Source organism: Felis catus, chromosome A2 (genome assembly GCF_018350175.1).
Source record: "Felis catus isolate Fca126 chromosome A2, F.catus_Fca126_mat1.0, whole genome shotgun sequence".
Taxonomy (NCBI): domain Eukaryota; kingdom Metazoa; phylum Chordata; class Mammalia; order Carnivora; family Felidae; genus Felis; species Felis catus.
This window is the reverse complement of record NC_058369.1, coordinates 76,354,027-76,470,085: the sequence shown is the minus strand read 5'-3', so window position 1 is coordinate 76,470,085 and position 116,059 is coordinate 76,354,027. Positions and strand designations below refer to the sequence as shown.

General features: G+C 43.0%; 4 protein-coding genes and 1 long non-coding RNA gene across 20 annotated transcripts; 2 read left to right on the top strand and 3 right to left on the bottom strand.

Annotated features, from left to right (window-relative positions):
* Positions 1–2,351: 2,351 nt before the first annotated feature.
* LOC102900638 lies at positions 2,352–7,665 on the bottom strand. The gene is made up of 4 exons (XM_045052630.1): positions 7,628–7,665; positions 6,866–7,357; positions 3,164–3,301; positions 2,352–2,891 (listed from the first exon to the last, which is right to left on the bottom strand). Exons 1-4 carry the CDS (start codon positions 7,663–7,665, stop codon positions 2,846–2,848), a joined length of 714 nt encoding a protein of 237 aa, XP_044908565.1. The 3' UTR covers positions 2,352–2,845.
* NME8 (NME/NM23 family member 8) lies at positions 6,977–106,300 on the top strand. Of its 14 annotated transcripts, none has more exons than XM_045052205.1 (21): positions 6,977–7,113; positions 7,827–7,866; positions 7,946–8,003; positions 8,203–8,309; positions 14,670–14,741; positions 19,494–19,610; positions 22,629–22,695; positions 23,787–23,860; positions 27,214–27,381; positions 28,744–28,931; positions 36,213–36,388; positions 44,489–44,633; positions 45,518–45,625; positions 47,809–47,960; positions 50,002–50,146; positions 51,367–51,605; positions 62,032–62,204; positions 81,476–81,586; positions 81,926–82,182; positions 82,293–82,439; positions 105,766–106,300. In XM_045052205.1, exons 2-16 carry the CDS (start codon positions 7,834–7,836, stop codon positions 51,602–51,604), a joined length of 1,848 nt encoding a protein of 615 aa, XP_044908140.1. In that variant the 5' UTR covers positions 6,977–7,113; positions 7,827–7,833; the 3' UTR covers position 51,605; positions 62,032–62,204; positions 81,476–81,586; positions 81,926–82,182; positions 82,293–82,439; positions 105,766–106,300. The 14 variants fall into 14 exon arrangements, with proteins under 14 accessions (XP_044908140.1, XP_044908145.1, XP_023105987.1 ...); XM_045052210.1 differs by adding an exon at positions 60,308–60,509 and having other exon boundaries at positions 81,926–82,439; XM_023250219.2 differs by having other exon boundaries at positions 27,289–27,381; positions 81,926–82,439.
* SFRP4 (secreted frizzled related protein 4) lies at positions 69,939–80,506 on the bottom strand. 2 transcript variants are annotated; one of them, XM_011280303.3, is made up of 6 exons: positions 79,792–80,501; positions 78,350–78,430; positions 78,175–78,240; positions 75,843–76,041; positions 75,033–75,096; positions 69,939–72,648 (listed from the first exon to the last, which is right to left on the bottom strand). In XM_011280303.3, exons 1-6 carry the CDS (start codon positions 80,234–80,236, stop codon positions 72,463–72,465), a joined length of 1,041 nt encoding a protein of 346 aa, XP_011278605.1. In that variant the 5' UTR covers positions 80,237–80,501; the 3' UTR covers positions 69,939–72,462. The 2 variants fall into 2 exon arrangements, with proteins under 2 accessions (XP_011278605.1, XP_011278606.1); XM_011280304.4 differs by lacking the exon at positions 69,939–72,648 and adding an exon at positions 73,963–74,243 and having other exon boundaries at positions 79,792–80,506.
* LOC123383840 lies at positions 81,842–85,429 on the bottom strand. The gene is made up of 2 exons (XR_006594113.1): positions 84,942–85,429; positions 81,842–83,729 (listed from the first exon to the last, which is right to left on the bottom strand). It is a non-coding gene; the product is annotated as an uncharacterized LOC123383840 (long non-coding RNA).
* EPDR1 (ependymin related 1) lies at positions 83,725–112,234 on the top strand. 2 transcript variants are annotated; one of them, XM_019825308.3, is made up of 3 exons: positions 84,249–84,849; positions 108,934–109,142; positions 110,542–112,234. In XM_019825308.3, the coding sequence occupies exons 1-3, from the start codon at positions 84,542–84,544 to the stop codon at positions 110,736–110,738; spliced, it is 714 nt and encodes a 237-aa protein (XP_019680867.2). In that variant the 5' UTR covers positions 84,249–84,541; the 3' UTR covers positions 110,739–112,234. The 2 variants fall into 2 exon arrangements, with proteins under 2 accessions (XP_023105991.1, XP_019680867.2); XM_023250223.2 differs by lacking the exon at positions 108,934–109,142 and having other exon boundaries at positions 83,725–84,849; positions 110,542–110,669.
* The last annotated feature ends 3,825 nt before the right edge of the window (positions 112,235–116,059 follow it).

Genomic DNA, 116,059 nt, shown 5'->3' with positions numbered 1-116,059 from the left:
TGGAGAGATATAATGAAATGATTGCGTTAAGCTACTAGATTTGGGGCGCAACTCGTTATGCAGCTTGGGACAATAGATGACTCACCACAAATGAAATTTTAGATCAGTGCTGCCCAGTGGAAATATGATGTGTGTCACCAAGGTGAGCCACATATGTAATTTAAAGTTTTCTAGTTGCCATATTAAAACAGGAAAAAGAAAAAGGTGAAGTTGAATTTAAGAATAGGCTTTAGCCCATTCTATCCCAAATGTTATCATTTAAAGAGGTAATCAGCATAAAAATTATTAATGAGATTTTTCGCATTCTTTTATCCATAGGAAGCCCTTCAAAATCTGGTTTGTATTTAGCACTTGTCGCACATCCTGATTCTGAGTAGTTGCACCTCAGCAGCCATACATGGCTCATGGCTATTTAATATTAATATTAATATTAATATTTAATATTAATATATTAGCCCAGATCTGGATCATCCAGAGATCATCTAGAGATGTACCTGAGGTCTCTTTTCTTACAGGACATTGGCCTTGTATCTCTCTGAAATTCATTTTCCTCCGATGCAAAATGGGAATAAGAGATCCTATTTCAGTGAGCTGATATACAAATTAAGTGGTATTTCATAAGGTGCAAATAGCAATGCCCTGCAAGTGCAAATTTTCAATACTGGAATGTTATTATTTTGAACATCTTTGTAGATATTGGGAAGAGAAGGACAAATGATAGACAACCATGGAATCAGATGCCCTACAATGTTTGTGGGATGGTGTAGCGTGGACATTCCCAACAGAGTCCCATTTTCCCCGGTTGTCCCACGACCATCCCTGATCTCAGCCGTCAGAGGCCTCTGTGTCACAGATAAACATTTGGTAGGGCTCCTGGGTGGCTCAGTTGGTTAAGCGTCTGACTTCGGTTCAGGTCATGACCTCCAGTTCATGAGTTCGAGCCCCGTGTCAGGCTCTGTGCTGACGGCTCAGAGCCTGGGGCTTGCTTGGGGCTCTGTGCTTCCCTCTCTCTCTGCCCCTCCCCCACTCACACTCTGTCTCTCTCTCTCTCTCTCTCTCTAAAAAATAAATAAACATTAAAAAAATTTACAGGTAAGCATTTGGGTGCTCCAAAAGTGATCCTTCCTTGGGGTAAGTGCTCAGATCCCATCTCCTTGAGGAATCCTCCTTTGAATCTCCTTTGCTCCAATCTCTGTCAGTTCCACACCAGGTGTTCTTTCTCGCGTAAGTGTGTAGCTGGTCTCCATGGATCTACATAAGTGACACTTAAACTAAGACAAATTAAAAAAAAAAAAAACCCAAAAACTCAAATCCTTTAAGCATGCGTGTGATGGTTAATTCTGTACGTCGACTTCACTGACCACGGGGTACTCAGATACAATATTATTTCCTGGGGGTGTTTGTGAGGGTATTTCTAGACAAGACTAGCATCTGAGTCAGTGGACTGGGTAGATTGCTCTCTTCAAGGTGGGTGGGCGCCATCCAATCTGTTGAAAGCCTGAACAGAGCAAAAGGTAGAGGAGAGAGGAGTATACTCCCTTTCTTTCCTGCCTCGCTGCTTAATCCGGCACATCTCATCTCATTTTCTCCTGCCTTCAAACTGGGCAGGATGAAAAACGGGATGCAGACTGAATTAACCACTGGTTTTCCTGGGTCTCCCACTTGCAGAGGGCTGATAGCGGGGCTTCTCAGCCTCCATAATTCCTCATAATCAATCTCTCTCTCTCCATATGTATACTATTGGCTCTGTTTCTGTGCAGAACCCTAATACAATGTATGACCCAAGACATAGAAAAATACTACGTATGTTTTTATTAAGCGACTTATGATTGCTCCAGTCCCCAGAGCTGAGGGCCAGGAAGCCTTCCTCTTGTGAGTCCAGACACGGGACCATCAGCTGCAGCCACCACACGCTCCTGGTTGGCAAAATCTTCTTCCCACAGAGTGGCACAAGATCTCTAATGTCTGTGCCCCAGATTCTCTGATGCCTCCAGCATTTACGGTCCTTGAAACGCAAGAGCTCTGCTGGACTCCAAGGCTGGACGGAACGAATGGTCTTCTCTCCAAATCCAGCTACGCTTCCTTGGCTGACCCACAAAGCAGTTCTGCCTAGGCCCAGAGTCTCACAAACTGTCTTTCATATTTCTGTTAGCTCAGGCTAACATGTCTGGAATCTCTTAAGTCTCTGGACAGACATGGGGCGCCTGGGTGGCGCAGTCGGTTAAGCGTCTGACTTCAGCCAGGTCACGATCTCGCGGTCCGTGAGTTCGAGCCCCGCGTCGGGCTCTGGGCTGATGGCTCAGAGCCTGGAGCCTGTTTCCGATTCTGTGTCTCCCTCTCTCTCTGCCCCAACCCCGTTCATGCTCTGTCTCTCTCTGTCCCAAAAATAAATAAACGTTGAAAAAAAAAAATTAAAAAAAAAAAAAGTCTCTGGACAGACATTCCTATATGTTTCTGCCCCTTCTCTAACCCTATATGTTGTTTTATTTGCCGTTCTTCTCTACCTTGCCCTTCTCTGAGCACTGGGAGGCTGGCCCTGATCAGAGTGGGCTCCTGGTTGGATTTGACCACTGGGAGTTACCAGTAGGAGAGTCCATCCAGAGGGAGGAGTGAGGATGAGGCATTTATTTTCTACCCCTTCCTTGCTTTGTCTTCACAATTCCAGTATGGCCTGCAGACCTTCTAGGCTACAGCTCCTGCTGAGTGGCCCCACTGTCCCTGGGTTCCATTAAGGTCCTTTCTTCCCTTTGTTCCTTCATGCCTGGATGTGGTGTTGCTAGTCTGCTTTCATCAGTATCCATTATTGGCTTCTTCATTGCTGCTCACATCTCTGGAAGGAGTACGTTTATTCACGCCTCTCCAGTTTGTCCATGTGAGGTGCATCCTGTTTCCTGCAACAAAGGTGGCTGGTATCTCATGAGAACTCAAATCTATTCCTTAGGGCAGAGTGGAAATGGAAGCTCCCATTCTCTCCATTGTCTTGGGTTACCCCAACTCAAATGTCCTCTTGCCCTTCTCATGAAAGAAAAGATGTCATGAATATCAACAGGGTCAAACAAATAGTGAGGTGGGGAGCAGAGGCAGGGATGTTGACAGTAATATCATCGGGGTGCTAGATCAAAAGGTAAACATGGCCACGTACGCATCCATAAGGAGGACTCACCACCTTCCCCATTTCCCTGTGAACAAGGCCAGAGGTTCAGCTTCAGCCAGGACAACGTCACACCAGAGCACTGAAGAATCCAGCAAGGGGTTCCGATGTAACTCCATCACCCTCTGTGAAAAATCCTTCCAACTCATTCTAGATTTGGGGGAGAATTAAAAAAAAATTCACTAATTATTACATGTGCGCATGTGTCTTGAAATTGGACTTCAAGTTTCTATTTCCACATGATTTTTCCATTGGGCCATTTAGGGTAGAAATGTCAAGTAGATTACAGGAGAAAGCATGGCACCCCCTTAAGAAGAAATGATGCAGGAGCTAAGTACATCATTATCACAAGGTCAATTATACACCTGTAGTAGGGGGAGGATTTTTTTTTTTTTAACTTTGATGCATTTTCTTTAGAGCAGTAGTCTCCATTCAATTTAACAGTGATAGAAATCTTTGTGGAAAGGTACTTTGGCAGGTTTTAGATAGATTGATGTATAAGGTGTCCACACAGGAGTGCTAATTGAAATATTTTAGCTTTATATCTCTGCCTGACAATAGATAACAATTATTGCATGTGTACCATAAGCCTTAGACTGTTCTGAGCCTTATGTATTATTTAAATCATTGAATCCTCACAAAAGTGATTAAATAGGTTCTATTATTATCTCCAGTAACAACACCAGACTACAGAGAGGTTAAGAAACCTGACCAAGGTCACAAAGACCCCCCACTACCCAATACTGCCTCATGGGAATTTCACACACACAAAAATGTATGAGGGGGCAGTTAGAAAAAGCCCTAAGGTAGGAAGCATTATATATTCATAAATTACTGATCATGCAGAGCAAGCTTCATCCTGCTATTACTCAAGGACTTTTGCCCTATTGTTCCCTTGGGATTCACTAATTACATGGATCATAATAACCCTGATTTAACTGTCAATAATGGTTGGACTCATTAGTCTTCTCCTTCCACTTTGTCATCCTAAAATCCCTGAACTCGTGATCTTCCCTCCCGTTCTGATAGCTCTTTTTACATCCCTCATTATTCACTCATTGAAATTGGAAACTTTATAGAGTTTTCTGTGGTTTCTCCTCCTTGCTCATCCCTGCGAAGTGCTACTTCCCAGATCCTGTTGATACTAACACCAAATGTCTCCTAAGTCTTTTTTGCCCCTTATCTGTGATCTCTGCCTTCACTTTGGCCCTTAGCCCAGCCCTCCTGGATTGCTGCAATGGACTTCGATCTTATTATCTCTGGTTTCACTTCCCCAACTACATTTATTCCAATTGTCACACCGATGTCACATTAGTTTTATTATTATTACTTAAGAATTGCAGCCTTTTTATGTCATTCATCTGTTGTAAATCTTCCCATTTTATTTTTTATTTCTTTTTATTATTAAAAATTTTTAATGTTTATTTTCAAGAGACAGAGAGATAGAGAGACAGAGTGTGAGTGCGGAAGGGGTAGAGAGAGAGCAGGCTCTGGGCTCTGAGCTGTCAGCATGGAGCCTGACGTGGGGCTCAAACCCATAACCGTGAGATCATGACCTGAGCCGAAGTCAGTCGCTTAACCGACTGAGCCACCCAGTCAGTTATTACAAATTTTTGTGTTTATTTTTGAGAGAGAGAGAGGGAGAGAGAAAGGGGGAGGGGATGAGCAGAGAGAGAGGGAGACACAGAATCCAAAGCAGGCTCCAGGCTCTGAGCTGTCAGCACAGAGCCCGACACGGGGCTCAAACTCACGAACTGTGAGATCATGACCTGAGCCGAAGTCAGACGCTCAACTGACTGAACCACCCAGGTGTCCCCAAACCTTCCCATTTTAAACTTTGAGAAGTTTTCCTATAAAGCCTACATGCATTAGTATGCGGTGGGATCTTCTGTACTGTTCCAGAATCATCACAATCCCTTATAAGTAACATTGTCAGAGTGCATTTGTCCTTGAAGTCCATTCTGGAAAGACCCAAGGCAAAAGCTCACCAAGTTTATGTTTCAAAGCTTCAACATTTAAGCTTCTTGCAGTTAATGGGAATGATGTTTCAAAACCTGATTTCACCTTTTGCCTTGCATGTCTTGATCGTTGGTAAATGTTTGTGCTTATTTCAGAATAGACCGGAACTTCTTGATGTATCAATGATGTTTTCCCTTAAATAGCAAAAGTATGTGAAGAGTTTGCTTGAAATTAGTGCATGAACATTTGTGGCACCTGCTAAAATCTTTATGTAGGTGCTGGCTCAATGATGTATTTTTGGGTAAGCAAAACATTTTATTAACAAAAGATTTCCAGCCAATGTGGGCATACTTGGGATGCAGGAAATAACTAAAAGGTGAAGGGATACCATGGACCTTTGTAGACAGGATCCTCATTCCCGGAGTGAACAAAATAGATGAGCAGGATTACTTATAGAATGGTTTCTTAATAGGATGTTCCCCTATTAAGGATACACATGAAGTATATATAATATCCCTGAACATCACCATCTGGCATTTTAAAAGGACTGTCACTGTCACATATTTCTGGTAACTACTATTTCACCAGATCAGGTTGTCAATAAATTGACCCTGAGTTGTTCTTTGGTCCAACCCACTATTTGGCATTAGAAAGAGATCCCTAAAGAGGAAAGTCTGTGACACCTCCTCTGTGACACCTGTTTTGTTGTCTGTCAACAGGAGTCCACAGGAAAACTTAGGTTCCCCAGAGGTTTACCAGATGGCTTTCTGGGCTGAAACCACAAAAACTTGTGAGATGGACTCCAGAAATCAGGTAACTAACAGCTTAACATCAAGAAACAGCTAAGCATTTTGGAAAGACAAACAGTGAGTGTGGCAGGGCTGATGGGAGGTGTGTTCCCACAGGCTGCTCAGAACTGAGATGAACACTAGTAGGGAGTACTGGTAGTTATTTCTCCTGCAAACCACAGAAATAAAAAGGTCACAAGAAAGATGCCACCTCGGTAGAACAGAGCGACCCACGTGAAACTTGCTAAGAACAGGGAAGTTATGCACACAACCTATACTCCAGCCATAGACATTACTAGAGAATTCTTCCCCAGTAAAAAGTGGACACAAAAAATTCCCAGATCAAGCCAGCCACTCACCCTATTTTTCAAAATAGAGCCAATCTCACTCTGACGAATGGTGAAGAGAAAGAACTTCATTACCGGGGCAATGGGGGAAAAAAAGCAAGACCACCGGAGAGAGGGTGGCTAAGGATGGCTCAGAAACATTATCTCTGAAAAGTATTCATTGTAGGAAACTAATAAAACTTGAGGGAAGTTAGCATTTTTTTTTTTTTCCGATTTGAAAGTAGTCGTTTATTAACTGACTAGATTTCAAAACTAATCATGGTAGATACCCTAGTTCATCCTTCCAATAAGCCTATTGATCTGGTCGTGCCAGGGTGTATGGGAGCTCTGTCTAAAATTATTTCCAAATAATAGAAGAAGGAGAAGGCAAAGAAAGAAGAGGAGGAGAAGAGCCAGGATAGGTGCCGATGTTGGAGACAGGCTGAGGCTGGGCTTCAGAGAGCCTTCCACTCCAACCTGAGGAGCACACATTTTATGCTGTAAATCAGGCCCCGCGGTGGAAGGCGTCGAGCCCAAGAGAGCTGCGATCAAACCTGCAAGTGGCAAACGCACCCGCAGCGGAGGGCGCTGCCCGGAGACTCAGCGGGCAGGCGCAGCAGCACCGGGCAGGGGGGTCTCACCTCGGGAAGCGCAGGAAACCGGCGGTTCCAGGGCGGGCGCGCTTCGCCGCCCTGGGCCTGCGCGCAGAGTCCAGGGAGCCTCGAGGCACCGCCCCCGCGGGGGAGGGCCAGTCTCGCGGCCCTGGAGGGGCGGTGCAGACGTTGGCCACGCCTCCTGCGGGGCGGTCCCGGGGACCGTGTCCAGCCTCTTCCGCAGGACCTGCGCGGGCTGAAAGCTCTTCGGAGCGGGGCACCTGTTCCGCGCCCAGGTACTCGGACCTGTCGGAGCTGTGCTCACAAAGGTCACGGGCCTCGTCCAGACAGCTGGTTGGGATCCCCAGGGACTGTTCCTTCCCCTTCGTATAAACGCGCGGTGTAGCTGAGAGGAGGCTCTGTTCTGTGTAAGGCTTGTTGGAGAATTCGGCACCGTTGGCTGGGATGTAGTTTCCATGCCCTGGGCCACTCCTTTGTTTTGTGCTGGGGTCTGCTGTCACCCACTGCGCGCCCGTGACACTACGGAATGGGGGGGGGGGCGTGGCGTTTGGGCCTCACTGGTTTCACGCTGCGGAAAGCTTACGTTGTGCTCAAGAACACTAGTAGTCTCGTCCTGAAAATTAAACCTCCCTGGAGTGGGATCCACGAGTCCGGTCAAAGGCAATTAACTCGTGTGCAAATGGAAATGGGGAGAGGACACTCCATAACACTATAGGGAAACAGAGCCCTTTTAAGAAACTGTACCTCCTCGCCTTGCCTCAGGGTTATTGGGAGAGTAAGACAGTATGCCTGATGCAGCCAGTTGGCGAGGAATCTTTTAGTGGCATTGGCTCCTCTCTCCCCAGAAAAGAGGAGTGGTGTAATTCAATACTGCCGAAGGAAAATTTCTATGGTCCATTAAGATGCCTCTTTGAATGCATAGAGAATAACTTCATATAAATTTCCTCTTAAACATTTTCTGTTTTTCTTCCCTTTTTTCATGTGACAGTGGATAAATGGCAAGCAAAAAGCGAGAAATCCAGTTACAGGTGAGTATGACATTACCAACGGTCTTTACTTGGTGCGCTGGCACTTGGGGACCTCTTTACAGTGCCTTCCTTTTTGCAGACAGTCGTTAATAGTCAAAGCCTGTGGGATGAGATGTTGCAGAACAAAGGCCTAACAGGTACTGGGGCTCCCCTGTTGTCCAGCCATTTGGAGTTCTGCCCAGGGCACCTGTCACCACCCCCAACACGGAGTGTGCCTCCCCACTAACAGTGTAAAAACCTGCTCATCTGTGCCCTTGCCCCTGCCCCAGCATTGGGATAAGCGGCTATTCTAGATTCTTCGACTCTGTTTTTTTCATAAATGTTCTCGTCTTCCAGTGATAGATGTTTACCAAGCCTGGTGTGGACCTTGCAAAGCAATGCAACCTTTATTCAGAAAACTGAAAAACGAACTGAACGAAGATGAACTTCTGCATTTCGTTGTCGTAAGGATGTCATTTCCATTAAACCATTATTTTCTTGATACTTTCAAATATTTCAGTGTTGTCTTTAAGGACTGTCTTAATTTAAACAACCTGTCAGCTTTTCAAAATGGACAATATTTACTTGGCAGTTTTACTATATATTTAGTTCTACCAGATCTGAAATGATCTGAACAATCATGATTTTTATCCCATTCCTCTAGTATTGAAATTGTTCACCATGGGTGTGGACATTGGAAAAGTATAAAAACGTCGGTCTGTCTATTGACCTGTTTCTTTTCACCCAACTGTATGGTGAGTGTATGTCTTTTATAATAAAAGCCGCAAATGCTGTTTAAGGGGTAGCATTGGGAAGGTCTCCAGTCACTTAATTACCCAGTTACTAATTATCCCAATGGTAGTGATTTTCCCCCTCACTTCCCACCCATGTGTGACGAGGGATTAAAATATTACAGCTAAACTTATTGGGCTTCAATTTATCCACATTAAGTTAGCAACTGCTTAGAGCTTTGTTGTTTAATATGGTGGCCACTAGACACAAGTGGCTTTTGAGCCCTGCAATGTGGCTACTGTGACTAACGAACTGAATTTTTTTTTATGTTTTATTTTTTATATTTGAGAGAGAGAGAGAACAGGAACAGGGGAGGGTCAGAGAGATGGAGACAGAATCTGAAGCAGGCTCCAGGCTCTGAGCTGTCAGCACAGAGGCTGACGTGGGGCTCAAACTCACAAACCGTGAGATCATGACCTGAACTGAAGTCGGGTGCTTAATTTACTGAGCCACCCAGGCACCCCGAGGAACTGAGTTTTTAATTTTAATTAACGTAAATTAAAAAACTGATAATTCAGAGATTATCAAACTTTTTAAGTTGTTTGGAACAACTTGGGTATGTGAATCTACTTTTTTTACTATACTTTTTTGTTTTTTTTTTTTTTTTTTTTTTTAGAGGGACAGAATGCACATGTGTGCACATACTCAAGTGAGGGGAAGGGCAGAGAGAGAGGGAGAGGGAGAATCTCAAGCAGGCTCCATGTTCAGTGAAGAGCCCAGTACAAGGCTCTATCTCATGGCTGTGAAATCATGACCTGAGCCAAAATCAAGAATCTGATGCTTAACCGACTGAGCCACCCAGGTACCCCAGGATAATTGATTTTTTTAATTAAAAAAATTGTTTTAATGTTTATTTTTGAGAGAGAGACAGAGTGAAAGTGGGGGGAGCAGCAGAGAGAGAAGGGGAGACACAGATTCTGAAGCAGGCTCCACGCTCTGAGCTGTCAGCAGAGGGGCTTGAACTTCAAGCCCCAGAAGAGGGGCTTGAACTTACAAACCAAGAGACTATGACCTGAGCCAAAGTTGGATGCTCAACCAACTGAACCACCCAGGCGCCCCAAGAAAAATTGATTTTTAATTTAATTTAATTTAATTTAATTTAATAAAATGTATAGTCAAGGGGTGCCACCTAGGTGCCCCAGTTGGTTAAGCATCTGACTCTTTTTTTTTTCTTAAAGTTTATTATTGAGAGACAGAGAGACACAGAGCGTGATCAGGGGAGGGGTAGAGAGAGGGGGAGACACAGAATCCGAAGTAGGCTCCAGGCTCTGAGCTGTCAGCACAGAGTCTGATGCGGGGCTCGGACTCACAAACTGTGAGATCATGACCTGAGCCGACGTCGGTCACCCAACCAACTGAGCCACCCAGGCACCCCTATATATAATTTTTAAATCTTTTTGTCCAGAGGTTGACTTTGTCTTCTGAAATAAGAGTGTTACAGTTTTTGAAAGGGTGGTGATCCATAATAGCCTGCTTCACTCTGAGCCCCCTGAGTGGATCTGGAATATGATTTGAGATTTGATCCTTGGCAGGGAGGAGAAATGGAGTTGACAGGACAGAGAATGGGGTCTAATGGGAATTGCCACATACAATAGACAAGGGGTTGGTATAAGAAGTTAAAGGACAATTTCAGAAGGCTCTAACAGCTGGCAAATGGGTCATGGAGAATCAAGGGTTGGAAAATTCTTTTTTATAAATTTTTTTTTTCAATGTTTATTTATTTTTGGGACAGAGAGAGACAGAGCATGAACGGGGGAGGGGCAGAGAGAGAGGGAGACACAGAATCGGAAACTGGCTCCAGGCTCTGGGCCATCAGCCCAGAGCCCGACGCGGGGCTCGAACTCACGGACCGCGAGATCGTGACCTGGCTGAAGTCGGATGCTTAACCGACTGCGCCACCCAGGCGCCCCAAGGGTTGGAAAATTCTTGAGTCGTGGCAGTTGGCAGTAGAGAAGTTTGTCTGGAAGTGGTAGGAGTGCAAGTTCATGGGCTAGGAATCACGGGAAAATTTCAGTGTCTAAAAGGAAATTGGGGTCAGTAGGGAGACACCAACAACAAGGCAGGCCCCCTGCACACCTGTCAGGCTACCTGCAAGGGAACTTGGACATAGGAAGGCAAGGCAAGAAGTCCTTAGACACGGAGAAGGTGTAACTTGATGCTGTGTTCCCAGGTGGTTTAGAGGCGTTAAATTCCTCTTTGTTTGTAGAGTCTGGGTAGAAACCAACTTGGGCAATATGTGTGAACCCGGCATGGCTGTGGAGGCAGAGGGGTGGGGGTGGAAGGAGAATTAGATCACATAGTTTGTTGGGCTCCCGTTTCAGCTCAGCTCAGAGCTGTGTGAGGATACAGGTCCTAACAGTGCTTCCTCCCAACCCCAGCGACTTTGACTGTGACCTCCCATTGTACCCCAGCCAGCCAGAATTCCTCAGCCTCCTCCACAAGGAATCTGTTCTATTACTGTAGCCATCCCACTGGGAAGGGCTAGTAAGTTCTTTCCAAAATATGTTCAGATTACCACTCATAACACTAGCATCTGTTGAATTTAACAACAAAAAATTTTGTGCGTCATCGCCGAATGGTTTTTCTTGTTATGTTTGAGCGCACTCAACAATAGGACATTCATATAAATTAATGTTGTTTTCTTGCTATGACCTCCCTGAAAGGATGACAAAAATTAATATAGTCTTGAAACCGCCATTGGGAGTGACCTATGAGGTTGATTACCTATTGAAGTCACCCTAAGCTAAATGGTCAGTACAGTTTTTTGTTTTTGTTGTTGTTTTTTGTTTTTTTGGTTTTTTTGTTATGTGTCCTTTTAAAAGACTTGAAGACTTGTACTAACATTGTACCTATCTATATATATATAAATTCAGTAATACTCTTTATTTTAGTTTTTAATAATATTATTAAATCCTTTAATTGCTAATACTTTACTACAATATGAACATTGTAATAATGATACCTAGACTACATTTATTTATTTGTTTATTTATTGATTTAAGTAGGCTCCGTACCCAGGGTGGGGCTTGAACTCCCAACCCTGATATCAAGAGTCAGATGTTCTACCAAATGAGTCCCCCCAGGTGTCTTAAGCTACTTTTAAATATAATCTTTAACTTCTGTCCTTTAATATTCTAGATTAGTAACTTTTACCTCCTTCCTTTTCTTTCTTCTAAACTGTGGAAGCTTTAAAAAAAGAAAAAGAAACATAGACTCCAGCATGCTTTAAAAAAAAAATATATTACAACACAGTGCCTCTGGCTGACAGGGCTGAGACCCTCTCTTGGCTTCTTCCCAGTGGTTGAGGAACTTGCAGAAATCCCAGTTTGAAAACAATTGCCTTAGGTTGCAAAAACCATCTCTTAGAGAAGACCCTACCAAATGATCTGACAGCTGGCCAAGGGATGCTATGTTAATACGGAGGAAAACAATAATATTTAATATACAGTTATTGATCACTTCACAACAGCTTGAAATTTGTTGTTTTCCCCCAAGTTTTTATTTAAATTCAAATTAGCTAACGTACAGTGTAATATCAGTTTCAGGTGGAGGGTTTAGTGATTCGTCACTTACATACAACACAACAAGGGCCCTCCTTCATGCCCATCGCCCATTTAGCCCATCCCGCTCCTTCCAACAACCCTCCGTTTATTCTCTATAGTTAAGAGTCTGTTTTCTGGTTTGCCTCTCCCTGTCTCTTTCTCCCCCTATGTTCATCTGTTTTGTTTCTTAAATTCCACATATGAGTGAAATCGTATGGTGTTTGTCTTTCTCTGACTTATTTCGCTTAGCCTAATATTCTCTGGCTCCACCCACATTGTTGCAAATGACGGGATTTCATTCTTTTTTATGGCTGAGAATATTCATCAGTCGATGGTTGATGGACACATTTGGGCTCTTTCCAGAATTTGGCTATTGTTGGTAATGCTGCTGTAAACATCAGGGTGCACATATCCCTCTGGATCAGTATTTTTGTATCCTTTGGATAAAGACCTACTAGCGCAATTACTGCGTCATAGGGTAGTTCTATTTTTAGCTTTTTGAGGAAGTTCCATACTTTTTTCTATAGTGGCTGCACCAGTTCACATTCCTACCAACAGTGTTGAGAGGGTTCCCCTTTCTCCACATCCTGTGGTGTTAATTTTAGCCATTCTGACAGGTGTGAGGTGTATCTCGTGGGTTTTGTTTTTTGTTTTTGTATTTCCCTGATGCTGAGTGATGTTGATCGTCTTTTCATTTGTGTTTTAGCCATCTGTATGTCTTCTTTGAAAGAATCTCTGTTCATGTCTTCTGCCAATTTCTTAGCTGGATTATTTGTTTTTCGGGGGGTTGAGTTTGATAAATTCTTTATAGATTTTGGGTACTAACCCTTTATCAGGTATGTCATTTGCAAATATCTTCTCCCATTCCATGGGTTGCCTTTTAGTTTTGTTGATTGTTTCCTTCACTCGGCAGAAGTTTTTTGTTTTGTTTGTTTGGTTTGTTTTTAATCTCCATGAAGTCCCAATAGTTCATTTTTGGTTTTGTTTCCCTTGCTCCCAGAAACGTATCTAGTAAGAGGTTGCTGCCTGTGTTCCTCTCTAGGATTTTGATGGTTTCCTGTCTCACATTTAGGTCTTTTATCCATTTTGAATTTGTTTTTGTGTATAGTATAAGAAAGTGGTCCATTTTCATTCTTCTACATGTTGCTGTTTAGTTTTCCCAACATCATTTGTTGAAGAGACGTTTTTTTCCCCCATTGGATATTGTTTCCTGCTTTGTCAAAGATGACAAAGGGTCCATTTCTGGGTTTTCTGTTCTGTTCCACTAATCTATGTGTCTGTTTTTGTGCCAGGACCATACCGTCTTGATGACTACAGCTTTGTAATATAGCTTGAAATCCAGAATTGTGATGTCTCCAGTTTTTTCTTTTTCAGGATTGCTTTGGCTATTTGGGGTCTTTTGTGGTTCCATACAAATTTTAGGATTATGTGTGCTAGATCTGTGAAAAATGCTGTTGGTATTTTGATAGTGATTGCATTAAATGTGTCGATTGCTTTGGATAGTATATTTGTTCTTCCAGTCATGAGCATGGCATGTCTTTCCATTTCTTTGGAACCTCTTCAGTTTTTTTCATAAGTGTTTAATAGTTTTCACAGTCTAGCTGTTTCACCTCTTTGGGTAAGTTTATTCCTAGATATCTTATGGTTTTTGGCACAATTGTAGATGGGATGGATTCCTTGATTTCTCTTTCTGCTCCTTCATTATTGGTGGATAGAAATGCAATTGATTTTGTATCCTGCAACTTGACTGAATCTGTGTATCAGTTCTAGCAGGCTTTGGTGGAGTCTTTCAGGTTTTCTACATAGAGTGTCATGTCATCTGTGAAGAGTGAAAGTTTGGCTCCTTCTTGCTGCTTTGGATGTCTTTTGTATCTTTTTGTTGTGTGATTACTGAGGCTAGGACCTCTAGTGTCATGTTAAATAACAGTGGTGAGAGTGGACGTCCCCGTAAGCTCCGTGACCGATGCAGAACGAGGGTGATGTGCAAAGAGGAAGATGAAACCTCGTAGATCTGATCGAAAGAAGTGAGACAGGCCCATATGCCGGCGGTGCATTGCTGAAAGGGACCTTGGAGCCCCCAAAGGAGGCAGGAAAGTTCCGGGTGGAGCAGGAGAGGATTTACAGCAGGAGGGAGCAAGACAGGATTCTTGGAGGAGGGACACTTGACCTGGGTTGGAAAAGGGAGGGCCAGAGCTGGTGAGGAGGGAGGAAGCGTGGGTGTGTTTGACAAATGGAAGTAGGTGAGTTGAGCCACAGGCTGGGTACCACAGAGGTGAGCAGTGAGAAGTAAGGTTGAGGCTACCTGACCCACGGCCTGAGTCACTAGTGTGTACGGTTTGATCCTGAGAACACATGTGACATCCTCAGAAAATGCTGTAGGAAACATCACAATAAAAACTTTATGTGATCTGCATTGTTTTCAACCTTGTGTATCTCATGACCTGGATATAGCTGCTTTTATTATTATATAACATATATTTTTTTTTTCAGGCAGAAGCTGACAACATTGTAACTTTGCAGTCATTTAGAGATAAATGTGAACCTGTTTTTCTCTTTAGTGTTGTAAGTATCTTCATCATCCAAAATATACCATCAGATTCCAATTTACAGTTAAATATTGTAAAATTACCATGGTACTATTATTTTCTGATGATAATAATTGCCGATTTTTTTTTTTTGCCTGTCTTTCCTTGTCTATTAATATATTTGGTAACCTGACCTCTAGAAGCCTGTAATGGGTTGAGGAGGTCAGACTACCACACACTGAGTTTATCAGGAAAGAGAAAAATAAGACGGTATTTACCTTTCCTGAGGAAATAATCAGAAATTGGTATGCTGAATGATTATTTACAGGAGTGAAAAATGAGAAATTTCCTAGATATGCAGTAGGAGAGAATTGGTTGTAAGTATTCGTGTATAGAAATACAAGGAAATACCTATATGATCACTATTTTATAATATATGTTGCTTTGATCTCTGTATGTAGAAATGTGTAGAAGGAAGACAGGAAGAGTATTCACCAAATTGTTAATAGCGGTTTTCTATGTATGGGAGAAGGATGCAATATTTGAGTTTTCTTCTTTATACTTTCTAATATTTTCCAAATATTCTGTGATGAAATACAACTTTAATAATCAGGAAGACATGGTAAGGGCTATTTTCTAGAAGGAGCGTATATACAGTTAAAAGCTAAGTTATGTGGCCTGGAGTGTAGCTACTGCAGAACCCGAGAAGTGGGGATAGTAAGGAAAGGCTTCCCAGGGAGGGCTTGGACTGTTCCTCTGCTATTGGATACTTCGATTATTATTATTTTTTTTGTATTAGAAATAGCTATTTAAAGACATTTCTTGGGTACAGGCGCCTGGGTGGCTCAGTTGGTTAAGGGCCCAACTCTTGATTTGGGCTCAGGCCATGATCTCATGGTTCATGAGATGGAGCCCCGTGTTAAGCTCTGCACTGACAGCGTGGAGCCTGCTTGCAATTCTCTCTCTCCCTCTCTCTTTGCTTCTCCCCTGCTCTCTCTCTCTCAAAAGAAATAAACAAACATTAAAAAAAATCATTTCTTGCATATAACTTTTTGCTTCTGTTAAATAAGTCCCTTGCAACTATTTCAAGGAATTGAATTCCTAGGTTCATTGAATATTAGACATTGCCTTCAGATCTTGCTCTCAGTTGGACATGTAGGATTTGATGATTTAGATGAGGCATCAGCTGGCTTTTTCTGTAAAGGGTCAGATAGTAAGTCTTTTTAGCTTTGTCAAAATGCAGTCTCTGTGCTGGGTCACTGTTCGTTGACCCTGGGCCTAGACAAAGTTTTGGAAGCAGAGTGGGTAACACCCAGAGATGGGATTGGTGGGCTAGTATTAGGAACAGTGAGGAGACTTGTAGCAGTAGCAGTTAGGAACATGGAACCGAGGAAGACTGGCCAGGGGTAAGGCCACATAGAGGCTGGAGCTCTGGGACCGCCATCATCACCCTGCAGGGTTAGTCAGGCCTGTTCAGTAGGCCCACCCTCCTTGACTGGACCATCCAGCCCAGTTATCTGGGCTCTCTTATCTGCAATCAGTCCCAGGAGGAGGAGTCCAATCGTGCAGTGTTCATCCTTCTAATGCTCAGAATTTTCTTTTCCTGACTCAGTTCTCCCCGTTCTCCCCACAACGCTCACAAATCCTTTCATTGTGTGATGTCTGGAATTGAGAGAAGCACTTAGCACACTTCCTAGGCTCTTTAGTCGTGACTCTGGGGCTTTGCTGCATTTCCTTGACTTACCTTAAATCTGGCTCCTAACTTAGGACACGTTTCTCTGCAGCCCAGAGTGGTGACTGGTGTCTCAGATTATGTGTCTTGAGGCCAGAAGTAGAATTGGTATTCCCTTTACTTCTTCTTACTTTGATAACTTGCTTTTCCTTGCCAGTTAGAGGTCTTTTCCTTGCTAATTTAGCTATTTGGCTAAACCTCCTCTCCCCCCCACCCGCACTCCTGTCATTTACTGGACTTCAAATCAGTTCTGTCGATGACTGAGGACTTTGGCGTGTGCCTCAAAGGCTTCCTTTCAAACCCGTGTCCTGCCGTCACCCCAGGGACTTCAGCATCCACATTGGCAACCTGCCCAATACCCTGGCCTCTCAATTCCTGACGCCCTAACTGCCCGTAAACTTTTCTCCAATGTACCTCAAGCAGTTGCTCATGTAGTTATGCCTCAGATTTTATCGCTCCTTGCAATAACCACACCTATAATCCTTTATCTAAGAATCTAGTCTGTGAGCACACAATCCCCATCACATCATCCCTTGTTTAAAAAAAAAAAAATGTCCCCACAGGGGCTCTTTGTATTGCTCCCCACCCTTAGCTGACAAGAAATTCATTTCAGCAACTTTCCGCAGGAAAGGTTTTTGCAAGGCGCATTAGAAGGCCCCCAGAATTGTTGGAAAGTTCCTTTTAGTGGGGAATGGTAACTAGAATGCTAGTATTTATTTAAGCCTTTCTCACCTGGATCCTCTCAATGTCCTTTGAAGATGGTTCAATATTTCCAATTAAAAAGTAATACTTTCTTTGGTGCCACACCCCTCTCCAGCTATCACCCACCTTTTTTACCTCATAGCTAAATTTCTCAGAAGAGTTTGCATATTTAGTTTTACTCCACTTTTTTTTCACATTCCATGAATTCCTCAACCCATCCAATCTGCCTTCTGATTATTCAAGCAAATTTGCTGTTGCCAATGTACCCACTTACCAGCCTGTTGTTAAATACGCGGACACTTTGAGATTTATCATTCTGTACCTCTCACATGTATTGAGTGTGGTGGCCATGCCCTCCTTTTTGAAACATTGGCTTCTTTTGGCTTTGTTACTTGGTTTCCCTTTTGCCTACCTAGATGCTATTCCCCTCCATCACTTTTCCAGGTTTACCTTTCTTTAAAATTTTTTTTTAATGTTTAATTTTTGAGAGAGAGAGAGAGAGAGAGAGAGAGAGAGAGAGAGAGAGCATGAGCAGGGGTGGGGGCAGAGAGAGAGGGAGACAGAGAATCTGAAGCAGGCTCTGTGTTGTCAGTGCAAAGACCGACATGGGGCTTGAACTCGTGAACCAGGAGATCATGGCCTGAGCCAAAGTTGGACACTCAACTGACTGAGCCTCCCAAGTGCCCCGCAGGTTTACGTTTCTTTATTCAGCCAGTAAATTTTGATCTTATCATGCTAATACCTTCCTTAGAAAATTGTCTCCACACAGTTTCCATTGTCTCCACCTGTATATAAAGAACTCAAGTTTACATCTTCAGCCGATTCCTAGACTTTGAGCTCCAGAGGTGTGTATGCAACTGGTGTTCTGACATCCTTCTTGGGTGTCTCAAGGGCATCTCACAAGGGACTGGTCCAACACCAGACCTGCCCCCCGCCCCCCCGCCATCCCCCAGGAAATGTGGTCTTCTAAGTGTCACCTCATTTGGTGCTTAACATCTTAATTTATCTACTTTCTTGACAAAAACATCACACCCAAAACACTCCAGACCTTGGACCTGTCAGTTTCATTACCCAAGTCTTTCTCACACTCATCTGCATCTTTCCGTTCTTTCCATCTCCGTCACCACAGCCATAGACTGAGCAATCATCTCTCTCATCATCACCTCTAGGATAGCCCTACTTTGTATACAAACATCTTCTCCTGCTCCCTTCTAACTCTAAACATGGTAGGTGAAAGGATCTTTACAAATAACGGTTCTAATTGTGGTCACTGCCTCTGTTTAAGTGATGCCTAAGGATTCCCACTGCATTTAGGTTAAAGGCTGTGCTGTTCCACGACCCACAAGGTTCTGCATGGTCTGGTTCCCCTTCACTGTTGGGCCTTTTCTCATTCCAGGCATCCCCTCACTTTCTCAGCTGGCCTTCACATTTGCCATATTCCCTTCTGGCCTCAGGATCTTTGCATCTCTATCCCTTTTGTCTAGAATACTCTTTCTTTTCCATTTTGCCTACTTATCTCTTACCCATCTTACACATTTTAACCCTGATATCAGTAGGCACTTTGCTGATCTCTTTGACCATGACAAATACTTGTAGATACTCCCAGTGCTTTGTACCTCTCTTGGTGGTACTTGTCATGATTGTTATTTTACATATTTTGTCTGTGTTGGTTTTTTTCCCCTCCTTTTTTGTGATGTAATTAGGCCATGTACCAGGACTGCCATTCCATGCCATCATGCCTGGTATTGTGCCAGTAGACAGATTTTAGTAAATATACGTTGAAAGATGGATGAAAGGGGGCATAGTGTCAATAATAATTAGAGAAGGCAAGGTTGGGAGGCCTGTACAGAACTGTTGAATGTAATTCAGGGCTGCCTTGCCTTTGGTTGAAAGAGGACAGGCAACGTGGAAGCAGAACTCAAAGAGCTGGGATTTTTAAATCAAGACGTACTTTTACATCACTAATACTTTATTTTAAAATGGCTAATTGCAGGGGTGCATGGGTGCCTCAGTCGGTTAAGTGTCCAACTCTTGATTTCAGCTCAGGTCATGATCTCGTGGTTCATGAGATCGAGCCCCACGTCGGGCTCTGCACTGACAGTATGTATTCAGAGCATGCAGTCTCCCTCTCCCTCTTTTTTTTCCCCTTCCCTTTCCCCGCTTGCTCTCTCTCTCACTCTGTCTTTCAAAATGAATAACGAATAAATAAATATGAAGAAAAAAGATTAAAATGGCTAATTGTAATAGCTAAAAAGAATTGATGGGGGTGTGAGGCCACATGGGGTGACTTAGTCAAGTTGAATTCCAGATTTATCCTGAAAATGAGTTTACTTTATGCTTTCTTTTCCCTTATAGAATGGCAAAATTATTGCCAAGATCATTGGTGCAAATGCCCCACTTGTTAATCAAAAAATTATTAACTTGATTGATGAGGAGAGGAAAATTGAAGCAGGTGAAATGGTTCGCCCTCAGGTAATACTTTAGATTACTGACTATTTTATTCTTAAAAAAAATTTTTTTTTAATGTTTATTTTTGACGGAGAGACAGGGCATGAGTGGGGGAGGGGCAGAGAGCGAGGGAGACACAGAATCTGAAGCAGGCTCCAGGCTCCGAGCTGTCAGCACAGAGCCTGACGTGGGGCTCAAACTCATGGACTGAGATCATGACCTGAGCCGAAGTTGGTGCTCAACTGACTGAGCCACCCAGGCTCAGGTATTTTTTTTTAAATATTTGTCTCAGGTATTTTTTAGTTTCTCTTTTGATTTCTTCTTTGACCCATTGGTTGTTCAGTAACCTGTTTAATCTCCACAGATATGTGAATTTTCCAGTTTTCTTTTTATAGCTGATTTCTAGTTTCCTATTGTGGTGAGAAAAGATGCTTGATACGGCTTAGCATATGATCTATCCTGGGGAATGTTCCATGTACACTTGAGAAGAATGTATATTCTGCTGCTTTTGAATGGAATGTGTTGAAAATGTTAAGTCCATCTGGCTTAACATATAGTTTAAGTCCAGTGTTTTCTCACTGATTTTCTGTACGGATGGTTTATCCATTGCCGGGTGTGCTGAACCCATGAACGCTAGCTCTGCTGGCTGCCAGAACCAGGCTATAAAAGGATGTGTTCTTTTGGGGTGGGGTGCCAGTGTGTGCTCAAGCCATGTTCATGTGGATATCAGCCACCTGGATCCGGGCAGAGAGAAAGTACAAAGATGGCGCCTGCTGGCCTCCCTGGTCTCCAGAAAGGATTGCAGTCAGCTGCTAGTTCTGTGTTAGTTTAGGAGCTTGACTCCCAGGCTACAGCTTTCAAGAGTTTCAAATAGGCTTCTTTCAGAGAAAAATTGACCATGTCATTGAGCTGCTGGTACCCTGAGCCTTGATAGGATGGCCACAGCCTGTTCTTACTGGCCTGTTAAGAACTGTTTGTTTACGGTGACCCCCTGGGACTCATGGACACAAGCCCCAGTTGGCTTTCAGAGCCAGGCATTTTGGGGACCCGTCTCTCAGTTGGAAGTCTTAAAATCTGGGGCATTATATGTTGAGTCCAAACCCTTCACTCCTCAGGGAGATGCTGGTTGTTCCCTCCCAATGGTGTGTCCCTGTGGTGGGGGTGAAGTTTATGGTCGAGTTGTATCTCAAGCTCTCCTACCCATTTCAATATGGTTTTTTTCCCCCTCGTTTACCAGATGGGTAGGAGTTGCTCAGGCTTTCTCTGGTTTCTTTCAGAGGAAATTTGTTTGTATATAGCTGTAGATTTGGCGTGTTTATGGGAGGAGGTAAGTTCAGGAGCCTTCTATGTTGGCATCTTGAATGGGAATCTCAAGAAATACTATGAGAGAGTTACAAACAATAAGACAAGGCTTAAAAACATTGAGTCATTTTCCCAGAAACAGGCAGCCAGTGGATGGTAAAACCAGAATTTCATGTCAGGCAGAGTGACTCCTGAATATAAACTCCTAATGGCTTAATTCTATCCAGCTTTCTCTATGTGTGCTCTGTTTTGCGTTTGTATTGTTGTTGGTCTGATTGTCCTCACAGGATGAAATCCTGTTTTAACTGATAGCAGTGTGAATGTAAGAAGTGTATTAATATATTTATTTTTATTATTCCATTTTGTTGACTGCTTTTGCTATTTAGCTTTCTTATCTAATTGTCTGGTCTAGCACAACCCTGTCTGATAGTAATAAAGTGCAAGTCATGTTGTGAGCCACATCCATGATTGAAAATATGCTACTAGTCACACTGAAAACAACAGAAAAGAAAGAAGTGAAATTACAAATTTTAAATCCTGTGTATTAAAAAGATTTCCACTTAAGGATGTACTCAATATAAAAATAAGGTATTCTACAATCATTTTTTTTTCTTATTAAATCTTCGGAATGTGCTGTGTAGTTTTCACTTATGGCACATCTTAATTTGGACTAATTTCATTCCAAGGCTGAAATAATCTTTTTTTTTTTTTTAATTTTTTTTTCAACGTTTATTTATTTTTTTGGGGACAGAGAGAGACAGAGCATGAACGGGGGAGGGGCAGAGAGAGAGGGAGACACAGAATCGGAAACAGGCTCCAGGCTCCGAGCCATCAGCCCAGAGCCTGACGCGGGGCTCAAACTCACGGACCGCGAGATCGTGACCTGGCTGAAGTCAGACGCTTAACCGACTGCGCCACCCAGGCGCCCCAAGGCTGAAATAATCTTATGTGGTTAGTGGCTGCCCTGCTGACCAGCATACGTTCAGCAACTATAAAGTCAGATCAATCTGAAGTTATAGCTGGCATGATTATCTGATTCCTGATTATAGTAAGAACAAATGCTTCCAGTATAGTCATTTCCATACATTTGGGGGTCTTTATTTCATTGAGACTCTGACATTATGCATTCTCTTGCCAAAAAATGTATGTATGTAAATGTCTATACCTTTCAAGTAGTTAAAACAGAATCACAGAAGCACTTTAAGGGATTCTCAAAAAATTAAGGCACCCCATCCCCATCCTTCCTCGTTTTTTACCCTATGGTAGAAAATTGGCTGTTGTTTTGAGCAGTACAATTTTTTTTTATAAGTTAAGGAGGTATTTTTGCTGTTGCTAGTTTACCAAGAGTAATGGTCAGGATTAGATCTAGAAACTCATCAAATGCCCGTTTGATCTATAACATGATAATTGTGCATTTTTCGCTTTCTTACTTATTAATCTCTGCTTCTTTCTTATTTTATTCCTTATGCTCTTCTTAAATTTTAAGGTCTTTTGGTTGTTGATCATTTTCCAAACAGCATGTATGCATGATTTCTGATAGCCTTCCCACCCCAATCATTTTCAACATTCCTTATTTTATTTTAGTGGGAAGATCAGGAAAAGTAGTGTTAGATAAATGCAGGCACATTCCCACTTTACCTCTATCCCTTGGATTATAGATATTTATTAGAAACAAAATTTCTAAAAATTCTTTTCCTATCATATTAAAATATAACTTCTACTTGCATTTCTCTTCCACAGTATCATGAAATTGCGTTTGTGGACTCAGATGCAGAAGATGGTGAAGAATCACCCTATGAAAGTGCCGGTGAGTAAATTTCCTTCAAAGTAATGGCAAGGGATTCATGTACATGGATGCTCATTAAGGCACTACTTGCAAGAACAAAAAGCTGGTGGTGACATCAATGTCATTGGTAAGAGACTGGTAGGCTAATATGAGACTCCGCTATTAAAAAGCAAACTTTTTTGCTCCTCTTGCCTTTCCTTTGGTCTCTGTTTCTGAAGCCTTTCTGAGGTTACCCGGGACCGGGCATTCCTGTCCCTTGTGACTAACTAGACAGCAGCTTCCTCTTATTTCATCCTTCATCATCTTCCAAAACCTCATGAAAACAATTTCTTCCTCAATGACCCACACACTGGTTTACTTTCCAGTTAACGATCTCGTGTGTGGACTGTCTGTGTAGGTGTGTGAGTGTGTGTTCATACCTTGGAACAGAGACAAACAGCGTGCTCAGCGAGCTATTATGCACTAAAAACTCATCAGAAGAGTGTGTAGATAAATGTGGATAAATCTCTAGATGGTCAAATCCATCAGTGTGTCATTTTGCTTGCGTTGTAGCTCTACTCATCAGTGATACTGAGCTGGATGGATCATGGGTGTGATTTTAATCCATTGTATTCAAATAACTAGTACCTACCTAACTTTTTTTTTTTTTCTTTTTGCCTATGGACCACCAATTGTTGTGAATGTTTGACCTGCATGCAAAGATAGGAGCTGCACTTTGGTTCTAAGCAGAAACTCTTTGGTAGTTGGAATGCTGTAATAAGAGCAAAGCTGTCAATGGACGCACATTCACTGGACATTAACAGTTCACATTTATTTTTTTTTTAATGTTTATTTATTTTTGAGAGAGAGGGAGAGAGAGCATAAGTGGAGAAGGGGCAGAGAGAGAGAGGGAGACACAGAATCCGAAGCAGGCTCCAGGCTCTGAGCCATCAACGCAGAGCCCGATGTGGGGCTCGAACTCATGAACTGTGAGATCGTGACCTGAGCTGAGGTTGGATGCTTAACCGACTGAGCCACTCAGGCACTCCATATTTTACATTTCTAATTGCCAAATCCTTCATTATCTAGACTTTGTGTCAAGAAAATGAAATTCTTCTATTTTTTTTCCCTAGAGCAACTATACAGTATTGCTATTATCAAGCCCGATGCTGTGATTGCTAGAAAATCTTTAGAAATTAAAAAAAAAGTAAGTGATATTTTCCAACCTTACTTTAAATTAATTGCAGCATGACAACCTCTTAATTGTCAATTTAGAGACAAGCTTACTGTTTAGAGTAAAATAGAACATAACAAATTTCTGGTGCTAGTTATCTTTAAAGGCTCTGAATGTATTGTCTTTACAAAGGCTGGGCCTATTCAAGCATCTTTATTTAAATAACTCTGCTCTACCAGTGTCCAATATTTAAAAAAAAATTTTTTTTTAACGTTTATTTATTTTTGAGACAGAGAGAGAGCGAGCATGAACGGGGAAGGGTCAGAGAGAGAGGGAGACACAGAATCCGAAACAGGCTCCAGGCTCTGAGCGGTCAGCACAGAGCCTGATGCGGGGCTCAGACTCACGGGCCGCGAGATCATGACCTGAGCCGAAGTCGGCCACTTAACCGACTGAGCCACCCAGGCGCCCCAACCAGTGTCCAATATCAATGATAAAAATTATAGTCCTCATATTGGACTATAACACATGTTCTTCCCGTTTAGTTATTAGCAACACAAACTTGTTATAAGCTCACATTGGTTTGTTTTGTTTCCTGTATGTTGTGACAAATGCAGGGTCCTTTTTAGATACATGGGAGTGTAAGGAAGCATTTATTGTTTTGCTTTAGAGCCAAAATAAATTTTTTAAGAGGAAAATTGCATTCTTTTTTTTATTAAAAAATATATTTTTTTTAACGTTTATTTATTTTTGAGACAGAGAGAGACAGAGCATGAATGGGGGAGGGTCAGAGAGAGAGGGAGACACAGAATCTGAAACAGGCCCCAGGCTCTGAGCTGTCAGCACAGAGCCCGACGCGGGGCTCAAACTCACAGACTGTGAGATCATGACCCGAGCTGAAGTCGGACGCTCAACCGACTGAGCCACCCAGGTGCCCCGAAAATTGCATTCTAATCCAAAGGTCAGCAGATGTATAGGGCCAGAGAGTAACTGTTTCAGGTTTGTGGGGCATATGATCTCTGTCACCACTGCTTAACTGCCATCGCATTGAGAAAGCAGCAATAAGCAGGATGTATACAAATGGGAGTGGCTGCACTCCAACAGGCTTTATTTCCAAAACGAGGCAGTACTTTGCTGACTCCTTAACAATGACTTGGCGTTGAAACAGCGTCAGTAAATTGAAATTTGAAAGAATGTTGTCTGAGAAATAGAGGATGTCACCTAGGGAGCTATCAGGAGGGATTGGAGGTCTCTTGATGAACTTCCCATCATGCATTCTTTCTTTAGCTACAGCAGCGTTCTCGTTGACTGAACTACACTAAAGTAGAAGGTCCATGATCATAGTATTTATGGTCTCTTCCATTTGTGAGTTTATTTAAGTCATATCACTCTCTAAGGGTAGCCCTTTCCTTCCAGATTTTGGTGTGTATGTTAGGGGGGGCACAAAACTGTACCCCAATCCCCCATATGTTTCTTACACTTGATAAAGTTTTAAGAAATAATATCACAATGCAATGATTTACTCTTCCTTATTTGAGTGTGTTTGAATAGCTAGGACACAGTAACAATTTTTCAAGATTCTATAATTCTTTTTAAGTTGGGGCAGTACAATTAATCATAAGTTCATTTTGATCTTTTTATCTTTTTGTTGTTTTGACATCGTAAATAACATTTCAGATATGTAAATTACAAGGATCTCCTAAATACCTCACCTCTGTGGAATACAGTAAAGGGCTAATAACAAACAGGACAAAAAAATCTAAAGAGTGCTTTGACAGGGAGAGAGCCAAACCATAAGAGACTCTTAAAAACTGAGAATAAACTGAGAGTTGATGGGGAGTGGGAGGGGGGTGTGGGTGATGGGCACTGAGGAGGGCACCTATTGGGAGGAGCACTGCGTGTTGTATGGAAACCAATTTGACCATAAATTTCATATTAAAAAAAAATGTTTTGAATAGAAAGAAAATGAGCACACGATATTTTTCAATTAGGATAAAGGAGAAGTTATCGAGTTTAAATATTTCTTGGATTTTATTTTCTGTTGTCAGACTCTAAGTAATGTAACAAAGACATGATTTAAATATTTAGAAGTTATTCAAATGGGGTGGTCAGAAGAGGGTTCAGAAAGATGTAAGTCGTGCTCTGCCATATCAACAAGACAAATGAAAGCAGAACCAGTAGCGTGTTGACTTTTATTTTATTTTATTTTATTTTATTTTATTTTATTTTATTTTACTTATTTTATTTATTTATTTTAAAACACTTTTAAAAACATTTGTTTTTTAACATTTATTTATTTTTGAGAGAGCATGAACTGGGGAGGGGCAGAGAGAAACACAGAATCTGAAGCAGGCTGGCTCCAGGCTCTGAGCTGTCAACACAGAGTCCAAGGTGGGGCTTGAACACACAAATCACGAGATCATGACCTGAGCCAAAGTTGGACCCTTAACCCACTGAGCCACCCAAGTGCCCCAGGTGTTGACTTTTATAATAGAAGCAAAAGGTACCTCGTGCTGGATACTCCCAGGTCAAAAAGAGCTCAAATTATTGGTGTTGTTTAATGTAATTCCTGAGTTGCTTTGAACCCGGATTATACTTATATTTCATCATTTAGTACCTCATTAGATTTGTCTTATTTGTCTCAAAACTTCTCTTTGTTTCATTTTACCATACTTGAGTGGCACACAAACTGGATTTATCATTAATTTAAGGGTTTTTTTAATGATAAATCATGACTAAATGTTAAATTCTATCCTTCCCCATCATTTGGATAGTTCTTTTTTGTTTTTGCTATAAACTATACTAGATTATGAGTTAAAGCCTCAACAAAGGAAAGCCTTTTAAAAAATGTTAAAACGATTTTGAAGATAGATGGTTAAAAAAATGCTTATAAATTTATGTTTTTATGAATGATTCAGAACATGATATTTTCCCTTGAAATTTAGTTAGTTCTTTCACATTTTGGGGAAAGTCACTTAAATAATAGAAATACTGAGGGGCGCCTGGGTGGCTCAGTCGGTTAAGCGTCCGACTTCGGCTCAGGTCACGATCTCGCGGTCCGTGAGTTCGAGCCCCGCGTCGGGCTCTGGGCTGATGGCTCGGAGCCTGGAGCCTGCTTCCGATTCTGTGTCTCCCTCTCTCACTGCCCCTCCCCCGTTCATGCTCTGTCTCTCTCTGTCTCAAAAATAAATAAACGTTAAAAAAAATTTTTTTAAACAACAACAAAAAAAGAAATACTGAGGAGTCTCTGGTTCAGGCCTTGAAAACTGAAATATAGGAGGCCTGAAAAGGGCCTTCTTTGTTCATGTATTTTTAAGCCTCTTCAAACCTTATGGACCGTATTGAAGTATTTTACCTGAAAACTCATTCAAATCTGTTAAGCACAGGAAACAAATGTCCTTGACTTGTTTTACATGTGGTCCCATAACACGTCTGGATCTGACCTTCCTCTCTACCGAAAGATTCTCGAGGCAGGATTTGTCATAGAAATAGAGGATAAGAGAGTGCTCACTGAACAGCAAGTAAGGGACTTCTACAGTCGAATAGCAGACCAGGTAAGAAAATTAGAAAAAAAAAAAAAAAAAAAAAGCCACTGTGCTTTCGAATCCAGTGAATATTTTGAATCCATATTTTATTATTTTTATTAAAAAATATTTTTTTAATGTTTATTTATTTTTGACAGAGAGAGAGAGAGACAGAGCATGAGTGGGGGGTGGGGGGGGGTGGGCAGAGAGAGAGAGAGAGAGACAAGAATCCAAAGCAGGCTCCAGGCTCCGAGCTGTCAGCACAGAGCCTGACGCGGGGCTCGAACTCACAGACTGCAAGATCATGACCTGAGTCAAAGTCGGATGCTCAACCGACTGAGCCACCCAGGCACCCCTGAGTCCTTATTTTAGAAAAACAAATGGATAAGTCTAACCAGCCAAATTAGCTTCTGTTGTCCTGTTGGAGTCCATATCGTGGTAATGCCAAAGAAGGTGGTGATGCAGTCTCCAGTAGAAACAGTGGCAGCTGAGCGAAAGCAGATGGTCCAATTGTATTTTGTTGGAGTGAAGACCTATTTAACTTATGTCCTCTCAGACTTTCTGCATTGGCCTCTGGAAGTGAATAGCCAGGCCTTTCCTATAGATTTTTATCCCAGGTTGAAGGCTCCTTGTCATAAAGGCTCACAGGGAAGCTTTAATCCTTTCATTATCTGAAAGCCTGTGTCTGGAGCTATTTTCCCTTTTGCCTGGGGGAGTATTAAGAAAGACAGTGCTGTGTTCGAGAAAGTTCAGTGGTTTAGGGGTCAGAAGACATAGCTTCCAGAAATGTACTGTCCAATATGGTAGCCATTAGCTACTTGTGGCCATTTGAATTTAAATTCATTAAAACCAAATCAAATGAAAAATTCAGAGTCTCAGTTGCAAGTGCTCAGTAGCTGCATGTGGCTACCTCTGTTGGAGAGCACAGAATGTGTTTTGTCATCAGAGAAAGCTCTAGTGAACAGCACTTTGTCAGCTGGCTGTGACACTCCAACTATCTCTCTTGGCCCCAGGAAAAGGTTGGACCGGCTGCCTCAGTATCACCTGAGAGCTTTTGAGAAAATCTAATTCTAAAGCCCCATCCTAAACCTACTGAATCATGAACTCTAGGATTGGACTTTCCAAATCTGTGTTTCAGCAAGCCCCGTCAGATGATCTGGAAGCATCCTGAAGTTCGAGGATGGTTATTAGATCATCTTTAAGATCAATCCCTGTTAGCTGTGAACCTCTATCCTTCAAAGATGTGTTTGTTAGCCGTGGGCTTATAAAGAGAACACTCCCTTGCCCTGTGATCGTGAAGGGGAGGATGTTGCTTGAGTTGGGTGGTGGCTGCCATTTTTGTCGATCCATATCAGAAGCCTGAAGTAGGTAGTTTATCCTCTTATTTTGTAGCCTGACTTTGAAGATTTTGTCCTTTTTATGACAAATGGCCTGAGCCATATTCTAGTGATATCTCAAGGAAATGAAGAACAGCCTGCCTGGGAAGAAACTGAACCCAATCCCGAGACTGAAACTAAAGTGTATGAGGATTATCACCATGAGGTGGCCCCACCTACGCTGAGGAAGGAGAAGCGGTACAGGTAACTCGAGACCATTTACATCGTATGAGGACGTAGTGAAGCGTAGTGTCCAAATACCTCAAACACATTTTGAGGTACACATTTAGAATATACATTTTTACGTTGGAACCACAAGTATTTCTTCCAGTCAATCTAAAAAAAAGTGTATATTCAGCAAAGCTGGGATTTCCCTGAAAGTGTATGTCAAGAGGATTAGAGTTTACGTTTGTCTTTCTAAAGCTGGGCACACCAGTGTGGCCTCCCAGCCTGGGGCCCCAGGGATAGATTGGGACCATGTGTAATCCCTGCCAGGCCTATCTTTTCTGCTGTCTCCCCACATTCACTCCCACTTGCCCTGGGTCCTAAAGACATCAGATGTACTCTCCCCTCTTACTTTCGGCAGTTGGTTATGAATTGCTAAGAACTGAATGGTTGTATGTTTTCACTGATGGGTTTTTAAATAGTTGAAAATGAATGTAATATATACAGTCCCGGTTTCATGCACTGGCGTTTGTGCCTTTTATTCCCCCGAAGACTCAGAAAGTCCACTTTAACCCAAGAGTCATCGGAACTATGTCTGAAAGAAAGGTGGGTGAGAGTCTCTGAGTCTTGAGATTTCATCATGTGGCTGGACAGAGCATCTTCATTGCATTTTCTGGCCAGGAATCTCCAGAACTTTCCTTGTTGTCCTATTAATGTGTGCAGTAGCTTTTCTTGACGAGCTACATCTGCTGGTTCCTACCGATGCTTTTTAGGTAGCAGGAACTAATGTCATTCGTTGCAAGTTTTGAGTGGGATAGAGGGACTTATAGGTAAGTTGGCTGCTGACAAAGAGCTTCGTAAACAGTAGTACTTACTTTCACAGTTTTAACAGGGAATGATGGTCAGTGGTCAGAGGGAAGGTTTGGTGGGGAGAGTTGTGCTCAAAAAGATACCAGGCTTCATACCAGGACTTCTGAGCCATTAAAAAAATGTCCTGTGAAACCCTCATTGTTAGCAGTTGGCATAAAAGAAGTCAGTATTCCACTGGTGCCATTGTTCTGGGGCAAGTCTGTGTCACATCTGACTTTGGAAAGCATTTGTCTCCAAACGTTCGATACCGGCATAATCAGATGAACAATTTAGGCAATTGGCAGGGTGGGCATGGAGTGAGATGTGTTAATCTTGCTTTGGCAAAGTCTGCGGTATTTCTTTTCTGAACTTAGAGACTCCATTTGCGTTTGGCCCGTTGTTACTCTGAGCAGTGGCCACCAGCAGACAGCATGGAGTGGTGGGGTTCAAGTTCGTTTGTCTGGGAATCTGTTTTCACAGCTCTTGTTCTGGAGGCAGAGCATAACAGGGGCTGTGTACAGCTGCTGTCATCTTTTTTTTTTTTTTAATGTTTGTTTATTTTTGAGAGAGAGAGAGAGAGAGGGAGAGAGCACAAACAAGGGAGGGGCAGAGAGAGAGGGAGGCACGGAATCTGAAGCAGAATCCTGGCTCTAAGCTGTTAGCATAGAGCCCGATGCGGGGCTCAAACTCATGAACCGCGATATCATGACCTGAGCTGAAGTTGGATGCTTAACTAACTGAGCCACCCAGGTGCCCTGCTACTTTCATCTTTTAAGTAAATCTAAAACCTAAAGGATAAAGAACTAAAACTCTCATGAATGATGTACCCATGTGTTCACTGTTTTTCTTTATGGCCGCCCTTCCCCCACCTCAAAGCCTCCTCACCTTCCTCTATGGGTATTGGGAGGGGGGAGTACTGGTGGGTGAGGAAGAAGGGAAATTAAAAGCAGGACAATTAGACTGGGAGTGGTAGGTGCCTCCTTCTGTGAACGTGAACAGAGCTCCCCGTCTTTGTTGGAGTGTTTGCCCTATGGAGAAAAACTCACACGTGAACCCATATGGTTTGGGAGAACTTTCTTCGTGTTGTCAGTTGCCCACTGGACCCCATGGCTGGCCAGGAGGAGGGAGTAGGAATCAGGAAAATGGTTCAGGCATCCATGGTTTTCATCCGCATTCCAAATTTGTTCATGATGACTTTTGATTATGGTACATATATTATCTGTTTACATGTCCTTAATCAGTATATTAAGAACGCAAAGGTCAGAGTCCTTTATCTCTGCTTTCTGGTCATTGTACAGAAGAGGAAGGGCATGGTTCTATTAGCTACATTGTCCAGAGTCATATAAGTAGTTCCTGGCCATTTTCACTAATTCATTCACTCCTGCCTTCCTTCATTCACTCATTTATTCTGTTATGCATCCTTCCTTTATGTAGTATTTATTAAAGTCTTACTATGTGCCAAGTCTTGGGGATACAGAGATGGGTGAAAATTAAACGATCTCTAAAGTCCCTTTTGCTCTAAATCCTTATGACTGAATAAAGATGATAGTTCCGACCTCCTATAATATATTGCATTTCTCTGGCCACACAAAGTGTCTATTGTATTCTTAGTAACCTATTTATCTCCTATACATGTCATAGCTTGTAGAGAGCAGGTTTTTCTTTTATAAAACGTTCATTTAAATTAAGGATAATAGGTACAATTTCTAAAATAATCTTTAAAAGTATTTCTGGGATCAGAGCAGTCTGAATACTATACCCCTACTATCTATTCCCATCTCCAGACCTTTCTTGCCTCTCTGGAATCAAAGGGAACCTGGACTAATATGCATCTGGCCACAGGTGAGGCCTGGAGCTCTGTGTACAGAACGAAAGAGAAGGGGAGGGGACAGGTCACAGGGGACAAGAATCTGGAGAAAACCACCAGCCTTGGGAAGAACATACACAGACTTGTGACTTCCCGGGGCCAGGTTGACACTGAACTTCACTGGGCCTTCCTGACCCTCTGAAAGCCCAAGATGGAGCTGAGTGGGATTACTGAAATGCCCTGCCTTTGAGGACCAGCTCCATAATGGCTCTTACCAGAGGAACAACAACCTACTCGCTGGTAGCCTGGAGGTCATCCTGGCCTTTCAGCCATAGGGTTTCCATCACCTAAGACACTCAAAACCAGGTGTAAGCCCCAGTAAACAAACCAAGAAAAATAACTGTCTACCAAGGGGAGCCTAGTGGCCAAAGGAAGATCTACACAAACACCAGAACACAAGCCCAGTGAAAAAGAACTACTAAGGATAGAAAAGTCCTCAAATAAAATAATAGTAATAGGAGTTATCATCATAGTAATACTTGCGATCCAAGTGCTACATACACATAAAAAAAGACTTCCCATTTGAACTATAAAATAAATTATGATTTGAACTCTAAATTCAGTCTGATAGTCATTTGAGACTCGGTTTAATGCCTTGGAAAATCAGATACAAGAAGTAGCTCAAAGGACAGAAAAAAAATGAGACAGACTTCATGAGAGCAGACCAGAAACAACGTGGAGAATGTACTAGAAAGATCAATGTGCTAATAAGAGAGATTCCATACAGAAAAGAAAGAACAGATGAACAAGCTATAACTCAACGAATAATAGGGAAAAAATTTCCTGAAACGAAGAAACACATGCATTTGCCGACTGAAAGGGTTTACGGTGGCCCAGTCTCGACTGACGCAGAGAAACACAGATACGGGAATATCCTGGGAAGACACACTGTATGCCATTTCCAGAGACAAAGAACAGCCCATGGTGTCCTTAGGATGTCCAAAACCCCAAGCAGATAATTTCCTTAACACCCCTCTCCTCTATATGACAATATTATTTTTATTTTTATAAAAATTTTAAAGGATTTTTCTGAGAGAGAGAGAGTGTGAGTGAGTGGGGGAGGGGCAAAGGGAGAAGGAGAGAGAAGCTCAAGAAGGTTCCACCAGCATGGAGCCCGAGAGAGGGCTGGATCTCACAACCGTGAGATGACAACCTGAACGGAAATCAAGAGTTGGGCGCTCAACTGCCTGAGCCACCCAGGCGGCCCATGACAATATTATTTTTAGTACTAGCTATTAAGCAAGACGATAATAGCCAGAAAAAAAAACCATAAATAGTGAAAATTGTCCTTTACAAAATTATGTGTATATATGAACATAGAAGCAAAAAGTAAAAAGTGAATATTGTAATATCAAAAATGAAACAATAGGTTAATACTGTTTAATTATATTAATATGTTTTCTTAGAAAGGAAAACATTTGCATACTTATATATATTAGTCTATTACAGAAACAAAGTGCAATTTTTGTTTGCAAGCCTTAAGTTTTGATGATTTGCTAGTGACATTCTCAAAATTGATCTTCACTGGATGTCAATAGAGATACGTAAAATTCCTGTTTCCTGATAAATTCCAGAAATTGCAATCTGCCAATAGCTCTGTTATTTTAGAATTGATTCTTATATGCAGAGTAGAAGCTAGAGTACACTGTTTATTAAATGTAAATAATAAAAATGCCAACTTGAAGCCCACACATATATTATTAAAATTAAACACATTATAACCACAGGAATTGTTCAGAATGTGGAGAAAAGTTTTTTGTTTTTGTTTTTTCAAGGAGGAGTAGTAACATACCACTAACGCTATTTAGAATTGCTGGTGCATGGTGATGCTAAGAAGCAGCCCAACTTTTAATTTAAAAATTGGTTTAAGGGGCGCCTGGGGGGCTCAGTCGGTTTGAGTCCGACTCTAGCTCAGGTCATGATCTCATAGTTCGTGAGTTCGAGGCCCGTGTTGGGCTCTGTGCTGACCGCTCAGAGCCTGGAGCCCGCTTTGGATTCTATGTTTCCCTCTCTCTCTGCCCCTCCCCTGCTTGCTCTCTTTCTCTCTCTCTCTCTCTCTCTCTCAAAAATAAACATTAAAATTAAAAAAAAAATAAAAGAAATGGTTTAAAATTTCCTAGAGACAGTGCATCCCCCAGTGACTTGCACTTTAGGTAATCCCTTTACACCAACTGCCTGTCTGGCAGCAACTGAGAATAAGTTACTTACAAGGACAAATCTCTGGCTGGCATGGGACTTGTCATCAGACTCCTGAGAGAAACAGACCCCCTCCCCCATCTTAATGAAGCCAGGATATCCTTTACCTAGTGGAACAAAGGAAAAAGTTCAGGGACATGCTTAGGAGTATATCTCCTGGAAGATATTTGAGGGAAGACTTGTCCAAACAAAAAATGAAAAGAGATACTTCCTTCTGAGGGAAAAAAGCGAAGGGAAACAATTCTCCTCAGAGAGGAGAAAGACGAGATGAAGAAGTAACACAGCAGTTTAAGGTTCTTTTTCGAGTTTGCAGAAGTGGAGATGGGTGGAGTATTAGAGCTGAGAAATAGTGTGTGCCAGGATGCAGGAAATACTCAGAACATATGCGTTTGGTTACGGAAGCAGGTTAAAGATGGTGACCATTAATGCAGTGGATAAGTATACGTGGGACCTCTATGTTAACAAGGGAATACCACGGAATGGATAGCAACTTGCTCAGACCCGCAGATGGGAGAAAGAAAAAAGAAGAAAGTATAATTTAAAATAAATAGTATATATAAAGTAAGATGGAAGGAATATAGTTAAGTATATGGCTATTATACTAAGTATGAAAAGGTTAATTATCCCATGAAGTACAGAGATTACAAAGTTAAAGTTAAAAAAAGTTAAAAACCATTATAGTAACAATTGACACAGAGGAGAATCCTCAATAGGTGCTAAAACCATTGCGTGAAAAATATATACACTTTCAGATTGTGTCCTCTCAGATTTCTTCTTATTTACAAAGTGGAAATGGTAGCTTTTCAATGGAGAAAACGCTTTGAAGGGAGATATCACTTCAACTACTTAATATCACCAACAATAGGAAAAACTTACATTGCGTATATCATCTTGTGACAAGGACACAGATTCGTATCCTGAAAGTAATAGGAAACGATTGGTCCATCCAGTAGTTTGAAACCATCCCAAATGAGGAATAGTTCACAAAACAACTGGCCTGGACTCTTCAAAATGTCAATATCATGAAAGACAAGAAGGCTGAATATTGTTAGAGATTAAAAGAGACCAGGGAGATAGGACAATTACATGCAATGTATGGTCCAGGATTAGGAAAAATTACTATTGATGGGACAGTATTTTATGATTGGTGAAATTTGAATATAAACAGTTTATGAGATAAAAGTTTTATATCAAGTAAACTTTCCTGAAGTATTTAAGAGGGTGAATGGTTAAAATATCTGCAGCCTACTTTTAAATGGTTCAGTCAACACACACACACACACACACACACACACACACACACACACACACACAGGAGAGGGGAGGGGGATGAGAGGGATAGAGAGAACAAACGTGGCAAAATGCTAACAGTTGGTAAATCTAGAGTTCATTATCATACTCTTGCAACTTTTCTGCCAATTTAATTTTTTCAAAATAAAAAGTTTTAAAAACACACTCATATATATATATATATATATATATATATATATATATATATCTCCAGGCAAAATAAAGTATTATAATTGAACATTACAAGTGCTAAATTTAATAAAGAAGGACATGATGTGAAAACAACATTTATGAAGTAGATATAGTCATCAAAAAGTGCCCTGATAGAATTACATGTACTCTATAAATATATGTAGCCTTAAATCCCACACATACATTTTCTTTGTTTACAAGAAAGCCTTAACACATTTTTTAAAATTAAGATTTCACCACACGCATTTGCTAGTTATAATCCAATAAAATTGGAAATAAACAATAAAAAGATGACTGGGGCGCCTGAGTGGCTCAGTTGGTTGAGCGGCCAACTTTGGCTCAGGTCATGATCTCACAGTCTGTAGGTTTAAGCCCTGCATCGGGCTCCGTGATGACAGCTCAGAGCCTGAAGGCTGCTTTGGATTCTGTGTCTCCCTCTCTCTCTGCCCCTCCCCCGCTCATGCTCTGTGTCTTTCTCTCTCTCTCAAAAATGAATAAACATTAAAAAAAATTTTTTTTTAAATATGACCAAAATGTCTTATGTATTTGAAAACACACCATGTTCTTCTAAATGATCCTTGACTCAAAGACGACCTTAAGAAAAGTAGAAACTACCTGGAAAGCTTAACATGAAGGAAAGAAAAACGTGTTTAACCATATTTTATGTTGGTCTTCTTTATCCTCCCAAAAAGTCAAAACATACATGATTTCATGTAATTGAGTTTTGGATTTGTTCAACAAAAAATTGAATTAAATTCATATTTTTTGATTTGATAGAAAGATACAACTTTACATGAAAATTTAATTTTTGTTTATTTTATTAAACCATTAAAGTATTTGTGAACTTATTACCAGTTTCAATTTTCTGGCATGGTTATTAAATTTCAGCTTACAATAATCTTAAATTACATTTTGGATTTCCACAGTTTACAAGAATATCTGGAAAGACAACATATATCTCAGCTCTGTGACATTGAAGAGAGTATAGCTAACGTTAATAAGTTTATTGATATGTTCTTCCCTGATTTTAAAAGTATGAAAAACCTCAAATTAGAAAAGATCCTGGCATTACTTCGACCAGATCTCTTTCAAGAAAAGAAAGGTAAGAAATAAGTATAAATAAACCCTAGTATAATTGCATCAAAGGCTATTATTTTAAAATTTAACATTGAAGAAAAAAGCACCTGAAATAAGAAATTTAGTTAATACTAATCTAATTTCTCAATGATAAAGAATAACACATTTTTGTAGGTAAAGAGTTTGCAAATTATTTTCTAACATTTGAATTTGTTAAAGTAGATTTTAATATGGTAGGACTTATTATATAATAAAGATTGGACTTTATATCTGAAATGCCTTGAATTAATGCACCTCCTCATTAATTGTGTGATTTGATACTTTACCAAGTCTATTTCTTCATGTATAAAATTCAGAAGATTAAAATGAGGGGCATCTGGCTGGCTGAGTTGGTGGAGTGTGTGACTCTTGATCTCGGGGTCATGAGTTTCAGCCCCACGTTGGGAGTAGAGCATACTTAAAAAAAATGAGAAAACATAAAGTGCCTGGCACTTGAAGGGTGCTAGTTATTTTTTTAAGTGTGTTTATTTTGAGACCGAGAGAGAGAGTGAGTGTGAGTGGGCGAGGGGCAGAGAGAGGGAGAGAGAGAATCCCAACGAGGTTCCACATTGTCAGTCCAGAGCCCAATGCAGGGCTCAATCTGGTGAACTCTGAAGTCATGGCCTGAGCCAAAGTCCAAAGTGGGATGCTTTTAACCAACTGAGCCACCCAGGCTCCCCAGGGTGCTAGTTATTTTTAACCTTATCCCATATTCACCTGGCAGGGGGAATATGACAGAATAAGAATTCACACCATACATGCACACTCTTAGTTCTTTTTTATAGCTGGTATATATGGGAATACAGTTGATATTTGTATATTGACCTTATGTTCTTTGACTTGGTAAACTCACTTGGTTCTAGAAGCTTTGGTGTAATTTTCTTAGGAATTTCTATGTAGACCAGGGTTTCTCAACTTCAGACCTACTTACGTTGGGGGCTAGATAATTCTTTTGTTGAAAGGGGCGTTATCGTGTGCGCTGTAAAATGTTTATAGCATCCTTGGCCTCTAGTCACTTGATGCCACTAGCATCCTCTCCGCCCCCAGCACGATAACCAAAAATATCTCCAGACATTGTCACACGCACCCTTGCAGGACAAAATATCAGGCCAAGAGCCCGTGACGGGGACAGTAATATCATCTGCAAATCCAGACGGTTTTACCTCTTTCTTTGGAAGTATCTTCCGCTTACCTCATTGAACTAGCTAGAACTCTCTGTGGATGCTAGCAAGATGTTAGGCTTGCTTTATGCTTTCCCTTACAGCAAAGCACTCGGTCTTTTCCCGTGAAGCACAACATTAGCTCTAATATACCCCTCACCTAATTTTTAAAAACCCCACCTGTTTTTAGTTTGGGGAGTTTTTTTTTTTTTAATATCATGAATAGATATTATGTTTTCTCAATTATTTTTTCTGTATCTACTGATCTGATTATATTTTACTTTCTTGAGTTTGAGAATACGGTAACTACTTTGATTTTTGAATGTTGGACCGGCCTTGCGTCCTTCAGAAAAGCCACACTTGGTTGTATATTGTTCTTTTTAAAAATAGCTGGATTTGATTTTTTAAATATTTTGTTGAGGCGTTTTGTGTCTACATTCATGAGAAATATTTGTTGTTTTCCTTTCTTGTAGTGTCTTTATCTGGTTTTGGTGTCAGGGTAATGCAAGCCTTATAAAAGTGAGATAAGAAGTTGTCAGTCCTCTTCTCTGGAAGAGATCATGTATAATTCATGTTACGTCTTTCTTAAATGTTTATTAGAATTTACCAGGGAAACTTATCTGGGCCTAGAATTTTCTTCATTAGAATGTCTTAGCTTTGTTTTCCTTCTTAAATCCTTTAAAATATGGACATATTTTTTGAATAACCAGACCATATTTTAGAAAGGTTTTAGATTTACAGAAAAATTAAGAAAGATAGTACAGAGTTTCCATATCCCTATCCACCCCCTTCCAACAGCTTATCCAATTAACACCTTATATTATGGTGAAATATTTTTATAATTAATGAACCAGTATTGAAATGTTATTAACTAAAGTTCATAGTTTACAATAATGTTCACTCTTTGTTTTGTACCTTCTATGTTTTTTTTTTTTAATTTTTTTTTTAACGTTTATTTTTTTTTTGAGACAGAGAGAGACAGCATGAACGGGGGAGGGTCAGAGAGAGGGAGACACAGAATCCGAAACAGGCTCCAGGCTCAGAGCTGTCAGCACAGATCTCGACGCAGGGCTCGAACTCATGGACCACAAGATCATGACCCGAGCCGAAGTCGGCCGCCCAACCAACTGAGCCACCCAGGCGCCCCCATTCTATGGTTTTTAATAAATGCATAATGTCATGTATCCCCTTTACAGTATCACACAGAATAGAATCACTGCCCTAAAAAAATACCTTTTCCTATTCTCCCTTCCTCCCTCCCAACTTCTGGTGACCACTGATCTTTTTGCTGTCTCTAGTTTTTGCTTTTTCCAGAATGTCATACAGTTGGAATCATAGAGTATGTGGCTTTTCAGACTGATTGCTTTCACTTAACAATATGCACTTAAGACACCAAAAATTGCGTTGTAATTTTTTGTTTTTCAACAGTGCTGACTTTTTAAAGAACTTCAGAGGAGGAAAATGTTTATTATATTCACCCAGATATTTACTGTTATCTTCTATTCCTTTGGAAGTTCCACGTTTCCCTCTGATACCATTTCCCTTCTACTCAAAGAACTTTAGCACTTTTTTTTTTTTTTTTTAAGAGCAGGTCTGGTGGCAATAAATTGAACTGGTTGTCTTTCATCAAAGAATGTCTTTCTTTCTTTCAAAAAAATTTTTTTAAGTTTATTTTTTGAGAGAGACAGAGCACAAGGCAGGGAGGGGCAGAGAGAGGGAGAATCTCAAGCAGATTTTACATTGTCAGTGCAGAGCCCGATGCAGGGCTTGAACTCACAAACCATGAGATCATGATTTTAGCTGAAACCAAGAGTCGGATGCTTAACTGACTGAGCCACCCAGGTGCCCCAGAACGTCTTTATTTTCATTCCGGAAGGATATTTGTACTGATAGAGAATGCTGGTTTTCCAGTCCATTTCCTTCAGCACTTTAAAAATGTTGTGCCACTGCCTTCTGGCTTTACTGGTATCTAATGAAACATCCATGGTCATTCAAAGCATTTTTTTCCTTATATGTAATATAGCTTTTTATTTGTTTATTTATTTTGGGGATTGCTTTCAAGATTTTTTTCTTTGGTTTTTAACAGCTTTATTATTATGCATGTGAGTATACTTTTCTTTGAGCTTATCTTTGACTTTGGGGTTCCTTGAACTTCTTGAATCTATAAATGTCTTTCACTAAATTTGAGGAATTTTCCACCATTATTTCTTTAAATTATTTGTTCCGTGCCAATTCTTTCACCATCTGGGACTCCAAAGATACAAATGTTAGATATTTTGACATTGTCCTACAGACTCCTGAGGCTTTGGCCTAAATTTGTTTTCTCTGTGTAGTTCTAATTGGATCATTTCACTTGTGTTAGCTTTAAGATTGAAATCTGTGATCTCCTTGTTGGCATTCGGCCCATCCAATGAATATTTATTTCAGTTGTAATGTTTTTCAGTTTTACACACCTCATTCGGTTCATTTTTGTAACTGCTATTTCTCTGCTGAGAACTTTCATCTTTCCAGTCATTTCAAGAGTGTTCATCCTTACTTCATGGAGCGTTATAATTGCTCCTTCAAATTCTTTACCTGAATATTTCAATATCTACATTGGAGTTCTTGAGATTTACTTAGTTCTTTTTTTTTTTAAGTTTTTATTTATTTACTTTGAAAGAGACACAGGGGACAGGGCAGAGGGAGAGGGAGAGAGAGAATCCCAGGCAGGCTCCACACTGCCAGCTCAGAGCCTGATGTGAGGCTCGAACCCACGAGCCATGAGATCATGGCCTGAGCTGAAGTCCAGAGTCGGATGCTCAACTGCCTGAGCCACCCAGGTGCCCCAAGATTTGCTTAGTTCTTTATAGGTTGCATAATTTTGTATTGTATTTTAGTTCTTGGTCACTTGAGTATTGTTATGAGACTGATGAATCGTGTTAAAGTCTTCTAGAGAATGTTGACTTCTTGTTTGTTTCAGAAGTCAGTTGGTCAGGTTACGACCACATGTCCCATCCCACTTTCTATGGGTTGTTTCCAATGTCAGTTGCATTTTCAAAGTTTTTGTATGCTATTCTGGACTTCACAGCTTAGAGCTCACTCAGAAACCTAGGTGATGCTCGATACTGAAGTTCAATTCTCAAGCCACTAAGTTGCCACTTATTAGCCCAACCATAGTCATTGCTTGGGGGGGTCAGTCCACTACTTCAAACACAGGTTTAGTCAGTCGCTTTCCCCCCCACTCCCCACCATCTCTGGCTGTATCTCATAAACCTCTGTTCTTTGTCCTCTGGATGGATATCTGGGGTTTTAGCCTCCCTGTGCGATTGGGCACAGCCCACGTTTAGGACTGCCTCCTAAATGTGAGCAAAAAGTGGGGGTGAGAAAAAAAGTAACAGGGTTTTCCCCACACTGTTCAGGACACAGAGGCCCCCCTTCCCAGTCTCACTGGTCAGAGGGAAGGACTTGCTCTCAGTTTTAGGTGCTTGCAGGGCCTCCGCTCCCTTCATAGTACATTTCACGGCTGGGGCTTGCCTTCTAGAAGGTCCAGGAGAGGGAAAAAGCAAAATCAAAACAAAGAAGCCTCCTAAAATGGGGATATCCTCCCAAGTCTCCATCCCACAAGATGGAGTTTAGCAGAGTTTTATTCCTCTGTCCATGCTCAACCCCACCCCAGTTATAATATCTGTGGTCTTAATTTTTGTGACTGTTGTTTGAAGTTTTAGTATACCGATGGTGGTGGTGATGTTACTTTTACAATGCATATCTTATCTTTTGATAATATTTTGCAATTTATATCTTGTTTATGGTCAGGTTTACAATGGGTATGTTTAGAATTTTTCTTATATAAATTGGTTTTCCTGTTCCCACACTCCTTAGATCTATTAATTTCCCACTTTTTAATCACTTAGTTATATTTTCTGTTACCTGAAGTATATATATATATATATATATTTTTAATTTTTTAATGTTTATTTTTGAGAGAGAGAGAGAGAGAGAGAGAGAGAGAGAGAGAGACAGCGTGAGTGGGGGAGGGGCAGAGAGAGAGGGTGACACAGAATCCGAAGCAGGCTCCAGGCTCTGAGCTGTCAGTGCAGAGCCAGACGTGGGGCTTGAACTCACAAGCTGTGAGATCATGACCTGAGCTGAAGCCGGACGCCTAACCAACTGAGCCACCCAGGCACCCCACACCTGAAGCATATATATTTAAACACGTTTTTGAAAAAGATATGTACTTCTTTCGTTTTCTGAACGCTGGCATATTTAAGAATATCTTTTGTTACCTTTGTGTATAAAGGAAACTTACCTGACTGTATATTTTTAAGAAATAAATCTCCCATCCCCAAACCTATAGACTTTTTGCATTGAGGAGGAAAGTCTGTTTTCAGCCTGGTTTTTGTTTCTTTGCAGATAATTCAGTTTTTGTTATGTTTTGTTTGTTTCACTTAGATACTTGTGGAATTTTCCCTCATTACTCAAAAATTTCCAAGATTTTGTAGATATATCAGAATGAATTGGTCATGGAGCACCTGGGTGGCTCAGTCAGTTAAGCCTCCGACTTTGGCTCAGGTCATGATCTCACGGTTCAAGAGTTCGAGCCCCACATTGGGCTCTGTGCTGACAGCTCAGAACCTGGAGCCTGCCTCGGATTCTGTGTCTGCCTCTTTCTCTGCCCCTCCCTCGCTCTCACTCTTTGTTTCTCTCAAAAATAAAACATTAAAAAAAAGAAAAGAATGAACTGGTTTTGGGGTACCTGGGTGGCTCAGTCGGTTCAATGTCTGACTCTTATTTCGGCTCAGGTCATGATCTAATGGTTCATAGGTTCAAACCCCATGTCATGCTCTGTGCTGTTAGCATGGAGCCTGCTTGGGATTTTCTCTCCCTCCCTCTCTGCCTCTCTCTCTCTCTCTCTCTCTCTCTCTCTATCTCTCTTTCTCAAAATAAATAAATAAATATTTTTTAAAAAAGAATGAACTGGTTTTTCCATATTTATTTGGTTACTAACCACCTGACTTAGCGATTTGTCTGTGATAGAGGAGATAGAAGATAGCAAAGTGCTCTAGGCTTTGAAGTATGATTTTTATGGATGAGGTTATTCCACGAAGCAACCATACAATTGCTAGGTGCTTTGTCTAGAAGTTCTCTGCATCCCCACACCTGCCACTGAATGTGGCATCACTGAATTACTTGAGGTGACGTCTGAAAAGCCTCATGGACACTATGCAACAAAATAAAATATTTATTATCATATCTATCATATTTGTCTACATTGGAATTTGAAGCGGAACCGAATCCTCGAGTAATGAGGTCAAGGAAACGCAATACCATCTTGCAAATAGTGGTACTCCCCATGCTTTTTACTTTCATCATTAAAAACTGAGGCCCCTCTGTGTCGTGTTGTAATTCTTGTGATCACCTATCTGAGAGAGTGCCAACTAAGGAGAGGCTCATTGAGTCTAGTTTCTTTAACTTTATGGAGCTTTGCTTTCCCTAAATATTTTTCCTCAGCTTTTCTCATAAGCCATGACAAGAAGCCATCCTATGCAAACTGTTTGAGGATTTGCTGTCACTTTTAAACTGTTGGCCACTAGGTACCCTCATATGAGAAAACGTTTTTTGTTTTTGTTTTTGTTTTTGTTTTTTTAAATTCAGCAATGCAAAAACCTTACAAATTATTTCAGTCTCCTCTAAGGATTCCTCCTTAAAAAAAATTTTTTTTAATGTTTATTTTTGAGAGAGAGTATGAGCTTGTGGTGGGGGGAGGGGACTGGGGAGGAGGGAAGGAGGAGGAGGGAAAGGGAAGCAGGGAGGAGGAAAGGGGACAGGGGCAGTGAGGGAGACACAGAATCTGAAGCAGGCTCCAGGCTCTGAGCTATCGGCCCAGAGCCGGACATGGGACTTGAACCCACGAACCGTGAGATCATGACCTGAGCTGATACTTAACCCACTGAGCCACCCAGGCACCCCAGGATTCTACCTTTTAAAATCCAAGAACTATGTAAACATTCTGTTTTTGCTTCCTCTTGTCTGTGAGCTCGTTCTGAAGCAAATTATTGCTTAAACTCTATTAACTTGTATGTTTTCTTGTTTGTTTTACTCTTTCCTGACAATGGTTTGCTTAGGCTGAGTCCATTAACTCTATTCCATGCCCAACAGGGGAGAGGATGCATTTTCAGCTAGGTTGCATTTTTGGCTTTGAGCGGGGCCCAGTGCTGTCCGGGACCCGAGTCAGCATTTGTGTTTTGGGTTTTGCCTTCTTTGTTACAAGATGGCCTCACAGCTCCAGGCCTCATGTCGCTGAAATGCCTTAGACAGGACAGAAGGTGGTGTAGGGCAGGGAAGCCGTCCCCCCGGGTACCTCTCTCAGAAGCAGCCCCTGTCCAGGTCCTTTGTGTATCATTGACCAGATCTGGGCAGCATCGCCACCCGTCCATAAGGAAGGTTGGAGAAGTTGAGTATTGCATTTTCTAGACTTCCACAGTGGGACGTGCGCCAGAGAAGGAGGAGACTTAGAAATACTTTTGGGTTTCCAATCATTGTGTTTCTCCCCAAGTGGGACAAGTAAAATAGGGCTAGTGAAGATATAAACTGTTTACACATACTTCTGTAATTGTGTTAACTCGTTATTTTGGTTACTGTCTATACCCACACACATGCTCGTATGTGCACCTGAGGAAAAGGTTTACTAGTGAGACACCTCTGCTTGTGTGTATGCATGTGTGTGATTCCTGTGTGACGAAAAATCAGACACAGCATCATAAATCATAATTTGGTACGTTCACCTTAACAACGCTGTTCACCTTAAAATCTGAGAAGCTATTTTTGCCAACTTCTAAATTTCATATGAGGATGAGAGGCATTATATGCCTTCATAATAATACATTCAGTCTGGTATGGATAGCCAGCAACCCATCAGTTTAACACTTATCATGTGACTTTTTATTTAGAGAACGTTTTAGGTATCATCCATGATGAAGGCTTTAAAATACTGATGCAGAGACCAATCGTATTGTCAGAAGAAGAAGCACAAACACTGTGCAAGGAATATGAAAATGAAGATTATTTTGAAAATCTTATAAAAAAAATGACCAGGTAAAGTAGATTTCAGGTTTAGAAGGCGCAATCTGATTTAGTCTTATTTATCCATTTAAATTCTAGTTCGTTGGCATACAGTGCGATTTTGGTTTCAGAGTAGAATTCAGTGATTCATCACTTCCGTACAACACCCAGTGCTCATCCCAACAAGTGCCCTCCTTAGTACCCGTCACCCATCTGGCCCATTCCCCACCCACGTCCCTCCATCAACCCTCAGTTTGTTCTCTGTCTTTAAGAGTCTCTTGTGGTTTGTTTGGTTGAGTTTTGAATCATTTAAATCTTCTTCTGAACCTGCCCTGGTCAAGCTGCCACACCTCTCAGTTCTGTAACCATGTGCTGAGTCTCCTTCTTTGCCAGTCTCACCCCCACCTCAAGTCTCTGCTCAACTGTCTCATCTGCTCTCGTCCCCCTGGAATGCTACTGGAGCAATGGAAAGGCCCAGGTGAAGTCACTGGAATCCGCTGAGTCGAGTGCCAGAAATCTGTGGTGTGTGACATAATGTCCAAGGAGAGAACTCACTGACTCTCGAGGGTTTTGGTAGTCCTAGCGATCATTAGTCCAAGGAGAATAAGATGCTAGAAATCTGTCAGGTTTCTGGAAGGGTAAGTGAAATAGCAGCTGGGACAGAAATCCAGCAAGGGTACATGAATCAGCAGGAATATGGGAATACTATATAGGAACCTATCTATCAGAACCAAGGTCCTTCTCTTCCCTTCCTTTGTCTGCTTCCATACTTGTATAAGGTGCTCAATATACTCTTGGGAGTACACCGATGGAAATTAGTCTTAGTCTTGGTAAAAGAATTATCTCGACTTGTATTATCTATACAAATTTAGCTACTGAGCCATAATATACGGCTTTTTTTTTTTTTCTTTTAACAGTGGTCCATCTCTAGCCCTTGTTTTATTGAGAGACAATTGTTTACAACACTGGAAAGAGTTAATTGGGCCCAGCAGTGTTGAAAAAGCCAAGACATCTCTTCCAGAGAGGTAGGATTCATACCGTGGGTCCCAAACTTTTTTCATGGGAGACACTTTAATTTTACTTTGGATGCGGGTACAAGAGCCACAGCTCCAGTCCAAGAGAGGCTCTCAGAAAAACTACTTTCCCTGATTGTGACTGGAGGCCCAGCCCAATGGCAGCTCAAATAGAGCCAAGGCTTTGCAGATGAAGGTTTTGGGATGCCTGGTGTGGGGATGGGAAGTAAGTGGTGTACCCAGCCAAAAGGCCATCTCTTGGCCTTTGGTAGGAATCAATTCAGGAGAGGAAAGGCCCATCCTTTAAGTGAGCAAGAACAGAGATGCTCTATCAGATACAGAAAACTTGCCATACGTGTTGGTATAATAAATAACAGTACTAATGAAGCATCACATGTAACCGTTGAAATGTTTTCTTTTGGGTAGGATGTCTGGAATCTGACTTGTTCTGCATGGACATATTTTACCCCTTATTTAGCCCTACAATTACCATAAAGGATAATAGGGTTAGACAGTCTATAAGTAGTATGAGCAGAATGCCATAGAATCACTTAATGAAACGTAGCATAAAAGGCAAGGTATGGCATTTGAGACAGGAATTCCTATCAACACAAGGCCTACACTTTAGCCATACTGTTCTAGAAATTATGGTTTCAAGTGTGAAGGTAGTGCACCAGCACGGAGGTACATTCTCCCGGTGAAGGCAGGCAAAGCCCTTATGCCCCCTATGTTGCTACAAGTTCACAGCTAATCTTGACTGTTATTTTTGGTTCCTCCTTTCCCAGTTTCCGTGGCTCCACCCAGTTCCTTCAGGTTGCTGTTAGAATAACTCAGCAGAGCTCTGCCCTTTCCTGCACTTGGGTCAGATTCAGCACTGCCTGGCTTAATCTGAAATAAGGTCACTTGCATAAAGGAGAAACACAGCAACCCTCACACTCATCACCTACTCCCTCTGTCCTATCCTCCCCTTCACACACACTTTTCTCAATAATCATGTCTAACGGCACCACGGAGGGGCTGGTTGTTCTCTGCAGTGGACAGAGTAAGTGCTGGTGATATGTTAGGTGACACCTTATACATTCATTGTGCAAATCCCCTACCCCTGGAATCCCAGGCTCCAAGGGTCTTGGGTTGCAAACATCTTCAAATCAGAGGTGAGAGAACCGCCAAGGATCAAGTGGGATGTTCAAGTCGGATAAGGCAAAAAGGAAATCTGAATGCATCAGTAAAAGCAGAGAGGCAAGAAGAGGGTCTGAGGACCGAAAGCCAATGACCAGTAAAGTCAGGTCATTAACAGGAAAGGACATTATTCACTGTGGCTGGATTTTTTGGGTTGGCAATTCAGGACTATGTGTAAAGGGCAGAGAATGAAATAAGCAGTGTGTGTATCCTCTACTGAACCATATGTAGATAAAGAGATAGGAAAAAGGGCAACTGAAAAAAACATCAAGGAGCAACAATTGATTTAGGAAGTGTATGTATTCCTCTATGGTAGAGGAAGCAGATCCAGAATAAACTGCCTAACCCAACATACCCAGTACCATCAACCTCACTCTTGCCTCTTCACTTGAACCCATCCTGTATGCTCCTCTTTTATCACTGTACTTGCTCTGCTGGACGGTTCCATTGCGGTATCTTTTGGATTCAGTGTTTGTGATTTGGGATCCATGTTATAGAGTCAAATGCCATCTCTAGAGCTCGAGAATATTTAGTGATGACAGAAGGGAAATGAATATGGAGAGCTTAATAGGCGCCATATGTTTCAAATGTATCATCTGATTCCACCCTCAAAAATCTCCTTCCAAAACAGTTTTATTATTTGTATTTGAGACGGTTCAAGCACAGAGAGGTTAAGTAATTGCCCAATGACACATAGCTAGCGAGTAGTGCAGCCGGGATTGTACAGTCTGCATTTTCACCGCACCAAGGCATCCGTTTGTTCTTTCAGAGTCAGCTGTAAATATTCACATTGTGGTTATTTAAATGTTCATGCTCTGTCTTCCTGATGACTGTTACCTCCTTATAAGGAAGTAATATGTTTCAAGCCACTCTGTCATTGTTGCCTTTCGCATAATGTCTAAATCAGGAATGAGTTGCTTGATAACTTTTGAACAATTCATATAAATAGTGTTCTGTTGTGTTAGCTTATAGTGTGTTATGTGATGCTCTAATAGTTCTTGACTTCATTTTCAAAGCTTATGCGTGCAATTTGCAGTGGAAGGTTTGCCTATCAACCAGTTGTATGGAAGTGATTCGTTAGAAACTGCTGAAAAGGAAATACAATATTTCTTTCCTCCTCAACAGACTTTAGCACTGATTAAACCTCATGTAACACAGGAACAAAGAGGTAAATATTTAGAAATAAAAGTCAATGTATACATCCCCTTCAAATTTTGTGAAAATTTTCAAACTATGCAATGAACACCCATATCCCTTGATCTCGATGTAACAATTAGCTCTTGTCATATTTGTTCTGTCTCCCTCCTTCCCTCATCCTTCTTTCTGTCTCCCTTATAATCAAAATGATGACGAATTTTGTTCAAGTCCTTTTAGAGTTGATGGAGATGACGATGTTTTTCTCCGTAGATATATTACCACGAAAGATCATATTAATGATATTTCTAATATCAAGCCATTCTTCCATTCCTGTATAAATTACACTTAATCGTGAGGTATTTTTTAAATGTGCTTTTGGATTCTAGTTGCATATATTTTATTTGGGATTTTTCACATTGAGACTGACAATGATATTGGTCCGTCCTTTTCATTTTTTTTTTTGTGGAAGGTTAAATAACAATGTAATACTTCATCAAAAATGTGAATGTCTTTGTTTTCGGCACTCTGGAGGAGTTTAAGCAGCAGTGGGATTGCTATTTGAAGATTTCCCATGAAATCTTTCCCATGAAAATTTCTGGGCCTGGTGTCAATGGTTATTTCTACCCTGTCATTTCTTAGTTTGTTGTCTCTCAAACAAACAGAATTTGATTTATTTAGGAGTTAGTTCTCTTTTTCTAACTCATTACTTTCTGTTGTTGTTGTTGTTGTTTTTTTTTAATTTTCACCTTCCTTTGATTCTCTAGTAGTTTTAAAAAATGTTCTTCTAGCTTTTTAAATTAGATCTTTAATTCATTTATTTTCATTATCTTATTTTTGTCAATGTAAAATTTTGAAGTTATATGTTTTCCTTGATTACTGGTTTAATCTTCTGATTATCCCATAGATTTTATTTTATTAAAAATTTTTTTAATGTTTATTTATTTTTGAGAGAGAGAGAGAGAGAGAGAGAGAGAGAGAGAGAGAGAGAGAGAAAGCCAGGGAGGGGCAGAGAGTGAAGGAGACACATTTTTTATGAAGCTGTCAGCACAGAGCCCAACGCAGGTCTTGAACTCAGAAACTGTGAGATCATGACCTGAACCGAAGTCAGACGTTTAACTGACTGAGCCACCCAGGTGCCCCTCTCATAAATTTTAATGCATAGTGTTGTCATTAACATTATTTTTTTGAAATTCTGCACTGTGCCTACAATGTTCTTTCTCTACTTGTCTGCTTGGTGATCATCTCTTACCGTTTCTGTACTTAATACAAAGATCGGCCTTTCTGGAAGTCATCTCTGATCTTCCCAGAGAGAGTTAATGGTTACTTGCCTGTGGTTGCAGGAGCCTTTATACATTGTTCTTTCTTTACAAGCTGTGTTTCCAGGCCAGGCCCTCTAAGCAGACAATATCTAGAAGAAATGTTAATGTTCTATTCACATTTGTTCCCACAGTGCCCCCCCTAGGGCAGATCCTGGTGACCCCCTTTATAGAAGTCCAGCCTTCTTCAGTCTTTCTATCAGTTATGCCCAACTTGACCTTTAGAAACCAGCACAACACTTCTAAGTGTTGGACCAAAGAAAAGACTGTTTTACCAGAAAGCGCCCAATCCCTCAGTTGGCTCACTAAATGTAGCCCTTAAAGGTTAGGCGGCTGGTGAGATTTTGACAAGATTTACTTTATTCAATTCCCTCCATGGTGCCTTGCTACTTTAGAGAGAAGAGTTCAGATCGGCTCCCTGGTTCAATCCATATCTAGCAAGGAGTTCCTTGACATTTGTAGCATGGATGTGAAAACATGACTTCACTTTCGGCACAGAGGCACATCCCTTCCCCTCTCCTTAGAGTCTATGAGATGTTGTCAGTGCATCCTGGAAAGGTGCACCTCAGAGATTGAACATCTGCATTAATGTATTAACATGGTGCTTTTCAGTTCAATTTCATTTTGCATAGTTTTTGCTTTTTAAGCCACACTATGCAAGTAAAATGATTACTTTCCATAGTTATTTCAGTCTACTTGAACATGGAACAAATGTGGAGGCATTCTGCAAGATTACTAAATATCTCTTTTCCCTAGAGGAGATCTTGAAATATATTAAAGAGGCTGGATTTGAAATCACACAGATGAAGGAAATGCTCCTAAATGAAGAAGCAGCAGACAAAATTTACTCAAAAATAAAAACAAAAGACTTTTATAAAGATGTATTGGAAGTGTTATCTGAGTAAGTTTCTGATATATAGTCCTTTGCACGATAAAAGTTGTAAATATTCATTATAGAAACTGAAAAATACAAAATGTAATGAAAACATTCCATCTAATTTCATTCATTCAAAGACACCCTGTTAATATTTGGGGTTCATTCTTCTTTGTTTCCTTCTTTCTCTATCTTCTTCTCTCTTTCCTTCCTTCCCTTCTCCTTACCCTTCCTTCCTTCCTTCCTTCCTTCCTTCCTTCTTTCCTTCCTTCCTTCCTTCTTTCCTTCCTTCCTTCCTTCCTTCCTTCCTTCCTTCCTTCCTTCCTTCCTTTCTTCCTCTATTTCTGTAGGTCTTCAACATTATATAGAGGTGATATGGGTTTCAATTTCTGGTTTTTTTTTTTTAATTTTTTTTTCCAACGTTTTTATTTATTTTTGGGACAGAGAGAGACAGAGCATGAACGGGGGAGGGGCAGAGAGAGAGGGAGACACAGAATCGGAAACAGGCTCCAGGCTCTGAGCCATCAGCCCAGAGCCTGATGCGGGGCTCGAACTCACGGACCGCGAGATCGTGACCTGGCTGAAGTCGGACGCTTAACCGACTGCGCCACCCAGGCGCCCCACAATTTCTGGTTTTAAGTTTCTGTTTTGCCAGCATATTTAATCTGTGCCTCGATTGCCTTATCTATAAAATGGGGATAATAATAGTATCCATCTCATAGGTTTGTTGTGAGGGTTATATAATTAGTACATTGGACATACTTGGAACAGTGTCTGACACATATCTCTAGACTTAACCTATAGCACTCATGCAGCACAAAAACCTGTTCTCTCCCCAAAAAGGGGGAGAAATGGAAAAACAGAAAGAAAGTACAAGGGGCGCCTGGGTGGCTCAGTCGGTTAAACGTCTGACTCTTGATTTGAGCTCAGGTCATGATCTCATGGTTCGTGAGATCAAGCCCTGTGTCGTGAGATCAACTGGGTTCCGTGCTGACAGTGTGGAGCCTGCTTGGGATTCTTTGTCTCCTCTCTCTCTGCCCCTTCCCCCACTAATGTGTGTTCTCTCTCTCTCTCTCTCTCTCTCTCAAAAACAAATTAACATTTAAAACAACTTAAAAAAAACCCCACAAAATCACACTGACAAGGACAAAGAATAAAGACCAAGTGTGGCATTCTGTGTTTAGTTGTGTATGCAATCTCTACAGGTGTAAATAGCCAAAATCTTCTGAAAGCATTCTTCTTTGCAGAGGTCTGTCTTTGGTCATGATTCTGACCAAGTGGAATGCTGTTTCAGACTGGAGACGATTGATGGGTCCTGTAGACCCAGATGAAGCAAAACTACTGTCCCCAGATTCTATCCGAGCCCAGTTTGGAGCAAGTGTTTTGAAAAATGCTGTCCATGGATCATCTAATATCCATGAAGCAATGGAGACCATCAATCAAATGTTTGAAGTGTTGGTTCCCGAGAACCCTGAGGGAAACTAAAGTACGGTACCTTTTAAATGATTGTTTTCTTTGCTTGTTACTGTGATTGAGCCCAGGACGAGACTGTCCCAGAAGGACCAGAACTTTTCCCATATGTCTGAATCAAACTTTATTTCTTGCCAGACACACTGTGCTATTCCATAACAGCCTTGAAGCTACATAGTATGTATACAGATTGAGTTTGCTTAGCTCTTGATAGGAAGCTTGAAAACTTTTCTGTCCTGGGCCATGTGGGAGACAGAGCCTAAGTTAAGTGACTTTTCCCATAAAACCTACTTTCCTTTATTTTTTTTTTTTTCAACGTTTATTTATTTTTGGGACAGAGAGAGACAGAGCATGAACGGGGGAGGGGCAGAGAGAGAGGGAGACACAGAATCAGAAACAGGCTCCAGGCTCTGAGCCATCAGCCCAGAGCCTGACGCGGGGCTCGAACCCACGGACCGCGAGATCGTGACCTGGCTGAAGTCGGACGCTTAGCCGACTGCGCCACCCAGGCGCCCCTCCTTCTTTATTTTTAAAGCGGGCTCGCATACACTTGTGTGGCTCTGACTGCTGACTGGAATAGGACTGTATATGGCCTCTTCACATGTCGAGGGTTGTCCCCCCTTGGATGACCCAAACTGAGAGTCAGTATCCAGAACATAATGAGAAAGCAGTGTGAAGTGGAGAAACCCATCCACACCAAGCCAGGTTCCTTGGGGAGAGAAGAGTATCTTTTTCCCTTAATATTGTCATTTAGGCTATATTTCTCCAGGTATAAGCACATTGTATGAAAATATTAGATGCATAAAATAAAAATAAATTTGGGCAAAGGGAGCCTCATTCCATACATCTCACTCAATTACAGACCGAGGCATGAGTGTACAACCCATAAACATTTATGTTGGGAAAATATGTATCGTGTGTCTGCTTGAACTGTAGGTTCTTGGTTGATACAAAAAAAATGGCTGAGTGAAGGTTGTTACCTTCAGGAAAGGGCAAATCTAGCGGGGAGTCAAAACTCACAGAAACAACATCTGATTATAATCACTGTGGGACAGTACATTATTAAACATGTCACTGATGGATGACTACGTGGAAATAGATGTTATAGCAATCTGGTGTAGATCTATGCTAACATCTGCATATCCCTCCTTTTTTTGATGAGGGGAGCATTGTGAATAATATAGAGGATTTCAAATTAGTGTATAATTAAGTGCTGAATTGACAGGTGTATGTTTGATGGTTAGGCGCTGGAGAAGGTAAGGAATGAAATCAGACTTGAGAAATAAGGAGGATTTTCAAAATCAGAGGTAAGGAAGCAAGAAAGAGAATTCAGTGTTGTTGCTTATTTATTTATTTTTTTTTAATTTTAAGTTTACTTATTTTGAGAGAGAGACAGAGAGAGTAAGTGGTGGAGGGATAAAGAGAAAGGGGAAGAGAGAGTATCCCAAGCAGGCTCTGCACTGTCAGTGAAGAGCCAGACGCGAGGCTCAAAGTCACAAACTGCAAATTCATGACCTGAGCCGAAACCAAGAGTCCACGCTTAACTGACTGAGCCCACCCCAAGAATTCAGTTTTAAAAGTTTCAAAACTATCATATATGCATACACTTGATGCTTATGTATAAAGACACGTTGCTTGTTTCTGTCTTACTATGTCTACGATACCATATCTACTATACTCTATCATATCACCTTAAGGTATTGTTGGCCTGTTTTAGACATTCAAGAATAAGTTATGCAGCTCTTGCTATATGCCAGATGTTGTTGCAAGACTGAACGTACACAGTCCTTGTCCTGAAACTCTAGAACTCTAAAAGAAGGGGATAGAAAATTAACATGTGTTCTACGGTTCTTAGGGGGCAAGCACATAGGGGTAAGTGCTCCATGGAGGAGATGGAGAGGGAAAATGAGATGCAGGCTCTCCAGACAGGAGGCATTGCAATAACATGAAAGATTACAGCAACCCGAACTAAGGTAGAAATGGTGAGTTAGTGATAAGGGGAATGATAAGAGAATTGTTAGAAGTCATCAAGACTTGATGACTGACTGCCACTCTACCAAATAAGTGGGAAAAATAAAAGCTTCCTGGCCTGAGTAACTGAGGAAATGACCTAACCATTTCCAGACAAAGAACCCAGAAGAGAGAAGTAGGTTGGAAGAAAATATTATGAGTTCTGTTCTGGTCCTGTTGGGAAGAAGGCATCTGAGTTGAGAGTAAGTGTGGCCCTCAGAGCAGGGGCGGGTCAAGAGGGCTCCATTGGAGTGATGTCAGCAAGATGGTGACGCAGGCGGCTCCAAGCTCCCATCCTTCCGCAGGAATAAACAACCAGAAGCTGTCAGAACCAACTTTATCAGAACTCTGGAAAACACCAAAGGTTTACAGCCAGGTGTGTGCTGAATCAACAAAAAGCCAACTTAAAAATGATATCGTTTTTGTGACATTTTAATGTACCCTACACTTCCCCAGCATGGTGACAGTCTTGATGATCACAGCCTATTCCTGGTGTGTAACCCTTGTCTCTGGCTCCAGAGAGAATAGAACAGATACCATTTGCAAATTACTGTGTGTTTTTCTGTTCTAACCTATCTAGAGGCTACCTGAAGGATAACACAAGGCACTCATCTCTATTTCACCAAACCTCAAGACAACTCAGGGAAGAAAGGTGTTGCGCAGCATTGATTAAAAACACTGTATGGTGGGCACCTGGGTGGCTTAGTTGGTTAAGCGTCCAATTCTGTTCAGGTCGTGATCTCACAGTTCATGAGTTCGAGATCCACACTGGGCTTTCTGCAATCAATACAGCGTCCATTTTGGATCCTCTGTCCCCTCTCTCTCTCTGCCCCTTCCCTGCTTATACTCTCTGTCTCTCTCTCTCTCAAAAATAAATACACATTAAAAGAATAACATTGCATGGTGATCAAAAACCCCACTGCTGTCTGAGGCCAAAGATTATGTTTGAGACATACAATGGAGCACCTAAAGCCAGGGAGGAAAAGCTGGGGAGGGGGATTTTCTTGGGGAAATTGGGGCATTCAAAATCAGTAATGCATACTGGGGATACATATTCGGAAAATATTTGAGAGAACCTGTGTTTTCACTACTGGCTGATAGGTAGGCTCAGTACAGGCAGGAAGTTAAGGCTGAGACAGAATTGTAAAAGGCCTGGCTAAGTGTTTGAAATGCTGCAGCACAGAGTCAATCTACAAAGACTTGGAGAAGTGGTTTGTTGTTGTTTTTCAACTCCTGACTTTCAAGGAAGTCTTAGTTAAAACATGGCTTAACACAAACCAAGTCTTCACCAATCAAGAGCAAACCCTGGGGAAAAGGGAATATCTGATTTCCAGAGTTACCACACTGTAATAATTGAATGTCCAATTTTCAATAACAGCAACAAAAAAATCAGAGAATAGAAAATATGGTCCATTCACAGGAAAAAAAAGTTGACAGAAACCATCCCTGAGGAAGCCCAGACATTGGACTTACTGGATAAAGACTTTAAATCACTGTCTTAATATGCTCAAAGAGTTAAAGGAAACAATGGGACAAAAACTAAAGGAAATCAGGAAATCAGAAAAATAATGTATGAACAAAATGAGAATATGAATAAAGAGAAACTAACAATAAACCAACTAGGAATCCCAGAGCTGAAAAATGCAATAACTGAATTGAAATATTCACTAGAGGGGTTCAAGACAAATTTGAGCAGGCAGAAGAAAAATATCAGTGAACTAGAAGATAGGACAGTAAGAAGTTTCCTGTCTTAGGAGTTGAAATAAGAAAGAAAAAGAACAAAAGTGGACAGAGTCTATGGGATCTTTGGGACACTATCATTTAGGCCAACATATGCATTATGGGAATTCCTGAAGGAGAAGGAAGAATATTTGAAGAAATAATGGCTGAAAACTTCCCAAATATAATGAAATTCCTTAATCTACACATCCAAGAAGCTCAAAGAATCACAAGCAGAATAAACTCAAAGAGAGCCACACTGAGGCACATTATAGTCAAATTGTCAAAAGCCAAAACCAAAGAATCTTAAGATTACTAAGAAAGAAATGACTTACTATGTACATGGAATCCTCAATAACAGCTTGTTTCTCATAAGAAGCCACGGAGACCAGAAGGCAGTGGGATAACACATTCAAAGTATTGAGAGGAAAACAAAAACAAAAACAAAAACAAAAAACCTGTCAACCAAGATTTCTATATTTGGCAAAAGTATCCTTCAGGAGTAAAAGTGGAATTAAGACATTCCCAAGTTAACAAAAACTAAAGGAGTTTGTTACTAATAGATCTGTCTACAAGCAATGCTAAAGGGAGTACTTTAAACTAAAATGAGGGGCATCTGGGTACCTTGATCAGTTAAGTGCCCTACTTTGGCTCAGGTCATGATCTCACAGTTCCTGAATTTGAGCCCCATATTGGGTTCTCTGCTGTCAGCACGGAAATTGCTTTGGATCCTCTGTCTCCCTCTCTCTCTCTCTGCCCCTCCCTTGCTTGTGCTCTCTCTCTCTCTCTCAAACATAAACATTAAAAAAATAAACTGAAATGAGAGGACCCTAGACAATAACTCAAAGCCATGTGAAGAAATAAAGGACATTGGTAACAACAACTACATAAGTAAATGTGAAAGCCAGTAAAATTGCACTTTTGGTTTCTAACTCCCCCTTGTTCTCCTAGAATATATAAAAGACAATGATAAAATAATGACGATAAACATATGTTTATGGGCACACTGTATACAAACATGTACAATCTGTGATGATAATTATATAAAAGAATAGGAGTAGAGAATACTGTTGAAACTAAATTGACATTATTCAAACAGGGTTGTTATAAGTTTAAGTATGCTAATTGTAATTCTCAAGGTAACCACTAAGAAAATTATTTTAAATTACAGAACAAAAAGGAATAAAAATGGTGCACTACACACAAAAAAATCAAATACAAAATAAGCCAGTAGTGGAGGGAAAATAACACATAGGACATACAGAAAACATACAGAATGGCAGAAATAAGTCCTTTTGAATTGGTAATTATTTTAAAATGTATGTGGAGTAAATTGTCCAATATAAAGGCAGAACTTGGTGGAATGGATCAAAACATGGATTCATCTATATGCTGTCTATAAGACTCACTTAAGACCCAAAGACACAAAGAGCTTGAAAGTGAAAGGATGGAAATATATATATTTAATACAAATAGTAACTAAAAGAGAGCTAGGGTAGCTTATCAGAAAAATATATCTGCTGTCAAAAAAGTGTACAAGAGACATAAGACATTATATATTGAGAAAGATTCATCAACAAGGTATAACAATTAGAAGCATACACATTCATAACAACAGAGGCCCAAAATATATGAAGCATCCTTTGACAGAACTGAAGGGAGAAATGGACAGTTCCACAATAATAGTTGGAGACTTCAGTGTCCATATTTCAATAATGGATAGAACAAGACAAAAGATCAATAAGAAAAGGGAGGACTTGAATAATGCTATAGTCCAATTAGACCTAAAAAATATGTATTCCACCAATCAGCAGTAGAATATACATTCTTCTCAAGTACACCAGGCATATGCTCTAAGATAAACCATATGTTAGACCACCAAAAAGTCTTAATAGATTTTTAAAATATTAGAATCATATGAAGTATCTTTTCTGACTATAACGGAATGATACTAGAAATCGATAACAGAAGGAAAACTAGAAAGCTCATGAATATGTGGAAACCAACACACTTTTAGAGCCAATGGTTAGAGAAGAAATCACCAGAGAAATTAGAAAATGCTTTGAGATGAATGAAAATGAAATCACAATATCAAAACGTGTGGGATGCAGCAGAAGCAGTGTCAAGAGGGAATTTTTGAGCAATAAAGTATTAGATTAACAATCTCAAATTAACTAAATTTGCACTGTCAGGAACTAGAAAAAGAAGAAACAGATCGAGCCCAAATTTAGCAGAAGGAAAGAAATAATAAAGATTAGAGTGGAGGCAAATGATATGGAGAATATAAAATCAATATCAAAAATCAACAAAAGCAAAAGATTGTCCTTTGAAAAGATCAAAAACCTTGACAAAAGAAAGGTCCTGCCAGCATGGTAGTGGAGAAGGTAAAACAGGACATGCCCCTGCAGCAGGGTGGCGGGGGGTGGGGGGGTGAGGGGGTGATGGGTCTGTGACTACAAGTGAAACCTTCTGTGCTGGGACTGTTGAGCTGCAGGATGTTTGCTGTGGGCTTCGGGACCTTGCTCTTTGGGTACTGGAACATGATGACGTGGAACCCAGTGTAGGCACCTGAAGATTGAGGACTTCAAGACCCTCATGGCACTGATGCCACTGTTTCAGACAGAGAAGGAACAGAGGGTCCTACAAGATGCTTTGGGAGAACTTGGAGGAAGAGACCTCCTGGAAAGACGTGCCTGCCTGGAAGGTGGGTAAGTCTGTGTTCTACACAATGTGCTGGGTAACCCCTGTGATGGGCAAGCTCTAAGGGCTACCCATGAAGGAGGAGATTTCTCAGCTGTCTATGGCTTCATATGGTATCCATAGGGGCTTGCACCGCTTGGAACACTGGACCCCTGCATCCTCCCCACTGGGAAAGAATAAGTGTTCAGGAGACCTGGAAAAAAAAAAAAGAGGATGAAAATTACTAAAATCAGAAGTGAAAGAAGGGACGTTCTACTGCTGAATTTACAAAAATATAAAGGATTATAAGAATTCTACGAACAATTGTATACCATTAAATTGGATAAATAAGGTGAAATGCACATTCCTGGGAAGACACAAAATGCCAAAACTGACTCAAGAAGAAATAGAAAATCTGAATAGACCTATAACAAGGAAGGAGAACGAATCAGTAATGAAAACCTTGCCAAAAAAGAAAAACCCAGAACCAGATGGCTTCAGATAGAATTCTCCATTCATTGAGAATTCTATCAAACAATTAAATAAGAATTAACTCCAATTCTCAAGCTCCACAAAAGAATTGAAAAGGAGGCAAAGCTTAACTCATTCTGTGGGGTCAGCGTTACCCTGAATACAAGAGCCAGACAAAGAGGGAAAAAGAAGACTACATAACAATAAGCCTTATGAATATATCAACTCTAAAATCCTCGGTAAAATACTAGCACACCGAATTCAACAGCATATTAGAAGGATTATATACCACAATCAAGTGAGATTTATTTTAGGACTATGAGAGTAGTTCAACATATGAATATCAAGGAATGTAACACACCACACTAATAGAATGAAGGAGAAAACAGATATTATCTCAACTGAAACAGAAAAAGCATTCAACAAAATCCAACACCTCTTCATGATAAAAACACTCAATAAATTAGGAATATAAAGAACTTCCCCAACATGATAAAGGCCATACGTGAAAAACCCACAGCTGACATTATACTACAATAGTGAAAGACCAAAAGCTTTTCTTCTAAGATCAAGATCCTGACTTTACCCACTTCTATTTAGCATAGTATTGGAAGGTCTAGCCAGAGCAATTAGGCAAGAAGAAAGAAATAAAAGCATCCAAATTGGAATATTATTAGCAGGTAGCATGATCTCGTATCTAATAAACTCTGAAGAATCACACACATACAAAAAATTGTTGGAGCTAATTCTGTAAAAGTTCAGGATACAAATCAACACACAAAAATCATTCATGTTTCTGTATACTAACAATGAAAAAAATCCCAAAAGGAAATTAAGTAAGCAATTCAATTTACCATAGCATAAAAAAAAATAATAAAATACTTAGGGATAAATTTAGTCAGTGTACAAGCACAAGACTTTTACACTGAAAGATATAAAACAATGCTGGAAGAAACTAAGGAAGATGTAAATAAATAGACACTCTGTGTTCATGGCTTGGAAAACTTAGTATTGTGAAGATTACAGTGCTACGCAAAGTGGTCTACAGATTCAATGAAAGCCCTAAAAAATCCCTTTGGTGTTTTTTACAAAGGTGGAAAAACCCATCCTAAAATTCATATGAAATTTCAAAGCACTCAGAATAGCCAACACAATCTTGAAAAACAACAAAGTTGGAGCACTCCCACCTCCTGATTTCAAAAGTTATTACAAAGAGACAGTAGTCAAAACAATGTGGTAGTGGCATAAGGATAGACAAATGGAATAGAATTGAGAACCCATGAATAAAACTTTACTTTATGGTTAGTTGATGTTCAACAAAGGATGATGCCAAGATCATTCAGTGAAATGAGAACAGTCTCTTCAATAAATAGTACTGGAAAGACTAGACATCTACATTTAAAATAATAAAGTTGGGGGGCACCCCAGTGGCTTAGTCCATTGAGCATTCGACTTCGGCTCGGGTCATTATCTTGTGGTTCGTGAGTTCGAGCCCTACATTGGGCTCACTGCTGTCAGCGCAGAGCCTGCTTCAGATCCTCTGTCCCCCCCCCCCTCTGCCCCAACCCCACTTGTGCTCTCTCTCTCAAAAATAAACAGTAAAAAAATTTAAATAATGAAGTTGGACCATTACCTTACACTATATAAAAAAATTAATTCAAAATTGATCAAAGATCTACTTTTAAGAGCTGAAACTATAAAACTCTTAGAAAAAAAACATAGGGGTGAATCTGTTGAACCTTGGATTAGGCAGTGATTTTTTAAATATGCCAAAGACACTGGCAACAAAAGAAAAAATAAAATGGTCTTAATCAAAAATAAAAATTTTGTTCATCAAAGGAAACTATGAAGAGAGTGACAAGACAACCCACAGAATGGAAGGAAATATTTGCAAATTCTACGTCTGATAGGGGTTTAATATCAGAAATGGAAAAGGCTTGAACAGACATTTCTCCAAAGAAGATCAACAACTGGCCAACAAGCACATGAAAAGATTCCCAACACAATTAGTCCTTAGAGAAATGGACTATAACAAGTGTTGGTAAGGATGTGGAGAAATGGGGACCCTTACACATGATGGTGGGAATATAAAATGGGGCAGCTACTATGGACGACAGTGTGGTAGTTCCTCAAAATGTTAAACATAGAATTATATGTGACCCAGCAACTCCACTTCTAGATATATATCCAAGAAAATTGAAATCAGGGATACAAACATATACTTGTAACACCAATATTCATAGCAGCATTATATACAATAGCCAAAGGGTGGAAACAACCCAAGGGTCCATCAACAGAAGGATGGATAAACAAAAATGGTATATACCTACAATGGAATATTATTTATTCCTCTCTCTGTCTCTCTGTCTCTCTCTCCTTCTGCCCCTCCCCCCTCGCATGTGTGCACATTCACGCTGTCTCACTCTCTCAAAAATAAAAGAATAATTTTTTTAAAAAAAATTTAAGAAAGGAGGGGCGCCTGGGTGGCTCAGTCGGTTAAGCGTCTGACTTCGGCTCAGGTCATGATCTCACGCTCTGTGAGCTCAAGCCCCACGTCGGGCTCTGTGCTGACAGCTCAGAGCCTGGAGCCTGTTTCAGATTCTGTGTCTCCCTCTCTCTCTGACCCTCCCCCATTCATGCTATGTCTCTCTCTGTCTCAAAAACAAATAAACGTTAAAAAAAAATTAAGAAAAAAAAGAAAAAAAAGAAAAAAAATTTAAGAAAGGAAATAGGTTGTGATAGTGGCAAACAATGCAGACATACCTAAAACCACTGATTTGTATACTTGAAAATAGTTAAAATTGTAAATTTTATGTTCTATATATTTTACCACAATAAAAATATCTTAAAAGTAAAATAAAGAATAGTTCCTCAGGAGAGCACAAACATCCCTCCCAACAGAGTTCTCCAAACCCCCTCCTCAAACGATACAAAATGAAGCTTGCCTCACAACACATTAAAAAAAAATGCGTGTAATCCCAACATCAAAATCCTTAAATAGTAAGCCTTTACTAAAGTTTCTTGAAGAGATACCAAATAAAGGAATTTTTTTTTTTCAAACAAAATATAACACCACCACCACCACCACCACCACCAAGAAATTCCTAAAACTCCTTGTTGGACACCTCTGTCCCAGAATCCCTCTGGGCCCTGCAACTCCTTCCCCAGTCATCACCTCCTGCTCTTGACTTTCCTGCATGTTCCATAAAGAGCTGCACGCTCAGGCCTGTTGTCTTTCGCAGCTCCCTCCAAATTCTATTCCCCACCTCTGGCTTAACCAGCAATTCTGAATCCTTGAAAGCATCAGGTAGAAAGCTGCAGTTACTCACAGTTAATGTTTTTAATTAACCCTGTCCACAAAATTTGTTCATTCACTTATTGGGTTGAAAACCCATGCTGATTGTTTACTTGCTGAATCAGGCAGCATTCTCGGCAAAGAAAAGAGACAATCTCCCAAGTGTGATTGTACCACGTGTCAGGGATTTGTGTGCAAAATGGAAACACACAACTGCTCTAAAGTTAGTTTTCTGTGTATCTCATCAAGTATATTCTTTCTTTCTTAGAACTTTGAGAAGATAATGCATGTAAGATCGCACTGACATACGAGCATGTGGCACAGCTTCCTGGGAGGAATAAAAAGGAAGATACTCTCTGGAAGAAAACTCAACATTACCTCAAGTTAAAAACTCACCTCAAAGTGAAAAACGTATGGGTGTGCATGGTAACAATAAAACAGGTAACCTTCAAACAAATCTTAATGTTTATTTTTATCCTATCTTTCTGAGAGGATTTAAGGTGGCTTGTGTAAATGCCGCCCGGATCCAGCAACATAATTGGGGAGGAACGTGGAATGTGGGGAAGAAGAGTGTAGGATGGATCCAGTGAAGCCAGGAGTGGAGTTGTAGACGAAATGCATACGAGGCCCTAATGTGTATTTAGAGGTTGGCCAAAAATTTGACTCTAAGCCTTTCAGCAATGAACTCTGAACAGGTGTCGCGTCAGTTTACATAATTTGCCATCTAACTACAGGACGGTGAGGTCATGCGCCTTGTTTCCTGTTGCTAAGACAAGGCAAGTCTCTTCAGGGATGCAGTCGATAAAAGCCAGAGTTTTCCCTGGTTTTGGCATTTCCTCCTCTCAGGATGTAATCTGATGATGGTTACTACGGTGATGCGCTTAAGCTTTTAGCCAGAGTTAGGTGTAAATCCCAGCCTGCTGGCTCTGAACCCTTTTCATTCCACTCAAGAGAACATACTGGAAAGCAAGTGAGCAGAAATGATGTTCTTGTGAGATTAACTTTTCATCCTGATTTTTAAACTATAATGTTAACAAAGATACAAACTTTGATCATTTAGCATTCTTTTTATTGTGATAAGAACACTGAACACTGAGCTCTATCCTCATAACAAAATTTTAAGGGTACAGTGCTTTATTGTTGGCTTGTAGGTACAATGTTAAATAGCAGATCTCTAGAGCTTATTCATCTTACTTCGCTGAAACTTTAGGTCAGTTGATTAATACTCCCCATTTCCCCCTCTCCTGGGCCCCTGGTAACCACCGTTCCCATCTTTGATTTTATGAATAGGACTACTCACGTGGAATAACGTAGTTCTTATTTTCTGTGTCCGCCTTATTTCACTCAATGTACTCCTTTCAAGGTCCATCCACATTTTCACATTTTGCGGAATTTCCATATTTTTTAAAGGCTAAATGATATTTTATTGTACGTGTACAGCACATTGTCTTTATCCATTTATCTGTCAATAGACATTTCGGTTGTTCACACGTTAGCTTTTGTAATTAGTGCTGCACTGAACGTGGGAAAGGTATTATCAAGATCCCGTTTTTAATTATTTTGGATACACACCCAGAAGTGGGATTCTTGAATAATATGGTGGTTCTATATTTTTTGGTAGTTCTATTTTTTAATTTTTGAGGAACCTCCGTACAGTTTTCCAAAGCAACTGGGCCAGTTTGCATTCCCACCAAGAGTGCCAGCAAGGTCTCCAGTTTGTCCACATCCTAACAAAGACACACATATATACCATCCCAGCAGGTGTAAGATGGCATCTCACTGTGGATTTGATTTGCATTTCCTTGGTGAGAAGTGACAACGACATTTCTTCATATACCCGTTGGCCATTTGCATGTCTTCTTTGGAGAAAAGTCTGTTCAAGTCCTTAGCCCATTTTATTTATTTCTTAAAAAAAATTTTATTGCTTATTTATTTTTGAGAGAGAGAGACAGAACATGAGCTGGGGAAGGGCAGAGAAAGAGAGAGACAAAGAATCCGAAGCAGGCTCAGGCTCTGAGCTGTCAGCACAGAGCCTAGCGTGAGGCTTGATCTCATGAACTGTGAGACCATGACCTGAGCCAAAGTTGGAAGCTTAACTGACTGGGCCACCCAGGTGCCCCCTTAGCCCAGTTTTTTAAAGGAGTTATTAGGTTTTCTTTGTTACTGAGTTTTATGAGTTCTTTATAGATTTTGGAATCAGATGTATGGCAAATATTTTCTCCCATTCTACAGCCTGACTTTACATTCTGTTGATTGTTTTCTTTATTGTGTGGCAACTTTGATTTAGTCCCACTTGTTTATTTTTGTTTTTGTTACCTGTGCCTTTAGTGCTGTATCTGTGAAGTCACTGCCAAGACGAGTGTCATGAAGCTTTGCCCGTTTTTGTTTGTTTGTTTGTTTGTTTGTTTTCTGGGAGCTTTACCTGTTTGTGTCTTATGTTTAAGCCTTATTTAAAAAAAGTTTAAGAGAGAGAGCACAAGCAGGGTAGGGGCAGATAGGGAGGAGGGAGAGAGAATCCCAGGCAGGCTCCGTGCTGTCAGCACAGAGCCCAATGTGGGGCTCGAACTCATGAACTGTGAAAGCATGACCTGAGACAAAATCAAGAGTCGGGAGCTTAACTGACTGAGCCACCCAGGCACCCCTAAGCCTTTGTTTTAGAGCAGGCTGGACCCGGCAGGGAGTGGCCTGCAGGTACTCACACTGCTGACTCAGCCTCCTGTCTACACAGTCCAGACATGAGGATGGGGACCTGGCCTGCCTGGATTCTGGGAGTCACATGGCAGTGTGCAGTTTGCTCCCCCACAACCTAGTGTTGGGTACCCATGCCCTGTAGGCCTGTGTGGCCACGGCCACCCCGACCAACTGGCCATCTGCCTGGGGCAATCGGTTCCCTCTGCCGTACCTCCTGCTGCAGAGGCTGGACAGATTGTTAGGGCCAAATCCCATGTAGCCCTGCTGCTTTTACCAGATGCCCCTCTCCAGACCTGGACTTTCTTATCTGCTCTCTCTGCACTGGGAAGAAGGGGAAGCTATGGTGTCTGCCATCTCTATACTCCTCTGTGGTAGATCCGTCCAAGCTCCAATGCTGACAAGACCTAGGCTAGTCCTCTGGGATCCCTCTCAGGAAAGTTGGGGCACTGGACACCCAAACCAATTCCTTCCTCCCCTTGGGAGAAGCCAAGAGTTAGGGGGTTTCTTCCTGATCATATGCTGCTGTGCCGGATGCAGGGACTCTGGGCAGAGGGTGTCCCAAATCTCTCTACTGGCTTTGGGGATTCTGGCTTCACGGTCACCTCGAGTGCAGGAACTTTCCACTTAGTTCCTGGTTTGCTTGCAAAGGAAATTTGTTCATGGACTGTTGTTGAGTTGGTGAATTTGCAGAGGGAAGGATGGTCCAGGGCTTCCTACTCTGCCATCTTGCTGACATCACCTCTTGATTTTTTAGTATTAGTAACACCTTGCTCACCTCAAAACTCTAGTGTTCCAACATTATGTTTGAGAAGCACGTGTGAATTAACAGTAAGGGTATTTCTCAATTTTTCTTCAGAACGCATTAAAAAAAAAAAACTAGGGTAAATCAATTACTGGCTTTTTTTTTTATTGTGCAGAAAAATAAGTAGAGTAAAAATCTTCACCTTACTTCCTTCATATTCTCCACTCCTTCAGATCAAATACTATTAGCTGTCAAGTGGCACATTGGACCACTCTGGAACCGTCCAGAACTTCAAAAGCATTAAAACAACAAAATTAACAACATATTTCACCAGCAGATGGCATGTTTCCCTCAGTTGTCTATATATGTGTTCTTCTCTATATGAAGATTTTTATAAGCAAGACATAGATAGGGAAAGGGTATTTCTTTAGGATTATAGAATCCCTTTTGAGCTAAGTGGTCAGAAATCCACTAATCAACGCCCAAAGAGATATACTCAATTAAACCTTAATTTGTGTTGGTGCTGGTCTTGAGATTGAAGTTAGTGGGTGGTAACACCGTGAAGCAGGCACATGGGAGCTGGGGTTGGCAGGACCTGCAAATATCTTCTTGCCCCTGAGGAAGAAAGGTTAGAAGAGGCTAGAAAGTTGTCAGCGCCCCAGCTCAGTGGGCCGATCTTGAATCTCAGCTGGACAGAAAGCACCTGTCTCAGAAATCTCAGCCACTGAGGCTGAAGCAATTGAGGACAGAATCGGATTATGAATTCCACTCTACAAAACAACCCCTTTCTTTTAGGACTGGCTCTCTTATGCACCTTGACCCTGAAGCCACAGGTTTTTTTTTTTTTTTAATTTTTTTTTCAACGTTTATTTATTTTTGGGACAGAGAGAGACAGAGCATGAACAGGGGAGGGGCAGAGAGAGAGGGAGACACAGAATCGGAAACAGGCTCCAGGCTCTGAGCCATCAGCCCAGAGCCTGATACGGGGCTCGAACTCACAGACCGCGAGATCGTGACCTGGCTGAAGTCGGACGCTTAACCGACTGCACCACCCAGGCACCCCCAGCCACAGGTTTTTTGATCGCCCCACTTCGTCCCTATAGCCACCTTTTAAGACAGGAGACCTGAAGCATTCTTGGTTGGAGCCGAATACATTCCAGAATTCTCTGATTGGATCCCATTCTCTGTAAATAGATGCCCTCAGGAACATGGACGGGTTTCCTAAAATATACTATGCCCCATTCTATGGCCCTCTTCCCGGACTCTGTTGGTGCCCTTTTTGCTCACTGGGGTGGATGCCCCTGGTACTGATTCTTGCCTGAACTGTGTTTGAACTTGCTCATCCCTTGGAAACTACTTTGGATGACCTCCAAGGTCAGTTTTTTTAATGCTTTTAATAAAGGGAGAAAGTTAACTAAGCAATTGTTCATGTGATCTTCAGCGGTCGAAATATTTCAATGACATAATAAATATTTGAAATTCTTACAAGACTAAAAATGTTAATGAACTTTTAAAAAATGCATCAGTTTGGTTCAACAACAGCATTTGAGATATCCCTTGATACCATGATGGAATTTTATTCATAATACCATTTTTTGCTGAATCCAAGTTCTTTGCACTTCATCATGTGATTCATGTTGTTACAATGTTGTGACGCTTGGAATCGGCCCTCTGGGTATGAGTCTTCCCTGTTAGCTAAATTTCATTGCTAATGAAGTATGCTCGTTTTCCCTTTCAAAGTACATCACTAATGCGATCCACGCTCACCATTATAAAGTGGTTCTCATCTAGATATTCCAGCTACATATTTTAGGATTATCCAGTTAGAAAATGGATCTCATACAAATATTGAGCTAGATACAGTGATGCTTATATTTTGGTGCTCACACTGTGTACCTGTAAAGGCAAAATTACACATCATGGACTTTATTACTGCCATGAATTGCCTTGTTAACTACCTCCTAACTTCCATTCTTTACATTCTAGTACAAAGAAACCTCTCTTAGGTAGAAGGGTGAATACCGTAAGACTGTAGCTGTGATCGGCACATTTTCCCTTCAATAAATTTGAAGTAAAACAAAAAAGACGTGAAGACATTGAAGTTTTGGGGTTTTACAGATTCAAATTGTTTATAGATGGCAATTTCCAAAGTTGACTGGAACATTTGTTGCTTGACACCAACCATGGGGACTGTTACTGACCAGGTATCCAGACACCATGGTCTGAAATGCATTGCTAACATTGTGCCAAGACCAGGCTTTCATGGACTGGTTGCCATCCATGACTGAGTGAGACAGGACACGAGGGCAGAGCTGCTCCCGGGGGATGAGGGACTGGATGTCTTGCTTGTCTCAACGCTCCCCAATAGCCTTGCCAAATTCTCCTTAAGACATCGAGGAAGTCTGGAGTGCATCCACTCAACCTCCCTTCCCTCCCGTTGTCTGTTCTGCCAGCCCTGTTCATCTCCCCTCGCGTCTCTCTCAGTAGGTGTTTCCTCGAATGGAATCCTTCCATGCTTAACTCCATTTTGTACCTGCTTCTCCGAGGACCCAGATCAACATACATGTCATCGACGAAGCCGTTTTCATGTTTACATGTCTACATGGCTTACAACCATACGACGTTCCATTTTGTTCTCGCTCCCTTTTTCTCTCTCTCATGATATTTTTGTAGCATCTTCTGAAAGTAACATGTACTAAAAGTAACAAAATACGCAAAAGCACTTACGCTTTGCACTCTTGTGCTCATTGTTTTTTTCTCGTCCTGAAAATTCAATCCGAGTGGAAAATTATTTGTGTCACAAAAATCTGGCGTGCCTTAGGAACCACATTTAAGCATCCCTGCTCACAAGTAACTGGCAAAATAAACTCTGGTACCTCTAAACTATGTGGTTGTAGAAAATGAAAATACAGTTTTATTTCTTTATATGGAAAGGCAGTCATGTTACATTATTCTATCATACACTCAAACAGAGAGAGTCTGGAAGGGTTGGCATCAAAATGCTGATTTTAACATTTGGAGTACTTTTCTCTCTGTCTTTTCTCTACTTATCTCTGTTGTTTGGATAACAAAAAGGGGGGATATTTCATTGCCATCCTAGGGTCGAGTGTTCCTTTAGAATACTAATGTTAAGGTAAATACACCATCCCACATACTCCGTTGATCTGAAGAACACATCATTGCTTGCTTATCAGTTAAGTCACCAAGTTGACAATTCACTAACATTTTTGGTTGACATGGCTGTCGTTGTTACATGATACATCTTTTAGAGTAAAATGCTTTTCAAGAATTACTTTCCCATTAGGAAATATGATCAGTATTGGTGTATATTATTCTATAACCGAAGCAATGATTGGTTCCTATTGCTCTTTGTGTGGTGATACATGAGCCTTCCCTCGAATAGCCGGGCTTTATGTTACTGACCAAGCAGAGGACTTTGGCCTGTTAAGTTAAAATTGAGTAACTCTGGGGGCCCAGATCTTTCTCTAACAACATGTGAGGTGTCAGATAAGCCCTAGGATAGCCTTTCTCTTTTGGGTTGGCTTATGAGTTCTAAGGTCCCATTCAACTTTCTCATTGCACACTTCCAAATAACCACTTTTGCTTTTTGAGTTGGTGATAACAGCAGGTAGAAATTTGTGGTTAAAAAAACAAAACAAAACAAACCAACCCCCTAAAGCCAAAACAAAAAACAAACAAAAAACAAACAAAAAACCCCAACCACATGCCCTTCTTTTTTATTTAGGAACTAGTTCCACCCAACAAAAAGTACCCTAAAGCTAGTTCAAGTAAAGGAGTTTCATTGTAAGTTTGCAATGGATAGTTCTTTAAGTATCCAAGGACAGAAACCAAAAGTGTGTTCACACTGCATTGGTTTTAACTAAAAAGTAAGAAACTAAGGTTATTTATCCAAATTCTCATGTATCTTAAAAGAAGGCTGGGCTGAGAGCAAATCTATTGACATGTCTGTTACACCCTAATTCTTTGGTTTCTCTAGCTGACTGGTTATATTACTAAATTTGAATCATTAAAAAGATTGAGGAGGTTGTATAGACTTTCCCAAGTCGAGAGATTTATCATCTATCTATCTATCTATCTATCTATCATCTATCATCTAATTTATCATCACCATTTATCATCTATGTATCTACCATCTATCATCTATGTCATCTATCTTATCTATCAGTCTATCTATCTTATCTATCATCTATCTTATCTGCCATCTATCATCATCATCTGTCTATCAATCATCTCATCACAATCTATCAATCATCTGTCTGTCCATCAACTATATCATCTTTGAAGTGCTTTGTCACTCATTCCACAGCTTCCTGAATATTTGGAGTGTTGAGAATGTGGTCAGTGATAGCTCACAGAGGAAGAGTAGGGCTTTGCCCAAGACGACATTCGGTTTCCAGCTAAGATTTATAAAGAAATATTGGCAGGGCAAAACAATCTTAGTGAGGATTTGGAGAGTCAACATTTTTACCTATCTGTGGTCCAATATCCTGATGGATAATTGACACCATAATCGAGGACTTTCCTCGGTGAACATAACTCTATGGCCCAGCAGTGCTACTTAAACTGACTTATCCCAAGGGACCAATGAAGGATGTGCACAGATATTAGTTATCAAGATGTTGACTCAGTTATTCAGTATGTTCAGTTAAGAAACAACATCAATGCCTCATAACGTAAGGGTTGGCAGAGCAAAGCAATCACGGACTACAACGGAGCCATTATAAATGAGGTGGCATCAGCTTTATTGACATGAGAACTCATCTCAATAAGAGGCTGAGTGAAGAAGGAAGGTTAATGAACAATATGTATAATAAGCTCCTGTTTTTGTTTTTGTTTTTTTTTTTTTTTACTCAAATCATTATATAAATGCGTAAGAAACACCTGGACAATTGTACACCAAAATACTAACAGCAATTACCTCTGCATAGTGATGATAGGATTAGGTAGGATTGTAATTCCACTACTTGTATTTTATGCACATATTAAATACTTTCTAGAAAATTCATGTTTACTGTATTATTGAAAGACCAACAAAATTATTGAAAAAGTAAATGCCTCCCATTGTCCTTAATTATGAAATTTGTTGATCAAAATATTGCAAAAATGCTATTTGTTCCTCACATAAGCAATCCAACCTTCAAATAATTCTCATTTCAATACCTCAGCTTTCCTCTCCACATATTAATATTTACTTCCTCTCACATGTATTTGGATGGAGAAAATATTTAAGGGAGAAAAATAAATCTCTGATCCTCACACAAAGACCACTACCACACTTGTTATATTACTCTTAGTGTGGGCTGTTGTTTTTGACTTTTTCATAATAACTGGAGGCCTGCTTAACTCTTTTATCGATTAATCAAACTGATACACGCACCCGATTACATATCGTATGATGTATAAATGTGCACAGTTAAGTATCGTATAATGTATCGTTGTTCCTAATGAAGTAGCAAGTTTTGTGTAATATTCAGTATATGATTTCAGTTAAATATTTTAAGTAAAGAGTGCTTGAGTATGTAGTCATCTCCAAACTCTTATTTGTATTCAGTATTGCACTGAAAATAGTGTTTACTTTTGTTTTTTCATATGTGTTTGTTTCTCCATTCCCACGAAGAGTTCCATTTCTGATTCCCTTCCCCGAAGAAGCCCTACAATGCTAAGGAGGTAAGCTAGGCTGCCAGGGCCTTTTAATGGCCTTTCTTTGGATGCTCTGCTAAACACGTATCTGGCAGTCCTTAAGGGCCAAGGAAGTTTGGCCTTTCATATAGCAGAAACATACACCGAGTGTTTCTTGGTACCCTTGTGTCAGTCCATCTACTGGATTCCTTTAACTCTGCCGCCCTGGGGTGGTGGTGACACAGGCGTCCTGTTACACTTTTAGGACGAGAGGGGAGCCCATGCCGGCATTCTTACTAGCCCCGTTTCTCCACTCTCCCCTGGCTTACCCACACACCTCATTTCTGCGTCCCAGTGGCTTACAGAGGTGAGATTAGATCATGTGTCTGATGATCTTGTGTGAGTGCAACATGTCACTCCTTCTCTGAGAAGCAGGGGCAATGGTAAACCTAAAGGAGATTTTCTATGTAAGCTTTCAGGTCGTTCCTCTACATCCTTGAATGGAAGAGTGAACATAGTTGCCTTTCCAGGGGCAGAGCTGGTGTGGGGCGGTGGCTGAGAACCAGGGGCTTTGGAGTCCTGCCCCTCCCACACTGGGCCCACAGCACCTCTGTAAGCACCAGCTACCAGCAGAGAGAAAATTCTTTCAGGCTTGGCATCAAGATGCCTAGGGCATCCTGGGAAATGACATGAGCATCACATACACCCGTGTGAAATTCTTGGGGGTGGAGTCATTGGCATATAAAGCATCAGAGGAGAAACACACTCTGTTTCTGGTGCCATGTAATGGTTACTAACGAGAAGCGTCAAGGAATGTAAATTCAGAGCCTTTCCACCCAACGGCGTGGTAACCAGAAAATAAGGATCCGGATGTGGTATGTCTGCCTTTCCCTTTTATTTATTTAGTTATCATCATTATTATTTTAGTTTCTAGAGTGTGTCTAGCTAAAAACTCTAGGTGAAAGGCTTCTTTGTAAAAAAACAAAAACAAAACCAAAAACAAACATTACAGTTTTCCATGTCCTACTTTTCTAGATTGTTCGAAAATTCCCTTTCATCACAGAAATTCTTGTGCAAACAGTAAACATAGAAAGATCTTTTAAGACATTCATTCTTCATTCCTCTTGCTTCCCTCCTTAGAATCATTGCATTTTCAATCACATTCTGAAACATGACAAACATTCTAACAACAGAAGTCAAGCTGAAATACAACATATTGTAAAAAAAAAAAAAAAAAAAATGGGGGGGTTTGTTTGTAATATGGCATTCATTTTACAATGCACATATTAGGTCAAATGGTAAGGACCAAAGCACCCTTTCCCCACCCAGAGATCTCACAGACCACGCACCACGAAGGCTACTCTGAATGCCGCTAGAAGCTTTGTCCACCAGCTCTCAGCTTTCATATACCTTCCATACCAAAGGACATACCTACCACTAGGGTTTTGTGGTGGCTTAAAAAGAAAAAATTGAAGCGTATCACTAAGAAAACTGCTGTACGATGTGTCTATGGGGAGGACTGCAGTCGTTAAGGCGAGGAGAGGGGCACCTCGCCCCCCCCCAGGCTGGCTGGGGGGTGCTTGGCCTCATCCTGAGAGGCAGTCTCCATTCTGGAAAGCAGGTGGCTCACACTTTTTTCGGGTTTGTTCTCTTCTGGGCACTCCTAGCTTTGACGGTCTTCTTGGGGCTGGCCGGTTTGGGAGAGGGCGGCTTTCCCTTTGGTTTCTGGGCGTTGCTACGACCGGTACGCCCAGCCGTTCGCTTCTTGTCCTGAACTGTCCTCCGCTGCTCCCGGAGCCTCTCTTCCCACTGCTGGGAGGCAATTTGCACACATGACCATCAGATGCATCTCATCATGTCATGCTGTTGCCCTAATATCAGAATTAATGCAATTTTTTCCCACTGTAATCTATGAATCGTGACAGCAAATAAAATAGCTACCCTCCGTTATCGAGCGCTTAGCATATACCAGATGATTTGAGAAGGGCTCAGTATGGGAGGAAGTTTTGATAAGCGTTTGTTTCACTGTAACAACAGCCTTCTAGGTGGACACCACGGTCATGACCAGGAAACGAGCACACAGAGCTTATTTGTAGATGGTCACACAGCTGATAAATGTCAGAACTGGGATTCAAATTCACCCAGTCTGACTCTGGAGCCCAAGGCCCCAGCCCACAGGCCCTATGATGCAACATTCCTACACAGCAAAGCCTTCTAAAAAGGCTCTGACATATGGCTAAGAGCAGAAATTTATCCAGCCTCACTAGGAAGTCCAAAGGTCTATTCCCACATTTATGGATGGGCTCACCTAATTCTCTTACATCAGAAGGAAAACAGAGACCCCACTCATGTCTAGTAATCCACTCAAGTGCTAGCTACCCAGAACCCAGGAGAAATGAGGCATTCTGGGTAGTTGTTTCCTTGATAGAAAAAGATATACCTCTTATTATAGAAAGACATACTATTTATTTAAGTAGCTGCATGTAAGAAAAAACTGAAAAAGGCTCCTTGAATAGACACTGCTTTTTATTGTAACACAAATGCCCCTACTTTGTTATATTTCATTCAGCAAAGAGTTTGAGCATGACCACAGGCCAGACATTGCTCTAGCCACTAGAAATACAATGAAATGAGAAACACTGTCCCCACCTTCCCAGGGCACAACTCTAATCTGTTCTAAAATAGTAAACATCTTACATTTGCTATTATATGGTGATATCTTCGAATTCTTACTGAAGTTTATTAGAATATTTGCTGCAAAAGTGAATGGCCCAAACAGCTAGGATTCTTTTCTTTTAATATTTAAAAACAATTTTTTAATGTTTATTCATTTTTTGATAGAGTGTGAGCAGGGGAGGGGCAGAGAGAGAGGGAGACACAGAATCCGAAGCAGGCTCCAGGCTCTGAGCTGTCCGCATAGAACCCGACGCTGGGCTTGAACCCACGAACCATGAGATCATGACCTGAGCCAGTCAGACGCTTAACTGACTGAGCCACCCAGGCGCCCCTAATTATTTTTTTAAAGTTTATTTATTTTTGAGAGAGAGAGAGACAGAGCGAGAAAGCGCTGGTGGGGGAGGGGCAGGCAGAGAATCCCAAGCAGACGCCATGCTGTCAGTGTGGGGCCCAAAGCGGGGCTCAAACCTACAAACCGTGAGATCACGGCCTGAGCTGAAGTCAGACACTTAACCGACTAAGCCACCCAGGGGCCTCTAAATAGCTTTGATTCTTGAAAGCTTTCTTTCCTCCCAGGTTCTCATGGTGGACTTGCTTTCTACACTGATGCCTCTAATCCACTGTAGTCTTGGAAACCAGATAACCCATCCTGCTAGAATCTTCTGTCCAGTAAGGCTAAGCGTGCTCCTGACAGCTCCACGGTTTTCAGCTCAGATGGAAGTCATGTTATTCTGAAATGCACAGAGTAGACGAGGCTATGTTCAAACTACCTTCTCCATTAAGTCAGTATTAACATAGACTTCTTCCTCACACAGGCAGTAGTAGGACCTTTTGTGAACCTGACAGTACAAATTTTCCTACATCTATCTAAACGTATTTACAGGAGAGGGAATGCTTTAAACATTTCAAACCAATGACCTGATTTCTTTAGTTCTGGTGTGACAGCATATATCTGGGCAAAAAATTATTCTAATCCTCTAATTGCATTGCGAATATTTCTATGATGATACCACCAAAAATCATGGATTTGGCCACAAAATGATTACAGTTGGTATATATAATTTATTTTGACAAAAGTCTCAAAACTATTTTAAATATGGGGATAGATTATGCTTTGTACAGAGACAGTAGCATGGATTTTAGAATTGTGGGTTCACACCATTACATGTATATGTCTGTTTTAATCCCGCTGGATGTGAACTCTGCTCAAGTGCCTGACTGTTTGCTAAAATAGTTAAAAACAAACAAACAACAAACAAAAACAAAAACCAAAAAAACCAAACCCTAATTTAATCTGGAAATAACCATTAGATGAAGATTGAGTGTAACAAAATCATCTTTGAGGTTGAAGTGAGAATAACTTTGTTCTTAACTACTTATTCGAAAGACAAATACTGATGCTATTTCAACCTCCTATGAGAGCCTGGAGATGGAAGAAGGTGAAGGAAGAATCCCCAGTTCTATAGAATTTCTTTACCTGCGCTTAAATCCATATGCGCAGGGTTGCTAATTATACTTACTATGGATCTTTTACTAAGTTGGTCTCTCCATTTTTCAACTAAACAGTTTTCAAGAAGCATCATCCTGAAAAAAAAAAAGGAATTTATTTTAAGCAATTCTGATTATGAAAGGAAAAAGTTAAAAAAAATACAAAAAAATTGTCAAATCCAAAATTTGTTGTTTTCTTTTTCTTTTCCCTTTCCTTTCCTTCCCTTTCCCCTCCCCCACCTCCCCTCCCCTCCCCTCCCCTCCCCTCCCCTTTCCTTTTTTTTTTTTTCAACGTTTATTTATTTTTGGGACAGAGAGAGACAGAGCATGAACGGGGGAGGGGCAGAGAGAGAGGGAGACACAGAATCGGAAACAGGCTCCAGGCTCTGAGCCATCAGCCCAGAGCCTGACACGTGGCTCGAACTCACGGACCGCGAGATCGTGACCTGGCTGAAGTCGGACGCTTAACTGACTGCCCCACCCAGGCGCCCCTACTGAACTATTTTTAAATTGTCTATTTATTTATTTATTTAGAAAGAGGAGAGAGAGAGAGAGAAAGAGAGAGAGAGAGAGAGAGAGAGAGAATCTTAAGCAGGCTCCGCACTCAGCACAGAGCCTGACGTGGGGCTCGATCCCACAACCCTGGGATCATGATCTGAGCCGAAATCGAGAGTCGGGTGCTCAACCTACCGAGCCACCTAGGCGCCCCTTAAACTGCCTTTGTAAAAAGAACTACTGGCGCCGTTAAAAAAAAAAAAAAACAAAAAACACCACGACTGGTAAATGGGATTCACGTTTCCATTAAGCAGTGTGCGGTTTCCTCCCTCCCGCTCCGTGCCTACCTGGAGCGCCACTCGTAACACATGATGAGCACGTCTTGATGGGGCAGGATGTGGGGGCACTGGCAGGAAGAATTGGTAATGAGGGGGACCTGCGTCCGAGGGATGGGTGACGAGGACTTGAAGATCTCTTTCACGTCCACCACAGTCGTTACTTCGTTACAGCCGCTCCTCTGCACAGCTTTTATTTTGGCGTGAATGACTGCAATTTAAAAATTGATGGAAGTGTTGATGAGGCCTCTGCAGACAAATAGGGATGGTGTATTCACGCCAAGCCCTGAGCCTCTCTTAAAGAATCCCTCCTGTAATTATGGTCATGTCCAAGCTGCCCAGATGCAGGCCAAAAGCCCACACAATCATACTGTCAGCATTGTCTTTAAAGTTCTGGATCAGCCTGCAAGACGTAAGAGCAAAGTGACAGGCGGGCTCGGTCTGGGCTCTGCCTCTGGGTCAGCGGCTGCTCCTCACTGGGCTACAGCGAGGATGTGAAAACAGAACCTCGCAGGTTTTTCTCAGCCTTAAAAACCTGACGTCAGTTTTGTTTGGACGTTTGTTTGCCGAGAACATATCAGGAGATTCAGTTACATAGAACGTCAGTAAAAATTTCATAGAAACAAGTAGACTCTGCCTTGTGATTATCGGAAGTGAGAATCGTATGTTCTCAGAGTCACAAGCCACTTTACAATTTGTATGGTCCAACCGCCCGCCTGATGCTGGGACTTCCTGTCTTCCAAAGGAAGTTATTAAAGCTGTAACATTTGTGACCTGGACAGAGTCTCTGAAGATCACTATTCTTAATCCTTTAATTTCACAGACTGTCAAAGCGAGGTCTGCGGCAAGCAGATGTATAACTGTTATTATGGATAGCTGTTAAGTAATCACTGTCTGATCAAGCTTAAAATTTTGGCCCTTTTGGTCCCTTGCTATTACTGCCTTCCATGGAATTGTAATCAGCCTAGCATGAATCTCTGTCTTGGATTCCGTCCTAGAAAGCTGGTTTAGGAAGAAGGCAACGGACTTAAATAGAAAATGGTTTCATCCTCAAAGAAGTTATGTGGCAATGACACCGTGGACAGCAAGACGGTGAAACTCAGATTAGCAACTAGGGCTGGATAGTGTCAGAGGAGGGGCAAAATCGTTTAGATTAACGTAATATCTACAAAGAACAGTTTTCAAACGACAACAATAAAAGCTACCGGAAAAGTCAGTTTTTTTTTTTTCTTTTTTTGGTAGAGTTACCCACATTGGCTATAATCTCAAATCTAACAACTTCACTAAGAGGTTATTTTTTCAGCCCTTTATATTGCCACGATCTTCCTACTTTCACATGCGATATGTAACATAAGGTTTATGATTTCAAATTTCAGTTTGAAACATGGAAAACAAAGTTAACAAATAAAATGACTATTTTGCCAAAACGGTTCTGTTATTCCAGCAGAAGTAATTTAAGAAATGCAAAGGCGGGGGGGGGGGGTGCCTGGGTAGCTCAGTCGGTTAAGCGTCCGGCTCTTGGTTTCAACTCAGGTCATGATGTCAAGGTTTGTGAGTTCGTGTCCCACATTGGGCTCTGTGCTGATAGCAAGGAGACTGCTTGGGATTCTGTCTCCCTCTCTCTCTGCCCCTTCCCTGCTCGCTCTCTAGCTCTCTCTCTCAGAAATAAATAAATAAACATTAAAAAAAAAAAAAGAAATGCAAAGGAACATAAAACAAGTCAGATATTTTAAAAGAACATATTTTCAATTAAATTTACTTTCAAATGAGAACAGTAGAATTACATTTACTTAAAAAAACTGAAAATAGCCGTGTTGACTGTTCTTTCAAATAAGAGAGGAGGGCATTTAAACGATGTCAATACTTATAGCCAGAGGGTCTCATGATTAACCTATTTCTCTACAGTTTCTTTTAGGTGCTAAATATCTATAAGTGTTTATAACTAAAAAGAAACATGGGCAGGTCTTAGTTCAGTTCCTGGGCCTCTGGGCCTCAGATAATCAAATCCATGGATCACTCACCTATCCTTCCTGCAGCAAGGAAACCTCAGGAAAAGAAAAAGTCAGTTGGGCTGTCCTGGCTGAGTGGCACCTCTCACCGAGACCAAGAGGACCTTGATGTCACATTTGAGCCCTGAGCCACATCGCTGTTCTCCCTGGGTAACTTACGTTGTTTTTGCTTGATTTACCCAGAAGAGCAAGGCATTTTATAGTTGTTATTGTGCCTTCCAGAACCCACATCGTGAACCACGTTGGGATTGGCTTTCTTTACTTTGGGATTGGCTTCGTGACTGGCTTTGTAATTGGCCAACTCGTCAAGTGAACGGCTTCATCAGACGACTTACCGTAGCTGTAGTTTTTGCTCAGATACGTCGCCAGAGTCGGCTTCACCTTTTTGCACTTGCAGCGGTCTGAAGGAGACGAAAGAGAGGCAGAGAGTCGGAAAAGTGTTTGGAAATCATCTGGGGAGGAGGCAAAAAAAAAAAAAAAAAAAAGGGACTTCGAGAAGAAGGAACTCACCAGGGCTTAGGCGTTTACAGTCAACATCAAGAGGCCTCTCCTGTACCATCATGTCTGGCGTGATGTCTATCCACTTAACGTCTGAAACACACACACAGCCGCATGGGTGTGGTCAGTGACTTAGCTCATTCACCCCCTGGAATAAAGAACCATCTGGAGAAATGAACTAACACGGCGTTACCAAAGAATAATACTACATTGTAAAAGTGGCATCGGCTTGTCAACTACTTCTTTCATACAGACATTCTTGGGCTTAGAAAAGAAGACTTTTGAGTGAGGTTTTGCCCATCCAGCACAAATTGATGTGAATGCTCATCCATTTGACTTGGCTGACACATACAGCTAACTTTCCCACCCAAATCCATTTTAAAATGTTGGTTTTTCCAAGTGGACAGTTGACAGTAATCAAAATATCCCGAATATTTCCAAATCTCCACCTCTCATTTCCCAGTGCAGAAACAGTCCACAGCTATATAAGACTCCCCCCACCCCCCCCCCCCACCGGCCAAGGCATAACCCTCTATCATTTATATAATTTAAGCAACAAATATGTTTTTCTCTAAAGCTCTGAATTAGAGAAGAGTTTCGATTTTCCCTTCCTTATACTTCTCTTTCTTCACGTTATGGACAATGCTCTGAGACAACCTCAGAAACTACACTAAGGCAACAGCATAATCTCTTTAAAAGTTCAGTAACCTGGGTCAGGGATAAAAAAAGCATGCAAAAATATTCTTAGGCTTGACTTCAAGAAGTGGACTTAAATTTGTTCCTTCGTCCTAGAAAAGCAGCAAAATGACCGAAAAAAGGAAGCGGAAGTTGATATCCAGTTAACCAAGATGCCGCAAGATAAGATGTCGACCGTGAAACAGACATCACAATTTTCCAGAAGGACTAAATTTACAAACTGCACTCCTCCTGGGGAGTGATGCCTGCTACTGCTTCCCCCCCCCCCCCAAAAAAAAGAGTTTTCAAGAGCTAGCACTAAGTGGAGAACCCTGATGGGGCTGTTTTAAGCATTAAACCCTACACGGAAAGCGCTGAACACTGGCTCGGACCCCACCTATATATGTGTTCGTTACTATTATTCTATCATTGTCAAGGAAAATGCTAATGGCTCTCTTTAGAAGCACCTCCCTACCCGCCCCCCCCCCTCCTTACATTCTCTATGGGACATGGTGTTCTTCCGCCCCCTACGTTTCTGTAGGGAGAGCAGACTTGTACCCACGTCAGGTCACCGCCCTTCCCACCTCCTCCAATTGTCGGAAGTGAGATTGGGTGGCGGGGGGGTGGGGGGGGTGGCTGGGGGGACCGACAGCCCACCCACCCACTGGCATCGGTAGAAGGGGCCGCCCGGTGGGTTCTCCCGTGGAAGCCACAGCCAAGAATGCCCCCTCATCCCCCTCGGTCCTTCGGTCCTTCCTTTCCCTCCGGCTCAGGCTCACCCTCGGGGAGGTCGGTGACGATGGCCTCCGGCGAGATGCACACGCCGCGGTCGTAGACCGGCAGCTCTTCGCAGGCCAGGCTCTCGGGCCAGCTGTGGTTGTACATCTTCATGAGGGGCTCGCAGTCGTCGCGCGCGCGCTGGCACACCGACTTGCACGGCTTAATGGGGTCGTGCAGGAACTCCAGCGTGCAGATGGGCGCGTACATGGCGCAGAGGAAGAAGCGCAGCACCGCGCTGCAGTTCACGTCCACCAGCTCCTCGTACTGCTCGATGGCCAGGATGGCGTTCTCCTGCGTGCTGTGGTGCAGGTGGTTGGGCATCCGCGTGATGTTCCAGGGCATGTGCCGGCACATGGGGATGCGCACCGGCTCGCAGGGCGCGCCGCGCACGCCCAGCGCCAGGCGCAGCCCCAGGCACAACGCCGCCAGGACGGAGAGCAGCATGGCACTGCCCTGGCGCGCCGCCGCCCCGACAGGCAGAAGGGGCCCTCGGCTCCCTGCCCCCCTAGGCTCTCGCCCTCCCTTCCCCGGGGAGGAAGTCCCGCGGGGCACCGGAGAGGCTCTCCGCCCGCGCTGCCGTCGGCGGCGGTGCGGGGCCTCGCGGGCCGGTCTGGGGTATCCGGCGTCCGGCGCACCGAGCGCGAGCAGCGCCGGCCCTCAGCCTGCGGGGCGCGGACCCGCCCGGGCAGCTCCAGTCCCGGCCCCGGCAGCTCCGAGCGCGGCCGGCCCCGGCCATTGCGGGACCCTATTTATCCCGACACCTCCCCTGACGTGGGCTCCGAACGCTCCCTTGGCAGCGGCGGGCGCGGCGCGGGCTCCCCCTCGGCCGCCCCCCCCCTCCACCCCCCACCCCCCAGGCCTCGCTTCGTCGGAGCGGTGACATCATCTCCTCCGGGCCGCAGCCCAGGGCTGGAATCCTGCATTTCCCCAAAGTCCCTTCCTTTTTAGTCTGGCCAGTCCTTTTTCTTCGCACCAAGAGAAAGAGTCTCTGGCAGTCGTTTGGGACGCCGGATCCAAGAGGTGCAGGAGAGGATTTCGGGAGAGGGAAGGACGCGATCTGGGCCCAAGCTGAACTTTGCGCCCTCTGCCTTAGAGGTTCCCCGAGTACAGAGTTGGAGGGGAAGGAAAACTTCGGCCGCCCTTTAATTCTGAAACACGCTTGCTTTCTCCAGGAGGGGGCGTGAGGAGCGCTGAGCGGCGAGACGACGGTGTGGGACCCGGGAGCCATTGTTGGAACAGGATGGGCACCTTGTAGAAACAAACCTCCCCCAAGTTGCATGGAGTTGGGTTTTGTTATTGTTGTGTCTAGAAGCCAGTAGCTGGGGCTCAGGTTTTTTCCAGAATGGCATTCGGTCTGTACCTGCTCCAGGAACAGAGCTGCCAGAGGTGTAGTAATAGCATCTTCCAGTGTGGAAATGTTTTCCATACACCAACGTTCCCCTTCCTTCTTCTCACTCCCTATTTCTCTGTCCAATGTGAACGAAACCCAGGAGAAGGGGAAGAGTACCGACATGACAATACGAAAAAAAAAAAAATTTCCCCCCTCATGCCCAAAGCGATTTCCAACCCAGCAGCCTAAATTCTTGATTTTTGATGTGCTTGGAAAGTATTTGAATTGAGTGAGAACCTGTGTACTATGGAAAGCAAGCGTGTATATTTTGTTTTCTTTTTTCTTGTTATTAGGAAGAAGTGATAAAACCGATGACTGGCTCAGGTCTCCACAAGAACCAAAACAAAACAAAAAGGAGGCTTTATTGTTGCAAGTATATTAATCTCCAGGCAGTAAGAATTCCGGTATGTGGTATTTTCATGGGGTGTTGGAATATGAAAATGTGGTTTCTAAATGTAAATCTTTAAAAACATAGTCTAATTAGAATCCTGAACACACAGTAGGTAATTGGTTTTGGTTTTTTTGTTGTTGTTTTGTTTTTTTGTTTGTTTTCTTTCCAAAGCTTAGCTTGGTCACAGCCTAGCTGTCGTCACATTGTGACCCACAACGATAGTTTAGTTTGACTCTGACCAGGATTAAGAAATAAAAGGAACGGAAACTACAGCTGACATTTTATTGAGCATTTACAACGGGCTAGGTATGGGGCTAAGCACTTTAAATACACCGTCTTATTATTTTTTTAGGGCACGTAAATTAAACATGGCAAGTGGAGAGGACAAATGACACAAATATTATTTCGAGATTCATCCAAGGAGTCAGGTTCTATTTAGGGGAAGCCAGAGCGTCCAAACACAGCGTCGCCAGTCGCCAACTCGAGAGGTATGCCAGTTTCAGCTAGAACGGGACCCAAGCTCCCAAGATGCCAAACCAGGCCAGCGAAATATCAAGCACAGGGGATAACCCGGATGACATCGGAAGTCATTCCCAGCAGTAGAATCCAGTGAGTCGAAACCCCCTGGCTTAGTGAAAAATATTTGCAGCCCAAATTCCTACAAGGGAAGAAAGTACAGTTTTGAGAAACGGCTGAACTCCTGACCCTTTTCCTGCCAGGCAGCTGAAGAGGCAAACTTGGAGAGGCTCTTCCTTGCGCAGCCGGTTGAAACTTGCTGCCTCTGTTTAACCGCGAGTCCCAAGTCCCAACGCTGCAGGAATTTCCCTTTCTCCATGGCCTGTCTTTTGAGCAAGGCTGAGAAGAAGGTAAGAGGCCTTCTCTGTAAAGCTCTTTGGCGTCCCCAGGGGGTCCACTGGCAGCCGGTCTGTGGCGTTTCTGCTGGGGGTGGGGCAGCAGTGCAGGATTCATCTGGAGATTCCCTCACCGGCCTCCCTCTTCAGGCCCTGCCTTAGCACTTAATCCATTACCCTGTACTTGACAGTGATTTGCCAATAGCTCACGTAACAGGAAGTTTCCCTGGTCAGTGGCTTCTCTCTGATGGTTCCTTTTCAGCCTCCTTAAAGGCCTGCTTCTCTGCTAGGGCTCCATAACCATCCTCTTCCTGCTCTTCACACACCCCCATCTCCAGGTTTTCTGGACCTCAGCACTGCTGACACTGAGGTCAGGTAATTCTTTACTGGCTCCTGTGCATTCTGGGAAGTTTAGTAGCCTCTCTGGCCTCCTCCTACTAGATGCCAGTGGAAGCTCAGCCCCTACCCCACTACGACAATCAAAAATGTCTCCAGATATTGACAGCAGTACCCCCACCCCCACCCCCTGCTGCTCTACTCTTGGCTTCAATTACCACCTAGATGCCAATAGCTCCCTAAACCAGACCTCTGGCCCTGCTGGTTTCTGGAAGTGCTTATCCAATGGTCCCCGGGGTATTTCCACCTGCCTATCCCACAGGCATCTCACAGTCAGCCGATCCTAAACTGATTTGTCTTCTTTCCTCACTCAGGACTGAACTCCCAGTGGCCCCAACCAGAAAGCTCTTCCACCTTCTCTGTAGTTCCCAGCTCCGCTCACCCTCTCCCTTCCACCACTTGAGTTCTGATGTCAGTATCTGTCCTCTGGGTCATAACAGCCTCTCCCACCTCCTTCTCCCCCGCCCATCCTCTACACTCAGGCCAGAGTGAGCTTCCTAAGGCTTACACCTGATGGCGCTTCTCCCTGGGTTTCAAGGCCCTGAGCGATCTGGCTCCAAATCACTCTCCTTAAACACCAGCGCTTCACCCATTTTCTCTTGTCCCCTTGTCCTTCATCCAGGAATGTTCTCTCCCACGTCAACTGGCTCACTTCCTCGTCCTTGAAACAGAGCAACCGAAAAGATGCTACAGACTTGGAAAGCCAGGGTCTTTTTCTGTTTTTTAGTGTTGCTTCTTTTTTCTTGATTCCATGTGGTACATCCTGATATTACAAAACAGGGGCACCTGAGTGGCTCAGTCGGTTGAGAGTCCGGCTCTTGGTGTCAGCTCAGGTCTTGATGTCAGAATTGTGAATGCCAGCTCTCCGAAGAGCTCCCTGGTGGGCTCTGTGCTAGGCATGGAGCCTACCTAAAAAAACAAAACAAAACAAACAAAACATAAGCCATGAACCCAATTATCTTTGTTCTTGATGCTAAACTCCCAGACTCACACACCTCCAGGGTTGTGGTGTAGTCAGGTGATGGGTGAGGGCTGCAGTCTCACTGCAAGCGTATCCTGAAGACAAGGTCTCTGAGTCCTATGCCCAAGGGCAAGGGCTTATCCCCTAAAACCCCGGGCGCTAGACTAAGAGCGGTGGCTTGAAAATGGCCATGATGCATGACTGCTATCATTCCTTCCGGAAGGGACCCTTCGATTTCTAACTTGGAGGAAGAAGGTGCCAATTTCGACAAAGGGGCAAGGTGTGGGGGGCACAGCAAGTGAAGCAGCACTGCCTTCCCGACTTCGAACTTAAACTTATCTCCTAGTTTGTGGTTATCTGCTGCGCGCTTCAGTTACTGGAGGAAACGAATTTCTTCTCACCGTCCTGCTCCCCACCCCGCCCCCCCTTTAGAACGCGGATGCCCTTCAGGATGCTAGTGGCACCGCTGCCACTGCATTTCCTGTTGGCAGCAGAGAGCAAAGCGAAAACACAAGCCGCAGCGGGCAGCGGCCCAGGCAGAAATAGCTCCCCCGATTCCCCGGAGCCTTCCCGGGCCGCGGCCCCGGCTCCCGCACCGCGAGCGACCTGATCCCAGCCGTGGGCAGAGGCCGCGCGGAGACCACACGCCCGCACGGCCCCGAACGCGGCGGACGGTTGCGCGGCGCCCGGACTGCTCAGCGCCCCCTGCGGCCCGCGCCGGCCCTCGGGGGCGGGGGGGCGGCGAGCGCGGCGGACGGCGATGCTGGGGCGCGCTCCGCTCCGCGTGGCCCGCGGGGCCCTGGGCGCCTGGCTGCGGGGCGGCCTCTGGATCTGGGCGCTGGGTGGCCTCTGCGCCCTGGGGGCGGCGGCGCTGGGGGCGGGGGCCGGGGGCGCCCCGGGGACCCCGGGGACCCCGCGCCCGTGCCAGGCGCCGCAGCAGTGGGAGGGCCGCCAGGTTCTGTACCGGCAGAGCACCGGGCGCAACAGCCGCGCCCTCCTCTCCTACGACGGGCTCAACCAGCGCGTGCGGGTGCTGGACGAGCGCAAGGCGCTGATCCCCTGCAAGAGGTACGGGGGCCGCGGGACGGGCGGCGGGGGCAAGGTCGGGGGGCCGCGTCGGGCCGATAGATTTCCAGCCGCTGGCGGCGCCTCCCTCTTACCGAGGAGAAACTTCGCGGGGAGGGTGGCCGGGGCCAGCCCGCTCGGGGGGCTGGGAGGAGGGCTGGCCCCACTGCGCTCTGAGATCCCCAGCGGGGCGGTGGTGGGTGAGCAAGGAGGCAGGGGCGGGATCGCATCCCGGGGTCCCGGGGCCCAGGTTCGCCCCGGTCCGCACGCTGCTGAGTCAGGCCCTCGGAGCCCCCTTCAGCCTAGGGCGTGTCACCTGCACTATCTCCTCTCTTCCAGGAGCCATCTGCGAAGGAGGCTCGCAGGATGTGTATATTTTAAGAATTCTTGTTGCATTTTAAAAGCATAGGGCAGCACTGCAAAAGGTGTGGGGAATCAAAGTATCATCACCCCGTTACAACAATTGACATTTTGGTCAACTTCGTTAAATTTTTCTAAAGCAAGTTTCACACACTGTGATTAGAAACCATGAGCTTTCTTTATACAAGCTCACTTACGCGTTCTTATTTGCCATTTTATTGGCTGCCCCCCCCCCCCCCCGCCGAGCTATTTTTAATAGCTGCACAATATTCCACGGAGGAGCGATGCCATTTTTTTTTTCAAGGCCATTGGTCCCATGATTCACCTTTCCGCGTCTGCTGCGACAATGGACGTCCTCTTCCTGAGACCTCCTGTTGCTCCTGCCCCCTTTAAGACCTGATTTCTATTTTGGGATCACCACCTGTCAACTCCACAGCTTTCCTGTGGAAATTCGTATGTGTGTGGGGGGGTTATGCGGGCCCCCCTGTGTGGCATTTGCATCATCAGGAGGTAGCATGTGACCTCCATGGTTTAAGGGCCCAGAGCAGTAAGATCTGGGGCAAATCTTGAAGGAAGTACCGAGGGAACAGAACCTTTCAGAGCAGTATATTCGAGAATGGGAGCTAATGCATCTGGAAAGGTAAAACGTGAGTCCTGAGAAGATCTGGAGCAGCTGAGTCACCATGGGGGCCTGGGAATATCTCTGAGGCCTTTAAAGAACATTCTGGTTCCGTCTCAAAGGACATAGTAGCAACAACCAATGTTTGAGCGTTTATTATATACCTGGCACAGTGCTGAGGACTCTCCACGTGTTACATGAAAATCTTACAACAGTTTACCGGTGGAAGCTTTATGGATCTCTGTGTTATAGACAGAGAATCTGAGGTCTAGGGAGATTCAAGATGTTTCTTTCAAGACCCCACAGCTGGGACTCGAGGAAGCTAGGTGGTTTCTGATACCTGTGCTATATTACCAGGCTCTCATTCATTCATCGTGCATTTTTTTCATGGCAAGCACTTTGTTCAAACAGCGTGGGTCCTGGGCCTCAGGGAGGTCACAGTCCGGGGTTGGAGTCACACGAGGAAAATTTCCACTCGGTGAGATGAAGGATATATAGGTGGGCAGCTAACCCAGGCTCCCTGTGGGAGCTGAAGCATGAGTGAGTCTCAAAGCCAGTGCCAGTGACCGGAGAAGGGAAGACTGCCGGCGGGGGGGGGGGGGTGGGGGGTGGGGGGGGGGGTGGGGTGGGGTTGCGGGTATATTCCGGGACATTCTGGAGCACACAGGGCTGGATGCGTTCCAAGAACTGCGGACGGATCACTGTTAGGACTGCAGACAGAGGATGTGGAGAGGTTGGGACCCACTGAAGGATTTTCGAACAGTGGAATGTCATAATTGCGTTACGGACTAGTCACTGGGCATATGGTTTCGAATAAAGGAGAGCAAGAGTGGAGGCAAACACGTGATCTAGGACACTCTGGTCGAGGTCCGGGTGGAAAATGGGTAGCGGCCATGGAGGCAGTGAGAAGCAGACTCGTTAAGAAAGTATGGAAGGGGGGCGCCTAGGTGGCGCAGTCGGTTAAGTGTCCGACTTCAGCCAGGTCACGATCTCGCGGTCCGTGAGTTCGAGCCCCGCGTCAGGCTCTGGGCTGATGGCTCAGAGCCTGGAGCCTGTTTCTGATTCTGTGTCTCCCTCTCTCTCTGCCCCTCCCCCATTCATGCTCTGTCTCTCTCTGTCCCAAAAATAAATAAACGTTGAAAAAAAAATTAAAAAAAAAAAAAAAAGGAAAGTATGGAAGGGGTTTACCCACAGAGGAGGTGAGGAGAGGGAGAGTCAAGGAGAGGCGGCCATTTTTGGCTTCTGATGGCATGCAAGAGATACCTGCGCGGTTCACTGAGATAGGGTTGGCTTTGTGCGCTTTTGATCCAGGAGAAATCGCTAACCTTTAGCGCCCTGATGGGCAGGCTGGCACAGTAGTGGTGTATTGATGAACAAGGTCGTGTTGCAGCCGGACTGGAATGGCCCAGAGCACACTGCTGAAACAGAGTAGTGTGGCCAGGAGAAGGGTAAGGGTCCATTCCCCCAGAGGTAGTATTTTCACCATGTAAGAGGTTAAGCTTCAGAGTTGGATAAAGCTGGGTGGAGTGCAAGCGTCCTGACGTGGGTCTTTGGGGGAAATTGCTAAAGCGTTGTGAGCCTCAGTTTCTTCATTTACCAAATGGCAATATCAGTGGTGTCTAATTTACTGGAGTGTCCTGGCGTTTCAACCAGTTCAAGTACGTAAAGCACACGGCGCAGTGTATGACACATACCAGGTGCTCAGTACGTGGCTGCAGCTGTACGTGGCCCGCCTGGTCAATTGACCCTGGCCCAGAGACTTGCTGCCAGCCCGTGGGCTCAGAAACTTGATCAAGGGCCCTTCCTTTGGGAGCTGACTCACAGGAAGCAGGCTTAACAGCTAAAACGTATATTTGAGTGAGTGCTATGGCTGGCATGGGGGCCAGAATGCTCAGATCCACAAGACGAGGTCATTCTCTCCCTGTAGGCAAGCCAAATTATAATCAGGAGGTTGTGAGCAAAAAGTGGGAGCCAAGTCACTGAATCTAATGATTGCTTGCTCCAGGCCAGGCTGTATGCACAATGTTGAGCTTTCCATCCTGAAGGAGACAGGCCGGCCCAGGGTAATGGGGCTGAGATTAAGTGATGCGTTCATTTCCACCAGACAGATGTCTTGTCACTGGTTCTCTGCTACCCCAGCCCTGCTGGTCCCGACTCCCTCCACTCCGCATGGAGTCTTGGTGAGTACTGCTCAGGCTGTCTTAGCAACCTTTCTTCATCTTTGATTCCATGATCGATTACTGTAGCCTTTATGTGTGTGTGTTATGTCTTTAGTGGGGTTGCAGCCAAATCTTGCTGGCCTAGAGGTTTTTGTCCCCATGCGGTGATTTCTCATTGCTCTGCCCTGACCTATCAATTGTTGATTTCACAGTTTAGTTTTTAGAAGGCAATTTTATTCCCCATCTTCCCAGTTTCCTGGCGAGGTTCCGTCTCACAGTCCCATCTCTGGCCTTAAGTCAGATGTAGAAAAGAATGTTTAAGTGCGTAAATGCATTGTTAAGCTCTTTAAATGTAGATTTGCTGGAATAAACTCAGAAACTTTTTCAGGTATTAGCAGTCCGGCCAAGAAACCAGATGTTATTTGAAGAAAATATGGATGGGTTGTCTCTTCATATTTATTAGTAAGCTGAGAAGTAAGTTTTAGAATTGGATCAACTTCTTAAGATTTTTATTTTGCCTCCAGATAGTTATGGAAAATCCCACTGATAGTTACTGTGGAATGACTAGGATTTTCCAGGCTCTCTTTTCCCTGAGATGATGGAAAAGATTAAACAACTTTATAAGCTTCAGATAAGACAGCCTCAGCAGAGAATGGGAAATATTAGTAATTGATACTATTTTGTTCTCTGCTTCCAACAATCCTTCCTGACTCCTTGGCTAAACTCACAAGTATTACATCTGGAAGACCCAGGAAAAGAAAGAAGATTATTTTCATATTTCAGCGAATGTGTTGAATTTTGTGGAAGAAGCAGTGTGGGATACTGAATGAATTTTGTTGGGCCACCAGTAGCTTACCGCGCCCACTTACAAAATGGTGGCTTGGCGGTTGGAATTAATGGTGCTACTGATACAGAGTGAGCCGAGAGGGGTTAAGAGAATATGCCTGGGTGTGGTAGGGATCATATCTTAGAAGACTATTTGACTACCAGTCCTACAGGTTCAGGGATTTTGGCGGGGTGGGGGGACGGGTAAAAGATGAAAAGAAAATAGATTCTGATTCAAATTCTGATCAGTTCATGTCAGTCTCAGTTTTCCCTGAGAATTCTATTCTTGGAGAGCAGAATATCATTTCTGTTTTGTATTTTTAGAGAAAGCCACATAGTGTTGTGTAGAGAGCACGGACATGCAGTGAGAAAGTCATGGGTTGCCAGACATGGCCTCTAGCCCTGGCTTCACCACTTGCAATGCGATCCCTTACTTCTCAAGATATCAGCTTTTCATCTTTGAATTTAATTTTAATGATCTACAATGTTTATACTAAATACTCTTAGGCCTTCGTCCTTAGAGATTAAATGATACTAATCATTTAATGATTTAATGATACTAATCGTGCTTTTATTACATCAGGCTGATTCCTGTTTCTACCATGACACAATGAACTTGACATGGATTCTAATTTTTTTCTCAGCTTGTCCCTTTGTGTAGATAAAACCAAAATGCTTTTTCTTTCTTCTCTTTTTCACCTATACCTGTGTTCAATGGGTAGAGGAAAGAGGGGCCACCCTTAAATGCTTTGGTTGCAAACTCAGAAGGCTCTCCTCTGTGTGGGAGCCCCGAGTACACCAGGGCATGAATAGCACTGCTTCCAGAGTGTTCCTCCACATATCTGCTTTGAAAGATTAATTCCAAAGGCTGTTATCACACTAGGTAACTCCAACGATCATTGTGTTTCAACAACAGGATAAGGGTTTTTTTTTCCCTCCAAATATCGAATTTTATTTTATTTTGCAACCATCCCGTTCTTATAGAAAGGTCACAGTGATAGTACACAGCCAGTTTCCCCCCTGAATCATTTGAGAGTGAGTGCCCCACTTGATATCCCCACGACCCCCAGATACTTCAGCATGATTTCCTGCAAGCAAGGATATTCTCCCGCGTGACTGCAATGCAGCCCTAAGAATCAGGAAATTAACACGGATTCATTTCTACCATCTGAACGGCAGTTGTTCTTTTATGTTGTGTATCGCAAAAAGAACCCAGTTTCTATTCAAGCGTTGCATTTAGGTGTCCCGTCTGGAACAGTTCCTCGGTCTTTCTTGCACTTTGACGACAAACCAGCTGTTTGGTAGAATGTTCCTCACATTTAGGTTTTTGGTTGAAAGTTTCCTTACGTTGATATTCTAGTTATTCACCCGCGGCAGGAGTATCACAGAGGTAGTACTCTGTTCTTGCTGTACCCTGTGATCGCTTGGTTCTCTTTGATCGCTTGTCGCTTGGTTAACTGATGGCTGCAAAGTTTCTTCAGCATCAAGCGACACCTTTTCACTTTGTAATGAATAAGTATTTTGTAGGGAGATATTTTAAAACCACGTACACATCCCATTTTTCATGACACCGAATTTATTCACTTACTTATATCAGCACACCCTCAAGGATTCTCACTGTAATGCATTTGCTCTCATTGTTTGGTTTGATGTTCACATTGTCCCAGATCTGGCCAGTGGGCACCGCTCTAAGTTGGCTTTTATGTTCTTTTAACAAGCACCTCTCATTCTTTGAGCACTTTTTTTGCTTTTTTTTTTTTTTTTTTTTTTGCCACCATAAGACTCCCCAAACCATCTGTACTCTCTCTGCTAGAGTCTTGGAATAAGCCAAGATTTGAGCCATTTCTCAAGAAGCTCTGGTTACTTTTACTGGAGGATAATATTTGGGTGCCAAGATTTCTGCTTTCATTATGCTCATGGCTATTAGGTGGCTGTGCTCCCAGACCCCTCTCAGTGGACAAAGGAAGGGGATGTAGATTTGAATGCACACACATGCCCACACACACACAGTCACTCACTCATACACATACACATAGATTTACATGTACATACGTTGCTAAGCTTCCGGTTCTGATCCTTATATATATTTGCCTAGAACCTTCAGTTCCACCCTGCTACCACATGGTTTGTTTTCGTAGGCCCCTTCTCAGAGAAAACTGGCTCCCATCATTCAGTTGGAGTAGGTCACTGGTGGTGCATTGCTGTGATGTCCCTTCCCGACATGGGTGCCTTCCTCACCGCACTGGACTCTGCACCCTAGGCCAGGCCATGCAGATGGCTCTCTTGCTTGGCCCTCCCTTGTGACTTTAGACGACATTGTTGAATGAGGGGAAGGCAAAGATCAGTTTATGTTTCTTTATATGTTTGCCTTCTTTTGGATTTCTCAGGGTGGTATGGTTGTAAATCCTCAGAATGCTTCTGTGTGGCTGGGGGAGGTAAATTCGTATGAAGGGCTCTGTGGATTTATTTCATCACCAACCTTGTTTTGCATAGATGAGGCCTTCCATCTTAGCCTTTCAGAATTTCAGAATGACTCTTTTTTGCCTTCATTCCCTCCTCTTGCTCTCTGCTGAGATCAAGAGCCAGCATTTTCTTTTATTATTAGCTCAGGAAGTCTGACTGCTTGTGGCCTTTTGATCCTCGAAAATAAACCATGCTGATTTTCAAAAGTGAGTTTTTCTTCAAGGAAGAGATGTTCTTGGAAGCCTGTAAAGTTTGCTTTGAGTCTTAATTCAGTGGGTGTGTTGACCCTGGATTTCAGAGAGTTGATGCTGGGAGGCAAAGGAGAAGCAGGCAGTGAGGAGCATTTAGTGCCAAGGAAGACAAGCCCCACACAGTAACAGGGCTGGTGGGGTGTAAGACCAACTTATAACTAGAAGCCGGAGGTGGCCCCCCAACTTTTGTGAAAGCGTCTTTACTTCTCTCCGTCAACCTTGAGCTGTTTCTTCCTGATTCTGCCCTCGAAGATGGCGGTCGGGGGCACAGTGCCCGAAGATCTGAAAATATTCTACCAATTAGTGGTTTGTTTTTCCTGGAATGAATGGGATTGTCTTCTATTTCCCCGATTCCAGTAAAAATCTTCTAGTTTCCCCTTTATAATTTCTTTTATTTTACCCATCTTTAAAGAAAAAATTCCTCTCTTTATCCCACCAGCTGAAACACCATGCTCCCCTTCTATTTAAAGCAAATCTCATGCTAAGTCCAATTTTCGCGCCCCCTCCCCGCTGCTCCCTTGAACCCCCTCCGACCAAACTTAGAGCATCACACCTCTGCTGAGATTGCTCTGCTCAAGTGCAACACGTTACTAATCGAATGATCTTTTATCAGTCCTCCTTTTAAGGTGCTCATTTCCCCCATTTTGATATCTTTCTTCACAGGGCCTTCAGGACCCCACATTCTGCCGGTGTCCTTTCTTCTACGTCATTTCCTTTTCTTGTCAGTTCCCTTTGCTCTTCCTCCCCTTCTTGCAGACCATTGATGGTAGAATGTCCCAGGGCACAGGCTTTCCATCCCTTTACTTTTTTTCTTTTTTCTTTTTTTTAAACAATTTTTTAAATGTTTTATTTTTATTTTTGAGAGACAGGGAGAGACAGAGCATCAGTGGGGGAGGGGCAGAGAGAGAGAGTGGGGAGACACAGCATCCGAAGCAGCTCCAGGCTCCGAGCTGTCAGCACAGAGCCCGACGTGGGGCTCAAACCCAGAAACCGTGAGATAATGACGTGAGCTGAAGTCGGACGCTTAACCGACTGAGCCACCCAGGTGCCCCTCCTTCCCTTTACTTATCTGTCTACACCCCTCTGTTGGTGCCCTCAGCTAGGTCATGGCTTCAGATGGCATCTCTGCACGGAGGACTCCCACACGTGTGTCTCCAGCCTTGAGTTCCCCCGTGAGTCCTGTGTCCTCTCCCCTGAACCTTTATATCCAAATCCTGAGTTGACCTCTTCCTTTGGATCTCTGACCGTCATCTCAGACTCAGCATACTCCAAACTGATGGCTCCTCTGAAAACAAACAAACAAGCAAATCAAAAATCATTCTTCTTGCAGGTTTCTAAAGTGCAGCTAACTGCAACTCCGTTTGCTCAGGACCAGCTCATAGGGCCATCTCTGATTTCTTCTTCTCCCACATGCCACAAGTAATCCGTAAAGCAAATCCTATTGACTCTAATTTTGATAGAGACTCACCATCTGACCACATGTTCGCCACCGTCCTGAGGGTCAAACCCTCATCGTTCTTGCCTGGGCTTTTGGCACTAGGCTCCTAATGGGTCCACCTACTTCGACCTTTGCCCCCTTTCTGTTCTCAGCACGCCAGCTTTGAATGATGATTCTGCTAAAAATATTGTATCATATCGCTTGTCTGATCAAAACCCTCCAATGCCTTTCTGTGTCTGAGGGTAAATGTCCTTACACGGGCCTGGCCGCCCTCAGGGGTCTGCTCCCCACCCCCTCCATCCCTTGTCCCTGACCTTGTCCTGCAGCCTCCCCTGGTTGCCAGCTCGTTCCCCCGCTGCTGGCACTTGTGTTGTTGTTTCCTGTGCACAGAGGCCTTTTCCCTAAAAAGCTGCATGGCCCCTTCCCAAATTCGACGGTCTCTCCTGCCAACATTCTCCTACACTCCACGTCACTGCCTTACACGCTCAAGATGCTTACCGCTATCTGACTTACTATTTAATGTTTTTTCAACCTGTTTTCTCATCTCCTCTGCCTCCCCTTGCCCCAAACAAGGCTCCATTGTTAGGACTTTTGCTTGGGTTGTTGCTGTATCTCTAGCACCACAGAATCAGATTTTGGGGGGAATACTTGAATGAGGGGATGACTAACAACGGTGACATATATATCTATTGTAGAAGGATAAGCAAAGAGGAAAAAAGTTACCCATAACTGCTCAACCAGTAAGACTACATCTTCCGAATAGCCTAGGAGATTTTTAGATGCCCAGCACGCATACCGTAGCACATGCTGTTTCACAACAGGCTTATTTTCACTGAACAACACACTGGGCAAGCTCATCCATACGGACTAGTCCCCTTCTCTCATCTTTGAACTGGCGTCTCCTCCTTCGGGTCTCAGCTCACCATCTCCTCAGAGGGACCTTCTGCGATGCCCCCCACCAGCCACTCTCCATCACATCCTGTTCTGATTTCCTCGGGGCGTGATCCCTGTGTGACATCGTCTGGTCAGTTCATTTGGTGTTTATTGTCCATCTCTCCACCGCCAGTGAGAGAACTTTATTGGTTTGGCCGATCACCCAAACCCCGGCACCTGGAAGTGCTTGGTATATCATAAGACTCAGTTAATGTGTGTTGAGCAAGTAAACACCGTTTTGATGGCTTTGGGACGACTAGCGTTATACGTGTTCATGGTGGAAAATCTAGACAACACAGAAGAGCAGAATAAAGAGAGTAAAGATCGCTTGTAGTCCCGCCATATAGACTTAAGAACCCTGATGCATGTGCTTCTGGATTTCTTTTCCTACTCCTGTGTATGAAATTTTGAAATTAAGAGGGAAACATGGTCTGCATTTTTTTTATTTAACAAAATGCTGTGCATGTTTCTCATGCTGTAAGTACCCATCAACGGAACCATTTCTTTCTTTCTTTTCTTTTTTAATGTTTATTTATTTATTTGAGAGAGCAAGAGAGGGAGCGCAAGTGGGGGAGGGGGCAGAGAGAGAGAGAGAGAGAGGGAATCTCAAGCAAGCTCCATGCTCAGTGCATGATCCCACGACCCTGGGATCATGACCTGAGCCAAAATCAAGACTCGGATGCTCAACCAACTGAGCCACCCAGTCGCCCCAGCAGAACCATTTCTGATGACTGTGTGGTATTCTAGCTAATGGATAGAACACAGCTTCTTTAAGCTGTCCCTTATTATGGGATAGTTATGTATCTTTCCCCTCTATTGTCCACATAGCATTATCAACTACAGGTGAGATGGAACTTAGGAGGGATGAACCACGAACCCATGACTTATGAGGCTGTGAACCACCAGACTAGCTGGTGAGGCGTCCAGGTTCAGCCATGATGAATGCAAGGCCTTTTGAGTTTGCCTGAAAATACTTGCAGGGAGGACTATATAGACTACTACATGTATAACCTTGTATTTATGTGTAGTTCTACGTGTACCATTTTTTAACGCATTTTGGATACATTCCTAGGTAAGAAAATGATAGAAAAGGGATTTGCACATTTTTAAGTTGTGACGACTTTGCCCTTCAAGAAATTGTTCCACCTGGCAGATATTTCAGCTGGCAGAATGTGAGTGGTCATGTTTCCCACACTCATGCCTGTAGGCGGCTATTTTTTTTAAGATTTTTAAAAATGTTTATTTATTTTTGACAGAGAGTGAGAGAGCAAGGGAGGTGCGGGGTGGGGGGGGGGGGGACAGAGAATCCAAAGCAGGCTCTGGGCTGACAGCGGCGAGCCCGATGCAGGGCTCGAACTCATGAACAGTAAGATCATGACCTGAGCCTAAGTCAGACACTTAACCGACTGAGCCACCCAGGCGCCCCAGGAGCCTAATTAATTTTTTTAATGATTTCTAATATGATAAAGAAAAAACAAGGGCAAAATGACATGCCTGTGGTGCTGTCACAGCCCTAGTGACTCTCATTGTGTTGTGACTGTTTCTGAAATTTACATGTAAGTCTCTTACAGGCTGTTGGTTTAACTAAGACACTCCATCATGTTCAGTAAATATTTTTCTGACCTATTTTATGAAGAATTTATTCTAATTGGGATGGATATGAAACTTCACCAACCTGGTGGTTTGTACTAATAGATTGCTTTACGTTAAACCAACTTGGCTCTCCTAAAGTAAATTCTAATTTATCATTATGTATTAGTCTTTTAATAGTCTGCCTGATTTGACTCACTAATATTTAAGATGTGGTTTTAATCCACAGCCACAATTCAGCTTGTGTTTTAGCTTTTGATTTTCTTTCTGTATTTTAATGTAGAAAAAGCTTTGCAAAATGATAAAAGAATTGGCAAGCTTTCTATATGTCTCTATTGCTGTATAGCCTTGAGGTTGGAAAACATTAATTCCTGAAACCATTAGGACCCAACTCCTTTTGGAGAAGTAACTCTTTGATCTCTTAAACATCAAAGATCTAAAATCTCACTAGACCTCTATAAGAGTTTTTTTACCCGCCTCTGGTTATTTATTCACTTAATTGTATGCTTCATTCTGCATTCGTTTTGGTTATTTCTATATTCCTAGAAAATCTTCCAGTTCATCAAGATTACATTTATCACCCTAATACATTTGTATGTGATGTTCTCCGAACTCTGAAACAACTCCACCTTACCTATCAATATCCTTTTCTTCTTCCCAATATTCTGCATTTGTATTTTCTTCTCCCTCAGGATTACATGTTTAACAATCAACTTGTGGATTTATGGAATGGTTTCATGGTGTATTAATTATCGTATTCTACATCATGTATCTCTTTTGTCCAGAACAATTCTTGACACCAAATGGCAGTGCCCACCCATATTTTGAAAAGGTCTATAAGCAGGCTTGAGGTGGATCCCACCTAGGAGAGCATACCAGGACCTCCAGAAATGGATCCTCCGGGTTCCTTTCATCCATGACCTAGTCCCCAGCTCTTCGCTCATCAAACACTATCTTCAGTGTTTCTCTTGCTCCACAGTCCCAGTTTTGGAGAATTTTCCCTCATATGGGCATTGAGAGTTTCCCAAGCACTGATGGCTTCCTTCAGAAGCAGTGCCTCTTTGAAGGGAGAGGCCGTGTGAGGAATCTGACCCCCAGCAGGGTGCCCCCCTGGCCCTCAGACCCTCCAAACAATGGAGAAGCTTTTGGACAGAGGGCTTCTAAATAGGAGGCAGCTGTCGCTGGACAAAAAGGCTGTGCTGCCCCATTCACGGAAGGCTGCTTTTGTTGTGGCTGACGCTAGATCAACTGGGAAAGTTCCAGAGTGTGAGCTCTGCCAATGAGTGAGAACCGTCAGTTTGCCCAAGAGGAGGCACCAAAGTAACCCCTCCAAGCTGCCACAGTGTCTTAGTTCAGGCTGCTGTAACGAATACCAGAGACCTGGTGGCTGATAAGCAACAGAAGTTCATTGTTTACAGTTCTGGAAGGTGGATGTCTGAGATCAGGGTGCCAGCATGGTTGGGTAAGGCCCTCTTCTGGTCATAGACCTTCCGTTGTATCTTCACATTGTGGAGGGTGCCAGCTAGCTCTCTGGGGCCTCTTGTATAAGAGCACTAATCCCATCCATGAAGCCTCTACCCTCAAGACCTAATCACCTCCCAGAGACCGCAGTCCTCCTGCCATCACCTTGGGCATTAGGTTTTCAATATCAGTTTGGTAGGGTTAGGGGAGGAACTCAAACACTCAGATCATAGAACCCAGAGAACCTGCTGTTCTGGAGCATCTCAGAAGTTGCCAAGGAAGATGCTGTCAGATGGGAAGATGGTGGAGGTACAGGGCCAAGGGCACATCAATTTCTTGGGCTGGCATAGCATCATCAGCTACAGGTGAGATGTAACTTAGGAGGAATGTATGAGGCACCATGAACTACTACGCTAGTTGGCGTGGCATCCAGGTTCACCCCTGATGAATGCCAGGCCTCCTGAGTTGGCTTGAAAATACTTGCAGGGAGGACTGTGGTAAGCGAGACCATCTGCATTGACTCCAAAGCTTCTAAAACAGTCCTCCCACCCCCACCACCTCACCGAGTCCCTTACTGAGATACATTTTATATTCCCAGGAATTATAAATCCTTCTTCCCAGAATGTCTCACCAAGGAGCTGATTATCCAATCAAGTTGTGAAAGGCAGATGTTCCTCTGAGGAAGATGCCAGAGAAACCATGGAGTTCTCTGAGTTGGAACAGGGCAGTGGACCAGTAGACAGTTTTACCAGCTCACCCTCTGGGGAGGAGAGGTGCTGGGGAGAGAATCTGCTCCAGATTTAATATCCACTGAAATGCCATGTTGAGCGCCGTGTTCTGATGTGGCTTATGTGTTTCTTCTGCATGTGGGAGTCCTCTCTCTCTGAATTGAGCCTTCTACCCATCCCCTTTGTCATACACTGTATTTTGGATCATGATCCCCCCTCACCCCCCTCCGCCCCCACCGCCCCACCCAGCGCCATGTATTGTCTGGCTTGCCCTGAGGACCCCCAAGGAGCCACCCTCTTGATGTCTCAGTTCCCCTAAGGAGTTAGAGGGTGAAACTTGGGAATCCACTTTTCTGTCACCAGAACACAATTTCTTTTGTAAAGGACGCGTGTTTACGTAGGTCCCACTCACTATGTCGAAAAGAATTTTAAGTGTTTGAATGGTTTCTAGTGTTTCCTTCTTTCACTAGGCTGAGTCAAGCCTCTCTAAGGTCAACTTCTTCACTTGTTAAGCACAGAGGACTTTTTATTTTGTGAGTGTTTGTACAAACTTCTAAGTAGCTTTGCCACAAAAGAAACGTAGATTATTTTATTCCTTTTATTATTCGCTGCAGCTTCTTTTATGCTAATATTCTTATCTACCTGAATCCTTTATTTTGATTCATGTTTATGTCAGCTAGAAAATGTATTCAATTAATTTTCCTCCGCAAGGGTACTGGTGCCATGGTATACTTCCAGAAAGTTTGAATGTCTGAGAACATCTACTTATTGCTATTTTGCATAATGGTAACTTTGGAGTGTATACAATTCATTGGATAATAGGGGCACCTGGGTGGCCTAGTCACTTAAGCACCTGACTCTTGGTTTTGGCTCAGGTCATGATCTCACAGTCTCCTGAGTTCGAGCCCTGTTTCAGGCTCTGTGCTGGCAGTGCAGAGCCTGCTTGGGATTCCCTCTCTCCCTCTCTCTCTCTCCCTCTCTCTCTTTCACTCCCCTACGCATGCTGTCTCTGTCTCTCTCAAAATAAATAAGCAGTTCATTGGGTAATAATGGTATTTTTTGTATAAAATTTGCTGTGGCATTTAGAGCTCTAGAAGAGAAGTCTGATACCAAACTGATTTTCGTTTAGTTTTAATAATTTTTTTTCTGCCCTAATTTTTGTCGGTTGTTTCTATTATTATCCTGGAACATCATTAACATCTCCAGGCTATGTCTAGCTCTAGAGGAAATTTCATCTGCTGTTTCTGGAGGTTTGATACTCTCCAAGCAAGAGGGAAGACATTCTCTTTGTTCCTTTAGAATATCTCTCTACTTACATGTATTGGTTCTCTTATGTCTGTTCCCCCCAAATTTCTTTTTTTTAATATTTATTTATTTCTAAGAAAGAGAGGGAGAGAGAGCAAGGGAGGGGCAGAGAGAGACAGAGTGACGGAGGATCTGAAGTAGGCTCCACACTGTCAGCACAGAGCCCGACACGGGGCTCGAACTCACAAACCATGAGATCGTGACCTGAGCCCAAGTTGGATGCTTAACCATCTGAGCTGCCCAGGTGCCTCATGTTCCCCCAGATTTCTTAACTTTAAAAAAAATTTTTTTTAAATGTTTCTTTATTTCTGAGACAGAGAGAGACAGAGCATGAGTGTGGGAGGGGCAGAGAGAGAGGGAGACACAGAATCCGAAGCAGGCTCCAGGCTCAGAGCTGTCAGCATAGAGCTTGACGTGGGGTCAGACTCATAAACCGTGAGATCATGACCTGAGCCAAAGTTGGTCGCTCAACCGACTGAGCCACCCAGGCACCCTGATTTCTTATCTTTCCATTAGCCTTTTCATCCCTTCCTATGTTTTTACTAGAGTTCTGGAATCATACCTTTTAATGTGCTGTTCTGTTGTTTGTTTGTTTGTTTCCTATAGCCCAAGTATTCTGTATCATCTCTGCTACATTTTCTATTTTGATAATCATGTTTTTCATTAGAGAGCTATCTTTGTGGTCACATATTCTTCTTTTTTTTCTTAAATTCAGTATCATCCCAAATCCCAGTGAAGATAAAAAATAAGATTTATATTTTAGAGTCATTAACGTTAGCTGGAAGAATGTCTGTGTTCATATTTACACACAGTGGCAACTGGTAAGTTTCTACTGAAAAGCGGAGTGCTGACGGTATGAACCTGACTGTCCTCGTACCCTCCCAACCTTCTTAATACCTTCTGATGCGTAGTTCCAGAAATCACTATGTACCATGGCAACATGGGTACCTTGGTGCTAATGAGGATCTTTCTTTTAATGTTGAAAAAAAAAAAAAAAGACAACTTGAACTATTGTCTCATAATTTTTCATTATCTTCCATCAGCGGGAAGAATATATGCCTGTGCCAGTATTCCTCCTGAAATATTTTTTGGGGAAAAAAAAACCGCTTCAATTTCTTGAGCAGGCTTTTCCTCTTTTGAACTAGAATCCAAGCAGTGGAGGCCCGTCACCTTACAGCTTCTTAAATTGCACGCAAAATTATTCTTTGATTTTACTTTTCCTAGGGCTGCATTCTCAAGTAATTTAATATTCCTTTTGTTGTATGTGGTTGGTATCAGCCTACACAATGAGTTTGTGTCTAACACAACAATTTTGAAATAGCGTTTCTCTTTTATGTCTCATAATTACTGTAGGGTGTAACTCAATCCCGGTACACGCCAGAATGGCAAGTGGCCGAAGCTCCATTCTTCCGGCCTCGAGTCACAGAGCTGGCATGAATTGCTAATATATTATATTGCATATTAAACGAATCCAGAGTTGGTCCAGTTTCTTCCATAAAAGCCAAAGTCCTTTTGAAATCACAATATAATATCTGTGCACTCCCTTTTCTGTAATTTAAGAGATCTTGGATGGCCAAGCAGTTACACGTGGATGGGAAGAATCACAGTGTTAGTGAACTAGGACGAATCTGATAGGAGATGAGACCTGGAGTCCAATCCCGGCACATTATTTACTACTCAGTTATCCTCTGAGCCTCGTATTTTCTCATCTGGTTAAAAAAAAAGAAAGAAAGGAAAAAGCTAATAACGTGTCAGCCAGCTGAATTTGCCAGTCTGTAACCTCTGCCTCAGCCTGTATTTTTTTCCCCTTGACTACTCTGATTCAAGACAGAAAAACAGTTGCCTCCTGGCTGTACAGGCAGTAGCTATTAAGGTTTCTCCACACCCAGGTCAGGCTCTGGTATTGTGGGTCCTGGGATTAGCCAAATCCTTGGGCCCTGCTCATTCTGGAATGAAGGGCTCCCAGAGAGTTGTGAAAAAAAGCATCTGATAGATAAGAACTATAAAGCAGCGGATTTTACTTATTTCATCTAGGGTGCTTTCAGCTGCACGTGTCAGAAAATTGACTAATGGGGGCTTAAACTACGAGGATGGTTGTAGTTTACCTCAGAATTCTGGTGACACTTGTTCCTAGGTCTGACTCAACAGTGTCATCAAGGCCCCTGGTTCTCCTCCATCCATTTACTCTAGAATGTTGGCTCAGAGTTGCAAGATGGCGCACTGACTTGTTGCCTCATGGCTTTAAGATGGCTATCTCCACTCTAAGCATTATAGCCTTATGTTCAAAGACAGGAAATGAAGGACATAGAGCGGGACAAGGAGTCTGCTTTTTTGGGAAAAGAGAAATCTCCAGGGCATTTCTTCACCCAACAGACTTCCTTTTATATCTCCAAGGCCAGAACCAACTGTACCCCCAGCTCCAAGGGAAACTAAGGAAGTGAGTAGATGAGTGTACTTCCTCAACCTCTATATTGAGAGGCAGGCAAGAGAGAAAGGGTCAGATGCCTGCAGGGCTGCTACAGAGGGGTCCGCTATCGCATTCCAGATTGGTCTCCCCTTCATCCTTCACCCCACCTGGATGAACTAGACCTTCTTTGTTACACAGCCGATCTGGTCTTACGTACACAAGTCAAATGCATAGTTTCCCTGTTAAACATTAACGGGTGATAGTAAACGTACCCACTGCCAGACTTTTCTACAAAGCTATAATCCCTTGCATTTATGTAACAATTTTATGTCTGCTGTCTCAAATCATCTTCATAAAAATACTTTGAGCTTCAAATTTTTGGTCTTTCTTTACATATGAGAAACAGGGAGATTAAAATTATGATCGCAGGTCACCAGTAGGAGATTGGGAACCTGGATTTCTTCACCTCAGCTTTGTTTACAGTGCAATTCATGCTGTCTGTAAACCTTATCCTGAACTAGACAGATTTTTACCCTGCCTTAGTATAGTTGGGCAAACTTTTTAAAAAATGTTTATTTATTTATTTTGAGACAGAGAGAGAGAGAGCAGGGGTGGGGCAGAGAAAGAGAGGGAGAGAGATAATCCTAAGCAGGCTCCATGCTGTCAGTGTGGGGCTCAGTCTCTCAAACCCTGAGATCAAGACCTGAGCCGAAACCAAGAGTTGGACACTTAGCTGACTGAGCCACCCAGGTGCTCTTAGTTGGGTAAATTTTCAGTACATTTTTTTTTTTAATTAAAAACAATTGTTTTAATGTTTATTTATTTTTGAGAGAGAGAGAGAGAGAGAGAGAGAGAGAGAGAGAGAGAGACAAAGAACATGAGCAGGGGAGGGGCAGAGAGAGGGAGTCACAGAATCCGAAGTAGGTGCCCGATGCAGGGCTCGAACACACAGACGGCAAGATCATGACCTGAGCGGAAGTCAGATGTTTAACTGACTGAGTCACCCAAGCACCACCCGCCAGTACCTTTCTAATGAAAAAAAAAAAAAAAAAAAAATGAATGAAGCTCTACATCCAGTTAAAATTCCTTTTGGGAAACAGTATGTTGTAAAATATAAAATGGGAATTTTATTTGATCCAACAATTCCAGTCTATAAACTTTTCATAGAGTTGTAAACAGAGAAAGCCAAAAGGGTTTACCTCCAATTTATATTCAGCTTTGTTAATATTAACAAACTGTGGAAATAATCTAAGTGATCACAAGTAGGAGATCACTAAAGCAAAAGATGGTGTGTGTGTGTGTGTACAGAAACACACATGTGATGCATGTGCATATATACACAAACACATACACACACATATATACACAAGCATATACATATATACACAAGCATATACACACATATACATGCATATTTATACACGGGCACATATATATATATATATACACATACATATACACACATATACATGCATATGTATACACAGCATTCAAACACTAAGGGGGCACATCAAAGTCACAAATACCAGCTGGAAGCAGCTCCCACTGAGGCAACTTGGGACAATTTGAGCATCAAATGGAATAATGACTTTGTCGTGCATTGAGTACATAAAAATCCTTGTGTCCTGGGTGGTGATTGATAGATAAATAGATAGATGTCATTTGTTATACCATTGGTACCAATCTCCCAATCTCCAGCGACAATTGATTCAGGAAATGGTTTTACCTAAAACCATGAGGTGACAATTATTGGCTAACGGGCTGTTCCCCAGCTTCACCAAGTATTACTGATCAATTACTTGCTAACTGCGAAAGGAAGCACCTCTATGCTGAAGGCATCTGGAGTAAGGACAAGACTTGGTGATCAGAGTTGGTAGCATTGATAGTGGCATGGGACATCACCTGTCTTCTGATGTGATGCACCAGGAGGTACACAGCCCACTCAATTTCTTTCCAAAAATCTTTAGCCAAAGCACATCAAGACTTTAGAATCCACGTCTAGTTTGGAGGAATGAGAGGATATAGAGGAACAAGTTAAATTAGGAAACTGACAAAAATGTAGAATGGGGAATATGTGCGGATCTGGAATCTTCAGAGAGTCAAAGGCCACATTAAAAATAAAAAAGATAGTAGTGTTCCAGATTTTTAAAACAGTAGAAATGTAACAACCAAATATATTGCTTGAGACTTGACTGCATTCTGATTTTTTTTAATTTTTACTTAAAAAAAAATTTTTTTTAACGTTTATTTATTTTTGAGACAGAGAGAGACAGAGCATGAACGGGGGAGGGGCAGAGAGAGAGGGAGACACAGAATCGGAAGCAGGCTCCAGGCTCTGAGCCATCAGCCCAGAGCCCGACGCGGGGCTCAAACTCACGGACCGCGAGATCGTGACCTGAGTTGAAGTCGGACGCTTAACCGACTGAGCCACCCAGGCACCCCGACTGCATTCTGATTTTTAAAAAAGAGTTTAAAATACATTTTGGGGGGACAATTGAATATGGGCCAGATATTAGCTGACATTAGGGAATGAATTTTATTTATTTATTAAAATTTTTTTTTTAATGTTTATTTACTTTTGAGACAGAGAGAGACAGAGCGCGAGTGAGGGAGGGGCAGAGAGAGAGGGAGACACAGGATCCAAAACAGGCTTCAGGCTCTGTGCTGGCAGCACAGAACCCAATGCGGGGCTCGAACCCACGAACCGTGAGATCATGACTTGAGCCGAAGTCGGGCGCCCAACTGACTGAGCCACCCAGGCGCCCCTGGGAATGAATTTTAATTTCTTAGGTGTGATAGTGGTAGTGTGGCCAGAAAGCAGAAAGTCCTTGTTTTCGGCAAATAGTTAGAAAAAGCAAATATAGCAAAATGTAACAATTATTGAATCTAAGTGGTAGACACAAAGGTGATCATTGTACTAGTCCTCCAACTCTTCTGCATTTAAAAATTATTTCAGGGGTGCGTGGGTGACTCAGTCGGTTGAGTATCCGACTTTGGATCAGGTCGTAATCTCATGATTCGTGAGTTTGAGCTTTGCGTTGGGTCTGCTGCTGTCAGTGCAGAGCCCACTTCAGATCCTCTTTGCCCCTCCCCTGCGTTCCCTCTCTCTCTCTCTCTCTCTCTCTCTCAAGATAAACATTAAAATAAAAAAAATTAAGGTAAAGTGTAGGTTAGAGAACATTATATTCACCCATTAAAAAAGACATTAGATTCACTCATTTTCGTAAAATGTGTCTAGTACACATAATGAAAACTCAGTACGATATTTGCACAGCCATGTTCATAGCAGCGTCATTCACAATAGCCAAAAGATGGAAACAACCCAGGATCTATCCACAGATGAATGGATAAGCAAAATGTGCTATATGCATTCAATGGAATATCAGCCTTAAAAAGAGAAGGAAATTCTGACACGTGTTATAACATGGATGAAACTTGCAGACATTATCCTCAGTGAAATAAGCCAATCACGAAAGGACAGCTACTGAATGATTCCACTTGTAGGAAGTCTCTAGAGCAGTCAAGTTCATAGGGACAGAAGGTGGAAGAGGGGTTGCCAGGAGCTGGGCGGGGGAGAAATGGGGAGCTGTTTCATGGGCATAGAGTTTCAGTTTTGCAAAACGAAAAGAATTCTGGAGACTGGTTGCACAACAATATGAATGTACCTAGCACTATTGAGCTATGCACTTAAAAATGCTTAAGGTAGTAAATTTTATGTTCTATTTTACCACAATTTTAAGAAATTTAAGTGAAAATATCACTATATGTTTAGCCACAGAGGCAAAGAGTTGTTATTTCTGTAAGTTCGAGTTTCTGGGCAATTTTTACTTCATTTTCCATTTCTGTACTGTTTGGATTTTTTTTTTTTTTTTAACTTTGAATGTGAATCAGTTTTACAAAAACCAGACATCCGTTTTCAAAAGATCTAAAACTTCTGCAGGTTTTCAGTGTTTTGGAGAACATGTGGGTAGTAGAGGCTAATATTTAGGAAAATGGATTTTCAGGAAACAACAGAAATGGTCAATGTAGCCTGAGAATTTTGTCAGAAGCAACAAAAATCCTTGGCCCCACGAGGCGAGCGGCAGAATGGAGCCCTGCCTGGGCCCTGCGTCTGCTTTGAGGCTGCGGTGAGAGCTCAGCCTGCTGACCCCTTGGCCGGGCCTGGATGGCCTGACCTCGCTCACAGCCCAGGCCTGGCAGGGCCCTCCCGGGAACTGTGCTTTGCTTGAGGTCTGGCCAGCAAGGAGGAGTTTGCAGGCTGTTGTTGACCCAGGCCTGGCCTGCCCGCCTTGTCCTCCAAGCTCTTTCCAGCACCTCACCTTGCTTGCACCCCGGGGGTGTCATTTGTGACTCCCATCCTTACAACTTCCTTTGCTTCAGAGCCAGGCTTTGATCTTGCTTCCCGGGATCGAGTTTCTGTTGAAGACAGTCAGTCCTTTGGGTCTCCGGAGGTAATAACCCGCACAGCATCCCAGGCAGATGATTCATTTCAACCCTGGCTGATCTCTGCATTTTGACCTAATGGCTCTATCGGGCTCCGGAGCCTGTATCCTATTTGCGACGGAGAACCTTACGTCTGAACTATGAATGTGTTCCCATAAACACCCAAGCCACAACAGCACTGTGAAAAGCTTCTTTTCCAAAACTTCCTATGGATCAATACTTGCTTTTCTACCCATATGGGATTTTGAAAAACAAAAAACAAAAAAACAGTTATACTGTTGTATTTGGTTTCCCGTTGAATTAATATTTTCTGTCTTACTTAAGGCACTGTCAACATAACCTCGGTATCAGATTATGGCCTCTTTTGAAAATACTAAATATTTCGAAAGCAGAAAAGTTACAGAGAACACTGTAACAAACACCTGTGTTCAGACCACCCAGAAGTAATAAAGGTTAACGTTTTGTAACGATTCCTTCAAGTCTAGAGTTCTCATTTTGAAATTAAATTTTACCTCTGTGTGTGTATGGGCAGAGCTGGCCTCGGGACAACGGCGCGGCTGGCAGAATTCCTTTCCCGCTGCCCCTTCCTTTCCCCAGCTAGTGGCTGCCCGGGCAGGCGGCGGTGGCCAGGGGTCCGCCATGACACCGCATGACACACAACACAGCTGTCCCAGTGGCTGTTCTCCAGGGCTCTAGGTGGAAACCGCGGAGTCTTCAACTATCTTAGAGATGAGTCCTGGTTATGAGTCACACAAAAAGTTCCAAGCAGAAGAAAGGAAAGTTTATTACAACAGAGGACACAGGAATGCATCCAGGGGGGACCAGCTGTTGGAATCTCCGCTTCCTGGTGCCTCTCTCTGCTTCATTCTTCCCTCTTGCTCAGTTCACATGTTGGAAACAGCCTCCCAGAGCTTCTGAGTTTACATATGACCTGTGCAGGCGCAATTCCACATGTTTGTGGGTGAGGATCTGATGGTCTTGCCCTGGGCGGGATGTTCACCTCTGGTCCCGTAACTCCGTGGAGGGGGGCCCGCCCATGTATGGCCAGAATGGCTGCCAGGCTCCCACCTTCTGCGACCTGTGGGTTTGGGAGCTAAGGGTTGTTCTCAGGAAGGACCCCACACCTCTCCCGCCCATGGTGCGTATCTTCCAGGGGGCAGTCACTACGCTTTGAGAAGCACGCCATCGGGGTTTCAGCAAAAGTGACGAATGGCTGTCTAGGCTAATGCCTGGGACTTGGGAAGGCACAAGGGGTGGGTGCTGATGGTGAGGAGAAGAATAAAGAAGACAGTCACCTCTGAGGGCACACAGTGTTCTGTGGGACCCGCTGTCAGGGAGGATCGTAGAACAGGATCTCTGTACAGAGTCCCGTGTTTATGAATGGACAGTGCTCTAAAACTGATACGGATGTCTTTGTACTCCTTTTTTTTAAAAATAAATATTTATTTAGAGAGAGTATGTGCAACTTGGGGAGGGCAGAGAGAGAGAGAGAGAGAGAGAGAGAGAGAGAGAATCCCAGGTGGGTTCATGCTCTGTGTGGAGCCTGACTCGGGCTCAAACTCATGAACCACGAGATCATGACCTGAGCAGAAATCAAGAGTCGGACGCTAAACAGACTGAGCCACTCAGGCACCCCGGGTGTCTGTGCTCCTTACACGAATGTTTAGACTGATGTGCCAGGGATTTTTCTGGGCATGAGAAGACAGTGACAGTCCAACCCCATCTCCTTCAAAGGGCTTTCAGTAGGGTGTGAACCCTGCATGTGTATTATAATGAGAGGTTGCTCCACGTTTATGGGAGCACTGTCGCAGCAAATGAACACTTCCTTTTCTTTCTGTGATCACTCCCATTTCTAAAAGTCTGTGCATGGGTTTGACCCTCATAAGCCATTTCAAGTGTTTCCTGGAATGAAGCAGGATAAGTATATACCTAAATCTATAAAATGAGGTCATGTGTACATTTCCATACTGGCTCGGTAGAAAACGGAAGCATAACGCTAAAATAGTGATACTATTTTTTGGCCACATAGACAGTGATCATTTATAATAGTTTTTCTAGAAAATGCTTTTTAAGCTCGGACTTGGGATGGCGAACATTCGCCCTGGAGGCAGATGGAGTCTGTGATGTGGAGTGAGCCTCACATACCACAGATAATATGTTGGTTGTCTTTTATTTGCCCATCGAAAGCACCCTCTGTAGGCTCTTCACTGTGTGAGTTCAAGGCCTGCAGTCTCACTCTGCTGGACCAGCAGTGGCCCGAGTCTCAGACTGACGATCAAACACATTTCGGAAGCCCCCCCGCTTCCCGTCCCCCACTGTTGGCTTCACCCAGCACCAGGATTGCTTAGCTTTAAGATTGACGCAGGATTGGTGACAATGCCGTGTGCTGGGAGACAGGGTGCATCTGCAGACTCCTGGCCCAGCCTGGGAACACCTCTGGCTCGCTCCACACATGGGGCATGCACGTGGGCAGGAGAGACGAGGCCTAGAGCATGTGGACAAACTGTGTGGAAACCAGTCGTTCTGGGGTCCCCTCACCTTCTGCCTGCTTGTCTCAGCCTCCTCCAGATGTGGGAGGAGGGCCCCATTTTCACACCGCTGTGCCTCACCCCGAAACCCATTACTCACGACTGACAGTTGAGACAGTGGGGCACAGGTGTGTGGTCTGACCTCAGTGGCTTCTCGATGCCCTACATAGGGCACCCCAGTAATGCCCGATTCAGTGCTGCAAGGAGAACTGAACCAAGCCAAGGGTCAAATCCTCCTGCGTCCCTGTGCTACAATGTCACAAACCAGCCATTAACCCAGGGCCCTGTCTTCCCCATGTTTGTAGCCTAAGCACAGAGTCTGGCATATAATAGGTGCTCAGTTATTCAATATTCAGTTTTGAACTCTTAGTTTTAATTATTTTGTATTTAGGTTATCAAAGTGTCTAGTGCTCATAAATAAATAAATAAATAAATGCCTAGCAAGCCAAACTGTTTTTTCCTGCTTGTTCTATTCCAAGAGTAATTCATATTGCAGGCCTTTGGACGGTGTGCTGACAAAAGGCATGACTGACTGACAATAAAGTCCTGATATGGTCTCTCTATATCTGTCTTTCAGATTATTTGAATATATTTTGCTCTATAAGGATGGAGTGATGTTTCAGATTGAACAAGCCACCAAGCAGTGCTCCAAGATCACCCTGACGGACCCCTGGGACCCTCTAGACATTCCTCAGAATGCCACCTTTGAGGACCAGTACTCCATAGGGGGACCCCAGGAACAGATCACTGTCCAGGAGTGGTCCGACAGAAAGTCAGCTAGATCATGTAAGGCTTCAAAAACTATCCAAGTGCTGCGTCCCAGAAAGTATGATGGGAAAAAAGGTTAAGTTCACTAAGGAAGGTAGTTAAGGAAATTGACAAGCTTAATCAAATTGTTTAATGTCCCCCTGCATGTGCTTTGAAGCCCCCTGTGTAATCTGCTAGTGGTTTAGCTCCAGGGTATACGCATCACATTTGAAACACCTCTGCCTTCCAGCACCACCTGTACCTTTCTGCCACCTTGGCTGTTACGGGCTTAGCCTTGGCTCTGACGTTTAATGACCCTGAGATCTATGACGCAGAAGATGTCTGTCTAAGGTATACGTTCGAGTCCCCATATCACTTCCTGAGGTTACAGTGACCAGATCTTCTCCTGTCATTCTGAGTGTCTGCTTTTGCGTATAGACGGAAAGCTGTTCTCGGTGGTGCTTCCATATGCCCACCCCGAAGCTGTTTCGAATACACAGGCTTTATGGTGCCTGCGGGAAACAGCCGAAAACAGTACGAAAATAGTTCCCTCCATCCCCGCCGCTGAGTTTAGCGTAGAATTAGCATATGACCTAGCGATTCCACTTCTGAGTGTATATCCGAAGGAACTGAAAGCAAGGACTCAAGAAGATACTTGTGCACCCATGTGTATAGCAGCATACTTAATGACAATGAATGAATGAATGAATAATAATTCCTCCAGATGGTGGAAACCAACCCAAGTGTCCCCCAGCAGGTAAATGAATCCCCGAAACGTGGTGTAAACAGACAATGGAGTATTATTTAGCCTTAAAAAGGAAGGATATTCTGTCACACGCTACCGCGTGGATGAACCTTGAGGACATTACGCTGAGTGAAATAAGCCAGTCAGCAAAGGAAAACCACCATATAATTCCACTTACATGAGACGCCAAGAATAGTCGCGTTCCCCGAGACAGAGAGTGGAACGGGGGTTGCCAGGGGCTGGGGGAGGGGAACGAGGAGTTAGTGTCAAAGGGCACAGAGTTTCAACTGGGGAAGATGAAAGAGTTCTGGAGATGGAGGTGGTGATGGCTTAATGCCACTGAACTACTTAAAAATAGTTACAATGGTAAATTTTATGTATATTTTCCCACGAGAGAAAAAGAAAGCAAACAACACAGGCATTTTGCCTTACCTTCTACATTAAAAAGTCACCCCCAGGGGGCGCCTGGGTGACTCAGTCAGTTGAGCTTCCTACTTCGGCTCAGGTCGTGATCTCACGGTTTGTGAGTTCGAGCCCCGCGTCGGGCTCTGTGCTGACAGCTCAGGGCCTGGAGCCTGCTTCGGATTCTGTGTCTCCCTCTCTCTCTACTCCTCCCCTGCTCACACTTTGTCTCTCTCGCAAAAATAAAGATTAAAAAAATTTTTTTTAAGTCACCCTCTCTTTCTCTTACAGATGAAACCTGGATTGGCATTTATACAGTCAAGGATTGCTATCCCGTCCAGGAAACCTTCACCAAAAATTACAGTGTGATATTGTCCACGCGGTTTTTTGACATACAGCTGGGTATTAAAGACCCCTCGGTGTTTACCCCACCGAGCACCTGCCAGATGGCCCACCCGGAAAGGATGGGTGAGGATTGCTCCTGGTAAGCCCGTGAGCACAGAAGTGGTGGCCTCCGACGTCATCCCCACCTCGAGAGGGATTTGAGGCTTTTGAGAAACGAGAACCTTCACTGGAGATAAATGTCATCATTGTAGGAAGATGCACATCGATAGGGGGTTCTTTGTATATACGATTTTTTTGACGATTCAAGCTTTGTTTACAGAAGGGAGTGGACTGGAGAATGTGTGGTGACAGGAATGGGACTCTAGAGAGGGCAACCCTGGGGGTTTCAGACAGGTGCACAGCCTGTGCGGGCGCTGTGTGCTTCTGCGTGTGCAGGTGCATTTAAGTGTGCTCTCTGCCTGTGCAGGTGTATCCAAGCGCACTGGCGTGCACGGGCGGGGGTCAGCGGGAGCACTTTGCCTTGGCAGGGAGGAGTGTTTCACTACTGACTTGACTGAGGACTGCTGGACTGCTGCCACGTGGTGGTAATAAAATGCAGGACGATTTTGGTCAGCTTTACTATAAATTTTTATGTGCTCTACAGATAACAGCTCCTTTATTGCCCGCACCGGGGTGGTGACTGCTCCCCCAGCCCCGCCTCCTGCTCCCATGGCCACTGACAAAGTGATTCCTTAAAATCCCTTCCAGACGTAAGGGCTTTATGGCATGACCCCACTGATGGAAATTTGGGGAGGAAATGAGAGGCCGTAATGCAAAGTAATGATTCCTCCAAGAGACACTGTAAGCAAGAGGGTTTGGAAATCTTAACGTCTGTACCTGGGTAAGCATGAGCCACGTATGCTTCCTTTTTTTTCTATGCAAGAGTATTGATATGTATGTGCCGAATCGCCACATATTTGTCAGGGGACCTAGAAAGATGGATAGTATTCTCCAAATAGCATCGAATTGGAAGTCAGGAGACTGCTGTCTTCAAAATCCAGGAGTGGAGTTCCTTTGTACTTGAACTCCTTGGGTTAACGAAATGCACTGTGCTTTCCCTCACCCGGGCCTTCCCGGGGCACTGTTTCACAACCTCTTTGTCTATACGAGCTCCGTGTATCCCTGCCAGCTCAGCTCGCACTTGACCTTCAGAGAGCTGCTCCTGAGCCTGGATCGGGTGCCCCCGATAGCTTGAGCACGCTGTTCTCACAACACTGCCTCGGCCGTGTGTTAATTTCCTGCTTACCGGACACTATTGCCCACTAGCCTGGCTACGAGCTCCTTGAGTACGGGTACCACGTGGTGTTAGCTTTTATATGCCCAGCACCGAGTAAGTGCCTGGCACATGGTCAGTGCCCTAAACATTTGTAGAGTGGACGATGCCAGCCTGTCTGGTCCTTAGTTTCCTCATCTGTTCAAGGGTTGGGTTGGGTTTGCTGACCTCTGGGGAGAGTCTCAGTAATAAAATGTATTATTCTAGATTCTTCTTCTATCGTGTTTCATCTGGCTATCATCTGTTAGTAGGAGAAACGTGTGACATCTATAACATGCTGAAAACAATCTGTACTACAGTTTATTTCAATAAACAGATTTAATCGCATTTCATGTTCTTTCATATATTTAGTCTTGTCATATATGTGGATTCTCTTGGTCATTCGGGGGTTCAAACTCCGCTCCGATGAATAACGTGCTTCTAGCGATCGTTATCCTCTCTCAGAGGCTTGCGCTTCCCCTCAAAGCCCAGTTGCCTGGGCTGGAAGCCTCAGGGGCGTTCTTGGCCCATTTCTCTCCTTTGTCCTCACAGGCGATCAGTGTCCCCGGCCTTGTCAGCGTAGCTCCTGCGCATGCCCTCGGCCTCCATCCAGGTCCGGGTTCTTCTGCTCACTGGCCTTTGCGAGATCTTCATAGCTTCTGTCTTGCCCTGCTCTTTTCTCTTCAAAGCCATCCTCTGCTCAGTCCATCAATCGGTCAGTTCCAAGGCAGTACTGAGACCCCGTTATCTCCGGGGCCCACACCCCTGGAGTCTCAGAGCAGAGCGAAGCCCGGGCAAGGCCGGCATCTGGAATGCGCAGATGGGGACTTCTAGCTGCCTTCGAGCCGGTCCAGCCTGGTAAAGCCGTTGTCACAGCGTCTGCCCACTTCCCATCTCTCCATCCACAGGATGGTCCCCAGTGCTTGCCGAACTGCCCATGTCCCCTCAGCTCGGGATCTCTGTCTCTGCCCGCCCCAGTGCACATCCCCACTGGCAGGAGAAAGGAAAGGAACTCCTTTTACTTTGTGCAGGGACAGGCAAAGCCGGTGCCCTTTCATTTTGCCGTCGGCCTATTTTAGTAGTTAGGCCATTCTGCCGATATGAATACAAAGGCCCTCTTGCAGAAGGATTTTACATCTGCGGGACTTGACTTCACCTCTGCTGGTGCCCCGTCCTCTGGGTCCCCACTGTGTCAAAGTGAGGGGGAGGCTCCTTAGCGTGGTGCCCCCGGTCCCGTGGATCAGGCCTCCCTCCTTTCCCAGCCTCTGCTCACACTGCTCTTTCCCAACTGCCACCTGAGCCTGAGAAGCGAGGCCTGGGTCCCCCTGGGTGGCAGGAGGCCTTCCCTAGTCACCACTCTCTGGGACATCAGAGTCAAAAACAAGAGGGTCTCATCTGTCGACGTGGCATTGCTGACGACGATCCGGAGGAGGACCCAGGGCCATGTTGGGCACACCCTGCGTCATGTGTCTCTGACGCTCAGGCCACCTGGGAGCCAATTCTACGTCTCCCGAGACAAGTTGCCAGGACCCACAAAAGTGCTGGCATGTTCTCTACCCTCTGCCTTCTACTCAGAAGGCCCATCCCCAGTCAGAGCCAGCCCTCCTGCTCCTGCTGGCCCACGGGGAGGCGAGGAGGCCTGGCCTCTCTGTCCCCCACTGCTCCCTTATCAGGGTGACTTTCTGGCAGGAGGTCTTGCTTTTGGAGATAATGTTGCACTTCCTAAAGTTGGGGCACGTTTTAAAATTATTCAAATGTGTCAAGAAGGCCAAAGAGTTGGGATCTCTGAGGGTGTTTCTGACAAAGTACTCTTAATTTGCTACCGCACCTAAACTCCACACCCTTTGGTAGGTCATTTACTTACCTCTTGCTGCATTTCCTTTATAAACTCCACCCGCTCAGTGTTCCCTCTGTGATTTTATTTTTATATATTTTTAAAAGTCTATTTATTTTGAGAGACAGAGAGAGAGAGAGAGAGAGAGCATGAGCACAGGAGGGGGGCAAAGAGAGACAGGGATAGAGAGAGAGAATCCCAAGTATGGAGCCCAACTGTGAGATCATGACCTGAGCAGAAACCAAGAGTTGGGTGTTCAAAGGACTGGGCCACCCAGGCGCCCCACCCCTCTGTAATTTAAAATCCCTTTGCCTGTGTGTTCACCTGTAATACAAAGGGTGTTCTTCACTTTTTCCAAGTATGTAGGTCTTGTCTTCCTCCTTCAGTTGAAAGCACCTTCAATGCAGGAATGGTGTCCTGGCTGTTCTCATTGAGCTAAAATGACATCAGCTGGAGGAGGCAAAGAGCTGCCTCAAAGTCTCATGAATAATGTATGAGATTTAAAGGCATCTCTTTAAAACACAAACCTGGCTTTATATATGGATATTCCGGCATCGATAATCTTTTCTACCAAGAACTGTGCTAGGATAATGACCAAAATACATTTTTATTTGTTTTATTTTATTATTATTTTTTTAAATTTTATTTTTTATTTTTTTAAATTTACATCCAAATTAGTTAGCATATAGTGCAACAATGATTTCAGGAGTAGATTCCTTAGTGCCCCTCACCCATTTAGCCCATCCCCCCTCCCACAACCCTTCCAGTAACCCTCTGTTTGTTCTCCACATTTAAGAGTCTCTTATGTTTTTTCCCCCTCCCTGTTTTTGTATTATTTTTGCTTCCCTTGCCTTATGTTCATCTGTTTTGTCTCTTTAAGTCCTCATATGAGTGAAGTCATATGACTTTTGTCTTTCTCTGACTGACTAATTTCGCTTAGCATAATACCCTCCAGCTCCATCCACGTAGTTGCAAATGGCAAGATTTCATTCTTTTTGATTGCCGAGTAATACTCCATTGCATATATATACCACATCTTCTTTATCCATGCATCCATCAATGGACATTTGGGCTCTTTCCATACTTTGGCTATGGTTGATAGTGCTGCTATAAACATGGGGTGCATGTGTCCCTTTGAAACAGCACACCTGTATCCCTTGGATAAATGCCTAGTAGTGCAATTGCTGGGTCATAGGGCAGTTCTACTTTTAGTTTTTTGAGGAACCTCCACACTCTTTTCCAGAGTGGCTGCACCAGCTTGCATTCCCAGATTTTTATTTGTTTTAAAGCAGAATTATTAGCTCAGCTACAGGTGACGAAAAAAGGTTGGGCCTATAATTTGGGGGAAAGTGATGCTCACTTTTACAGAATCCCGATTTAAAAGTTTACATTGTTTCCATTAGAGCAAAAATTAATGCATATTTACAATATACTTCATACTTAATGGTGGAAAACATAATATAGTCTCAGCAATTGAAAAGTGGGCTATAATTATTCTATAAGTTAGTAACAATTTTCAATGAATACAACATACACAGTATTTAGGTAATCTGAACATATGTGTGTGTGTGCTAAGCTGCCATGGCAGCTACCTTATTTCCAATGGCATACTCTTTATTTATTTTAACATGCATTTGTTCAAATCACATAGTTAAGTGTTCTTATCCTTCCTTAAGATAATTTGTAAAAAATTTTTAAAATATTTATTTTTGAGGGAGAGAGAGACAGAGCATGAACAGGGGAGGGACAGAGAGAAGGTGACACAGAATCCGAAGCAGGCTCCAGGCTTTGAGCTGTCAGCACAGAGCCTGACATGGGGCTTGAACCCACAAGCCATGAAATCATGGCCTGAGCCAAAGTCAGTCACTTAACTGACTGAGCCACCCAGGCACGCTTTTAGGATAATTTTTGATGGCAAAATAGGTACTCTCCTTACGAAAACATGACTGCCATCAGTGTAATTTTCAGCTGAGCTCTATAGTTTCAGCAAAGAAAATTATCAAAAAAACAAATAATAAGTCAAAGGGTTATTTTGTGAAATGGTTTTTTGAACCTGAGGTACTTCATTTAGTAACTTCTCAATCTGCTTGTACTCAATCTGGGTACTAGTTTCCCAACCAGGAGGCACCAACCTAAACTACTGAACTTTATAGTTAACTAATATATATATTATATATATATTATATCATTGTAGGGTCTCTTGGTTTTGTTCTACTCCTTGTGGTGGAAATGGTATCTTTGCTTGGAGTCATGCCATATTTGTCCTATTTTATGGAATGAGATAAGTTTCTCATCAAAGACAAGTTTCATCAAATTCCATTAGGATATGCAGAATTTCA

What these genes read in the sequence shown, in the direction of transcription:
- LOC102900638 (XM_045052630.1), bottom strand. Translation starts at nt 7,665, where the DNA reads ATGCCACTAAAAGATTCCTCGCCAACTGGCTGCATCAG. An exon ending in TCGCCAACTGGCTGCATCAG is followed by an intron (nt 7,358 to 7,627) that starts GCATACTGTCTT and finishes CCCATTCCGTAG; the next exon opens with TGTCACGGGCGCGCAGTGGG. An exon ending in GGTTTCCTGCGCTTCCCGAG is followed by an intron (nt 3,302 to 6,865) that starts GTGAGACCCCCC and finishes CCCCAAATCTAG; the next exon opens with AATGAGTTGGAAGGATTTTT.
- NME8 (XM_045052205.1), top strand. Translation starts at nt 7,834, where the DNA reads ATGGCAAGCAAAAAGCGAGAAATCCAGTTACAG. An exon ending in CTGTTTTTCTCTTTAGTGTT is followed by an intron (nt 14,742 to 19,493) that starts GTAAGTATCTTC and finishes TTTCCCTTATAG; the next exon opens with AATGGCAAAATTATTGCCAA. An exon ending in AAGACATCTCTTCCAGAGAG is followed by an intron (nt 45,626 to 47,808) that starts GTAGGATTCATA and finishes TCATTTTCAAAG; the next exon opens with CTTATGCGTGCAATTTGCAG.
- SFRP4 (XM_011280303.3), bottom strand. Translation starts at nt 80,236, where the DNA reads ATGCTGCTCTCCGTCCTGGCGGCGTTGTGCCTGGGGCTGCGCCTGGCG. An exon ending in CTGTAAACGCCTAAGCCCTG is followed by an intron (nt 78,241 to 78,349) that starts GTGAGTTCCTTC and finishes CGTCTCCTTCAG; the next exon opens with ACCGCTGCAAGTGCAAAAAG. An exon ending in GAGCAAAAACTACAGCTACG is followed by an intron (nt 76,042 to 78,174) that starts GTAAGTCGTCTG and finishes TTTAAATTGCAG; the next exon opens with TCATTCACGCCAAAATAAAA.
- EPDR1 (XM_019825308.3), top strand. Translation starts at nt 84,542, where the DNA reads ATGCTGGGGCGCGCTCCGCTCCGCGTGGCCCGCGGGGCCCTGGGCGCC. An exon ending in GCGCTGATCCCCTGCAAGAG is followed by an intron (nt 84,850 to 108,933) that starts GTACGGGGGCCG and finishes TCTGTCTTTCAG; the next exon opens with ATTATTTGAATATATTTTGC. An exon ending in CAGAAAGTCAGCTAGATCAT is followed by an intron (nt 109,143 to 110,541) that starts GTAAGGCTTCAA and finishes TTTCTCTTACAG; the next exon opens with ATGAAACCTGGATTGGCATT.